Source organism: Salmo salar, chromosome 24 (assembly GCF_965601325.2).
Source record: "Salmo salar chromosome 24, fSalSal1, whole genome shotgun sequence".
Classification (NCBI taxonomy): domain Eukaryota; kingdom Metazoa; phylum Chordata; class Actinopteri; order Salmoniformes; family Salmonidae; genus Salmo; species Salmo salar.
Genome location: NC_138314.1, coordinates 17042737 through 17184299, shown reverse-complemented (window position 1 = coordinate 17184299; position 141563 = coordinate 17042737). Strand labels below are relative to the sequence as shown.

The 141563-nt window shown below is 45.0% G+C and overlaps 8 protein-coding genes, 1 long non-coding RNA gene and 1 pseudogene across 12 annotated transcripts; 6 read left to right on the top strand and 4 right to left on the bottom strand.

The window, feature by feature from the left end:
* Positions 1 to 7309: 7309 nt before the first annotated feature.
* LOC123730402 (uncharacterized) lies at positions 7310 to 11871 on the bottom strand. The gene is made up of 3 exons (XR_006761787.2): positions 10866 to 11871; positions 10415 to 10534; positions 7310 to 9051 (listed from the first exon to the last, which is right to left on the bottom strand). It is a non-coding gene; the product is annotated as an uncharacterized LOC123730402 (long non-coding RNA).
* Positions 11872 to 28359: 16488 nt separating this feature from the next.
* Positions 28360 to 44685, top strand: si:ch211-166a6.5 (clustered mitochondria protein homolog). The gene is made up of 28 exons (XM_014170738.3): positions 28360 to 28703; positions 31818 to 31927; positions 33842 to 34013; positions 34776 to 34913; positions 35105 to 35262; positions 35357 to 35511; positions 35897 to 36019; positions 36107 to 36239; positions 36412 to 36504; positions 36662 to 36828; positions 36978 to 37160; positions 37371 to 37769; positions 37939 to 38012; positions 38108 to 38212; positions 38349 to 38449; positions 38533 to 38685; positions 39478 to 39540; positions 39676 to 39908; positions 40069 to 40153; positions 40237 to 40390; positions 40504 to 40643; positions 40755 to 40835; positions 40990 to 41115; positions 41250 to 41359; positions 41458 to 41551; positions 42910 to 43026; positions 43122 to 43201; positions 43298 to 44685. The coding sequence occupies exons 1-28, from the start codon at positions 28655 to 28657 to the stop codon at positions 43992 to 43994; spliced, it is 4293 nt and encodes a 1430-aa protein (XP_014026213.1). The 5' UTR covers positions 28360 to 28654; the 3' UTR covers positions 43995 to 44685.
* Positions 44686 to 44694: 9 nt separating this feature from the next.
* Positions 44695 to 47400, bottom strand: srrd (SRR1 domain containing). 2 transcript variants are annotated; one of them, XM_014170739.3, is made up of 7 exons: positions 47112 to 47400; positions 46913 to 46953; positions 46547 to 46758; positions 46175 to 46273; positions 45934 to 46085; positions 45765 to 45810; positions 44695 to 45642 (listed from the first exon to the last, which is right to left on the bottom strand). In XM_014170739.3, exons 1-7 carry the CDS (start codon positions 47258 to 47260, stop codon positions 45448 to 45450), a joined length of 894 nt encoding a protein of 297 aa, XP_014026214.1. In that variant the 5' UTR covers positions 47261 to 47400; the 3' UTR covers positions 44695 to 45447. The 2 variants fall into 2 exon arrangements, with proteins under 2 accessions (XP_014026214.1, XP_014026215.1); XM_014170740.3 differs by having other exon boundaries at positions 46217 to 46273.
* A 140-nt stretch (positions 47401 to 47540) lies between these two features.
* tfip11 (tuftelin interacting protein 11) lies at positions 47541 to 56257 on the top strand. The gene is made up of 15 exons (NM_001173829.1): positions 47541 to 47596; positions 48011 to 48229; positions 48377 to 48548; positions 49638 to 49806; positions 49928 to 50055; positions 52893 to 53054; positions 53169 to 53360; positions 53493 to 53672; positions 53795 to 53929; positions 54058 to 54164; positions 54355 to 54523; positions 54747 to 54990; positions 55201 to 55343; positions 55502 to 55667; positions 55767 to 56257. The coding sequence occupies exons 2-15, from the start codon at positions 48021 to 48023 to the stop codon at positions 56114 to 56116; spliced, it is 2526 nt and encodes an 841-aa protein (NP_001167300.1). The 5' UTR covers positions 47541 to 47596; positions 48011 to 48020; the 3' UTR covers positions 56117 to 56257.
* Positions 56258 to 56924: 667 nt separating this feature from the next.
* On the top strand, positions 56925 to 78502 carry LOC106585010 (THO complex subunit 5 homolog). 2 transcript variants are annotated; one of them, XM_014170742.3, is made up of 21 exons: positions 56948 to 57046; positions 57724 to 57792; positions 62750 to 62864; positions 63071 to 63214; positions 63321 to 63434; positions 68267 to 68364; positions 68486 to 68632; positions 68719 to 68833; positions 69126 to 69258; positions 69566 to 69643; positions 72244 to 72290; positions 73205 to 73304; positions 76143 to 76251; positions 76327 to 76428; positions 76552 to 76648; positions 76802 to 76913; positions 77073 to 77176; positions 77410 to 77497; positions 77653 to 77768; positions 77947 to 78137; positions 78223 to 78502. In XM_014170742.3, the coding sequence occupies exons 3-21, from the start codon at positions 62772 to 62774 to the stop codon at positions 78284 to 78286; spliced, it is 2052 nt and encodes a 683-aa protein (XP_014026217.1). In that variant the 5' UTR covers positions 56948 to 57046; positions 57724 to 57792; positions 62750 to 62771; the 3' UTR covers positions 78287 to 78502. The 2 variants fall into 2 exon arrangements, with proteins under 2 accessions (XP_014026216.1, XP_014026217.1); XM_014170741.3 differs by lacking the exon at positions 57724 to 57792 and having other exon boundaries at positions 56925 to 57046.
* A 5331-nt stretch (positions 78503 to 83833) lies between these two features.
* On the bottom strand, positions 83834 to 88135 carry LOC106584919 (neurofilament heavy polypeptide). The gene is made up of 4 exons (XM_014170620.3): positions 87188 to 88135; positions 86034 to 86233; positions 85804 to 85928; positions 83834 to 85656 (listed from the first exon to the last, which is right to left on the bottom strand). Exons 1-4 carry the CDS (start codon positions 87972 to 87974, stop codon positions 84435 to 84437), a joined length of 2334 nt encoding a protein of 777 aa, XP_014026095.3. The 5' UTR covers positions 87975 to 88135; the 3' UTR covers positions 83834 to 84434.
* Positions 88136 to 96660: 8525 nt separating this feature from the next.
* Positions 96661 to 105480, top strand: fancg (FA complementation group G). The gene is made up of 13 exons (XM_014170746.3): positions 96661 to 96859; positions 101402 to 101501; positions 101666 to 101791; positions 101887 to 102062; positions 102246 to 102381; positions 102476 to 102606; positions 102705 to 102851; positions 102932 to 103089; positions 103217 to 103603; positions 104402 to 104442; positions 104552 to 104698; positions 104786 to 104900; positions 105072 to 105480. Exons 1-13 carry the CDS (start codon positions 96785 to 96787, stop codon positions 105172 to 105174), a joined length of 1842 nt encoding a protein of 613 aa, XP_014026221.3. The 5' UTR covers positions 96661 to 96784; the 3' UTR covers positions 105175 to 105480.
* Positions 105481 to 105901: 421 nt separating this feature from the next.
* On the top strand, positions 105902 to 116050 carry LOC106585012 (transitional endoplasmic reticulum ATPase). Its single transcript, XM_014170743.3, has 17 exons — positions 105902 to 106096; positions 107120 to 107231; positions 107403 to 107575; positions 110811 to 110953; positions 111052 to 111182; positions 111423 to 111554; positions 111946 to 112048; positions 112176 to 112309; positions 112546 to 112681; positions 112785 to 112897; positions 113712 to 113876; positions 114005 to 114127; positions 114217 to 114429; positions 114566 to 114874; positions 115079 to 115234; positions 115327 to 115481; positions 115557 to 116050. The coding sequence occupies exons 1-17, from the start codon at positions 106080 to 106082 to the stop codon at positions 115660 to 115662; spliced, it is 2421 nt and encodes an 806-aa protein (XP_014026218.1). The 5' UTR covers positions 105902 to 106079; the 3' UTR covers positions 115663 to 116050.
* A 1482-nt stretch (positions 116051 to 117532) lies between these two features.
* LOC106584920 (aldo-keto reductase family 1 member A1-A-like) lies at positions 117533 to 120835 on the top strand (annotated as a pseudogene).
* A 1586-nt stretch (positions 120836 to 122421) lies between these two features.
* On the bottom strand, positions 122422 to 134416 carry dnajb5 (DnaJ heat shock protein family (Hsp40) member B5). Of its 2 annotated transcripts, none has more exons than XM_014170748.3 (4): positions 134020 to 134416; positions 131845 to 132097; positions 130584 to 131239; positions 122422 to 125254 (listed from the first exon to the last, which is right to left on the bottom strand). In XM_014170748.3, the coding sequence occupies exons 2-4, from the start codon at positions 132053 to 132055 to the stop codon at positions 125021 to 125023; spliced, it is 1101 nt and encodes a 366-aa protein (XP_014026223.1). In that variant the 5' UTR covers positions 132056 to 132097; positions 134020 to 134416; the 3' UTR covers positions 122422 to 125020. The 2 variants fall into 2 exon arrangements, with proteins under 2 accessions (XP_014026223.1, XP_014026224.1); XM_014170749.3 differs by lacking the exon at positions 134020 to 134416 and adding an exon at positions 133555 to 133993.
* Positions 134417 to 141563: the final 7147 nt, after the last annotated feature.

Below are 141563 nucleotides of genomic sequence, written 5' to 3'. Positions count from 1 at the left end.
TATGTTCTAGTTTTGTATTTCTATGTTGGGTTGTTCTAGTTTTTGTATTTCTATGTTGGGCTTTGTTTGAGATTATCTCCAATTAGAGGCAGCTGGTCATCGTTGTCTCTAATTGGAGGTCATATTTAAGTTGGTGTTTGTCCCACTTGGGTTTGTGGGAGATTAATTTTGAGTAGTGTATGTTTCACCTCTGCGTCACAGTTTGTTGTTTTTTGTCTTTCAGTTTATTTATGTATTGCAGAGGTTTCACAGTATAAATAAAATGTGGAACGACACACACGCTGCGCTTTGGTCCGCTCCTCCATTCGACAGCCGTGACACATGCATCACAAATTACTACTATATTGTAGATCAGTCAGTCACAATTTACCCATGATGCATCACGGTTTTGATGCTCTCGAACACAGCTTGGGGCTCTGTGGTCGGCTGTCCTTCATCTTGTTGCTTTCATTACCATTGTTGCATTCATTACCAGTAACTTATTAATAACGTATGTATAATGTATGTATATGTATAAAGCCTTTAACTCTCTGTGTGGTTATAAATCCTGTATAACTCTGTGGTTATAAGTCTATGTGTGTTGCTATTGACTAACTGGATTCCTTTCAGCTCATAGTAGAGCTAAGGGCCTTAACGGTGCATCTCTATTGAACTCATGTGTTGTTATTTAGCTTTTGTTTCTGTGTTTATAAAGCCTTTAATACTGCTGCTGAAAGGCCACACCCATTTTGTCTGCAGCAGAGTGTCCTCAGACTCTCTACACACACAGGAGACATGAGCGGTATGAGCATTACACACACACGCCTCTTCACGTACACCTTCAGGGTCAGAGGTCAGAGATGGACCAATCACACTAAGGCAGACATGTTCATAGGCCCGGTCCAGAAACAACCCCTAACAATTACTTGCCATTTGCAGATCTGAAGGGACTGGAAAGGAAAACCCAAAAGGATGCTGGCTCCACCTAGCCTTCCAATAGGCTTAAGGAAGTTTCTGCCATTTTGCACACACCTAGATGGTTCTGTCAGATCTGCAGATGATGAAGCTAGCTAGAGAATAAGAAGTGTTTCTGGACCAAGTCGTAAGTTTAGTGACTGCTGTTTAAGGGAAGATTGGTAGAAATTGTGAATGAGTGGAGTTAGAGAGAGGAGTGGGAGAGTTTACTGGGCGAGGGGAGGGATCAAGTGAAGTTTGTGAGGGAAATGAACAAGTGGAGTTATAGAAAAAATGAAGTTGCGCTTCAGGAAGCAGCAGCCACTTGGAAAAGTCAGGCAGCCAATCAGGGCTCTGGGAGGGGGCAAGTGGCATGGGAGAGGGGAGAGGCCAGGTGTATGACGGGAAGGGGAGGAGGGGGGGTCGGAGCTAGCAGGGCAACAGGTGAGAGATGCTAAGAAAAGAGTGTTTAAAAGCCTAGATATGCTGAGAGGAAAGAGCTGAAAATAACACACTACTGAAGAGAGAGTGAGATATTGCATCAATATAACACATCCAAGGTAAGATGATACTTTTTGTTAATGCTATTGATTTAACCAAATTATTTCTACAGTTTTATTATCTACAGTTTTAAAATCAGTCCATGGATATCACTGAAATACTCTTGTAACTAGTCTGTCAGAAAATACTGTTTTAGCTAGTAGTAGCCTCAAACTAAGTGGTTTGAGAGGTCCAAATCAGCAGCCTTCAATTTCTAGGTAGAGGCTAGGGGAATCTATGGGTATGGGACTCTATAAACCCTAAATATGTATCATTATCAGCCATCTTATCCCACATATGTGGCTATTTTTCCCAAATATGTGGCTCCAAATTCAAGCCAAAATATTAAGGAAAATATAAAGCCGTGGCTATAACAAGGCCATTATATTATCATTTGTGTGAGTAATATGCCTAGCACACAGGCTACCATTGTCACACCCTGATCTATTTCACCTGTGTTTGTGTTTGTCTCCACCCCCCTTCAGGTGTCGCCAATCTTCCCCATTATCCCCAGGTTCTTTATACCTGTGTTCTCTGTTTGTCTGTTGCCAGTTCGTTTTGTTTCGTGAAACCTAACAGCGTTTTTCTCCTTGCTCCTGTCTGTTCTAATTCCTGGTTTCCCGGTTTTGACCATTCTGCCGACCCTGAGCCTGCCTGCCGTTCTGTACCTTGCCACACCACACTGGATTATTGACCCCTGCCTGCTCTGACCCTGAGACTGCCTGCCGTTCTGGACCTTTTGCACCGTCTCTGGATTACTGACCTCTGCCTGCCCTTGACCTGTAGTTTTGCCTGCCCCTGTACTAGTAATAAACTTTTGTTACTTCGACACTGTCTGCATCTGGGTCTTACCTGAAATGTGATAGTACGAACTAGCCATGACTGACCCAGCAGCATGACTGACTCCAGCTTCGGCAAGACTATGCAGTGGATTTCCGCATGTTCCTGCACGGAGTATCGGCGGAAGTAAAGGATGAGCTTGCAGCCCAGGAACTACCGATGGATCACCGCCTTGACCATTCGGATCGATGGGCGACTACGGGAACGAAGGAAGGAGAGGAGATTCGATTTCACTCACCCGTCCAAGGATTCCACCTCGCCTCCGAGGCATCCTGGAAGTCCCCGACATATCACGTTTCAGGTAAGACCCAAGTGCAGACTGTGTTGAAGTAACAATGTTTATTACAACAACAGGGGCAGGCAAACGACAGGTCAGGCAGGCAGGGGTCGATAACCCAGAGTAGGGGCAAAGGCACCAGATGGCAGGCAGGCTCAGGGTCAGGTGCAGGCAGAATGGTCAGGCAGGCAGGCTCAGAGTCAGGACAGGCAAAGTTCAAAACCAGGAGGGCAAGAAAAGAGAGACTGGGGAAAAGCAGGATCTGCGGAACAAAACGCTGGTTGACTTGACAAACAAGACGAACTGGCAACAAACAAAGAACACAGGTATAAGTACCCAGGGGATAATGGGCGACACCTGGAGGGGGTGGAGACAAGCACAAGGACAGGTGAAAGAGATCAGGGCATGACACAACGGCTCTATTGCCAAGAACCCGAGGATACCCGAGTTCCCCCGAGAGTCTCCGAAGACTGCCAATTCACCTCTTCCCGAGCCTATGCAACTAGGCTCCAGCTGATGGCTGTGCAGGCTTCACACTTAGAGTTGACTGTATTTTTGGACTACTGGTCATTTCGTCTCCACCTGTCCACTAAAAGATCAGGCTCACCAGTAGGAGTGAGTACTCTGGTGGGCCATACGGAGAACTTTTCTTCTCCCCTTATTCGCACCCCTTTTCATGCCATTTTGCTGTGTAGGAACCAGTCGAAATCTCGCCGGGCACTCATCGACTCTGGGGCCGATGAGAGCTTTATGGACACTACCCTGGCTTCCGATGTTATGCTCGTTGTTGGAAGGATCGGACCAAGGTGCAGCGTGGTAGGCGTACATTTTCAATTTATTAAATGCACACCGAAAACAAAACAAATACAAACGAAAACATAACGTTCAGTAGGGCATACAGCACAGTACCAAAAACAAGATCCCACAAACTAAGGTGGGAAAAAGGTTGCCAAAGTATGATCCCCAATCAGAGACAACGATAGACAGCTGCCTCTGATTGGGAACCATACCCGGCAAACAAAGAAATAGAAAAATTAGAATGCCCACCTAAATCACACCCTGACCTAACCAAATAGAGAAATAAAAAGGCCCTCTAAGGTCAGGGCGTGACATCCGAGCTGGACATCCCCACTCAGCCCCTCTCCATTCCCATAGACATTAGAGCACTGGACGGGCGCTCTATAGGCCGGGTCACCCACAATACCACCCCCATCAACCTACGTGTGTCAGGGAACCACAGCAAGATGATCCAATTCCTGCTCATTAAGTCTCCTCAGGATCCTGTGGTATTGGGATTATCCTGGCTCTAGCGACACAATCCCCTAACGGGGAAAGGGGGATGGAGCCGGTCGGGCGCAACCCAGGCGACATGGAGTTGTGGGGATCCGAGCTCAAGCAAGAGCCGAAGCCACCCTCCCGGCCCAGAACCCCACGCTAAGGGAAGGGAGAAGCGGAGGGCGTGGGCCCCCAACCCTACCCTGTCCTCAGAGAGTCATAGATACTCCCGCCGTTTACCCGTGCTTCATTGGTCTGTTTCGCTTGATGGCCCTCCGATCTGCACTTGTTAGATGGCCCTCCGACCTGCAACCGTTTTCTATGGTTATATATGTGTTCCCTTTCTTGTAGTGTATCTTATTGCCCATTTTACTATCATCCTGGGCTTATAGATCGAGTCAATCCTTCATGAGATGAACTGCAACATGTCGGCTATAGCGATTTAATTCATGAATGCGTTTTTTATATTGTGATAGTGAAGAGCAAAATTCCTCTCAAGAGAATTAGCATTACATTTACACCAACTGGTAGGCTAAATGGTAAAGAGAACTGGTGAAGAACGTTACCCCTCTACATACACATTTCTTTACTGGAATCTCTAAATGTAAATACTGGCAGATCCATAAAATGTCCTTGTACAGTCGTAGAGCTAATTACATTTAGAGGATTCTAAATTAATATCTAAGGGGCTTTTATACAATTATAAGGCAGAGTTAATAAAAAAACTGTTTTAAAATGTATATGTTCATTAAGTAGTCTTGCTTGTCTCAGAGCAGCGCGAAACATTGCTGAAATAGTTGACCACACGTGGGTAGGCTATTGCTTGTTGGGGGGGATTTTCACACAGTAGCCGGGCTATTAAACTAATCGTTAGAAAACAGATTGGCTCTCGGAACTCATTAACATTTTTTTTGTATTTTGTATTTTGTATTAATTACAGTCATTTACCATTCTCATTCTCGGACTGGAAACGTTGTTTGCAGAGTTCACAATCTCATTTTCAAGTTCATGTTTAAAAAATAATGATATTTTGGAGAGGATTTCATTTTCAAATAACCGAAAGTGAGCGGTTGTAATCTGAATAAAGGGGAAAAGGCCATTCTTGAACATAGGGTGAGACAATAGGCCCTTTTCATTTTGTCTGGCTTGCCATTCCAAATAAAATTGAATATTTTTTGCTCATATAATTTAAACAGGTCGCTCTCCGCCTGACTCTCCGCCAATGCCACCTGGCAATCAACCAAAAACACAACATCTACTGTGGTATTCCATTTCCAGCAAGACTATTCAAGCCATCGACTCACTGATGGTTGAAGATGATGAGCGAGTGCTGCAAAACCAGTTCAGATTTAAGTATAACTTTTGTATGACTGACGCCTTTAGTGAGAGGTCTAATGCTTTAATATTCAACCATTTCTACCCTCTGAATTCATATTCATTATATAAATACATCAGATGAACCGCAACATGTCAGTTAAAGCGGTTTGATTCATGAATGCATAAAATCAACTAATGTCAGCCTTTAAATGCTTTATTATCCAAATGTTTAAAGTGAGTGTGGACGACGGAGAAAATGCATTTGACTGTTAGTTAGCGCTTTCAAGAGGAACGGAAAATTGCATGTCAATAAACCATGTACCATCGAAAATCTCTTCCCAACTATTTTGCAATCTATATGGCTCTCTGCCAATAATTACATTTAGATGATTGGAGGATTCTAAATTAATATCTAAGGGCATTTTTCGTTAGGGAAAATCTGGAAAACGATATGCGCAAGAGACGGTGGTAATATTTTCTAATATTACGGTAATAATATTTTTCCTTTTAGAGAATATAATACATGGCATCCAGGTCAGGATAACCAAAGCATTTCTTTATTAAAGACTATCAGAAAGAATGTTGGTACTTATTTATTTTGATCCAAAGCCATGAATGAGTGATTCATTCATCTTTATGCAGGTGCCAGGCTATATGACCGCGCCATCAACTTGATTATTTAGCAGACATCACTTGCTTTTATTCCATGTGTAACTCTGTGTTGTTGTTTGTGTCGCACTGCTTTGCTTTATCTTGGCCAGGTCGCAGTTGTAAATGACAACTTGTTCTCAACTAGCTTAGCTGGTTAAATAAAGGTGAAATAAAACATTTAACATTTAAAACAATATTCAGTCAACACATATCTTAAGAATATCATGGAATATAATTGAACATTTTCGTTTCTAAATTCAATCACCTTCTTTGTCCTCATCATTCAGTTAATTGAAATTCAATTTTGAAGTTGCGCACAATTATCAGATTCTATTTGGTTTATATCACCCATTCATTGTCAGGTAGAGACACATTTAGCGCCTTCAGACCCAAAAGCATAATCAGTGCTCTAACTCCCCCTTGCATTGGTCTGGAGCAATGAAACAATGATGCAGGGTAACGTACTAAACCACAAATTACCTCTAAGTCTCACAGCATAATCTCAAAACTTTTAGTTGAGCAACCACTGAAAGCCCAATATAGGCTATATCTCAATCAATTAAAAAAATACTATATTCTGGTGCTCCTGAATGTTATGCTGTGCTCCTAACTTTTTTAAGTTGGGAGCAATAATTTTTTATTTAATTTAAAGCCCTGTGTGTAGGTGTTATATATTATACAATATCAGTCACGACTTCTGCCGAAGTCGATGCCTCTCCTTGTTCGGGCGGTGTTCGGCGGTCGACGTCACCGGTCTTCTAGCCATCGCCGATCCATTTTTCCTTTTCCATTTGTTTTGTCTTCTTTTCCCACACACCTAGTTTTCATTTCCCTCATTATGTGTTGTGTATTTAACCCTCTGTTCCCCCCATGTATTTGTGTGGTATTGTTTATTTGTAAGTGCTTGTGCACATTTGTTTGACTGGTGCACATTGGGTTATTTTGCCCATATTTTGTATTTCGTATGCCGTAGGTTTTACCTTTTAAACTGCTCTGGCTATTACCAAGTTCTGCTCTCCTGCATCTGACTTCCCTGCCACCAGGTAAGGGGTGCGTAAAATATCAGGCAGACGGGGATGGTGGGTGTGTGTGTTCACTTAGAGGGTAGTACATATTATGAAGGTTCTTGCAGGTGGAGAAAGTGTAGTTTGGGTCGATGCGTTTGAGTTCACGGACAGTCAGGAACATTCCAATGGGAGAACCAAGTGTAAAGAAGGTCTGAGGATGGACAGACAGCTGGGGGTAGTTAATGGACACCTGGAGAGAAAGAGAACGTGAGAGAGAGCGAGGTGGGGAGGAGGGGGGAGTGTATTTATTTATATTCAGCCCACAGAAGAGCAAGAAAATAAGCTTGAATAGCCCAGTAGAACTCGATCCCATACAAAATGTCAACATAATGTGATATTACATGGGTCAATACAATCCAGTGAAAATGAATGACCCTGTCGTGGAAATGACCACCAGGGATACCTGAAGTCAAACTTAAATGAATCATTCTTTATTGTCAGTTAACTGGAGAGGTTCCAACAAACGTATAATGCACCACAGTACACATTGGTGTAACGTCTGCATCCAACTCACACTCTCAAACACGTAGATCCTCTGAACACAACTCACTTTCCAGCTCTCACTCTCAAACACATAGATCCCCTGAACGCAGCTCACTGAATTCTGATCACCTGTTCACACACCTGTATGTCATTATGACACACTATATAGTTCAGTTCTTTGCACCACATCATTGTGAAGTATTGCTTGTTTTGTGACATGGTTCTATTTGGAGTGCTGGTGTCACTGTAATTTATGCCGCCTGTGTATGAAAGTTTTTGCCTGCCTCACTGATGATGCCTATTCCCTGCCTGTACTTTAGCCTATCTTCTTTCCTTTTATCAACCTATTGCCTGATCTCCCAGACGATGTTACTAGCCTTTTCCCTGCCTGTACTGTTGCCTTTTTGGACCCCCCTGTGTATACCTTCTGCCTGCCCCTGGACCCAGCTTGTGTTTTTTTTTAAGCTAACCTGGCCTTATGACTCCCATGTTTTATTCACGTGACCAAACTCGTCTTATCTTTGGTTTCTGTGAGGGGGGGGGGGGGGGGGGGGCATGGCAGCGCGCAGAAACTACCCTGTTACGTCAGTCTTTCCTCAGCGCTAGGACAATTGTAGCCTACATTTTTCCGGTTTCGATGATTGTGTTATACTGTAGATACTTCTGTGAATGTCTGAACATTGCATCCAACAATAAACTGCTCACATTCTGAACATAACTTTAAGGACTGTGTTTGTGCAAAATGTTTCTGAAAACTGTGGCCAGCTCAAATGCTGATTGTTGCGTCATTCAATACTGACCATTCTAAATAAGTGTTCTAATCACACCGGTTTGATCGTACACTACAGGGACCACTGTAGAATGATCACATACGTGTGAAAAGGTTCAATTGTATTCATTTGGTTATTGCTTAAACAATCAAAGGAGGTTCTATCATAAGTAAACAAAATCAATGCATGAAACCAGAGACTTTCAAACCCTTCATTCCAGGTTGTATAATCCAACGAGAAACTGATCCTCCTTCCATAGCCCTTACTTGTAAAACCATTGCAGTAGAATCTTTTAACTTAAGACCTTCCCTTCATACAGTTACACATATGCGTCATTACACAATTTCAGTAATGGATTCTGGCAATGACATTTCAGCTGGAGCTTTTGTTGCGAGTGGCATGTTAATGACAGATCAAACTGATACCCCAATCAATTACGGGCACGGCTGACCACCCCCCTCCTCCTTCCCGGCATTCATTCTTCTGGCATTTCTTCTTCAGATAGTGTTTCAGTTTGTCCAATGGCACATGTTCAAAGTGGATGGACCTTGATAATGTCCTGATTTCGCTCACCTGAGCCACCACTATCCTTTACGGTTCATTATGTCTTGTCCTTTTTCTGACCAGTACACCAGCAGCATGAGAAGTTTGGACGGGATCTCTCTCCATGCTCACTCTACGTGGACACATGCCGCACTCCTGAGATAAAAGGCAGTTGATAGCTTCGACTGGACGCTGTGCACAGGTTGCTGGCTCGGACTCAGGAAGGACAGGGCCATAGTGAACGCCATTGTAGTCATTACTTCAGCCGGTTAGAGGGGGTGAGGCTCACACTGTTCTCGGACGAATTATCCCTTCCGTGCATCAAGACACCATCTGTGGTCACCTTCGCCATAACCTCGAAAGAGGACAGACCAGAACAATCGTTTAGTTTAGGGCATTTCTGATTCAGGAAATCCAGGCAAATGATTCACTGTATGACAAATTATTACTTCTACCAATATTCTTAATACAAAGAGAATAACAAGACACATTTGAAACCATTTTTGCAAATTGGCTTACACTCACTCCCCTATCACATTGGCGACCTCACAGCAGAGTTACAGGTTCAGGGAGTTGATGGCTAATTCTTAGGGAGAAATCCCAACCATACAACAGACCCAATCTGGTGAGATTTGTATTGAAGCAAGACAAAAAAAAAACAGCAATACACTTCTTCATATAAAACACCTTATCCATCACCCAATCAAGCTCTCTGTCTGTAAGGTTACCTGCTTTGGTCCACATGGCATAGTCTCAGCACTTTCTAGTAACAATCCCCAAATCCAACAATCTGATACATTCTGTAGAACAGAGACATTACTAGCTATTTGTAAGGAAGTATTTGACCTGGGGAAAACTTCAATCCATTTGGAGTAACTGTCAACCCGTACCAACATACATTTTTCCCTTTTACAAGTAGAATAAAAAGTAAACGAATCAAAATAACAAATTCAATTAGAATTACAACCCTTGATAACTCCATAAGGAAATAATTGTATCCCATAAGGTAATTCAATGAATAGTAAAATAGACTAGAGACAGGTTTCCCTCATTCAGGGGCAGCGCTCCCTCTCTCTCCTTATTGTGGTCCAAATCACACATAGGACTATTGATAAATTATAAACTTCTACCAGTGTTTACATATTACATTTAAATATCTCACCCAATGTTGCTAGCCTTTCTAGTGAGGGTGATCAGGCCTTACCAGAAAGTCAGAACAGAGGTCAGAGGTCATTCAACCCAATTAAGTGAGTGTTCTTTCCCTTTTCTTTCCCTGTACCTCAGACTCATTATTTAAATACATTTTGTGTGCCAGATTTACATTGGGTTTTTCAGTACATTTCTTTATCAAGAGAATTTACATGTGTGTAACCAAAACTTGGACAATAGATACTTCAGAAAAATTGTGTCCCCTTGAAGTTGCAATCTTTCTAACCTGTGAAAAACCCATTAAAACCAAAATAAAAGACCCCACACAATGAATCAAACAGAGTATTAACACCACTAACAAATATTCATAACAGTTGGGTTTTGTGTGGGTGCTGGCATTTGTGTTAAAAACAAACAAAATGGCCAGGCCTCACTTAATTTGGGAGGTCCCTTAACAGCCGGAACCGGGGACAGTGGTCCCAGACCACATAGAAACTACTGTCAGGTCAGTCTCGTCACACAGAGCCTGAGGGAAGACAGAGAAGAGATGAAGACACACACAGTCTCACCAGTGAGTCAAGGTCTAGGTCCACGCTCTGTAGTGTAGCCAGATGCTCCTGGAGACCCATTCTGCACAGAGCCTGCTCCAATGCATCACAGATCAGAGGGAAGTGGTCACGGTTACACCCCTACAGGACAGACAAGGAAGGGGGGTTATCATATTATAGAACATGAATATAATGGGATAGTCACTACATAAATACACTGTGATGTCTATAGCATTAACAAAGTGGCATCTAGACATGAATTGTACTGTACCGCAGGATGTCTATCAATAGAGGCCTACAGTGCCCCCTCATATAGACAATAGAGGCTAGGATGAGTAACATTATCTATGTAAGTGTAGCACACTTAATGAATCCACTGTGAGATTATAGTATATGGAGTTTAGCTTGAGGTGTGTCAGTCAGGTATGTAATACTACAGACACAGAGTCTGTCACTGTAAAGACCTGGTTACCTCATCTCTGTCTGCCTCTCCTGATCTGGTCTTCTGATTGGTCAGCAGGTCAAACAGGATCAGCAAACCTGTAGGTGAATCTGAGGTTGTTCAGCGATAAAGATAAGCTAATCCTGTTTAAAGATGTAGGATTCCATCAGCTGCCATGTTTCCTAGACAGTTGCATTCTTTATTGAATTGTAATTAGAATGGTTGTCAAATAAGTCATATTTTGTGGAGTGTCTGTATCTGTGTATTATATGTGTCTCACCCATGAGGCGTCCAACCACAGACACTGCTCCAGTAAACTCTGGGCGTCTGTGTTTGAACAGTAAGTGGAGTCATTCACTACACAGACACAAACACACACACACACTCCTGAAGTAATTCACTAAAGACAGACAGTTAACTTCTATGTGCTACGTGGGATGCTAGCGTCCCACCTGCGGGACACAGCCAGTAAAATATTAGGGCGGCAAATTCAAAACAACAAAATGTCATAATTCAATTTTTTCAAACATACAACTATTTTACACCATTTTAAAGATACACTTCTCCTTGATGTAACCACATTGTCCGATATCAAAAAGGCTTTACAGCGAAAGCAAAACATTAGATTATGTTAGGAGAGTACATAGACAAAAATAATCACACAGCCATTTTCTAAGCAAGGACATGTGTCAATAAAACCCAAACCACAGCTAAATGAAGCACTAACCTTTGACAATCTTATCAGATGACACTCCTAGGACATTATGTTACACAATACATGTATGTTTTGTTCAATAAAGTTCATATTTATATCCAAAAACAGCATTTTACATTGGCGCGTGATGTTCAGAAAATGTATTCCCACCAAAACATCCAGTGAATGTGCACATCAATTTACAAAAATACTCATCATAAACGTTGACAAAATATATAACAATTATTTAAAGAATTATAGATAGACTACTCCTGGATGCAACCGCTGTGTCAGATTTTAAAATAGCTTTACGGAGAAAGCACATTTTTCAATATTCTGAGTACATAGCTTGCCATCACAGCAAGCTATACAGACTCCCGCCAAGTTCGAGATCACCTAAACTCAGAATTAGTATTATAAATATTCTCTTACCTTTGCTGATCTTCGTCAGAATGCACTCCCAGGACTGCTACTTCCACAAGAAATATTGTTTTTGTTCGAAATAATCCATATTTATGTCCACATACCTCCATTTTGTTTGTGCGTACAGATCACTTATCCAAAGGCATAACGCACGAGCGTGGTACCAGAGACGAAAAGTCAAAATGTTCCATTACCGTACTTAGAAGCATGTCAAACGCTGTTTGAAATCAATCTTTATGGTATTTTTTACGTAAAATTGCGATAATATTCCAACCGGACAATAGCATATTCATTCAAGAAGAAAAAGAAGGAACGGCGCGCTCGCAGGATCGCGCATATCCAATCCCTTTGTCCACAGGCAGTCCACTCATTGACTGAGCACCTATTATCTGCCCAGTGACAGGAGAATGCTGAAAGAACTTTCTGAAGGCTGTTGACAGCCAATGGAAGCCTTAGGAAGTGCAACGTGACCCCACAGAAACTGTAGTCTTGATAGAGAATCAAAAGAACTACAATTCTCAGACTTTCCACTTCCTGGTTGGATTTTTCTCAGATTTTTGCCTGCCATATGAGTTATGTTATACTCACAGACACCATTCAAACAGTTTTAGAAACGTCAGAGTGTTTTCTATCCAAATCTACTAATAATATGCATATTCTAGTTTCTGGGCAAGAGTAGTAATCAGTTTAATTTGGGTACGTTTTTTCATCCGGCTGTGAAAATACTGCCCCCTACACCCCAACAGGTTAACAAACACACACACACAGTTAACAGATACACCCACTCCTGAAGTCATTCACTACACAGACACTCACCACACTGTATGATAGATCTGAAGCGGATGTCACAGGCGAGGCTGATGCCATGATCCATGAATACCAGGTGATCTATCACCTGAAAAACACACACAGACAGGCCTTCAGTAGAGCAGGACGCATGTCTCTCACACACACAGACAGGCTTTCAGTAGAGCAGGACGCATGTCTCTCACATACACAGACAGGCTTTCAGTAGAGCAGGACGCATGTCTCTCACACACACAGACAGGCCTTCAGTAGAGCAGGACGCATGTCTCTCACACACACAGACAGTTAGAGGACTATAAACTAGCACACACACCTAAAAGGAGTTTAGTAGGGCAACTAGAGGTAATCCATTATACTAAATGGCTTGGAGATTGACCAGAGGGCAAACTGTAAATCTCTCTCTTTCACACACACACACACACACACACACACAGGTATCTCTGCTGTGATGTTGTTGACGCCACTCTTGACAGTGCGTGGGCGTGTCTGCTCCGAGGGGGATGAGACCCATTCCTCCTGCAATGCAATTGGCTGGTACTGCATGATCAGCTGACCATGGAAGGGAGGTTAGGGGTGAAGAGAGAAAAATAGAGAGTAAATACAGATGGAGGGAGAGGGTGCAGACATGACAATTAGGGAAGGGGAGGTCGCTACAGTTACATATTGCAATATCATTTTTGGCCAATATTATATAGATATTTGACTACAAGTATCGATTTGTAGCTTGTTCTCCATCTTCTTTTTAAATAGTGAGCCAACATATTATAACAAATGTTCTTATGTTCCCTATTGTCTCTGCAGCAGACGTATACTCAGTTTATTAGGTACATCACTCCGTTCACTAAAATGGTTCACTCCTATAGACAGTGAGTCACATGGCCGTGGCTTGCTATATAAAGCAGGCAGACAGGCACCAAGGCATTCAGTTACTGTTCAATTGAATGTTAGAATGGATGAATGACCTAAGCAAGTTTGAGCGTGGTATGATCTTCGGTGCCAAGGGCGCCGGTTCCAGTATCTCAGAAATGGCCGGCCTCCTGGGCTTTTCACACATGACAGTGTCTAGGGTTTACCGAGAATGGTGCGACAAACAAAAACCATTCAGTCAGCGGCAGTCCTGTGGGAGAAAATAGCTTGTTGATAAGAGGTCGAATGAGAATGGCAAGATTCATGCAAGCTAACAGGCAGGCCACAAACAGGCAAATAACAGCGCAGTATAACAGTGGTGTTCAGAACAGCATACTGGAACGCACAACTCGTCGGTCCTTGTCATGGATGGGCTATTGCAGCAGACGACATTACATTACATTTACATTACATTTAAGTCATTTAGCAGACGCTCTTATCCAGAGCGACTTACAAAATGGTGCATTCACCTTATGATATCCAGTGGAACAACCACTTTACAATAGTGCATCTAAATCTTTTAAGGGGGGGGGGGGTTAGAAGGATTACTTTATCCTATCCTAGGTATTCCTTAAAGAGGTGGGGTTTCAGGTGTCTCCGGAAGGTGGTGATTGACTCCGCTGTCCTGGCGTCGTGAGGGAGCTTGTTCCACCATTGGGGTGCCAGAGCAGCGAACAGTTTTGACTGGGCTGAGCGGGAACTGTGCTTCCTCAGAGGTAGGGGGGCCAGCAGGCCAGTGGTGGATGAACGCAGTGCCCTTGTTTGGGTGTAGGGCCTGATCAGAGCCTGAAGGTATGGAGGTGCCGTTCCCTTCACAGCTCCGTAGGCAATCACCATGGTCTTGTAGCGGATGCGAGCTTCAACTGGAAGCCAGTGGAGAGAGCGGAGGAGCGGGGTGACGTGAGAGAACTTGGGAAGGTTGAACACCAGACGGGCTGCGGCGTTCTGGATGAGTTGTAGGGGTTTAATGGCACAGGCAGGGAGCCCAGCCAACAGCGAGTTGCAGTAATCCAGACGGGAGATGACAAGTGCCTGGATTAGGACCTGCGCCGCTTCCTGTGTGAGGCAGGGTCGTACTCTGCGAATGTTGTAGAGCATGAACCTACAGGATCGGGTCACCGCCTTGATGTTAGTGGAGAACGACAGGGTGTTGTCCAGGATCACGCCAAGGTTCTTAGCACTCTGGGAGGAGGACACAAGGGAGTTGTCAACCATGATGGCGAGATCATGGAACGGGCAGTCCTTCCCCGGGAGGAAGAGCAGACGACCACACCGGGTTCCACTCCTATTAGCTGAAAATAAGAAGAAGCCGTTCCAGTGGGCACACGATCACCAACACTGGACAATTGAGGAGTGGAGAAACATCACTTGGTCCGTCGAATCCTGGTTCCTGTTACGTCATGCTAATAGCCGAATCCGAATTTGGCATAAGCAGCATGAGTCCATGTCTCCATCCTGCATGGTGTCAACTGTACAGGCTGGTGGCGGTGGTGTAATGGTGTGGGGAATGTTTTCCTGGCAAACATTAGGTCCCTTGATACCAATTGAGCAACGTTTCCAGGCCTCAAAGAATTCAAATCAACATGTGTAGACTTTACAGTGAAATGCTTACTTATGAGTCCATTTCCAACAATGCAGAGTTAAAAAGACAAATAGTACCGAGACAATGTGCCGGGGAACGAGGTAGTTGATGTAACTGAGGTAATACAGTATGTACATGTGGGTAGGAGTAAGTGACTAGGCAATCAGGATATATAATAAACAGTGTAGCATCAGCGTGTGTGTGTGTGTGTGTGTGTGTGTGTGTGTGTGTGTGTGTGTGTGTGTGTGTGTGTGTGTGTGTGTGTGTGTGTGTGTGTGTGTGTGTGTGTGTGTGTGTGTGTGTGTGTGTGTGTGTGTGTGTGTGTGTGTGTGTGTGGTAGAGTGTCAGCATAGTATGTGTGAGTATGTGTGAGTGTGTGCATATAGTCTAGTGCGTGAGCATAGAGCCAGTGCAAGGGAGTCCGTTTAAAAAAAATGAAGATAAAGAAAGGAATAATAAAAGGGGGTCAATGTAAATAGTCTGGGTAGCCATTTAACTGTTCAGCACTCATATGTAGAAGCTGTTCAGGTACCTTTGGTCCCAGATTTGAAACTCCGGTACCGCTTGCCATTCGGTAGCAGAGAGAACAGTCTGAGTTGTCGTTTGCAAACTTAATGATGGTGTTGGCAGTGGCGACCCGTCATTCAGGGCAGGTGGGACTCTTTGAGCCCCAAATGTATATATATATGTGTATGTGTATATATGTGTATATATGTGTGTGTATATATATATATATATATATATATATATATATATATTATATATATATATATATATATATATTTCTTTTTTATATATATTTCTTTTTATATATATTTCTTTTTTATATATATTTCTTTTTTTATATATTTCTTTTTTATATATATTTCTTTTTTATATATATTTCTTTTTATATATATATATTTCTTTTTATATATATATATTTCTTTTTTGGGGGGGCTTGCCTGTTTTGAATGTTATTTTGGCATTAATACGTGTTACATATCAGTTTGCAAACAAGTAAAAAAATATATACATATGATTGAGTTAATAAAGCCGCATACAAACAGGCAGCTCCAAAACGTAGGTGTTTCAGCCTAGCTCAGTGCTTTCTGTGGTGATGGGGCAGGCCTGCAGAAAATAGGAGCATTGCACCGTGATTGGCTCAACATTGCACCGTGATTGGCTCTGTCACTCATGGGGACATTGTCACCCGCCGTTAGTAACGGTAGACATCAAGAATGTGAGCCCTTTGGGTGCTGCCATAGAGTTATATTAGAAGTTCCCTTCCAAGAAGGCTCAAGGTCATTGGCCACAGATAAAATTACGTCAAATCACGTTATATCTACAGTAGCTTTGATTGGACTGATCATGTCAACGTCTTACTTTCAAAATCTTAGCGAGCAAGCTAGCAGTCATCGTCATAAATCAAGTAGACAATCTACTGGCAAATCCGTTTTAATCCTTGTCATAGCAGAAGATGAAGATTCATAGATAAAACGTATTGGTGCTCATCGACCATTGGACATAAACATTACACAACAAGTTGGAAATCGCAAATTCAACAATGAGTTGTTTGGAAGGAATCGGTGACATTGGCTAACCGCAAGCATTGCAGCTGGGAGGTCAGACTGGGAAAATACATTTTGAACGGTCATCCAACTCGGAATTGTAAATCTTTTTCTTTGATGACAAAATCCGCCAACGAAGGACCGCTGCGCGCAACAAGGTGAGTCCAAAAATGTCTTATATGCTGCTGGATAAATGATGTAATATGCCAGGGAGATATGGTCAGCCATATCAGCTATGTTTTATAAGAAGGCAGTAAACGATGCTCAATTAAGTGTCTCGCTGCCAGACAAGGCTCCGCTGATAGCCAGGTGTAGTGGTGGTAAGGATTCACTCCATGGTGCCGAAAAGAAAGCTCTGCTGTTGGGACAGCTTTATGTAGGCCCTAACAGTTTGTGGGCACCACTTGTCGCCGTTATAGTGCAATTAATGCATTGTTCAGTGTTGTGTAGTGTATTTGCTGGCATGCATCTAAAAAAATGTTGGGGAGTTTGCCCCACCAAGATTTACATGCTTTAAATCGCCACTGGGATTTGGAGTCGTGCCCACCCACGCAGTCATGGGTGAATAGGGAGTACAGGAAGGGACTGAGCCCACACCCCTGAGGGGCCCCAATGTTGAGGGTCAGCGTGACGGATGTGTTGTTGCCTACCTTCACCACCAGTTGCAGAGGGAGGTGTTCAAGGGTCCTTAGCTTAGTAATGAGCTATGGTGTTGAACGCTGAGGTGTTCCTTTTTTCCAGGTGGGAAAGGGCAGTGTGGAGTGTAATAGAGATTGCGTCATCTGCAGATTTGTTGGGGCGGTATGTGAACTGAAGTGAGTCCAGGGTTTCTGGGATGATGGTGTTAATGTGAGCCATGACCAGCCTTTCAAAGCCTTTCATGGCTACAGATGTGAGTGCTATGGGGCGGTAGTCATTTAGACAGATTATCTTGGCGTTCTTAGGCACAGGGAATATGGTGGTTTGCTTGAAACATGTAGGTATTTATCAGGCTGTTCTGGAGGCAAAGGGGGGTCCGACCCAATACTCTGACAGACCCTGCTCCCAGTACCCAGCATACCTCTCCCCATCTACTGCCACTACCTCCTCCTCCTCTCCTCCCACAACACACACACACACAGATTCTCAATTAACCCAGATCAAACAGATACGGAGACAGTGTGAGCATGTGACGCGCTCACACTGCCTATTCATCTAGCCTATTCATCTAATCTCTGGCAGCCGCAGTGACTGACCCAGTGGGCCGCAGACCAGAGAGGAATGTTATATCTCATCCATCAGCTGTTCCACACTCACTACCTATTCCTGTTACTTCCCCTCCAAGCCTGTTCCAGTCTCACCGAGTCCTCTCTGCAGATGGGGAGCCACAAGTCCTTGGAGTCTGCACAGAGACAGTAAAACCAATGGGGTTGTACAGGCTGGTAGAGAGGCGGGGTTGGCTCCATGTCAACGACCTCGAAGGAGGAAGTGAAAAAAGGAGATGTCTCACCCACCACACCAGACACCTGTAGTGGTAACATCATTATGACATTATACTGTTACTTACGGTGTAACTCACAAACTAGAAATCTGTGTTTCCACAATCACACATGAAGCAACACTGAAGAAACTAAAATGTCTAAATAACACTTAGCTTTGCCAAACCAAAACCAATCCTTTAGTCCTCATTTGTTTTCTGCATTCACTTAAACTGAGAAAACCTAGTTTAAAACTTCATAGAGATCCTTAGGTGCTATTCTAGTGAGGAAGTAGCGTCACAACCAAGACGTAGTTCGATCTACCTTCCCCTCCACAATTTTTATTTTTTATTTAACCTTTATTCCACTAGGCAAGTCAGTTAAGAACAAATTCTTATTTACAATGACGGCCTACAAAGAGCAGTCTCTGCACAATCACACAATTCTACAGTTACAGCCAGGAACTTCAATAATTAAGCATTAGCCAGGCAGTTGTCCCTTGTCCCTGTAGCTTCCACTGATCAGAGAGGAGACCAGGACAGGCGAGAATAGCCGAGTAAAAGACTTCTGCCGGGATAAACAAAGCCCTGCTTTATTCTCTCTATCACTGCAAGCATCTCCTCTCCTTTCCTCTACTTTGCTCTCTTTCACTTGCCTGCTGTCCTCCCCTTTGTTCCCTTCTTTTCCTCTACTTACAGCTGAATCGGTCCCTAGCTCAGCCCCAGTGTGTGTGTGGGGGGAGGTGAGTCACACTGAGTCACACACACACTCACCTGCTCCACAGGTGGGTTCCTGTCCAGAGGTGTGTGTGCAGGTGTATTCAAATCAAATCACATTTTATTGGTCATATGCAGATGTTATTGCAGGTGTAGCGAAATGCTTGTCCAGAGGTGTGTGTGTGCAGGTGTGTCAGACAGGTCCTGAACGATACGGGTGGGGCCAGGCTGAGACCCCCTCCCCCCACGCCCTCTGACATCACAGGCCTACAGAGAGAGAGAGAGAGAGAGAGAGGGAGAGAGAGAGAGAGAGTTGGGTACGGAGGCACTTGCCACAGGGGTGTTGTCTGTGTGATGCTCTGTGCCAGGCTAGGAGCCAGATCAGTGGGAACTAACAGAGGAACTGAAAGACAAATAACAAGACAACAACCATGTTAGCTAAACTCTGAGCACTAGCCAGAGATACACAAGACAGTACTGGTGTTACCCATGCATGGCATCTCTGTATAAGAGTGCTAGTTTTATGGCAGCACGTTAACTTAAAAGGTTTCTCTTGTAAGATGGAAAGAGAACAGCAGTCAGGAGCACAGGTCAAATTAGTGCCAGCTACCTGGCTTATACTAGAGGCTCATGACGGTGAAGCCAAGCTATTTAGCTAATTAATAGACCTCTGGCTTAGCTACGCTTGTCACGATCACTGTCTTCAAACTCCCTGTCATAAATGAGCCAATGCGCAGCATGCATGTAATTCCACATCTTTAATGGAAGTGAAACCTTTCACGTAAACCGAAATCAAACATGCCGCAACTGTGGCGCACTAAAAACACTCACAGAAAATAATAATACCCACAAACACAGGTGGGAAAACGGCTGCCTAAGTATGATCCCCAATCAGAGACAACGATAAACAGCTGCCTCTGATTGGGAACCATACTAGGCCAACAAAGAAATAGAAACATAGATATGCCCACCCAAGTCACACCCTGACCTAACCAAATAGAGAATAAAACAGACTCTCTAAGGTCAGGGCGTGACAACGCTAGTCAGCCAGCCATAAGGCAAAGCTTTCTTAGCCTGGCTGCAGGTTTAAATTGTATTTTTTTTATTGTCACATACCCTGGAAAGGCGCAGTGAAATGTGTTGTTTTACAGTGTCAGCCATAACTTATCAGTACAAATTAGGGTTAAGTGCCTTGCTCAAGGGCACATCGACAGATTTTTCACCTAACTTTAGCTGTTATTATTGCTAGTTATCCTTGGTTGCTGTATCTATCTAGCTAGTAGGTTTATATTTTTTATTTAACCTTTATTAACTAGGCAAGTCAGTATAAGAACCAATTTTTATTTACAATGACGGCCTACCCCAGCAAAACCCTCCCCTATCCCGGACGATGCTGGGTCAATTGTACACCGCCCTATGGGACTCCCCATCACGGCCAGTTGTGATACAGCCCGGGATCGAACCCGGATCTGTAGTGATGCTTCTAGCAGTGCGATGCAGTGCGATAGACCCCTGCGCTACTCAAGATCCCTGCCCTGGAGTAGCTACATGATTGAACACCACAGTCCAGTCCTTGCTAGTTAGCTATAACAGACTCACATCAGTCAGTGCAGTGCCCGTTGCTAGCTAGCTAGCTAATTGTAGCTGGTCAGGACAGAGAAGGCAATCCAAAAACAATATGAACTGACCTGCTGCTGATCTGGATAGTTTGGTAGGACAGTCGGTCAGGGCACTCACATTAAATTTTCTGACACTACAGACCAATGACTGTATACAGAAGTGCTACCCTGTCACTAAACTAACCCCGGGTTGCCTAATCAATAAAACCATGTAGGTAGCAACATTTGTTGAAAGCATTCACACCTAGCTGTCCGATTACCCAGAGTGTGTAATAATCACTTGGCTGTAGTGTTGGTGCTTTGATTTTTCAATTGGGAACTCAAAAAAAAACGATGTGAAATCATGACATCAGTGATTTTCAGGTCGGAAAGTCAGAGCTCTAGAAAGATGCCAAATTTGCGACTTGTAATTCTGAGTTGTATGACCTTTCAAAGCGATTTCTCCCAGTCTGAGCTTGTTTTTTTCCCAGAGTTCCCAGTTGTCTTGAACGTACTGAAGCCACCGGTCGGCCATATTGGCACTTTCCGGTAGGTGCAGTTCTCCATCGGAATGAATAGAATTCTACAGTATTTAAATTAAATGTTTCAAGGACATTATTTTCTTGTTGTGGGGACAGTAACATAAGTAATCTAAAAATATATATACTTTAAGGGAAAAAACGTGTTTATACTTCAAGGAAAATAAATATTTTAATGTTTATCTCACATAATATAATGTAAAAGTATGCATTAAGATGTCTGTAAAAGAATACATGTGTCAAAAACAAATGTTGACATTTATACATGCATTTCTATGGCTTCCAAAATATGTTTTACAACGGTGGGGGAGTGCCAAAAAATGCCAGCTGCCCCTTTAAGGCTATCTTGGTAAAGGGCCACTCGAGTCTTCACGTGTGCCTGTGAGTATCACTAGCAGTGGAAGCAAACTAAAACATTAAAAACAACCAAACTTGTAGTAGTTAGACCAACACACACATCTACCCCCCTTATAATACTTTTGTAGTGAGCATATTTCTCATGGCAATGACACAAGTAACTAAACATAATACAGGGGCGGTGTGTATAGAATGAGTGATATTGTGTGATATTGTGTATCTCCCCTGTGAGTAGGCATACCACCGGGGGAAACCAGATGATTGACAGATTATTATCTCGAAACTCAACTGTAAAGGTTACCCATAATGTTGGACGTTGTTGTACCTCTAATATATAGGTACAACCAGAGCTGTATAATTGTCAGACTTGGTTAGACACTAAAAGGTCAAAAATAATATATTCTAGTGAGATTTCAATCTGGAATGTGATGGGAGTGTAACCCTTCATCAAGTAAGAATGTTAGTGTGTGTGTGAGAGAGAGAGAGCAGATGTTATTGGTGCCAGGTATGGTGGCTCTTCGCCGGTGGAGTCGAGGGGACGCGTCATCATTCTTTATTCGGCTGGCAGCTAACCGAAGACGGCTATGCGAACCGAACGTGCGTGCTCGCGTACTCCCGTAAAATACCTTCCCTTGAAAAACGCAGGAATAGTATTTCGTCCATTTTGAGTCGCCGTAGCCAGTTTACTTCTTCAAAATAGTCACAATTAATGTAATATAACTCAAGAAATCTGTCATTACTTTGACACTTTTTGGCGAAGAGATCTTAGTCGCTTAATTTTATATCGAACTAAGATGTTTGGTACAGTATTTCTAAGTAAAGAAATGTGCATTTAAACGAGTCGTGTCTCGTTGAACGACAACAGACTTTCCTGAAGAATCCCTACTGTTGACCAATCACCGTCGAAGGGGCGTAGACTTCGGCTCCGAATTCCGGCTTGCCTCAAGAAAAAAATTCGATTGCCCGATAGGGCGAAAAAACCCTCACCTAAATTCAAAATCAACAAAAACGTCACAAAATGTCGTTATAATAAATGGACGAACAGTAGCTGAGCGAGGTGGGATAGCTATAACGTTATTATTCATATTTCTTTGTGCATCACTAGATATGAAACAAAGCGGCAGAAATACTTTGAAAACAGCTACTGCAGCATTTGTTTTGCTATGAATCACTACTCGCACATACTTCACTTTAGACTTTTTTTCTTTAGTTTAAAAAAAAAACCTTTGAATTATTTTTTATTAACAACAAATCAATACAGAAAGTACATGAGGGAACACAAGTATATATATATATATATATATATATATATATATATATATATATATATATATATATATATATATTATATACAATGGACAATTGAGCTAGGGGGAACAATATCACATTAAACAAGGACCTTAAGGGACATACATACACTTATAATTCTAACAGCTTTTTTGTTAGTAGAGTATTTAATTGTCTTAAAATACAGTTCAATTTATTTTTGTAGGGTAAGAAAATTGATTTTTTTGTTTTTAAATGTACATTTGTGAATATGAAATTTGGCCAAAAGAATAATGAAATTAATTACATAAAAATGTTTCAGCTTATTCCAATCGTAGGTAAAGAATCCAAGCAGTACATCTCTCCACAATAGTGTTAAACCTTCATAAAAGTGTTCAATTATAAATCTACTGATGTCTTGCCACAGTTTTCTTACATTAATACAATGCCAAAAACACTGTTTCTGGGTGGTCATTAAAAAAGGAGCAATTTGAGTTGATGTTTTCCTTAAACTTCTTCATATAGTTGTTGGCAGGATAATATTTATGAATAATTGTAAAGGAAACTTCCTTAATTTTGTTAACAAGTAGGTATGTGTGGCAACATCCAAACTTTTTTCCAACAGATATTATCAATAAATCCATTCCAATAAGGCATGACATAAGGTATAGATACAACATCCTGCTGAAACAAGGTTTGTTGTTGAATGGACCAAAAGAGAAACAAATCTTTCCTACTGATGAGTCAACAGGGTCAATAGAAGGTAGGCTCTGAGGGTCAGTTCTTGACACGTTCCTGAATAATCGAGCAACACCTGAGGAAATGGCATCTAAAACAATTGCAAAATCTTTTGGTGTGCTCGCACTGACCTACCGCCAACATGGCTGGTGAATTGACCATTTACTAAGCCCCGCCGCCCTTTGAGAGGAAGACTTTATGTCAGTATATTTTTTTATTTTACCTTTATTTAACTAGGCAAGTCAGTTAAGAACAAGTTCTTATTTACAATGATGGCCTACCCTGGCCAAACCCTAACCCGGACAACGCTGGGCCAATTGTGTGCGGCCCTATGGGACTCCCAATCCCGGCCGGTTGTGATACAGCCTGGAATCGAACCAGGGCTGTAGTGACACCTCTAACACTGAGATGCGGTGCTTTAGCTGCGTCACTTGGGAGCTTATATAGATCATCTTTGAATTTACTCAGTCAGCCCAAAAACATGAACCAAAATGTAACTTCTCCTACGATAATATATTTAAGTGGTACGTGGGAATATTATTTTTTGAAACTAGAACGATATTGTCAATTTATAAAAATAGAACAGAAATAGATAGACACAATGGTTCATGAATCCTTAGTTTGGGGGTTATAATAATAAGATAACACGATAATGCTCATTAAAGCAGCAGCAATAATTGTTAGAAAATTATAGGGTATATGATATGAATTGAAATATCCACCTATATTTGACTTCCATTTGGCCTAAACTAAAGTTAATTATCTCTGCAGAGGTTGGTGGCTGGCAAGAGGCTGAAAAATGATTAACTCATTATGGCGCTGTAGTGATGATTGAAGCAAAATGCCATAGCTGCGAAAGACATCAGTCCTGTATTTCCGGTCTTATCTCAGTCTAGTCAATCAGTCAATCAAGCATAGAGGAAAAACAACTACAGGAATAGGTCAAAACAGATACTGTTCACAGAGCCATGTTACAGTGTGTGTCATTACATGTTGGTTGAGCTGTAAGTTACATATGGTGTGTTATTACCTGTAGGTAAGCCATCGAACTGCCCCACTGGGTACACACTGGTTGAATCAACATTGTTTCAAATCAAATTTTATTTGTCACATGCGCCGAATACAACAGGTGTAGGTAGACCTTACCATGAAATGCTTACTTACGAGTCTTTAACCAACAATGCAGAGTTTTTAAAAAGTAAGTAAGAAAAATGTGCTAAATAAACTAAATGAAAAATAGTAACACAATAAAATAACAATAATGAGGTTATATACCGGTACTGAGACAATGTGCAGGGGTACGGGTTAGTTGAGGTAATTGAGATAATATGTACATGTAGGTAGGGGTAAAGTCACTATGCATAGATAATAAAAAGAGAGGGGCAGCAGCGTGAAGAGTGTGAAGGAATGTGTGTGTGTGGGGGGGGGGGGGGGCGTCAATATGGATGTATTGTGTGTGTGTGTGTGTGTGTGTGTGTGTGTGTGTGTGTGTGTGTGTGTGTGTGTGTGTGTGTGTGTGTGTGTGTGTGTGTGTGTGTGTGTGTGTGGTGTGTGTGTGTGTGTGTGTGTGTGTGTGTGTGTGTGTGTGTGTGTGTGTGTGTGTGTGTGTGTGTGTGTGTTGGAGTGTCAGTGTAGTATGTGTGTGGTTAGAGTCCAGTCAGTGTATTAGCATGTGAAAGAGAGTCAGAGCAAAATTTTATTATAAATAATTATAAAATAAGGGGGAACAATTTTGGTCCCAGACTTGGGGCTCTGGTACCACTTGCAGTGCGGTAGCAGAGAGAACAATCAGGCTATGACTTGGGTGGCTGGAGCCTTTGACCATTTTTAGGGCCTTCTTCTGACACCGCCTTCTGACACCGCCTGTCCTGTATGGCAGTAAGCTTGGCCCCAGTGATGTACTAGGCCGTACGCACTACTCTCTGTAGCGTCTTGCGGTCAGATTCCGAGCAGTTGCCATACCAAGCCGGAATGCAACCAGTCAGGATGCTCTCCATGGTGCAGCTGTATAACTTTTTGAGGATCTGAGGTCCCATGACAAATCTTTTCAGCCTCCTGAGGGGGAATAGGCATTGTCATACCCTCTTCACAGCTGTGTTGTTGTGTTTCGACCATGATAGGTCCTTAGTGATGCGGACACCAAGGAACTTGAAGCTCTTGATACATTTCAATGAAATTACGTTGAACCAACGTGGAATAGATGTTGAATTGACGTCTGTGCCGTGTAGTAGGTTATATACTGCTCCAAAAAATAAAGGGAACACTTAAACAACACATCTGAATGAAATAAATAATCTTATTAAATACTTTTTTCTTTACATAGTTGAATGTGCTGACAACAAAATCACACAAAAATAATCAATGGAAATCCAATTTATCAACCCATGGAGGTCTGGATTTGGAGTCACACTCAAAATTAAAGTGGAAAACCACACTACAGGCTGATCCAACTTTGATGTAATGTCCGTCAAACAAGTCAAAATGAGGCTCAGTAGTGTGTGTGGCCTCCACGTGCCTGTATGACCTCCCTACAACGCCTGGGCATGCGCCTGATGAGGTGGCGGATGGTCTCCTGAGGGATCTCCTCCCAGACCTGGACTAAAGCATCCGCCAACTCCTGGACAGTCTGTGGTGCAACGTGGCGTTGGTGGATGGAGCGAGACATGATGTCCCAGATGTGCTCAATTGGATTCAGGTCTGGGGAACGGGCAGGCCAGTCCATAGCATCAATGCCTTCCTCTTGCAGGAACTGCTGACACACTCCAGCCACATGAGGTCTAGCATTGTCTTGCATTAGGAGGAACCCAGGGCCAACCGCGCCAGCATATGGTCTCACAAGGGGTCTGAGGATCTCATCTCGGTACCTAATGGCAGTCAGGCTAGCTCTGGCGAGCACATGGAGGGCTGTGCGGCCCCCCAAAGAAATGCCACCCCACACCATGACTGACCCACCGCCAAACCGGTCATGCTGGAGGATGTTGCAGGCAGCAGAACGTTCTCCACGGCGTCTCCAGACTCTGTCACGTCTGTCATGTGCTCAGTGTGAACCTGCTTTCATCTGTGAAGAGCACAGGGCGCCAGTGGCGAATTTGCCAATCTTGGTGTTCTCTGGCAAATGCCAAACGTCCTGCACGGTGTTGGGCTGTAAGCACAACCCCCACCTGTGGACGTCGGGCCCTCATACCACCCTCATGGAGTCTGTTTCTGACCGTTTGAGCAGACACATGCACATTTGTGGCCTGCTGGAGGTCATTTTGCAGGGCTCTGGCAGTGCTTCTCCTGCTCCTCCTTGCACAAAGGCGGAGGTAGCGGTCCTGCTGGTGGGTTGTTGCCCTCCTACGGCCTCCTCCACGTCTCCTGATGTAATGGCCTGTCTCCTGGTAGCGCCTCCATGCTCTGGACACTACGCTGACAGACACAGCAAACCTTCTTGCCACAGCTCGCATTGACGTGCCATCCTGGATGAGCTGCACTACCTGAGCCACTTGTGTGGGTTGTAGACTCCGTCTCATGCTACCACTAGAGTGAAAGCACCGCCAGCATTCAAAAGTGACCAAAACATCAGCCAGGAAGCATAGGAACTGAGAAGTGGTCTGTGGTCCCCACCTGCAGAACCACTCCTTTATTGGGGGTGTCTTGCTAATTGCCTATAATTTCCACCTGTTGTCTATTCCATTTGCACAACAGCATGTGAAATTTATTGTCAATTAGTGTTGCTTCCTAAGTGGACAGTTTGATTTCACAGAAGTGTGATTGACTTGGAGTTACATTGTGTTGTTTAAGTGTTCCCTTTATTTTTTTGAGCAGTGTATATTATTACCTGTAGTTAGGCCTAGAACTGTAGGTTATAACTTTAAGCTTGATCATTAGGGTACAAAACTGACCTTAGATCAGGGGCTATAGGACACTTAATCCTACCTCTTTGGGTGCTCAGGTTTCATTCCTCAAACCCCATTCTATTTCTGACTGCTCTCCCTGCCATAGGCACTGTGATAAGGAGGTGAGGCTCTGTGTGTGATATAAAACTGTCACTAGGATGGAATTGGAAAGAAGCTGTACCAATACCAACCACTGTAGCCTGCAATCAAATAAACAAATCTCCCTCTAGTGGCCTCTAGGGTGGAATGTTATTCATATTTTTTATAATGTCATAATTAATAAACTTTTCATTTTTTAAAACTAGCTGAAAATCTGATGTTTCTATTTCGAACGAACGTTTTTTTTGTTTCAGTCTTCTTTGATGTATATAAAGTGCAATATTGGGATGCAAACTCAAAATGGAATACATTTCAACTCTATATCTGAAATGGTACAGGTGTCTTCTTTTTTTTAAGCTCATAACCATGTGTGTGAGGTGTCTACTTTTCTTTCAAAGTAGATTTGTTTAATACTACCAAGAAACACTCTGTTTGACCCTGATTTATCCCACTGCAGTAAAAGGATAAACTGGCATTCCTGCAAAGGGAAGCCCTGCACACGCACGCACACACACACACACACACACACCATTCCTCCATTCCTACACACATTACACACCGATCCATCCCCAAGCCGAACCAAGACATCTGTAACTTTACGTTCATGTTCTGTGAAAGGTGAGAGTTTCATAGCATGTGTTCCTTGTTCCTTATGTAAATGTGTGGGTCACCATAATGTATGTGTGATGACTCCCATTTCCCACATCCCTGGGTGTGTGTGTGGGATTAGTTTGATGGGTGTGTGTGGATAGCATGATCACACCTTTCCTCCAGGGCAGAGAGAAAAAGAGGGGGAGTGAGGGTAGAGGGGGAGGGGGAAGGATAATGAGAGAGAGTGAAAAGGGTGAAGAGAGCAAGATTGAGCAGACACACCCATTTTCAACACCTAGGCGAGGCACAGCAGCTTTGAGGGAGAAACAGAGAGAGTTATAGAAAGGGGGAAGGGGAGAGTTGAGTAATAGGAGGGTGTGGTTATCTTCCAGAGGGGAAACGATAAGCAGAGTTAGCTTGGTGGAACTCACTACACTCTTTCACTTGCTCCCACACACAGTCTGCATATACAAATACACACATACAAACTCCTAAACATACTCAATCTCACTCTGACCGGACAAGAGAAGCGAGTCGGAACAGCAAGTCTGAGAGAGCAACCGCGTGCCAGCACAGAAAAACAAGAGAGTGAGGGAACAGCAAAAAAGGAAATTGGACATGAAGGACAAAGTGAAGAGAGGAGGAGGAGGAGATCAGGGAACGTCAGGTGAGAAAGAACAACTGCTCAGTCCAGCTCTGGTGTCTGTTTCACAACACTCTTCTCTCTTTCACTTTCTCCCACTTCCTTGTTTTTCCATACTGTCTCTCTTTTTCTCTGCTGTTCCAGACTGCCCTACAGGGGGCTATTGTAGCACTGCTGGTCTGCTGTAGCCTGGTTCCAGTCTGGTTCTCATTCAGTCAAACTGTTGTTGTCTTGCCAAATGGTCTGGTCTGCCAATGCAACACTAACAGTGTGGCATTGTTAAAGGCAGGTAGAGTAGAGTCAGGAAGCCTGACTATGTCTGTAGGGAACACAAATCCTATGTAAAGAGAATAATGAACCGAATTCTGGTTGTATAGTTTTCAACACTGCCAATTACTAAGCCATGTTGTTGAAGGAAACAATTTTAAGTATTATGTACATTCCTGCATCTCCTAGGAATGTACATAATACATACTCTCTGCTCTGTGTCGTTCCTCTTCGCCACACCACTTCTCTCTGCATGCTACAGTTTATTGTGCCTTTATTCCAAGGGAGGCTTTTCTCCCTCTTCCTTGCTTACACACACACACACACACACACACACACACACACACACACACCACACACCCCTCCCATACTTGTGTAGTGAGCATATTTCTCATGGCAATGACCCAAGTAACTAAATACACACACATCTGCCTCTGTGTTACCATCACCCAATACAGGGGTGGTGTGTATAGAATGAGTGATAGTGTGTGTGCGTTTGTGTGTTTTCTCATGAATCTATACCTGTGTAGTGAGTTGTGTGTGTGTGTGTGTGGGGGGGGGGGGGGGGGGGTTGTTATCTCCCCTGTGAGTAGGCATATCACTGGGGGAAACCAGATGATTGACAGATTATTATCTCGAAACTCAACTGTAAAGGTTACCCATAATGTTGGACGTTGTTGTACCTCTAATATATAGGTACAACCAGAGCTGTATAATTGTCAGACTTGGTTAGACACTAAAAGGTCAAAAATAATATATTCTAGTGAGATTTCAATCTGGAATGTGATGGGAGTGTAACCCTTCATCAAGTAGGAATGTTAGTGTGTGTGTGTGTGAGACAGGAGGGCAGATGTTATTGGTGCCAGGTCTGGTGGCTCTTGGCCGCTGGAGTCGAGGGGAGTAAAGTGTCAGTTCTTCAGTTCGACTGGCGGCTTCCCTTGAAAAACGAGAAAAAAGCCGCAATAGTACTGTTGTCAATTTTGAGACGCCGTAGCCAAAATATACAGAATTGATCTAAGATAACCTAACTGGCGTCTGCATGCTTCCCAACCGAAACAGTTCGTAAGAGTTTTTGCATATTTATGACAACATTTTGTGACGTTTTCTGTTCGTTTCGTTTTTTTCGGACGTTCGGGCACCCAACATTTTTCTCGAGGCAAGCCGAAGTCGGTAGCTGAAGTCTACGCCCCTTTGTAGATGATTGGTCAACAGTAGGAATTCTTCAATAAAGTCTTTGTTGTAATTCAACGAGAGACGACTCGTTTTCATGCACATTTTGTAACTGAGAAATACTGCATCAAACATCTTAGTTAGATGTAAAATTGCGCGACTAATATCTCCTCAGCAAAAATGGCCAAATGAATGACAGATTTCTTGAGTTGTTTATTTATGTCTGAGAAAAAAACACTTTTCAACCTATGTCATCTAATACACAATAAATGTATAATAAAACATAAACAAATATGATGATATGACAACAAAAAAGAATGAATAACCCTTTTCATACTTTATAATATGTCCATATATAGTTATAATCTGTTTGAGGAACATCTACCCAAAATATTTCACCTTCTTTATTACTTTACCAAACATATCATGACATTGGTGATAGTCAAAATCTGTTCAATGTGTGTATGTCTAAATCAACATTTGGGCCACTAAACAACGTGCATCCCTCCTATAGACAAGGGGAGAAGGGCTTTGTAAAGGGCTCGATTTGTGACTTCCTCACAAAATTACTTCTTTACTTATTTTAAGTTTAAGGTCACATTCTTTATCGTAGAGGTATGAAAGTTATGTATTTAGATCCACCTGCTCGAGACAAATTCAGCCATTGCTTTGCCATGTCTGCGTCGTGAAGCAGTCGAGCAGGATAAATGTTTTTCTAAGGACCATCCCTTTGACCTGACTTCGCAGTGAAGTGATATAAATTGATGTAATGATGCAGCCGACCACCAAAGGGAGGCAAATACCATTTTTTTCAACAGAGGACCTTTACATGGGGAATGGAGGATACCTAGTCATCTGTATAACTGAATGCATTCAACTGAAATGTGTCATCCACATTTAACCCAACCCCTCTGAATCAGAGAGGTGCGGAGGGATTCCTTAATTGACATCCACGTCTTCGGCACCCGGGGAACTGCCTTGCTCAGAACGATAGATTTTTACCTTGTCAGCTTGGGGATTTGATCCAGCAACCTTTCGGTTACTGGCCCAATGCTTCTACCCACCAGGCTACAAGCTGCACCTAATGGTCCTAGGAAGGTCTGGATTTCTGTCATCTGACTTATAAAACGGTGGTTAACATATACATATCATTCTAGTACCCAATTTCGGGGACTGACAGCTTAAAAGCTTTTATGTAAGCGCACTGTGCATGCTGCAGTACTTGATCAGGTCTGTGTGTGCCATGGACTGTATTGTGTGTGAGTGTAAGTGTCGGTGTGTATGTGTGTGTGTGTCTCTGTGTGACTGTGTCGGTGAGTGTGTGTAGGCATTCACATGCCAGGGTTGGGTGTGGCAGTCCCTTACCTCTGAGGTGACATCACTGCTTGTAGGCAAATACTGCCAACGCAGACCCACCCCTCACACATGCTGGGTCCTGCTCTTGTCTGTGTGTCGAGGTAGGGAACCTCTTCTTTTCCTCCTCCTCTCTCTCTCTCTGGCACACTACACATTCACACACACTCTCTCTCAAAGCGGCACTATAGCTGGCTACTGTGTCATCTTGAAAAAAATAATAATCCCACTGCAACTCAACAGTCTGACATACAACGTTTCTGCGACCATAATTCACCTGAACATGTCCAGGGGTTAGGGTTTGTTCTTAATGATCCGATTGGCATGTTCATTCCCTCCCTTAATCAGATACACTCACACTGACCATTGGGAAAACAGCTGCTGGTATGAAGGAGGAAGAAAACCCATCATTCCTTGTGAAGATCCAGGGTGCGGGAGTAGAACCATTTGAGCTGCAGGTAAAACAAAGAGAGACACTAACACATAGTAACCAATGATTTATATAAACCCTGGATTGGTGATGATATGTATTGGCCATTGAGAGGCTTTGAAGCCACCGGTCAGCTGTATTAATGGAATTCTACAGTATTAAATGCATTTAAGTATTTTTGTTGTTGTAGTGGAGACAGTAACATTAGTAAACAAAAAAAATTGTACTTTTAAGGAAAAGGCTTTTATATATTCATTTATTTAAAAAAAAATGTTTTCGCTCATAATATAATTAAAAAGTATGGATTATTAAGGTGTCTGTAATAGAATACATGTGGCAAAACGAATGTAGACATTAATAAATGACATTTTATTGCTTCCAAAATAGCTTAAAATATATAGTGTATATATAAATTAATCATTGACAGTCACACACACTACACATGCTCACACATTGGGCCTGGACCAGAAACAACCCAGAGCCCCCTGTCCTCCAGGTTATGCACATCTGAAGGAACTGGATGCAGGAGTGTAGGGTGGGACATTCAATAGTACAACAACGGGTACAGACCTGCAGTGAGGGTGGAACAAGAGGTGAAAGGGACCAAAATTAGCACACCATTAATTCATATCACACTAGTGACTACATACCATTAGGCCACAGCCAATCTAAATGTGGAAGCATCAAATCAAATTTTATTGGTCACATATACATATTTAGCAGATGTTATTGCAGGTGTAGCGAAATGCAAACTTGTTAAGTATAATAATGCCAAGTTCACCCACTAACTATTCTAAAGGACCACTATATATTGTGTAATGACCAATCAAGTGCATTTATGTGCATGTATGGCCAAGCCTGGGAAAGTGTTTATTAATTTAAGTCTGTTATCTAAGTAGCATAATAAAATAATCCCCATCAAAATCCGTCAATTTAAACTGGAGATATATGGATAATCCATCAAATCCGCCAATGTCGGCCTTCCACATCTGCTGTGGAAGGTGGCCGAGCTACTAACCTGGTCTCAGAGCATTTCGTATTATTCTGTATGTAATCCGGGACACTTCATTTAGTGGGATATGTTGCATTTCGTATGGTATGTATTAATATGTGAATGTCCATCACCAATTTCCTATGATATATTTACGAATTAGAATTCATACTATATGTTAAGAATTTTCAAAATGCACAATATGTGTATGAATTTGCTAAATGTACAATATGTTACGAATTTGCAAAACGTATCATATGTTCCGAATTTAAAAAACGAATTCTAGCTAGGTGGCTAATGTTAGCTAGCTCGCTAATGTTAGCTAGGCTAGGGGTTGGGGTAAGGGGTTAGGCTTAAGTTTAGGAGTCAGATTAAAGGGGAAGGGGAAGGGTTAGCTAAAAGGGTTAAGGTTACCTAACATGCTAAGTAGTTGCAAAGTAGCTAAAAAGTAGTAAGTAGTTGAAAAGTAGCTAACGGGCTAAAATGCTAAAGTTGTCGTTGATGAGATTTGAACTCGCAACCTTTGGGACTTATGTAACCATACCAAATGTAACATATCAAACTAAATAGAGCGTCTCAGATTCACATACAGAATAATACAAAATGCACTGGAGCTACAGCGGTGTTTCTCTGATAATGCTTTTGAACCGTTGAGACTACAAACTAATATAACGCCACTATGGAAAGGGGAGACTCACGAACACGATGGTGTTCTCCGTTTTGCTTTAGGACCCATCCACAAGTGTCACAGGACCCGTCTGAATGTAACCCATGCAAATGAATGGAAGAATGGAGGCAGTTTTGTGTCAACAAAAATAAGAGGTTCAATATGTGTCCAAAAAACTAAAATATTTTCTGAGCTTTCTTATATCTCCTAGATATAGGACAGACACTTCAAAACCTTATTCTTTATGTTTAAAAAAAATACAATAATTGTGTGTATCTCCGTAGGTCCATGGTTTCTGGCTGGTTCAGGAGGCTGTGATGGCGGTGTTGGGGAGAGAGGAGGTGTTTCCTCGCTCCAGCCTCTCATTGGCCCTCTCTGGAATGACCCTTGACCCCCTGACAGAGCTGCAGAGCCTGAAGAACCTCAGACCAGGAGCCACGCTCCGCCTGGTGGAGGGTAGGAGAAGAACTACATACAATACCACTGTCTCAATGGCTACATCCCAAATGGCACCCTATTCCCTTAGTAGTGCACTACTTTTGACCAGGGCCTACTATATACTGTATATGAGTGCCAATTGAGACTTAGCCTCTCTGTCTTTCTTTCTTTCTTTCTCTTCCTCTGCCTTTTTGAATTTAAAGTTGAGTAATTTAGCAGACACTCTTATCTAGAGCAACTTACAGATAGCTAGGTCATAGTAAGTACATTTTCCTCAATAAAGTACTGTAGCTACCAGCAAAGTCAGAGCTAGTAAAGGGGGGAAAGGGTCAAGTGCGAGTGTTAGTTCACGAAAGGCATTATTTTATTTTTTTGTTCATTCTCTCTCTACCACTGCTGACTCAGTTAACATCAAAGTCTTGGATGGGTTGAGAACATCAAAGCAGCAGGCTTGACACAGGGATAACCTTTCTGCCAACCAGACTGCTTTTCTGTCAGAATACCAAACAGCCACGGGAAAACCCAGCAGCAGGGCAGGTCTATGCCTGTGTGTGTATGTGAGGTAGAGAGTCGAGAGAGAGAGAGAAAGAGAGAGAGAAGTGTGTGTGTGTGTGTGTAGGTACGTTTGTTCGTGTGTTCATGCGTTCGTGAGTTCTTGTTTTCGTGTGTGCGTGTGTGCGCGTGCATGTGTCAGCGGGACAGGTCAGTGCCTGTAGAACTATAACAATTAACCATCGTGCTCATTGGAATATGGCTTGTCTTTTGTCCTCTGTTCTCCAGAGCCATACTCTCCCAGGTCTGCAAGGGTTCATCTGGCTCGTGTGCTAGAGCTGCTGAGAGCTGTTGGACCAAACGATGCTCTGATGGAAGGACGATCACCTAGCCTACTGGACTCACTGACACACACACACTCTACAGGTACACACATGACAAACACGTTAACACACACAAACACACACACACTGTAAGGAATCACACACTCATCATATTTCCAGGGTAATTGTTCCTATCCAGCTTGAAGGACCATGAAAAAGAGCCCCTCTATTCGTACAGCTTAGAACACTAACAAATATATTGCCCATTCTCCTCTCTTTCTGCATGTTTTGTAGACTCTTCTGTCCAAGCCAATGGGAAAAGCCTGAAACGCTCGTCCAGCAACACAAAGACTGACCCGGCCAATCAGGATGGAGTTCCTCCTGAGTACCTCCTCCCTGGAGCCGCAGAGAGACCACTAATGGCCATGCTGCCTCACAACACTCAGCCAGAGGTACACGCACACACGCACACGCACACACACACACACACACACACATACATACACACACACTCTTCTCTCTCTGACTCTGTGCCTCTCTCCTAAGGTTCCCAGTTTTCTGCAAGACCTGTCACTCAGCTGTTGGAACCCGCCCCCTGGGCACAGAAAGCTGCAAGGGGACTTCCTGTACATCACTGTGGTGACCCTAGAGAGTCGCAAGTGTGACATCACATCCTGTCCACGAGGATTCTTCCTGAATAGGTGAGGTTCTCAGAAGTAACAGGCATATATGTTGGGGTCTGAAATGATTGACACCCTTGATAAAGATGAACTATAATGACTGTTTAAAATAAATGATTCAAATACTGCGCTATGTTTTATGCAAAAATATAGGGAAATTATATAATTTTATACTAGTACAGTTGCTCTTTCTCTGAGCATTTGTATGAGTATAAAATAATATAATTTCCCATTCAATATGTGAATTATTTATTTTATACTGTCATTACTGCTAATCTTTATCAAGGGTGTCAATCATTTCGAACCCCACTCTACATGTTATCCATACGAGATTACTTCAGTCAATATATCTCAGCTGCATATTGTTATTATCACAGCAATGACAACAGCAATGTGTGTGTTCTAGGTCTACAGTAGAGGTGTTTGATCCTCGGCCAACCTCGTCCTCTCCAGTCAGTCACTGCCTCATTGACCTGCTCTCTCACATCAGCCCTGCCTTCAAACAGGCACTCGCCACTCTCAGAGCCAGGTAACAGACAAGCAAACACACACACGCACGCACACAGTGACCGACCCTATGTTCCTTATGTGTAATGTAGTGTCTGTCTCCCTGTAGGCCCCAACTGCCCCCAGTAGAAATGATGCTGACTCCCTACCGCACACTGAGCTGGCTGGGTCCCCCATCAGCCTCCCACTCCCACAGAAATCCTCTCAGCAGGCTGGGACTGGATCAACACTCTGGAGCACAGGTCTGTCTCTCTCACACACACACACACACACACACACACACACACACACACAGTTTAACAGCTCTTCTCAGTGTTTTAGCCAAGCCAAAGGACGGACGGATGAATAACCAATCAACCAAGTGACTGACTGTCTGACCAATTGACTGATTGATTTGGTGTTTGTGATGTGAAGGCTCCAGACTGGAACGAGGAGCTGCAGGCAGCCAGAGATCTGCCTCAGGGCAGTCAGGAGGAGAGACTACAGAGAGACAGAGCTCTACTACAGGTACACACACGTCATACTCACTAGGAGTCCTCCAGGAAGTATTCACTGCTGACAAGCTGTTATTGTTGCTCTCAAAAAAGGATCTGTCATGCTGCTGTGCTTGAACTGTAAGGCTATTTAGACATTTCTAGAAAATACATTATTCTCTCTCATTCAGGTGAACAGCTCGTTTGTGTGGGCAGTGGCCCAGGGTGCGGAGACTGTTATTGATGGCTGTGTAGAGCCAATCAGTGGAGGTCCTGATGACCCCGCCTTCCTGTGGGGCGGGCTGTTCCTAAGCCAGGGAGGAGCAGGGATGGCGTTAGGGGGCGAGAGGGGACGCAGGTAAGATCTTGTTCAGCTTGTCTTCAGCGGATCTCATTGTATGTAGCTAGAGAATGACCAGTCTTTTTTATAGTGAATATCCTGCTGAACCCAAAAAATCCTGCTGAACCCATCATGCTGCTGTATAACAACACACCCCTCCCTCCCAGGGTGGCCCAGAGGCTGGAGCTGAGGGGTGTACAGTCCTACAGTGACCTGGAGGGGGCGCTCCAGGGCCTCCACACCCTGCCCACCGCCACCGTGGACTACAGGGGGATCCGTCTGTCTGCCCAAGGCCTGGCCCCTGGCCTGGAGGGCCCAGAGCAGGACCAGGGCCCCTCTGCTCCTACGAGGTACAACTCAATAAGAACATAAACATTAGCTTTTATATGCTCCCCAGTGATTTGTTTAATGAGGACAGTGTTTGCACCTGCAGTTAGTCTTTGTCGGTGGCATGCCACCCTCACCTTCTCCTACCTTCTCCCACCTTCTCTCACCCTCTCCCTATCTCTCTCTCCCCCTCTCACTCTCTTCCTCGCTCTCCCCCTCTCTCTCTCCCCCAGGGGTATTCTGTACGGGGTGGGCGCTGGGCCCCAGGAGTCCCCCCACCGACGCTGTCTCTTGGAGCTGCTGGCTCAGGCTGCTAAAGGCCTCAGCCTGCAGAGACACGCTGTAGTGGGGCCCAACGGCCACCAGGTGCCTCTGTTCACCGCACTTGACGCCCAGGGGCTGCTGGGGGCTGATGGGAGGTTCTACCTGCTAGACCTCTTCAGGAGCCTGCCGGCCGATGCCAACTACTGCCCTGAGGGAGGGAGGCAGAGGGAGGAAGTGGAGAAGAAGGAGGGGTCATGGGAGGAGGGCTGGCCAGAGCAGTACCAGAGCACTTCAGGTCTGCCCAGGAGGTTCCCTCATGGCCTCTGCAGGCTAAGACCAGAGCTGCTGCAGGCCTTCATCCAGGACAAGTCAGTACTGTACACCTCTAGTTAGCTATACTGTAGGAATACTTCTTATGTACTGTATGCATGTGAGACAGTCTGACGTTTACAGTAACTCTGCAGTATGATGTCACATTTCTAAATGTTTTGTTTTGTATTGTGTTGTTTCTAAGATTGTTCCCTCCCTCTGTTCCAGACAGTCCCAGTTCACTCGCCGCTGCAAAGAAAGGATGGAAGAGAATGGAGGCGTGGAGGAGTGTGTAAAAGCAGGTGAGAAAAGGCCGTTTTTATTTTTTGCTCTAGATTTCAAGACCACAGGTAATGTCAGAGCTGACACGTTATTTTGTGTGTGTATGTGTTCCCAGGTGACCATCGAGGTACAGATGCAGTGAGAGGTGCTTGTAAAGATGTGGGATCAGTCAGTGACATCATCTTTGAGATGCGCTTCAACCCCAGCGTGTTCTCCCCAGGTATCCCATCTGCTCCGCACGAACACACACAACACACACCCTCCCCTTCCCCATACAGCTGAGACAAAACCACTGCTGTGACATACCAGAGTGTAAAAGTTGACCCTGTCTCTGTCTCACCCCTCTGTGTGTTCAGACGTGACGTTCCCCAAGAGTGACCATGAGGCCGTGAGGCTGCAGGAGAGGCTACTTAGAGAGGCTGCAGCCTCCATCATCACACAACAGATACCTGCCATCGTGAGTGGAGCTCTCCATTCCTGGAGTTCAGTTTATCAACCTGTCGTGACCTGTCTCTTACTCTAGCTGTCTGTGTGTCTCAGGTGGAGGCATGCCTGCAGGGCAGTGAGATGCCTCTAGATGGCGCTACGCTGAAGCAGGCGCTACACCAGAAGGGCATCAATCTCCGCTACCTCGGCCAGCTGACCAAGACCATCAGCCAATCAGAACACAAGGAGCGGCTTAGACATATAATGGTCAGACTCGAAACTCACTCACACACAACTCAAAGGCACTCGAAGAACAGGATATATATACGCTGAGTGTACAAAACTTTGGGAACATGCTCTTTCCATGACATAGACTGGCCAGGTCAATCCAGGTGAAAGCTATGATCCCTTATTGATGTCACTTGTTAAATCCACTTCAATCAGTGTAGATGAAGGGGAGGAGACAGGTTAAAGAAGGATTTTAAGCCTTGAGATAATTGAGACATGGATTGTGTATGTGTGCCATTTAGAGGGTGAATGGCCAAGACAAAAGGTTTAAGTGTCTTTCAATGGGGGATGGTAGTAGGTGCCAGGTGCACCGGTTTGTGTCAAAAACGGCAACGCTGCTGGGTTTTTCACGCTCAACAGTTTCCTGTGTGTATCAAGAATGGACCACCACAAAAGGACATCCAGACAGTAATGATGCTTTTTATATATATATATATATATATGAGTGGCAGGTAGCCTAGCGGTGAGAGCGTTGGGACAGTAACCGAAAGGTTGCTAGTTCAAATCCCCGAATGGACAAGGTGAAAAATCTGTTGATGTACCCTTAGCCACTTAACCCTAATTGCTCAGGGTTGCTGTTGATAATGGCAGACCCTGGCTAACTATGACCCCAGTCTCAGGGGGAGTTTCTAACTCACGCATGTGTATAATACCCACTTATACATGTGGGAAACAGGACAAATATAAGCACCCACCTAACAAATGTTTTATACGCGCTGTGATGATAGGGATTTTCTAAACGTCACTCACCCTCACTTTTCTCTCTTACAGAGGCTGGCTGTTGGAGAGATTGTGGTTCGTTCTTCCAGAAGGATCTTCAACAACTTCCTGCAGGTACTGAAACAGTCTTCATTACAGTGTCATTATCACAGTCCTTATTAACTGGTCTGGGCTCAGTTCCTTGACTGGGTGTAGGGAAAGCATCATTACTGTCTGTAACCATAGCAACCTCCTCTCCTCTGTCCACAGGGTGTGGAGGTGTCAAGTCTCTCTGCAGCTGTCAGTCACTTCCTCTGCTGCCTATTGGTTGCCCATTACAGCACCGCCCCCACAGGGGAGGAGCCTAAGAAGAGGTCCAGGAGGCGGGGTCGTGGGGGAGGAGCTTCAGACAGCGCTGCCTGGAGTGCGCTCAGTGGAGCCGAGCTCTGGATCCTGATTGGCCAGGATGCAGCAGAGACCTATGACATCACTCACGGCCTAGGGTTGGCACATTTAATAAATTAGTCATCAATCGATTAATCAATCAATTAGTCCATCACTTGTTACTTGTACAGTTCCTTGCGTTGTCACCTAATGATTATGATAGTATAATAATACCAGTAGTTAGTGTGAGCTGATGTTTTATGTGTCTCTGTGTTGCAGTTCCACTGCTGACCACCTAGTAGAGACGTATGGGCTGCAGAAGGTCTCCCTGCTTAGAGAGTTCTGTTTGAAGACTGGATTACAGGTACACACACACACACACACACACACACACACACACACACACCTTCTCACACAGACCTCACAATCTTTATGTGTGTCCCTCAGCTGCGACTGAGAGAGTACGTCTTCGACAACCGAACTAAGGCTCCCATTGGTCCAGACGACGTGCTCAACATTTTTCCTGTTGTCAAGCATGTCACCATGACGACACATGATGCCTCGCGAGCGTTCCGAGCTGCTCAGAGTAGCGTTCAGAAAGGTGAGGTGGGCGGGTCACTGCTTGGTTCAACACACCGGGTTAGAGTTTGTTGGTGTGTGTATTTCTGTCGTTGACGCCAGCGGATGTGATATGTATGTTTTCCCGTCCCCCAGGCATGATGGAGCAGGCGTATGTGCGTCTGAAGGAGGCAGCGTATCTGTTTGGTCGCGTGTGTGACGACCTGAACGCGGAGGCCTGCTCCTGTCTAAGCCTGATGGCCAGAGTGGCTTACTTACAAGGCCAGCCCACAGAGGTATATACACACACACCTCAGATTATGGCCTCAAATGTAAAGCACAGGATTGTACGGCTGTGTAACTCACTATTACCCTGTGCCTCTCTACCCCCACCCACAACCCACCAGGCCCGCAGTGTTCAGCTCAAGGCTGTGGTCATCAGTGAGAGAGTCCTGGGCTTTGACCACCCCAACACTATCCAACAATATGTAAGTACCACATTGTCATCCGCTACTCATTCAAAGCACCACCGTCTACTGGGGATATCAAAACTCCCCAAGGATCAATAAACAACAAGTTGGCCTTTATTTATTTGTCATCCGAGTCATCTTTAGCTAAGTGAATGAGGTGTGTGTCCTGTAGGCTCTGTTGGCGGTGTATGTGTTTGCTGGAGGAGAGTCTGCTCTAGCTCAGAGGTGTCTGTTCAGAGCCCGTCTCCTGATGCTCACAGTCCATGGCGAGGACCACCCCTACACCGCTACACTGGACGTAAGTCTGCTACACTCCAAACCTTCAACGTTATATTAGAAGTGAGTCTGCCATACCCTAACCTACCCCTACACTGTTACACCCCCAAGACCTGTTAGAGGAGACTAAACTCTCTCTCTCTCCCTCTCTCTCAGAGCTGTCTAGGTTTGGTGTTGCCGAGCGAACAAGCAGGGCAGTTCCTACAGAGCGCACTCAAAATCAACACTTCCTTCTTTGGCCCCACCGACGTGCACACTGCTCTCAGGTATCAATCGCTTAAATCCCTCCCTCCCTCACTCTCCCAACCAATCAATCAATTAACCAAGTCACTACTCAATCACTCTATCTCCCCCATCTCTCCAGTCAGCATCTGTTGTCCCAGTGGATGTGTGGAATGGGAGACTATCGTTCTGCCATGAATCACGAGAAAGAAGCTCTGTCTGCCTTCACCAGCCTGGTCTGTACCTAGCATACTGTGTGTGTGTGTGTGTGTGTGTGTGTGTGTGTGTGTGTGTGTGTGTGATCAAATCAAACTTTGTCACATGCGCCGAATACAACAAGTGTAGACCTTACCGTGAAATGCTTAACCAACAGTGCAGTTCAAGAAGAGTTAAGAAAATATTTGCCAAATAAACTGAAGTAAAAAATTATAAGAAGTAACACAATAACATAACAATAACGGGGCTATATTCAGGGGGTACCAGTACCGAGTCAGTGTGCAGGGGTACAGGTTAGAGGTAATTTGTACATGTAGGAAGAAGTGAAGTGACTATGCATAGATAATAAACAGCGAGTGGCAGCAGTGTACAAAACAAATGGGGGGGGTCAATGTAATAGTCCGGTGGCCATTTGATTAGTTGTTCAGCAGTCTTATGGCTTGGAGGTAGAAGCTGTTAAGGAGCCTTTTGGTCCTAGACTTGGTGCCCCGGTACCGCTTGCCATGCGGTAGCAGAGAAAACAGTCTATGACTTGGGGGGCTGGAGTCTCTGACAATTTTATGGGCTTTCCTCTGACACCGCCTATTATATAGGTCTGGATTGCAGAAAGCTTGGCCCTAGTGATGTACTGGCTCGTACGCACTACCCGCTGTAGTGCCTTACGGTCAGATGCCGAGCAGTTGCCATACCAGGCCCTGATGCAACCAGTCAGGATGCAGCTGTATAACATTTTGAGGATCCGGGGACCCATGCCAAATCTTTTCATTCTCCTGAGGGGGAAAAGGTTTTGTCATGCCCTCTTCACGACTGTCTTGGTGTGTTTGGACCATGATAGTTCGTTGGTGATGTGGACACCAAGGAACTTAACTCTCGACCCGCTCCACTACAGCCACGTTGATGTTAATGGGGGCCTGTTCGGCCCGCCTTTTCCTGTAGTTCACGATCAGCTCCTTTGTCTTGCTCACATTGAGGGAGAGGTTGTTGTCCTGGCACCACACTGCCAGGTCTCTGACCTCCTCCCTATAGGCTGTCTCATCGTTGTCGGTGATCAGGCCTACCACTGTTGTGTTGTCAGCAAACTTAATGATGGTGTTGGAGTTGTGTTTGGCCACACAGTCGTGGGGGAACAGGGAGTACAGGAGGGGACTAAGTACACACCCCCAGTGTTGAGGATCACCGTGGCAGACATGTTGTTACCTACCCTTACCACCTGGGGGCGGCCTGTCAGGAAGTACAGGATCCAGTTGCAGAGGGAGGTGTTTAGTCCCAGGGTCCTTAGCTTAGTGATGAGCTTCGTGGGCACTATGGTGTTGAACGCTGAGCTGTAGTCAATGAACAGCATTCTCACATAGGTGTGTGTGTGTTTGTGTGTAACCAGTATGGTGAGGACCACCCCCAGAGACGTTGCAGCTATGAGTTCCTGCGTTCCATTACCCAGCAAGCAGTGCGTGTGGAACGCTCTCTGAGGCAAGGAGGGAACCCGCTCACAGCTGAGGTAATAAAACCATATTCTGTTCTCTTTGTGCACTAAATAAAGGTCCAGAGTAGGTGACCATTAAATTGCCTTCTGCCTGTCTCCTCTCTCCCCAGGGGCAGTCTCTGTCTCCCTCAGCTGAGACCACTCTGGAGCAGCTGGCCCTGGTCACAGGCATCAGGACACCAAGCCACAGGTAACACACAAGAGAAGGATTGTATTAATATATATGTATTCATATTACCAAAATGATATTAGCAGACATGAATCTAAGCGTGGTCTGGTCTCTTAGTGACAGGCTCCTGGAGTTCAAACAGAAGCTGATGGAACAGAGAGAGGCAGAGGAGGCCGCTAACGCCAAACCAGACAACACACACACAGAAACAGTGAATGGAAAGGAAGTGAAGACCCCTGAAAGAGAGGAAGAGGAGGATAGGGTAGTCCAGGAGACCACCAGTGAGGAGCTCCCAGAAGAAATAGATCCGGAGAAGAACACAGCCGACAAACAGACAGCGGACGGCCATCAAATGGAGGTCAATGAGTGGTCCGTAGATGTGGGCTCAGCAGTAAAGAGCTTAGTAGTGGAGGAGGGCTCAGCAGTAGAGGGGTCAGCAGCAGAGAATAAAGCAGTAGAGAGTGGAGCTGTAGTAGAATCCAGTGAGAGAGATGGAGATGAAGATAGAGCTGCCCCAGAGACTGAGCAGCACACAGGGACAGAGGATGGAGAGGCAAACCTGATGGCTACAGAGGAAATGCAAACTGAGCCAGTCAGAGACTGTATAGAGGAGAGTCAGAGTCTGACACAAAATGGAGGTTTAGAATCGGAGGGAAACCAATCAGACAACGATGTGGAGGTAGCCAATGAGAAGCCAGGGTCAGATAAGGTCAGCGGTGTGAACGGAACGCCAAGCACCAGCAATGACCAATCAGAGCCTCAGGAGGTCTTTGCGAACAGGGACGCCTCGACGACCATCAGCCAAACAAAATAAACACTTGTCACAGCAGAGGGCGAGATGCTAGCTAATGGAACAGTGGTGTCAGAGAGTGAAGACAAAGAGGGAGGGACCATCATAAGAGACCTACAGAATTTAGGGGCGGCAGGTATCCTAGTGGTTAGAGCGTTGGACTAGTAACCGGAAGGTTGCAAGATCGAATCCCCGAGCTGACAAGGTAAAACTCTGGCGTTCTGCCCCTGAACAAGGCAGTTAACCCACTGTTCCTAGGCCGTCATTGAAAATAAGAATTTGTTCTTAACTGACTTTCCTAGTTAAATAAAGGAAAAAATATATAAAAAATAACCATAGAGAGGAGTCATAGGACACAGGCAGCTGCCAACAAGGCGGTAGCTTATTAACGGTGCTGTTGATTCAGCTGGATCAGAATCTTTAGAGCAGAGAGCTGTGGAGGATGAGATGAAAAACAAAAACAGAAAGAGAATATAGAAGTGTACCATTGTCCTTGACCTGGTGGTTTCTTTACTGATATTGGGAGAGAGCTACACTTTGTGTTGCTTTTTTTCAATATTAAACATTTTACTCTTGACTGTAAAACAAACCAGTGTTTTTCTTACTGCTGTTGTCTAATTTAGTTACAGACAAATCAACTGTTATAACAGCATAAAACTGAATGTTTACACTTACACAACTGAACCAAAATAATAAAAACATTGGGAAAAAGAAAGTCTGATAATTGTTTGTTTTTTTCTTCAAATTTTATAACATACGTACATTCCACAGATCAACAAACACACACACGCAGGTTCCACAGCACTCACACACTTCTGCCAGATTTTCCGACTTGGCTTACGTCCAGTATCCACCATCCTATCCTGGGTTTTTCCTGGATCAAAAAGGGGCTTGGGGTGGGCGTGGTTTGCCGTAGTAATGATCACAGAACCGTCGGCGTGGCTACATTGTAGAGGACCCTATGTTGGTGTTGTATTGAAAAATACGCCAATTTTCCTGCAATTCTACAAATTTCTCCATGGAGCGGAGAATGTTTTTGGCAGTTTTGAAGCTAATTTCCTGCGATTCTATATATTCTGCCATGGAGCTGAGAGAAAATGTTGCCGTTTTAAAGCTAGTTTCCTGCATTTCACCATGGATAATGCTGTGTTCTTTGTTCAAACATAACAAAAGGAATACTGCTAAATTCATTGTTTTTGGAATTTTCAATTCTCCCTGTCTAGCTTTTATTTTGGTGATTGTTAGTTCTCAATGATTATATTATTAAAAAATATATGTTCATTGACTTTTCTACATACTTTATATCTAGTTTTAGTTTAAGTTTAAACTTAACGCATTTTTCCATCCTGAAAATAAATTTACCCCAAAAAGAAAATGTCCCACCAAAGGATTACAAGGGCAAAAAAAAATCCTTGTTATCCTCTCATTTCACTGGGAACCACAGAGACCACAATGATTCCTTCATCCTCCAACCCTCTCATCTCTGTAGGCCTCTCTGTATGATCTCCAGATCGGAGCAGTGTTGGTATTGGGGCTCTGGTGCTTCCCCCCAGGTGGATTGTGGGAGTTTGCAGAGGCCGCATGGCTTGAAGGTGATGAGGGCAGTGTCATTGAAGATGTCCAGGAGTCGGGACGGGCATCGGAGGGGCCACTCCTCACACACACACACAGCCTGACACACACAGGGGGGTTAAGGGTCAAAATCCTCCATAGACAGTGGATCATATGTAGCTATACTGCATTTCTATTGTATATCTATTTTCTAATGACACTGTACTTAGTTTCAAAGGATACGTGTGCTATGTAGCTGTAGTCTCTCTGGAGTTCTCTCTGAATCATCCTGAAGGAAAGACAATCGTTAGAGGATCACACACACACACACCACACACACACACACACACACACACACACACACACACACACACACACACACACACATACACATACACATACACATACACACCTGTCCTGTATGCCTGCAAAGCTGTTTCCTATGATAGTCAGTAGAGGCAGTGCATCTCTACTCCAGTTCTTCCACAGCAGGTTGTTGTACAGAGCCTTCCCACAATGCATCAGGTAGAAAAGAGTTGGCCTCGACACTGCTCGCTTCCCCTCCTGATGACATCACACACACGTATACAATAGTACTTCATTAGTCCATCTGCAGAGACAAAAATTGTGTTCTGTATTTCTTCTACACACACCTCGTTCTCAGTCAGCACGGTGAGGCCAAGCTGTCTCAGTACCTCCATCTCCCCTGAAGAAAACACAGGGTCGTACACACTGCACCGCTCCATAGGGATCTAGACAGGAATACAGTATACATTACATACATTATAGTATGGAATATAGGGTCGATTAAGGCAGCCCTCCGCACCTCTCTTATTCAGAGGTGTTGGGTAAAATGCGGACGACACATTTCAGTTGAATGCATTCAGTTGTACAATTGACTGGGTATCCCCCTTTCCCATTACACACTGCACATCTCCATGGGAATCTAGAGCGGGACAGGAGGAATACAGTGAAGCCATGTCTTTAGGCCAAGTCTTAGGTCTTGAGAGAGAGAGAGCATGTACCTGTAGTGACTCCAGAATCAATAGCAGCATGGCTAGTTGGTAACGAGCTGTCACACAGGAAGAGAAGGAGCCCAGACCATAACACACACACTCCTGTGTGCCGCTAGGGGCCTCCCGGGCCCGGTCCCCACCCTCAGGTCCTGGGTCAGCGCCTGCTGCTGGGTCCCCTCCAACCTCTGGGGAGTCTGCCTTAGCCACAGCCGTCAGTCGATCTGAGAAAGGAAGGAACTCTATTACCATAGTGTTTACACTTATCCAATTCTTTCAGGTTTAGTGTGTCGCTATTGGTAGATACTGGAAGTAATGGGACTGGCCAACTGGGACCGGATACGGAACTAGATCATTCATTAGAGTTCTGTTACGCACCTCTCCACTCCAACCAGAAGTCTGCACACCTCAGTTCAGCCCTACAGTGGGAGAAATAAAGCAACAGTTATCTTTTTGCGTCAACTGCTGTGATTAGATAGCCCTACTGTCCACCTTTGTACAATACAGTACACTACAGTGAATGACATATGGGAACAGTCAGGATAATCCTTGATTTTAATAGCTTTGTTCTTCTTACATGGTTTCTGTGATCCTTTGTTTGGTCCTGTCTGTGTCCACAGCGTCGGCATGTCCAGGTTCATGACGGGCGGTGTGAGGAATCTTCCCTTTGCGGCCTGCTCCCTTCCGTCGCCGGGCCACCTGCCACTCCTCACCGCTGTTCGGCATCTGGAATAGTTCGCTTATCTACATCTACACAACAGCTCACCTAACCAACACAGCTATTAGACTCATGCATTTATGATAATGATACTGTCACTAATTGTGTTATCGAAGGAAAAATTTATAAAACTAAAAGTTAGTAGCTACCGTAGCTAGTATTTCTGGCAACACATGGGGGACTGTTTTTAAAGTGGCGCACGCAAACCCCTTTGCTTCCGGTTTAATATTTGTCAAGGGGAAGTACTTGGGGTTTCGTCTTCGTTACAATGCTAGCTAGTTAGCGGTACACATTGTCCATATATATTTGCGTTCATCGATAGTTGCAACAACTGAGCAGTTCAGGTAAGTAATTAAGTTAAATTTACTTTCCTAGCCATGTAAATCGAGCTGGTCCCTCCAACGACGCATAGCCAGAGCAGGAAATCAGCTGTCCCATAACGACGTTAGACTAGCTAGTTTGGTAGATATAATTAATATATAACTAGTTAACACTATATAGATCTAAATCAGCTTTATCAATGTCAACTTGTATATTCTGCATGCTAACAGGGTCATATCACTTCAGTTGTTTCACCATAAAGAAAGCAAGTCCAGACAATACATATCTAACGTTAACGTTACTACTTTCTAGAAAGTGTAGTCCATAGACTATAGTGTATGCACTACCTACGTTTAAATCATCCATAAGAGGAAGTGACTGGGTCATTTCTGGTAACTATTCCTTAATGATGAAGGCTTGATTAACTGTCTCCTCAGAGACCCAGCCATGTCTATGTCCCACCTGTACGGACGGCAGGGAGAGGAGGAGGATGAGGGGGTGGAGGTGGAGAAGTTTGAGGTGACAGAATGGGACCTGGCCAATGAGTTTAACCCGGAGCGCCGCAGACACAGACAGACCAAAGAGGAGGCCGTCTATGGCATCTGGGCAGAGAGGGGAGACTCCGACGATGAGAGACCCAGCTTCGGAGGGAAGAGGTAGGAGGCTGGTTCCTGTACACTCTCCATCTGATAACATGCTGATGACTAAACTACAGACACACATTCGGAAAGAGGAGACGGTGGCAGAGATGGATGTCACAATCTCATGGTCTTAACTGGGTCTGTGTCTACTCTTAATCCCAGGTCTAAGGACTACTCTGCCCCTGTGAGTTTTGTGAGTGCTGGGCTGCGCAAGTCTGCAGCAGAGGAGAAGCAACAGCAGCAGATAGGTGGAGGGTCAGATGACTCTGACAATGACAACACTCCCCCTGCCCAACCCCCACCCCGCGACACTGCACCTAAGAAATTACAGACGGTAGGTGTGTGTGGTAGAGGTCGACCGATTATGATTTTTCAACGCTAATACCGATTATTGGAGATTCAAAAAAAGCCAATAGCGATTCATCGGATGATTTTTATATATATATTTGTAATAATGACAATTACAACAATACTGAATGAACAATGAACACTTATTTTAACTTAATACATCAAAATCAATTTAGGCTCAAATAAATAATGAAACATGTTCATTTTGGTTTAAATAATGCAAAAACAAAGTGTTGGAGAAGAACGTAAAAGTGCAATATTTGCCATGTAAAAAAGCTAACGTTTAAGTTCCTTGCTCAGAACATGAGAACATATGAAAGCTGGTGGTTCCTTTTAACATGAGTCTTCAATATTCCCAGTTAAGAAGTTTGAGGTTGTAGTTATTATAGGAATTATTTCTCTCTATACCATTTGTATTTCATATACCTTTGACTATTGGATGTTCTTATAGGCACTATAGTATTGCCAGCCTAATCTCGGGAGTCGATAGGCTTGAACTCATAAACAGCGCAATGCTTGAAGAACAGCGAAGAGCTGCTGGCAAATGCAGGAAAGTGCTGTTTGAATGAATGCTTATGAGCCTGCTGCTGCCTACCACCGCTCAGACTGCTCTATCAAATCATAGACTTAATTATAATATAATAACACACAGAAATACGAGCCTTACATCATTAATATGGTCAAATCTGGAAACTATCATTTCGAAAACAAAACGTTTATTCTTTCAGTGAAATACGGAACTGTTCCATATTTTATCTAATAACAGGTAGTCAGCCTGTCACGCAGTCTCCTCGTGGAGTGCAATGTAATCAGCCATAATCGGTGTCCAAAAATGCCGATTACCGATTGTTATGAAAACTTGAAATCGGCCCTAATTAATCGGCCATTCCGATTAATCGGTCGACCTCTAGTGTGTGGTGTGTGTTTTATGGGACATTGAAGGAGCATTAGGTTCTGTGACTCAAAGGTTCAACACAGAATCACATTAATGACCAATAGACATAATTAGGAGGACTGATTTTGTCTTACTTGCATGGTTAACTCGGTCTTTCTCTCTTCTGTCTGATTTCTCCAGGGGGGTCATTTCCGTGGCAACAGCCAGTCCCAGAGGACTGGGTTTGCGGCTGGTATCCGAGCTGGAGGAGACTTGGGCACTTGGGAGAAACACACCAAGGGGATTGGCCAGAAACTCCTCCAGAAGATGGGCTATGTACCAGGGAAAGGACTGGGGAAGAATGCCCAGGGTGGGTATGAGAGAGAACGAGAAAACAGAAGAATTAGCAGAATTCGCCTCTAAGGTTCAATTGTCCTCTGTCGAATGCTGCCTCTCTCCTCAGGTCTGACCTCTGAACCCTCTTTCCTAAGGTATTTTGAACCCCATCGAGGCGAAGCTTCGGAAGGGAAAGGGGGCGGTGGGTGCCTACGGCAACGAGAGAACCAAACAGTCACTACAGGACTTCCCTGTGGTTGACTCTGAGGAGGAGGAGGAGAAGGTAGCTCTCTCTTTCTGTCTCTCCCCATCCTCAACCACTTCAGTAGTCTGCGCACAGATCTGAAAGGGACTGGTTAGGTATAAACAATGCAGTGATGTCTTTTCCACTATATTCCCCTCTCCTATCCAGTCCTTTAGATTTGTGAGCACAACATCTGTACCTGGGTTAATGATGTATGCCTTTGCTCGCCTGAGGTAGAGTATCTCATGATAAGCTGTAGACCGCACTATCTACCTAGAGTTTTCATCTGTATTTTTTGTAGATGTCTACATACCACCACAGACTGAGGCTGGCACTAAGACCGCACTCAATGAGCTGTATTCTGACATAAGCAAACAGGAAAACGCTCACCCAGAGGCGGCGCTCCTAGGGGCCGGGGACTTTAATGCACGGAAACTTAAATCGGTCTTACCAAATTTCTATCAGCATGTTAAATGTGCAACCAGAGGGAAAAAAACTCTGGACCACCTTTACTCCACACACAGAGACACATACAAAGCTCTCCCTCGTCCTCCATTTGGCAAATCTGACCATAATTCTATCCTCCTGATTCCTGCTTGCAAGCAAAAATTAAAGCCGGAAGCACCAGTGACTTGGTCAATAAAAGAAGTGGTCAGATGAAGCAGATGTTAAACTACAGGACTGTTTTGCTAGCACAGACAGGAATATGTTCCGCGATTCTTCCGATGGCATTGAGGAGTACACCACATCAGTCATTGGCTTCATCAATAAGTGCATCGATGACGTCGTCCCCACAGTGACCGTACATGCATATCCCAACCAGAAGCCATGGATTATAGGCAACATCCGCACTGAGCTAAAGGCTAGAGCTGCCGCTTTCAAGGAGCGGGACTCTAAACCGGAAGCTTATAAGAAATCCTGCTATGCCCTCCGATGAACCATCAAACAGGCAAAGCATCAATACAGGACTAAGATCGAATCGTACTACACCGGCTCTGACGCTCATCGGATGTTGCAGGGCTTGCAAACCATTACAGACTAGAAAAGGGAAGCACACCCGAGAGCTGCCAAGTGACACGAGCATACCAGACGAGCTTAACTACTTCTATGCTCGCTTCGAGGCAAATAACACTGAAACATGCATGAGAGCACCAGCTGTTCCGGGAAGACTGTGTGATCACGCTCTCCACACCCGATCTGAGTAAGACCTTTAAACGGGTCAACATTCACAAGGCCGCAGGGCCAGACGGATTACCAGGACGTGTACTGCAAGCATGCGCTGACCAACTGGCAAGTGTCTACACTGACATTTTCAACCTCTCCCTGTCTGACTCTGTAATACCAACATGTTTTAAGCAGACCACCATAGTCCCTGTGCCCAAGAACACTAAGGTAACCTGCCTAAATGACTACCGGCCCGTAGCACTCATGTCTGTAGCCATGAAGTGCTTTGAAAGGTTGGTAATGGCTCACATCAACACCATTATTTTAGAAACCCTTGACCCATTCCAATTTGAATACCGCCCTAACAGATCCACAGATGATGCAATCTCTTGCACTCCACACTGCCCTTTCCCACCTGGACAAAAGGAGCACCATGTGAGAATGCTATTCATTGACTACAGCTCAGCATTCAACACCATAGTGCCCTCAAAGCTCATCACTAAGCAAAGGACCCTGAGACTAAACACCTCCCTCAACAACTGGATCCTGGACTTCCTGACGGGCTGCCCCCAGGTGGTAAGGGTAAGTAACAACACATCCGCCACGCTGATCCTCAACTCAGGGGTGCGTGCTCAGTCCCCTCCTGTACTCCCTGTTCACTCATGACTGCACGGCCAGGCACGACTCCAACACCGTCATTAAGATTTCTGATGACACAACAGTGGTAGGCCTGATCACTGACAACGATGAAACAGCCTATAGGGAGGAGGTCAGAGACCTGTCCGTGTGGTGCAAGGACAACAACCTCTCCCTCAACGTGATCAAGACAAAGGAGATGATTGTGAAGTAAATGAAAAAGAGGACCGAGCACGCCCCCATTCTCATCGATGGAGCTGTAATGGAGCAGGTTGAGAGCTTCAAGTTCCTTGGTGTCCATATCACCAACAAACTAACATGGTCCAAGCACACAGACAGTTGTGAAGAGGCCACGACAAAACCTATTCCCCCTCAGGAGACTGAAAAGATTTGGCATGGGTCCTCAGATCCTCAAAAGGTTCTACAGCTGCACCATCGAGAGCATCCTAACTGGTTGCATCACTGCCTGGTATGGCAACTGCTCGGCCTCCGACGGTAAGGCACAAAGGGTAGTGCGTACGGCCCAGTACATCACTGGGGCCAAGCTTCCTGCCATCCAGGACCTCTATACTAGGCGGTGTCCGAGGAAGGCTCTAAAAATTGTCAAAGACTCCAGCCACCCTAGTCATAGACTGTTCTCTCTGCTACCGCATGGCAAGCGGTACTGGAGCGCGAAGTCTAGGTCCAAGAGGCATCTAAACAGCTTCTACCCCCAAGCCATAAGACTCCTGAACATCTAATCAAATGGCTACCCAGACTATTTGCATTGCCCCCCCACCCCACCCCTTTTTACACTGCTGCTACTCTGTATAGTCACTTCAATAACTCTACCTACATGTACATATTACCTCGACTAACCGGTGCCCCCACACATTAACTCTGTATCGGTACCCCCCTGTATATAGTCTCGCTATTGTTATTTTACTGCTGCTCTTTAAATACTTTTATTTCTTATTTCGTACTGCATTGTTGGTTAGGGCTCGTAAGTAAGCATTTCACTGTAAGGGATACACCTGTTGTATTCGGCGCATGTGACTAATAAAATTTGATTTGATTTAACATCCCCCTTTTTGTAGGAGTTCCAGAGGGAGCTAGGTCAGTGGCGTAGGGACCCTGCAGGTGGTGGAGGGAAGAAGAAACCAAAGTATTCCTACAGGACTGTAGAGGAGCTGAAGGCTAAAGGCAAGCTGGCTGGACGGACCACACAGACACCCGCTGGAGAATTGGCTCAGGTCAAGGTGGGGGACACTTGCGCACGCACACACAGTTACACATTTAAGTATCCTGAAACTGATTTAAACACTTGAATTTTATAATTTAAGAAGAAAAAAATGCTCCCCTTCTCTCTCTAGGTGATAGATATGACAGGCAGGGAACAGAAGGTGTATTACAGCTACAGTCAGATGACTAACAAACTCAGTGTACCAGAGGAGGCTCCACTGAGCGTGGCCACACGTGAGCAGAAGACGTCTGGCTTTGCCCTGCCAGAGCTGGAGCACAACCTGCAACTACTGATCGACCTGACGGAACAAGACATACTACAGGTAACCCCTAACCCCTAGGATCCACAACTTTCTGCTTCTGAGACCACACATCTCACCGATTACTATAACACTATTTCCAGAGAGTTCAGAAACTCATATAAACTCACAATATATTCCCCTGTCTGTCTGTAGTCCTCGCGGCGTCTGCAGCATGAGCGTGATGTGGTGGTGACTCTGAGCCACGAGAGCTCCGGTCTGCAGACGAGGCTCGAGACGGAACGGGATGCCATCCAGAGGCTAGAGGCAGTACTGCAGCTGGTGGATCGCTTTCAGAGCGGGGAGACTGCACCTGGGGTAGGACCCAGCCTGCAGGTACACACGTTTGTGCTCTCTCAGAACAGGTTATTGTTGAAGATGGAGAATAACAGTGGTCCCAGTATTGAACCTTGTGGTACAAACTTTTATTGTATTTTACTCCCTCTTTCTCTCTCTAGGAGTGTGCTGGTGTTTTTGAGACTCTACAGAGTGAGTTCTATGAGGAGTACAAGACTCTAGGTTTGGGAGATCTGGCTGCAGCTGTAGTACATCCACTACTCAGAGAGAAACTACGTACATGGGATCCTCTCAAGGTACACACACACACTCCCTTGCATGCTCCACCTTTTAGTTGTAGAAGCACCACCAAGTGCATGAAAACACTTGCATGTAGTCCTAGTTCCCTCCACTGACTCCTGCTGTTTGTGCTGTTTGTCTGTAGGACAGTTCATATGGTCTGGAGGAGGTGGGTCAGTGGCGAGCCATCCTGGAGTCTGATCAGCTTCACCACGCCAACGCCCCTGAAGCACACATGGACCCCTACCACAGGTAAATCAATACCACTTCACACCTCAGAGGTGTGTGTCTGTGTGTGCACAGTGGGAAAAATACCAGAATGTCAAGCCTTATGCGAGTGAATATAACGTGTGTGTGTGTGTGTGTGTGTGTGTGTGTGTGTGTGTGTGTGTGTGTGTGTGTGTGTGTGTGTGTGTGTGTGTGTGTGTGTGTGTGTGGACAGGCTGCTGTGGGAGGTGTGGATCCCCGTGCTGCGAGTGTGTGTGTCGGGGTGGCAGCCTCGTATGGTAGGACCCATGGTGGACTGTGTGGAGGTCTGGACCCCTCTGCTGCCCCTCTGGATACTAAACCACCTCCTGGAACAACTCCTCTTCCCCAGGCTGCAGAGAGAGGTAGAATCACACACGCATCAGCGCTATACCAGTGATACAAATAGGAAGTCTCGTGATGTGGTGCCAAGCTTTCTGTTAAGAAAGGGAGAAACGTTTCACAACCGTAAAGTAGTAGTTTGGTCTTGGTGGGGTAGCTCAAAGCGTGGCTTTTTTCTACCCAGAACCATAAACATCATGAACGCACTCTTCTACCCCCACTAACCCCACACCTTCTCTTTCATAGGTGGACAGCTGGAACCCCCTGACCGACACAGTGCCCATCCACTCCTGGCTCCACCCCTGGCTGCCTCTGCTCCAATCACGGCTGGAGCCTCTCTACCCGCCCATCCGCAGTAAACTGGCCAATGCGCTGCAGCGCTGGCACCCGAGTGACGGCTCCGCCCGCCTCATCCTCCAACCATGGAGAGACGTGTTCACGCCCGGTGCCTGGGAGGCCTTCATGGTCAAAAACATAATCCCTAAACTAGGTAAATACACACTTACCTTCAGTGGCCCCTGAAGCCAGCTGAATGACACTACGCTGGGTGCGTCCCAAATGTCACCCTCTTCCCAAGATAGTGCACTACTTTTGACAAACTCTGGTCACAAGTAGTGCACTATAAAGGACATGGGACGCAGACAAATATTACTGGATAGTAGAACAGTAGTTTCTTACTTCCTACTCTCCTTCCTTATAGCTCTGTGTCTGGGGGAGCTGGTAATAAATCCTCACCAGCAGCAGATGGAGCCGTTCAACTGGGTGTTGGACTGGGAGGGCATGCTGTCTCCCTCCAGCCTCGTATCACTGCTGGACAAACACTTCTTCTCCAAGTGGCTACAGGTATGTGTGTGTGAGAGGGAACAGAGGTTGTGCTTAATGATAATTGACTTACTCCTGATGTGTTTACCTGTGCTGTTTTTTTTTTTTTACCTAAATGGTCTGTAAATGTCCTTAACTATGCAGAGATAATTGATTTGTGTGTTTGTCTGTTTGTGTAGGTGCTGTGTTCGTGGCTTAGTAACAGTCCTAACTATGAGGAGATTACAAAGTGGTACCTGGGCTGGAAGTCCATATTCAGTGATGCTGTTCTGGCTCAGCCACTCGTTAAGGACAAGTTCAACGAAGCTCTGGACATCATGAACCGCGCTGTCTCCTCTGGCCTTGGTTCGTATTACACACACACACAGTTCCAAACAACATTAATTGATCACTGACCTTTGGCATAGGTTAATATGATACACACGCACCCTTCTCTTTCTGCAGGTGGAGGGTACATGCAGCCTGGTGCCCGTGAGAACATAGCATACCTCACACACACAGAGCGTCGTAAAGACTTCCAGTACGAGGCTCTGCAGGAGCGCCGGGACGCTGAGAGCGTGGCGCAGCGAGGCATCGGTGCCAGCCTGCCCACCAACTTTAAAGACCTGATCCAGACCAAGGCTGAGGAGAACAACATTGTCTTCATGCCGCTGGTTGCCAAACGCCACGAGGGCAAACAGCTGTACACCTTTGGACGTATCGTCATCTACATAGACAGAGGAGTGGTCTTCGTACAGGGAGAGAAGACCTGGGTCCCCACGTCCCTACAGAGTCTCATAGATATGGCCAAGTGATAGAGGGAGTACATAGAGATGGAGATAAGGTGAATGCTGTGTAGAGGCAGCACGCTTGTCATTTGTTTGTAATAAGTTTGATATTCAGCTGGTGAACACTGAAATATGTAATTGGAACCATGAATAAATGATTTGACTTTCTACATAAGTTATTTTTTGTTGTAGACTCACCGCTGCAAGCCAAGAGTATTGCTCGTAGGACTTTAAATTACTTGGCTGTAAATTCACGATAACCGGCTGACTGAAACCCATTTTTTTAACCTTTATTTAACTAGGCAAGTCCATTTAAGAACAAATTATTTACAATGACGGCCTGCCCCAGCCGACACCGTGCCAGTTGTGCGCCGCCCTATGTGACTCTCAATTATGGCCCGTTGTGACACAGCGTGGAATTGAACCAGGGTCTGTAGGGACACCTCTAGCACTGAGATGCAGTGTCTTAGACCGCTGTGCCACTCAGGATTTCCCTTCTCACTAGAAGTTGTGCAACAGTGGTTGGCAAACATACATAAGGGCTCCGAGTTGCACAGCGATCTAAGGCACTGCATCTCAGTGCTAGAGTTGTCACTACAGACACCCTGGTTCGAATCCAGGCTGTATCACAACCGGCTGTGATTGGGAGTCCCATAGGGCGGCGCTCAATTGGCACAGTGTCATCCGGGTTAGGGTTTGGCCGGGGTAGGCCGTCATTGTAAATAAGAATTCGATCTGAACTGACTTACCTAGTTAAATAAAGGTTAATTAAAGACAATGAACTAGCTGAGGCGCGGGACTCCAGTACCCTAGATGGCGGTATGCCTCACTAATGTACCTGCTGCCGTGACCAACGAAGAAGACTGTTACCCATCGTGCTTTTCGTTGGACCTGGAAACTATGAGCTGTGGATAAATGAACGTTCTGATATAGTTTTCCGTATTTTATATCGTTTTGGTGAGTATATCGTGTGTGGTGCCTGCAATATTTGTTATTGCTACTTTGATAGCTAGCTTGTGCATTTACTAACTTTAGCTGGCTAGCAACATCATTGTTATAAAAATATTGCCATTTTGGCCAGATCATCGATATAGAGGACTCGTCGTGGATAACTCATGTTGGCATGGACATAGTCACATATTGCCTGGAAACCCGACGTTGAACTGCAGTGAATTCTACGTCGGCAGCATTGAGCGTTTGAATCAGGAAAGCCTTAACTTTACCGGTTGTCCGACCATGCGGTTGGCCCTTTTGGCGGTAGCAATGTAAAACTATATCCACAGAAGTGTAATTACATCAACTTTCCAAAGCGCTGGTAGTGCAAGTGCGTTCATTGTTATCATCTGAAGCATGCGCAGAAGCATGTAAACACGTGCACGGAGCATGCTTCAGGTGTTATACATTTTAATGCATCAGAATCACAACATGAATCATGTTACAACGCACCAATAGGATCTCGCTAGCTCCTGTGTGGCTTTGCTCACCTCATTGCTGGTTCTACCCACTGCTTCATTTGCTCCCACTGTAAACTACATTATTTTGGGTTAGTTATAAATATCTTTGATATGCACAACTGAAATGTCTCCCGCATTTAACCCAACCCCTCTGATAACATTCCATTGACTCCATTCCAGCCCATTATTATGAGCTGTCCTCCCCTCAGCAGCCTCCACTGGACTTAACCTGAATCCAGAAAATGAATGGTGAACGCAAACATTGTTTTAAGCATTGTTTTACTATTGATAGTTACAGCTAATTTCAGGGTTTGTATATTGATTCGCTCTCAAATGTCATCTGATGCATTTGTTCCAGGCTCTGAATTGTTTAATCAAACTTTTTGCCGCCAGCTCCTGATATCAGGGCATAAAAACTCTTTAATTAGCCAAGTGTGCATGTGTGCCCAGTTTATATACTGTCCCGAGTTTGTTTTACACGGTTTCCATGGTTAAACTAGCTGGCTAGTTTAACTATGCTGGTTTTAGTCCTCATGGCCAAACTTCTTAAATACTGCAGTAATTTAACGAGTTACACAATCATGCAACTAAGAAATTCGCTGGAAAGAAACTTATATGAATTGTTTAGCTCGAACCAGTCATGACTATTCAACTATCTCTTGTCGTAAGACAACGGTGGCGAAGGATATCGTTGCTACTTAAAGTAAAATATTAAACTTTTTGGGTGACCAACCAAATTCACAGAAATGTTAGTTATAGATCTGTCACAAATTGAAAGTCTAAGTGTTGGATCTGTTCTATTTGCACTATTTCTATGCTTCCCAGTCTGAAGCTTTGTTTTTGCGTCTTCCGGTTCTGTACACAAACTTCAAACAGCTGAAAATACAATGTGGTTATTTAAAATATATTTCAGCAGTTTAGGTGGTACAATGATTCTGTATACTTTGTTTTGTTTTACTGAAATTAGGCAAACTATTCCATTTTTCTACTACCAAATGGCGGTGCGATTTCTGCATAATGAACCTTTATTGCAGATCCAAGTTCTGTTTTGAGCTCCATTGGCGTAGGGTGAGCTGGAAGTTTCTGACTGGTCTTGGAACTGTGACAACGACAGCCTCTACCCGCATGGCTCGATGGGATATCTAGTGATTTTGCCATCACAGCCTTATATGTCCAGTCTTGTACCATTAACCTTTTCTAAACTGCTATCATATTTATTGATTTACAGTGCATACTGAAAGTATTCAGACCCCTTCACTTTTCCACATTTTGTTTACGTTAACCTTCTTATAAAATGGTTGAAATATTTTTCCCCCTCAATCTGCACACAAATCCCCATAATGACAAAGCAAAAACAGGTTTAGAATTTTTTTGCACATTTATAAAACAGAAATCACATTTACATAAAGTTGAAGTCAGAGGTTTACATACTTATGTTGGCGTCATTAACTTGATTTTCAACCACTCCACAAATGTCTTGTTAACAAGCTATAGTTGCAAGTCGGTTAGGACATCTACTAATTTTTCCAACAATTGTTTACAGACAGATTATTTCACTTATAATTCACTGTATCACAATTCCAGTGGGTCAGAAGTTTACATACACTAAGTTGACTGTGCCTTTAAACAGCTTGGAAAATTCCAGAAAATGATGTCATGGCTTTAGAAGCTTCTGATAGGCTAATTGACATTATTTGAGTCAATTGGAGGTGTACCTGTGGATGTATTTCAAGGCCTACCTTCAAACTCAGTGCCTCTTTGCTTGACATCATGGGAAAATCAAAAGAAATCAGTCAAGACCTCAAGAAACAAAATTGTAGACCTCCACAAGTCTGGTTCATCCTTGGGAGCAATTTCCAAACGCCTGAAGGTAGCACGTTTATCTTTACAAACAATAGTACGCAAGTATAAACACCATGGGACCGCGCAGCCCTCATACCGCTCAGGAAGGAGACTGATTCTGTCTCCTAGAGATGAACGTACTTTGGTGCGAAAAGTGCAAATCAATCCCAGAACAGCGAAGGACCTTGAGTAGATGCTGGAGGAAACGGGTACAAAAGTATCTATATCCACAGTAAAACAAGTCCTATATTGACATACCTGAAAGGCCGCTCAGCAAGGAAGAACCCACTGCTCCAAACCCGCCATAAAAAAAGACAGACTACGGTTTGCAACTGCACATGGGGACAAAGATTATACTTTTGGAGAAATGTCCTCTGGTCTGATGAAACAAAAATAGAACTGTTTGGCCATAATGACCATCGTTATGTTTGGAGGAAAAAGGGGGACACTTGCAAGCTGAAGAACACCATCCCAACTGTGAAGCACGGGGGTGGCAGCATCATGTTGTGGGGGTGCTTTGCTGCAGGAGGGACTGGTGTACTTCACAAAATAGATGGCATCATGAGGGAGGACAATTATGTGGATATATTGAAGCAACATCTCAAGACATCAGTCAGGAAGTTAAAGCTTGGTTGCAAATGGGTCTTCAAAATGAACAATGACCACAAGCATACTTCCAAAGTTGTGGCAAAATGGCTTAAGGACAACAGTCAAGGTATTGGAGTGGCCATCACAAAGCCCTGACCTCAATCCCATAGAAAATTTGTGGGCAGAACTGAAAAAGTGTGTGCGAGCAAGGAGGCCTCCAAACCTGACTCAGTTACACCAGCTCTGTCAGGAGGAATGGGCCAAAATTCACCCAACTTAGCTTGTGGAAGGCTACCCAAAATGTTTGACCCAGGTTAAACAATTTAAAGGCAATGCTACCATATACTGACCCACTGGGAATGTGACCCACTGGGAATGTGATGAAAGAAATAAAAGCTGAAATAAATCATTCCCTCTCTTATTCTGACATATCACATTCTTAAAATAAAGTGGTGATCGTAACTGACCTAAGACAGGGAATTTTTACTAGGATTAAATGTCAGGAATTGTGAAACTGAGTTCAAATGTATTTGGCTAAGGTGTATGTTGACTTCCTACTTCAACTGTACAAGTATTCAGACCCTTTACTCAGTACTTTGTTGAAGCACCTTTGGCAGCGATTACAGCCTCGAGTCTTCCTGGGTATGACGCGACCCTAAGCACACAGCTTGGCACGCCTGTATTTCGGGAGTTTCTCCCATTTTTCTCTGCAGATCCTCTCAAGTTCTGACAGGTTGGATGGTGGTGCGTCGCTGCACAACTATTTCTAAGGTCTCTCCAGAGATGTTTAATTGAGTTCAAGTCCGGGCTCTGGCTGGGTCACTCAAGGACATTCAGAGACTTGTTCCGAAGTCACTCCTGTGTGGTCTTGGCTGTGTGCTTAGGGTCGTTGTCCTGTTGGAAGGTGAACCTTCGCCCCCGGTCTGAGGTCCTGAGCACTCTGGAGCAGGTTTTCATCAAGGATCTCTGTACTTTGCACCATTCATCCTTCCCTCGATCCTGACTAGTCTCCCAGTGCCTGAAGCTGAAAAATATCCCCACAGCATGATGCTGCCACCACGCTTCACTGTAGGAATGGTGCCAGGTTTCCTCCAGAAGTGATGCTTGACATTCAGTCCAAAGAGTTCAGTATTTGTATTTTATTTACTTTAACTAGGCAAGTCAGTTAAGAGCAAATTCTTATTTTCAATGACAGCCTAGGAACAGTGGGTTAACTGCCTTGTTCAGGGGCAGAATGACAGATTTGTTCCTTGTCAGCTCGGGGATTCAAACTTGCAACCTTCGGTTACTAGTCCAACGCTCTAACCACTAGGCTACGCTGCCGCCACAGTATTGGTTTCATCAGACCAGAGAATCTTGTTTCTCATTGTCTTGAGAGTCCTTTAAGTGCTTTTGGCAAATTCCAAGCGGGCTGTCATGTGCCTTTTACTGAAGAGTGCTTCCGCCTGGCCAACCTACCATATATGCCTGATTGGTGGAGTGCTGCAGAGATGGTTGTCCTTCTGGAAGGTTCTCCCATCTCCACAGAGGAACTCTGGAGCTCTCTGAGTGACCATCGGGTTCTTGGTCACCTCCCTGACCAAGACTCTTCTCCCCTGATTGCTCAGTTTGGCCGGGCGGCCAGCTCTAGGAAGAGTCTTGGTGGTTCCAAACTTCTTTAATTTAAGAATGATGGAGGCCATTGTGTTCTTGGGGACCTTCAGTGCTGTAGAAATGTTTTTGTACCCTTTCCCAGATCTGTGCCTTGACACAATCTTGTCTCGGAGCTCTACTGACAATTCATTCAACCTCCATAGCTTGGTTTTTGCACTGACATGCACTGTCAACTGTGGGACCTTTATTTGGACAGGTGTGTGCCTTTCCAAATCATGTCCAATCGACTGAATTTAACAAAGGTGGACTCCAATAAACTTGTAGAAACATCTCAAGGATGATCAATGGAAACAGGATGCACCAGAGCTCAATTTTGAGTCTCATAGCAAAGGCTCTGAATGCTTATGTAAATAAGATATTAGAGTAATTTTATGTTGACATTTGCAGAAATTTCTAAAAACCTGTTTTCGCTTTGACATTATGGGGTATTGTGTGTAGATTGATGAAAAACATGAATCATTTTTAGAAAAGGGCTGTAACATAACAATGTGTAAAAAGGGAAGGGGTCTGAATACTTTCCGAATGCACTGTAAATCTAACTTTATTCATGTGAGTGATCCAGGAATGTTACGTGTTAATTGACACGAGAACGCCAATGGCTAAATTACTCCCCATCTCCTCCTCACCACTCTATTGCCATTGATGGTTTCCACCATGCTTCCGTTGTCAACTGGGTGGGGATTTATATAGGTTGTACAGACACTATAATGACACAGAAATAAAGGCAAGTCCTCTATCTCTATGGGCCAGAGATACAGTACTTTTGAGGAGATAGGAATCTCCATTGGATTTGTATTAATCCCCATAATGTACGTTGCCCGTACATTGCCAATGGGCTGTGCGGTGCATTCTGGGCACAGTCCTGCAAAGAAAGCACTCCTTCAAGGAGTGAATTGGAGTCAATTGGGTGCAAGCACAAAAACCCAACATGAGCATGAATTACGTGAACTAGAAGCTCAACATTACAAATATTTTCTGCGATTTGAGAATTCATTCTCTAATTTCGTATAGCTTTGAAATCGTGACATACTTTCGAGGAAAATATACATTCTCCAATATCTCTGTCGTGCCTAGCGTATCTAGCTAGCTTTCTATATAAATACGTTATTTTTTTTGTATTTAGTGTCCTCTGACGTTGACAAGCCATGTCTGACGCCCTGAAGAAGCGCAAGTCGAAAGTGCTCCGCAGCGAGACGGGCACACCGGAGGGGAAATGCGGCCGCGAAGAGGGAGACCAGGTGAGCACTAGTCTAGACAGACGGGTTACCTTCCACAATATACCAATGGTGCTGTTGTCTGTGTTTTTCAAATCTAGGTGAGCAAAGGGGTGGACAGCAGATACACGTGGGCGGGTGCAAGTTGAGAACGGTAGAGTGAGGGGAGGCAGACAAGTATAGAGAGAGAAGGGGGGGCGTTATTGAAATTGACTGTGTGTGTGTTTCAGGACATACGTGTGTACAGTGAGGAGGTGGAGCTGGATGGCAGGGACCCTGAAGAGGACTACCAGCAGTATAAACTGACCTGTGAAGCTCTGGCCAAACTGATGAACGACATACAGGAGCTGAAAGCCAACGGAGCCAAGGATGGGGTGAGAGACACACTCAGTCAGAAAATGAGTGTCCTATACAATCAGACGCTACTCCGTCTTATAAGAGAATTGCTCTAACCCCCATGATGTCTGCCCTTCCCTCCAGTGTGCTGAGGTAGAGGAGAAGAGGATGCAGAGCTGTGTCCACTTTATGAGCCTGAAGAAACTCAACCGCCTGGCTCACATGAGACTGAAGAGGGGGAGAGACCAGACACACGAGGTACATATACAGTGAGGTCCAAAAGTATTTGGACAGTAGCAAGGGTTCCATCCAGTTGGCGACACATTTTCATGCGAATATTATAAAATCGGCATAAAGAAAATACGCTTATTTTCCCACCAGTAGTGGGTTGACACCAAATGGACTTGTTGCAGGTAAAAATCAGTGCATGATGACTTATTGAACACAATGTACTTTTTCACTTAAGTTTTCATGTACCAAATAAAAATCTAAAGTTCAATGTGTTTCCATCACATTTTCAACTCTACAGATACACGACATGGACATTAATATAGAGTTGAGACCCCCGTTTGCTGTTATAACAGCCTCCACTCTTCTGGAAAGGCTTTCCACTAGATGTTGGAACATTGCTGCTGGGACTTACTTCCATTCAGCCACGAGCATTAGTGAGGTCGGGCACTGGTGTTTGGTAATTAGGCCTGGTTCGCAGTCGGCGTTCAAATTCATCCCAAAGGTGTTCGATGAGGTAGAGGTCAGGGCTCTGTGCAGGCCATTCAAGTTCTTCCACACTGATCTCGACAAACCATTTCTGTATGGACCTTGCTTGGTGCACAGGGGCATTGTCATGCTGGAACAGGAAAGGGCCTTCCCCAAACTGTTGCCACAAATTTGGAAACACAGAATCGTATAGAATATCCAGAATCATCTATGCTGTAGCATAAAGATTTCCCTTCACTGGAACTAAGAGGCCTAGCCCAAACCATGAAAAACAGCCCCTGACCATTATTCCTCCTCGACCAAACTTTACAGTTGTCACTATGCATTCGGGCAGGTAGCGTTCTCCTGGCATCCGCCAAACCCAGATTCGTCTGTCCGACTGCCAGAGGACGCATTTCCACTGCTCCAGAGTCCAATTGCGGCGAGCTTTACACCATTCCAGCTGACGCTTGGCATTGCACATGGTGATCTTAGACTTGTGTGTGGCTGCTCGGCCATGGAAACCCTTTTCATGAAGCGCCTGACGAACAGTTCTTGTGCTGATGTTGCTTCCAGAGGCAGTTTGGAACTCGATAGTGAGTGTTGTAACAGAGGACAGACCATTTTTTAAGTGCTACGCACTTCAGCATTTTGGTACCCTTCCTCAGATCTGTGCCTCGACACAATCCTGTCTCGGAGCTCTACAGACAATTCCTTTGACCTCATGCCTTGGTTTTAGCTCTGACATGCACTGTCAACTGTGGGACCTGTTTTCGCTTTGTCATTATGGGGCTGTAACGTAACAATGTGGAAAAGGGAAGAAATCCCGCAATGCCCTCCGACGAACCATCAAATCAGAGAGTAGCAGCAATGTAGCAGGGGGGCAATGCAAATAGTCTGGGTAGCCATTTGATTAGATGTTCAGGAGTCTTATGGCTATGGGGTAGAAGCTGTTTAGCTTGGACCTAAACTTGGCGCTCAGGTACCGCTTGCTGTGCGGTAGCAGAGAGAGCAGTCTATGACTAGGGTGGCTGGAGTCGTTGACAATTTTCAGGGCCTTCCTCTGACACCGCCTGGTATAGAGGTCCTGGATGGCAGGAAGCTTGGCCCCAGTGACGTACTGGGCTGTACGCACTACCCTCTGTAGTGCCTTGCAGTTGGAGGCCGAGCAGTTGCCATACCAGGCAGTGATGCAACCCGTCAGGATGCTCTCGATGGTGCAGCTGTAAAACCTTTTGAGTGTCTGAGAACCCATGCCAAATCTTTTCATTCTCCTGAGGGGGAATGGGTTTTTGTTGTGCCGTCTTCACGACTGTCTTTGTGTGCTTTGACCATGTTAGTTTGTTGGTGATGTGGACACCCAAGTAATTTGAAACTCTCAACCTGCTCCACTACAGCCCCGTCGATGAGAATGGGGGTGTGCTCGGTCGTCCTTTTCCTGTAGTGCACAATCATCTCCGTTGTCTTGATCACGTTGAGGGAAAGATTGTTGTCCTTCCACCACACGGTCATGTCTCTGACCACCTCCCTATAGTTTGCCTCATTGTTGTCGGTGATCACTCTTACCACTGTTGTCAGTGGCAAACTTAATGATGGTGTTGGAGTCGTGCCTGGCCGTGCAGTCATGAGTGAACAGGGAGTACAGGAGGGGACTGAGTACACGCACCCCTGAGGCGCCCCTGTGTTGAGGATCAGTGTGGCAGATGTGTTGTTACCTACCCTTACCACCTGGGGGCGGCCCGTCAGGAAGTCCAGGATCCAGTTGTTGAGGGAGGTGTTTAGTCCCAGGGTCCTTAGCTTAGTGATGAGCTTTGAGGGCCCCATGGTGTTTAACGCTGAGTTGTTGTCAATGAATAGCATTCTCACATGGTGTTCCTTTTGTCCAGGTGGGAAAGGGCAGTGTGGAGTGCAATAGAGATTGCATCATCTGTGGATCTGTTAGGGCGGTATGCAAATTGGTGTGGGTCTAGGGTTTCTGGGATAATGGTGTTGATTTGAGCCGTGACCAGCCTTTCAAAGCACTTCATGAGTGGTACGGGTCAGTAGTCATTTAGGAGGTTACCTTAGTGTTCTTGGGCCCAGGCGCTATGGTGGTCTGCATAAAACATGATGGTATTACAGACTCGGACAGGGAGAGGTTGAAAATGTCAGTGATACACTTGCCAGTTGGTCAGGGCATGCTCGGAGTACATGTCCTGGTAATCCGTCTGGCCCTGCGGCCTTGTGAATGTTGACCCGTTTAAAGGTCTTACTCACATCGGGTGTGGAGAGCGTGATCACACAGTCTTCCCGGAACAGCTGGTGCTCTCATGCATGTTTCAGTGTTATTTGCCTCGAAGCGAGCATAGAAGTAGTTTAGCTTGTCTGGTAGGCTTGTGTCACTGGGAAGCTCTCGGCTGTGCTTCCCTTTTGTAGTCTGTAATAGTTTGCAAGCCCTGCCACATCCGACGAGCTTCGGAGCCTGTGTTGTACGATTGTAGGCATCAGGATCTTGTCACATTATCACTGCATTCAAATTGCCATTGATAAAATGAAATTGTGTGTGTTGTCCGTAGCTTGTGCCTGCCCATACCATAACCCCACTGCCACCATGGGGCACTCTGTTCACAATGTTGACATCAGCAAACTGCTCGCCCACACAACGCCATACACATGGTCTGCACTTGTGAGGCTGGTTGTACGTACTGTCAAATTCTCTAAAATTATGTTGGAGGCAGCTTATGGTAGAGAAACTGACGATAAATTCTCTGGCAACAGCTCTGGTGGACATTCTTGCAGTCAGCATGCCAATCGCGTGCTCCCTCGACTTGAGACATCTGTGGCATTGTGTTGTGTGACACAACTGCACATTTTAGAGGGGCCATTTATTGTCCCCAGCGCAAGGTGCACCTGTCTAATGATCATGCTGTTTAATCCGTTTCTTGATATGCCACATCTGTCAGGTGGATGGATTATCTTGGCAAAGGAGAAATGTTCACTAACATGGATGTAAATAAATCTGTGCTCAACATTTTTGAGAAATACCTTTTGTGCGTATGGAACATTTCTGGGATCTTTTATTTCAGCTCATGAAACATGGGACCAACACTTTACATGTTGCGTTTTATTTTTTTCTCAGTGTAGTAACACGAGATATAAAATACACAAGAATGGAGCTGTATAGAGGGAGTACCAGTGCCAGATCAATGTGCAGGGGTATGAGGTATCTGATGTAGTTATGTACATGAAGGCAGGGTAAAGAGACTAGGCATCAGGAAAGATAATAAGAGTAAGAACAGAGTAGCAGCAGCAAATGATGAGTTTGAAAGTGTGTGTTGTGTGGGTTTTGTAAGTTAGTGTAGTAGTGGGAGTGTTTTTACAGTGCTATCAGGAGGTATTTACACCTCTTTACTTTTTCCACATTTTGTTGTGTTACAGCCTGAATTTAAAATGTATTAAATTGAGGTTTTTTTTTTGTCACTGGCAATAAAATAAAATAAAACACAATACCCCATAATGTGAAAGTGGAATAATGTTAATTTACAAATGAATTGTGATACATCCAACAAGCTTGACTCTGCAAACGTGTTGGATGTATTTTCAGTTTGTTTTTGTTTCAGATTATTTTGTGCCCAATAGAACATTTATGGGAAATAATGTATTGTCATTTTTGGAGTCACATATTGTAAAATAGAATATGTTTCTGATAATCGTGAATAATAAGTGATGAAGTTGGAGGCATAACACCCCCCACCCTCCCCAACACACAAATAAAGAATGCTAACCTCCCTTGTTATTGGTAATGGTGAGAGGTTAGACTGTCTTGGGGTAAGATCTTTGTGCCTCTAACTTTATCATTCATCGTTCTTCACAATTCATTCAACATTATCCATGGTCTTGAATGTAGAAGTGTTCAGAAACATTATATTCTTATTTACAAAAAAAGTGACTTCCGAATGACACAGTGCATTATTTACCATTCATTCCTATTAGGCACAAAATAATATGAAACACAACCAAAACAAATGGCAAATGCATCCATCAAGCTTGATGTAGTCATTGCGTGCTAGGAATATGGGACCAAATACTGAACTTTTGACTACTTTAATGCACAAGTGAATTTGTCCAAGTACTTCTGGTGCCTTAAAGGGGGGGAGAGAAACTATGTACAAAAAGTGCTGTGACTTCTAAACGTTCACCTGATATGGATGAAAATACCCTCAAATTAAAGCTGACAGTCTGCACTTTAACCTCATAGTCATGTGCTGGAGTAAAGAGCCAAAACAACAACATTTGTCACTGTCCAAATACTTTTAGACCTCACTGTATATACACTTTCACACGCAACGTTTTAGAAAACCCTCTACACACCCACAGAAAAGCATCTAACACCCCTTCCTCCCCTCTCCCTTCAGGGCAAGCAGAGAGTGGATGTGTTGCACCTGCAGCTCCAGAACCTGCTCTATGAGGTCATGCACCTGCAGAAGGAGATCAGCAAGTGTCTGGAGTTCAAGTCAGTACCACTGGGGGGATCTCACATTTGCTCCAAGTCTGCTCCAAGTCCAGGAATGAGAAGCTTCGAGAGTATTGCTCTTTTCTAAATTGTTGATTTTTTTTTTTTGGTTTGTGTCCAGGTCTAAACATGAGGAGATAGATCTGGTGAGTGTAGATGAGTTCTACAAGGAGGCCCCCCCTGAGATCTCCCGCACCCCACTCACCAAGGACGACCCCCACCAACTCACACTGGCCAGGTTGGACTGGGAACTGGAGCAGAGGAAGAGGTACCACATACACTGTTGTTCCTCTGTAGGTTGGCTAAGCAGTACATGAACGCCCACTTTTCTCTGGGCACTTTGTGTATGTGTAGGCTGGCTGAGCAGTACAAGGAGTCTCTGTCCAGTAAGGAGAAGATCCAGAAAGGCATTGAGGTGAAGAAGGAACACCTGAGTTCTCTACAGCCTGGACTCAACGCTATCATGCAGGTAACATACACACACTCTCTATAACTCTCTCACACCCCCTAGAACCTGGACACAATGCGATTACACAGGTACAATGAAGCAAAGTGAACTTAAATATCCCTGGAAGCCATAGCAGCATTCAATTGACAGAACAACACCAGTCCCACAGAGCTTTCACAAGTCCAGGTTTCTGTCTGGTATGGATGGCTGGACTTGTGCATGAAAAAACATTGCAGGCAGGGCCTTCTGAAATGGCCTTGTACCCAGAATGTGACCTACCAGGCCTGAAACCTAAACATGTCTCACTCCCCAGGCATCCCTCCCGGTCCAGGAGTACCTCTCAATGCCGTTTGAACAGACCCAGAGACAGACAGAGATCGCCCGCCACCTTCCCCCCTCTCTCTACGTCCTCCTGGTACAGGCCAGTGCTTACGGACAGGCCTGCGGTGAGTGTTTTTGTATGTTTACTTACATTTTGTGAAAAGTTTGATCATACGCACATCCTTAAACTTTAGGCACTGGGCTAGTTAAGGATGCTTGTAAAGAACAGGAAGGCCCGCACACTGTTTATGCTCCCAGTTCACTGCTTTATTGACAACGTATCATTCCAAAACGGATCTTCGTCAGCTTCTTTACTTCTTTACTTACTTGTGAACACGATTTTTGTCACTTTTTACTTTGTCAAATGATCCATTTTGTGGAGGGACACGTCCGAGGATGTGGTTTTCATGTTTGTATTTGTGTGTGTTTCAGATAAGAGCCTGAGTGTGTCCATCAGTGGAGACGTGGACGAGGCCAAAGCTCTGTCTAAACCTCCAGAGGACTCCCAGGGTAAGACTGCAACATGCCTGGCTGCCTGTTAACTTCTTACGGATATGTGGGACGGTAGCGTCCCACCTGGCCAACATCCGGTGAAATTGCAGAGCACGAAATTCAAAAATACTAAATTCAAATATTTAACATTCTTGAAAATATATATGTTATACATAAAAATAAAGCTTAACTTGTTGTTAAACCAGCCGCCGTGTCAGATTTCAAAAAAGCTTTACGGCGAAAGCAAACCATGCGATTATCTGAGGACAGCGCCCAGCACACAAACGCATAACAAATCATTTTCAACCAGGGAGTTGCGACACGAAAGTCAGAAATGGCGATATAATACAGTGGGGGGAAAAAGTATTTGATCCCCTGCTGATTTTGTACGTTTTCCCACTGACAAAGAAATGATCAGTCTATAATTTTAATGGTAGGTTTATTTGAACAGTGAGAGACACCTGTCCACAGAAGCAATCAATCAATCAGATTCCAAACTCTCCACCATGGCCAAGACCAAAGAGCTCTCCAAGGATGTCAGGGACAAGATTGTAGACCTACACAAGGCTGGAATGGGCTACAAGACCATCGCCAAGCAGCTTGGTGAGAAGGTGACAACAGTTGGTGCGATTATTCGCAAATGGAAGAAACACAAAAGAACTGTCAATATCCCTCGGCCTGGGGCTCCATGCAAGATCTCACCTCGTGGAGTTGCAATGATCATGAGAACGGTGAGGAAGCAGCCCAGAACTACACGGGAGGATCTTGTCAATGATCTCAAGGCAGCTGGGACCATAGTCACCAAGAAAACAATTGGTAACACACTACGCCGTGAAGGACTGAAATCCTGCAGCGCCCACAAGGTCCCCCTGCTCAAGAAAGCACATATACATGCCCGTCTGAAGTTTGCCAATGAACATCTGAACGATTCAGAGGACAACTGGGTGAAAGTGTTGTGGTCAGATGAGACCAAAATGGAGCTCTTTGGCATCAACTCAACTCGCCGTGTTTGGAGGAGGAGGAATGCTGCCTATGACCTCAAGAACACCATCCCCACCGTCAAACATGGAGGTGGAAACATTATGCTTTGGGGGTGTTTTTCTGCTAAGGGGACAGGACAACTTCACCGCATTAAAGGGACGATGGACAGGGCCATGTACCATCAAATCCTGGGTGAGAACCTCCTTCCCTCAGCCAGGGCATTGAAAATGGGTCGTGGATGGGTATTCCAGCATGACAATGATCCAAAACACACGGCCAAGGCAACAAAGGAGTGGCTCAAGAAGAAGCACATTTAGGTCCTGGAGTGGCCTAGCCAGTCTCCAGACCTTAATCCCATAGAAAATCTGTGGAGGGAGCTGAAGGTTCGAGTTGCCAAACGTCAGCCTCGAAACCTTAATGACTTGGAGAAGATCTGGAAAGAGGAGTGGGACAAAATCCCTCCTGAGATGTGTGCAAACCTGGTGGCCAACTACAAGAAACGTCTGACCTCTGATTGCCAACAAGGGTTTTGCCACCAAGTACTAAGTCATGTTTTGCAGAGGGGTCAAATACTTATTTCCCTCATTAAAATGCCAATCATTTTAAAACATTTTTGACATGTGTTTTTCTGGATTTATTTATTGTTATTCTGTCTCTCACTGTTCAAATAAACCTACCATTTAAAATTATAGACTGAATATTTCTTTGTCAGTGGGCATATGTACAAAATCAGCATGGGATCAAATACTTTTTTCCCACACTGTATATGCCTTACCTTTTGAAGATCTTCTGTTGGCACTCCAAAAGGTCCCAGTTACATTACAAATTGACCTTTTGTTCGATAAAGTCGAACAAATATCCATAAACTCAGTTTAGCTGGCGCTCTTCAGTCAATAATCCGCTCGGCTTCCCTCCTTCAAAATGCGTACAAAATGAATCCCAAATGTTACCAATAAACTTATCCAAACAAGTCAATCAACTTTTATAATCAAACCTTAGGTACCCTAATACGCAAATAAATGATCAAATTTAAGACGGAGAATCGTTATTGTCTTTACGGGAGAACGCGTTATTTTTGTTTCTCGGCCATGCGCTTGGAAACACTACAGCCAAAATGGGAGTCACATAGAAAAACTACAACTTCTCCCTCATTTTTCCAAAAACCAGCCTGAAACTCTTTCTGAAGACTGTTGACATCTAGTGGAAGCCCTAGGAACTATTATATAAGTGCCTGCCATTGAAATCAGTGATATTCAGAATTTCTTTTTGGGGGGGGGGGGGGGGGGCTGGTTTGTCCTCGGGGTTTTGCCTGCCATTTCAGTTCTGTTATACTCACAGACATTATTTTAACAGTTTTAGAGACTCTAGCGTTTTCTATCCAAATCTACCAATTATATGCATATCCTAGCTTCTGGGCCTGAGTAGCAGGCAGTTTACTTTGGGCACGCTTTCCATCCGGATGTCAAAATACTGCCCCCTATCCCAAAGAAGTTAATGACTACTGTGTGTGTGTGTGTGTGTATGTGTGTGTGTGTGTGTTCGACAGGGCAGTGATTCTTTTTTTTGACGGGGCAGTGGTGAATTAGAGAATTGTGTGGGCATTGAAGTGTGTGTTCTGATTTATCTCTCCTCTCTAGATGATGATTCTGGTGATTCTGATGCAGAGGAGGAGCAGGAGAAGACGGTCTGTCCCACACCATACTGCCACTAGAGGCCCTTCTAATACCATTCTGTACACACACACACACACACACACAAGTCCGTGTCAACGAGTTCACCTCTCCTCTACACACATTGTCCCAACAACCTCTGCTGACACACAATGTTATAGCAGACAGGGAAAGGATCGCTTCCTGACAGGTGCCATGTGGTGGGTTCTGGGAAGCATGGATAAGATGGGTCACTGTAACCCAAGCCCACCCACAGTTGGCAGTCATACTCCTCACACACACACACACACACACACACACTCCCTTACACACTCCAACACATACAGCCAAGCCTTTTTTTGTATTATTTATTTATTCGTCTTTTTGCTGAAGACAACTGTCCGTCTGTGATTTGCCTGGTCACATTACTGCTGCTCTGTCACTACACCTCAGCTGACCCTCCCTTCATCTAGTCTTTCTCTGTGAAATAATTCTGAGGTGAAGGGCAAGCCAAGGTTAACTCTGTCCTCCTATAGCCGGCTGCAATGATAGAACACCTAAGATTATAGAATGTGTCCCAAAGAGCACCCTATTCCCTATATAGTGCACTACTTTAGACCAGGGCCAGATATCTGATTAATTAAGCAATAAGGCACGAGGGGATGTGGTATATGGCCAATATACCACGGCTAAGGGCAGTTCTTATATTGGCCATATACCACAAACCTCCGAGGTGCCTTATTGCTATTATAAACTGGTTACCAACGTAATTAGAGCAGTAAAAATATTTTCTGGGGTCATACCTGTGATGTACGGTCTGATATACCACAGCTGTCAACCAATCAGCATTCAGGGCTCGAACCACCCAGTTTATAATGAGCAGTAGAAAATGGTGGCATGATAAAATACTAATGGTAATACTCCCCCCTTTGTCTGTCTGTGTGTGTAGAAGAGGAGGCGACCTACTACAGGTGGTCAGCTGGATGATAAGAGACGTGAGATGCTGAAGAGACACCCTCTCTCCCTTTGCCTGGACCTCAAATGCAAAGGTACCCACATACTGTTCCTGTGTGACAGGCAGCAGGACCCTGTCGCTGCTTCTCCCTGGGACAGTAGAGAGGCTCATTCAGTGCTATATGATAGGACTGTTAGGAACTTATATTAATCGTGCTGATGAGGATTCTGTGGACAGTGATTATGATGATAAATAGGTGGGTTCTTGTATTTGTCCTATTTCGATGATGGTTCGGTGCATAGATGACAGTGAATAAACTGTTCTTGTCCAATGGGCAATGACATCACTACAGAGGTTACACAAGGTCACCACTCCTGCCTCTGCAGTCAGACAGAACCCAATGACACCCTGAGAGACTGACACACACACGCGCACACACACTGCTTTTAATGCAGCGAATAGCCAAAAACTGCCCGTGATTTAGAGGACAACAGAGAGAGCAAGAGGAGGCTGATGAAAATATGTCGAGAATAAGGTGTGACTGCTGCAGCCTTACACTGCTGCCAGCTCCATCTACACACACAGGCAGGCGGGCGCGGACAATCAGTGGATGGATGAAGTTACGCCTGTAATGCTGAACATCCTCTTCTCCATCTCTCCCTCTTCTTCTCATCCCCATTTCCTCTCTTCCGCCCCTCGTCATCTCCCCCTGTCAGCAGGGTATAAACAGTCCCTCTCTTCTCCTTGGCTCAACCCGTCCTATACACCTACCTACACAGTAGCACTACGTGGCAGACTGGGGAAGTGACGCCATGACATCATACTGTTGGATTTGACATTTTGAACATTGAGATATTAAAGACATGATAGATCAGACGGATAGCTGTGGAATGTGTTGGGTGAGAGGAGAGCAACGTGTTGATACAGGGGAGACAGACGGACCTCTGTGGATTAGATGAAGGAGGAGGGGTTGAGGTTGGGAGGTGAGGACAGATTCTCTTAAGAGAGTAATAAATGTTTGGTGTCCTGTTACCCTCTTTATTATCTTCCTGTAGAGCCATAAAATGTAAGGATTGGAGAGAAGGAGTGTCTTAAGTGGGATATAAATATCTGGATGGGACAAATGTTGGGTGGTTCTGATTACAGCTGTACAGAACCTTTTGGGAATAATTAAACTTGGTTAACTTCTCTAGGGTAGGGGGCAGCATTCGGAATTTTGGATGAAAGGCGTGCCCTAATTAAACTGCCTGCTACTCGGGCCCAGAAGGTAGGATATGCATATTATTAGTAGATTTGGATAGAAAACACTCTGAAGTTTCTAAAACTGTTTGAATGATGTCTGAGTATAACAGAACTCATATGGCAGGCAAAAACCTGAGAAAAATTCAACCAGGAAGTGTGGAAATCTGAGGTTTGTAGTTTTTCAAGTCCTGGCATATCCAGTATAGAGTGACTTAGGGTTCATTTTGCACTTCCTACGGCTTCCACTAGATGTCAACAGTCTTTAGAACGTTGTTTGAGTCTTCTACAGTGAATCTTGAGCGAACAAGAGCTCCTGGAAGTTGATGACTCAGAAAATGACATGAGTTCAGTGGCGCGCATTCACGTGAGCGTTAGCTGTGTTCCAGTTCATTTTTGAAGACATTGGAATCGTCCGGTTGGAATATTACTGAAGATTTATGTTAAAAACACCCTAAAGATTGATGCTATACATCGTTTGACATGTTTCTACGAACGTAAATATAACTTTTTTTTTACTTTTTGTCGTGACATTTCGGCGCGCTTCCTGGATTTGGAGTAGTGGACTGAACGCCCGAACAAAAAGGAGGTATTTGGACATAAATTATGGACTTTATCGAACAAAACAAACATTTATTGTGGACCTGGGATTCCTGGGAATGCATTCTGATGAAGATCATCAAAGGTAAGTGAATATTTGTAATGCTATTTATGATTTTATTTTACTCCAAAATGGCGGGTATCTGTATTGCTTGATGTTGTCTGAGCGCAGTACTCAGATTATTGCAAAGTGTGCTTTTGCCGTAAAGCTTTTTTGAAATCTACACAGCGGTTGCATTAAGGAGAAGTTCATCTATAATTCTTTGAATAACAGTTTAATATTTTATCAACGTTTATGATGAGTATTACTGTAAGTTGATGTGCTCATTCACCGGAAGTTTTTGGAGGCAAAATATTTGTGAACATTACGGGCCAATGTAAAATGGGGTTTTTGGATATAAATATGAACTTTATCGAGCAAAACATACATGTATTGTGTAACATGAAGTCCTATGAGTGCCATCTGATGAAGATCATTAAAGGTTGGTGCTTAATTCTAGCTGTATTTCTGGTTTTTGTGACGCCTCCTTGCTTGGAAAATGGCTGTGTGGTTTTTCTTGTTTCTGCGCTGTCCTAACATAATCTAACTTTATGCTTTCGCCGTAATGCCTTTTTGAAATCGGACAATGTGGTTAGATTAACGAGAAGAGTATCTTTAAAATGGGATATAATAGTTGTATGTTTGAGAAATTTGAATTATGAGATTTATGTTGTTTTGAATTTGGCGCCCTGCTATTTCACTGGCTGTTGAATAGTGTGTCCCGCAGGTGGGATGGTTGCGTCCCACATACCCCAGAGAGGTTAAAGCTTCTCTAGTGTCCGTGGGTTATTTACTCTGGAAAATAAGAACCTAACAATACTATACATTGTACTATATAATTAAGTGTTAATTCACACTGAGATGACTGTTGCAGGTGGAACCTTTTGGCAGAGAGGCAATTTACCGTCCACAGTACATAGATGGCATCACGCTCACAGACACGCCTCCCATCTCCCTGTTTGCCGAGTAGAAAATATATGTATTAGTAGATGGCATCATGCTCACAGACACACCCAGTGAACCTCCTCTCTCTGTCTCTGTCTCTCTGTCTAGACGGCAGTGTGCTGCATCTGTTCAACTACTACCTGATGAACCTGAACATCATGACTGTCAAGGCCAAAGTCTCCACCGCCACAGACCTCACTGGAGCCATCAGCGCAGGGTACGTGTCAGCGACCGTGTTTGTGGAGTTTGGAGTGTGCGACCTGTGCTGTAACAATTGTGTTCTCTCTCTCAGGGAGCTGTTAAATTCTGACACGCTGCTCAACTGCCTGTATGCCAATGACCAGGGCCGCGAGACCCCCAACCCTGCTAACCGCTACCAGTTTGATAAAGTGGGGTATGGATGCTTCCCTAACACCGGACACCCATATACACACCTTGTACAGTTGCTTCAGTATCAATACAGATATTGTTTGATGATTGTAGGATCAGTATGGATGATTATGTTGTTTTCTTGCAGGATTAGTTCGTTTGGAGACTACGTGGCAGAGTTGGGTCATCCCTACCTGTGGGTGCAGAGTCTAGGAGGACTGCAGTTCCCCAGTGAAGCCCCAGAGGTGTGTGTGGGGGTGGCCCTGCCATTGTGTATAGTAAAATGTCTCCTGCTATGGGGGGGGGGGGGGGGGGGGGGGTGTGTGTGTGTGTGTGTGTGTGTGTGTGTGTGTGTGTGTGTGTTAACCCTGCTATGTATGTGTGTGTGTGTTTTTCAGGGTTTGCGTGCAGGCAGTTCTCTTAGTGCCAGTCACATGGAGAGCACCATGAAGCTGCTGAGAGGACGAGTCCAGTCACGTCTGGCCCTGCACAAACAGTTCTCCTCACTAGGTACACACACATCTGGCCCTGCACAAACGGTTCTCCTCACTAGGGACACACTCGTCTGGCCCGGCATAAACAGTTCTACTCACATTTCTCATCTCTGGCTACACACAGACTAAATAACCTGTCTCCTGCATGCTGTTGGTATTGTTTGTCTGGTTTCAGAACACAGTATCGTTCCAGTGTCCACGGAGTGCCAGCACCTGTTCCCTGCTAAGGTTCTCTCCCGCCTGGCTCGCTGGACAACCATGTCACATCAGGAGTACACAGTAAGACACGCACAAATCTCCCGTTGTGTTTCATCTCGCTACGCAATCGAGGAGTACACAGGAAGCGCACAATCTTGACTACAACTCAACCTCGCACTCACTAACTTCTGGCTCTCATTGGAGCTGCGGTGTAGATGGTGTTGCTATAAAAAGCATTGTGTAAAACAAGGCGGTTTAATTAAGTAAAACATATACTGGTAGCTTACTTTTCTTTGTGTGTTCGATCTCTCTAGAATCTGTCGTTCACGCAGCATGTGTCAGACGCAGGTCTGGCTCGGGAAACTGACCTGTTCTTCATGGCTGTGGTGGAGAGAGGAACAGGTAAAAATCAGGGCCCAAAGTGATGATTCACTACTTAATATATGAAGACATTCCTGAAGAAATGGAGGCCTCTCTCTTTGCTTTGTTTGGACCATAAGGTCCCTTAGAAAAGTCTGGAACATAAGCTATTTCTCTCCCCCCCCCCCCCCCCCCAGCTCGTCTTCAGGCTGCAGTGGTGTTGAACCCCCGTTATCCAGAAATCTCTCCTCTGTTTGCTCTTTCACTCAGCTGGAAGGGCGAGTGCAGCGGACGTACCGATGACAACCTTAGAGTGAGTGTATACACACACACACACACACACACACACACACACACACACACACACACACACACACACTGAATATGAGACCCTAATCCAGGGGAGGATCTCTATGTTCTGTTATGTCCTTTGATGTCACTGGTTAGTCATGCACACCGGCTGTGACTGACATGTGTAACCCCTCCCCCAGGCCATGGAGAGTGAGGTGAATGTGTTTAAGTCGGAGCTCCAGGGGCCCCGCCCAGGGCACCAGCTGCTAACCAATCAGGTGGCTCGTCTGTGTGTCTGTCTGGACGTATACCTGGAGACCGACGGACAGGATGACAGCGTGGAGGGACCACGGGAGTTTCTCCGAGAGAAGATGTGTCTACGCACCGTAAGGTAGGCACGCACGCGCGTACACACTTACTCACACACTCCTTTCTCAGTATTTCTGACAGCGTGTTTCTCTCTGGTTGTGTTTCAGGGGTCCGAACCGTCTGAAGCCGTTCAAGTACAACCACCCCCAGGGCTTCTTCAGTCACCGCTGACCTCCCCCTTAACCCCTATCCCTTCACCTCTTATATCTTACACCTGATTTCATAGTCCACCTCAAGGCTTCTTCAGTCACCCCTAAACGTTACCTTCTGCCACGTCCCTGCCCTCATATCCCCCTCTCTTTTTTAATACACTGTAGTTTTGTCTGTTTTAGTTTCACACATTCTGTGTGTTGGTTGGACAATAAAAAGATAGTGATTTTGTTTGAATCAGCAAGTTCTTGGTATTTTTTTGTTCGCTGCTATGATTTATGTTCAGCTGTATTCTATCATGAATTACCTCTCCTATCTTCCGCCTCTCTTAGCTATTGCATATTTCATCATCTCTCCCTGCCTTCCCTCTCCATTATTTATTTTTTTCTTCTCTGCATCGGATCACATTATTTTATGGCTTTTATTATCTTGGCTCAGCACTTCTCTAAGCTGACTCATACCCACTGGTTCTGGAAATACAGAGAATACATTATCTCACACACACACACACACACACACACACACACACACACACACACACACACCTAAAAATGCATTCCCTATCCTGTAGTAAGAGCTGATAACAGGACTACTGGTGGACTGGATCACTGCTCTGGATTTAAACGGACATTGGTGCTGCATCACAGAATCCCAGTAGCCCTCTCCCCTGCAGGACACATTCCACTGTTAGGATGTAGCCACGGTGTTTTTTGGGGCTCCTTATGCCATGGGGATCATTCTGAGGACGTTTTTTGCTGCAGGTTGTCTCCTGTTAATACACAGTCATCCATCAGACATAAAGAGATTTACATTTTGCCATTACAACCCCAAGGAGAAACTAATGATCATGAGGAAAGAATTCAAGGAGAAACTTAATGTTTATGGTGATATACAGTCAGAATTCAGGGAGATACAGCATCTCGATGTCAACAGAACAACTTCCTTCAGAAAGTATTCATACCCCTTGAAATATTCCACATTTTGTTGTGTTTTAGCCTTAATTCGAGATGGATTAAATATACAGTACTAGTCAAATGTTTGGACACCTACTCATTCCAGGGTTTTTCTTTATTTTTACTATTTTCTACATTGTATAATAACAGTGAAGATATCAAAACTATGAAATAACACATGGAATAATGTAGTAACCAAAAAGATTATAAAAACAGAAGAATATAAAATCAATAATATATTTTTATTTGTGTAACATTTTGGTTACTAAATTATTCCATGTGTTATTTCATAGTTTTGATGTCTTCACTATTCTACAATGTAGAAAATAGTAATAATAAAAAAAAAAAAATTGAATGAGTAGGTGTGTCCAAACTTGACTGGTGTGTACTGTACAGTATATATTTTTCTCAACCGTCTATGCACAACACCCCATAATGACACAGTGAAAACATGTTTTTAGAAATGTTTGCAGATGTATTGAAAATGAAATCCAGAAATGCCAAGTTTACATAAGTATTCACACCCCTGAGTCAATACTTGATTGAAGTATCTTTGGCAGCAATTACAGCTGTGAGTCTTTCTGGATAAGTCTCGAAGTGCTTTCCACACCTGGAATGTGCATCATTTGCCCATTTTATTATTTTCAAAATTCTTCAAGCTCTGTCAAATTGGTTGTTGAACATTGCTCGACAACCATTTTCAGCTCTTGCTATAGATTTTCAAGTAGAATTAAGTCAAAACTGTAACTCGGACACTCAGGGAATACTCCTTTCTTCTTGGTAAGAAACTCCTTGTGTTTAGGTTGTCCTACTGAAAGGTGAATTCATCTCCCAGTGTCTGGTGGAAAGCAGACAACCAAGTTTTCCACTAGGGTTTTGCCTGTGCTTAGCTCCATTCCGTAAATATTTTATCCTGAAACTCCCTAGTCCTTAACAATTACAAGCATACCCATAGCATGATGCAGCCACCACTATGTTTGAAAATTGGTAGAGTGGTACTCAGTAATGTATTTGCCACAAACATAACACTTTATTCAGGACAAAAAGTTAATTGCTTTGCCACATTTTTTGCAGTAGTTCTTTAGTGCTTAATTGCAAACAGGGTGCATGTTTTGGAATATTTTTATTCTCTACAGGCTTTTTTTTCATTCTGTCAATTCGGTTAGTATTGTGGAGTAACTACAATATTGTTGATCCATCCTAAGTTTTCTATCACAACTATTTAAACTCTGAAACTGTTTTAAAGTCACTATTGGCCTCATGGTGAAATCCCTGGCTGGTTTCCTTCCTCTCTGGCAACTGAGTTAAGAAGGACACTTGTATCTTTGTTGTGACTGGGTGTATTGATACACCATCCAAAGTCTAATTAATAACATCACCATGCTCAAAGGTATATTCAATGTTTGCTTTTTTATTTTTACCCATCTACCAATAGGTGCCCTTCTTTGTGAGGCATTGGAAAACCTCCCTGGTCTTTGTGGTTGAATCTGTTTTAAATTCACTGCTCGACTGAGGGACCTTTTTATAGATAATTTATATGTGTGGGGTATAGAGATTAAGTAGTCATTCCAAAATAATATTAAACACTATTATGCACCCATGCAATTTAATGTTACTTGTTAAGCACATTTTTACTCCTGAACTTATTTAGGCTTGCCATAACAAGGTCCTTGAATGCTCACACGTCAGCTTTTCATTTATGAAATTTGTAAAAAAAAAAAAATATATTAAAACATAATTAATTATGGGGTATTGTGTATAGGCCAGTGATGACAAATCATAATGGATTACCATTTTAAATTAAGGCCGTAACACAACATGTGGAAAGAGTCAAGAGGTGTGAATACTTTCTGAAGGCACTGTACATGCGCTCCAGTCCCTATGGAAAACATTGTTTCCATTGTAACTCCACAGCATATCACAACTACCAACTCCACTGTAGTTTCCACAATGATTGTGGACAACTGTAACCTCAAGGACATCATAGACAGGACTCTAAAACTGACATCAAAGTCTAATGGAAGCCTTTGTTGTGAAATAAAGGTTGTGATGTCTGTTTATAGTACTTCTCATAATGTGGTCTCACTGCTCCGTCTTTAGCAGCACATGCATGGAGCCTCAGATTAACTGGTGTAGATCATCTCTGGCTTGGCAGGTTACTCCAGAATCGATCTACTAGATGGTGTACGTTATCATACTTTTTATGATGATAATTATGCTTTTGGACTGTTTTGATCCATGCTTACTGTTTCAGCAGGCTAGCTTTGTGGAGCAGGTATAGAAGAGTTAAAATGAGGGTGCGATGAGGATGAGGGACTAAGGATAATCGCGAGAGGTGCATGGGGCAGCTGTATTCTCTAACTCTAACTAGGATGTTGTGGAGTAGAAAGAAGAGGGGGAACTGCTCTGTTCAGGTAGCGCTGTTCTCCACCACACCTGATTTTTGTATGAGCCCAGGCTATGTGACGTCAGAGCAGGGAGGGGAGGTGCACTCCTCAGCCGCAATGCAGTACAGCACACACTCACACACCCGCATAGTGAGATCCTCACACCTCTCATCTTCCTCACCTCCGCTGTGCTTCTTTTCATACTACCTCAGTTGGTGTTCCGTTCAGAACTGTTCCTCTCTTCATAGTGTGTATACTGACGTACAGTTGAAGTAGGAAGTCTACATACACCTTAGCCAAATACATTTAAACTCAGTTTTTCACAATTCCTGACATTTAATCCAAGTAAAAATTCCCTGTTTTAGGTCAGTTAGGATCACCACTTTATTTTAAGAATGTGAAATGTCAGAATAATAGTAGAGAGATTTATTTCAGCTTTTATTTCTTTCATCACATTCCCAGTGGGTCAGAAGTTTACATACACTCAATTCGTATTTGGTAACATTGCCTTTAAATTCTTTGACTTTGGTCAAACGTTTCGGGTAGCCTTCCACAAGCTTCCCACAATAAATTGGGTGAATTTTGGCCCATTCCTCCTGACAGAGCTGGTGTAACTGAGTCAGGTTTGTAGGCCTCCTTGCTCGCACACTTTCAGTTCTGCCCACAAATTTTCTATAGGGTTGAGGACAGGACGTTGTGATGGCCACTCCAATACCATGACTTTGTTGTCCTTAAGCCATTTTGCCACAACTTTGGAAGTATGCTTTGGGTCATTGTCAATTTGGAAGACCCATTTGCGACCAAGCTTTAACTTCCTGACTGATGTCTTGAGATGTTGCTTCAATATATCCACATAATTTTCCTGCCTCATGATGCTATCTATTTTGTGAAGTGCACCAGTCCTTCCTGCAGCAAAGCACCCCCACAACATGATGCTGCCACCCCCGTGCTTCACGGTTGGGATGGTGTTCTTCGGCTTGCAAGCCTCCCCCTTTTTCCTCCAAACATAACGATGGTCATTATGACCAAACAGTTCTCTTTTTGTTCTCATCAGACCAGAGGACATTTCTCCAAAAAGTACGATCTTTGTCTCCATGTGCAGTTGCAAAACCGGCCTTTCAAGTTACGTCGATATAGGACTTGTTTTACTGTGGATATAGATACTTTTATACCTGTTTCCTCCAGCATCTTCACAAGGTCCTTTGCTGTTGTTCTGGGATTGATTTGCACTTTTCGCACCAAAGTACGTTCATCTCTAGGATACAGAACACGTCTCCTTCCTGAGCAGTATGATGGCTGCGTGGTCCCATGGTGTTTATACTTGCGTACTATTGTTTGTACAGATGAACGTGCTACCTTCAGGCGTTTGGAAATTGCTCCCAAGGATGAACCAGACTTGTGGAGGTCTACAATTTATTTTTCTGAGGTCTTGGTTGATTTCTTTTTATTTTCCCATGATGTCAAGCAGAGGCACTGAGTTTGAAGGTAGGCCTTGAAATACATCCACAGGTACACCTCCAATTGACTCAAATTATGTCAATTAGCCTATCAGAAGCTTCTAAAGCCATGACATAATTTTCTGGAATTTTCCAAGCTGTTTAAAGGCACAGTCAACTTAGTGTATGTAAACTTCTGACCCACTGGAATTGTGATAAGTGAAATAATCTGTTAACAATTGTTGGAAAAATTACTTGTGTCATGCATAAAGTAGATGTCCTAACCAACTTGCCAAAACTAGAGTTTGTTAAAAACGTGGTTGAGAAACGAGTTTTAATGACTCCAACCTAAGTTCCGACTTCAACTGTACATGAGAGGAACTAGACGGGAGCAATACAGTTTCTGTAGTCTAGTACCTCAGTACTGTACCAGTAAACCAGTCTAGTACCTCAGTACTGTACCAGTAAACCAGTCTAGTACCTCAGTACTGTACCAGTAAACCACCAGTCTAGTACCTCAGTACTGTACCAGTAAACCACCAGTCTAGTACCTCAGTACTGTACCAGTAAATGATCCATTTTAGCAAGCAATTTTTTTCTCACTGGACACGCACTGGTTTAATCAATGTTTCCACGCCATTTCAATTTAATTACATTGAACCAATGTGGAATAGACGTTGAATTGACGTCTTTGCCCAGGTCAGGTCGAGACCATCACTGCGGCAATCAGTATAATTCACACCAGAGTATATCTTAGTATTAGAATGATATAATAATGAGAACACACAGAAATTGTTCAGTTTGAACCTTTTTTATTAGTTTCATCAGTTTGTATTGCATATTCTCAGCAGTTTATACATGGCACAGTCATCCCTGACTTCAGAGTTCTCCTCCCTGACCTAGCATACTAACCACAGCACAGTGACTCAGCACAACCAGACAGGGAGCTGTTTAAGGTGCACAATGAGCGGGTTCATAGTCTCTCTGCTTTTTATAGTTGTCAATATAATATAGTCATTTATATCGTCATAAATATACACATACAGTACAATATATTCATCTGACACAATCTTTTATAGACATTTGTTGACATCTCTGCCCTTGAAGGCTTCAGAAGGTACATGGCCCTGTGCTGTGCTCCCAGCCAGAGCGATGTTGCTGTTTTAATGCACTTGTTATTATTGACGGGAAGTCACATTCAGATAGAGTTTAGAGCATTCTGCATTCTTTACAGTCATACATTAGAAGAAGCATCATATCAGGGTTGAGTACCCAGGGATTAGTAACTAGAGAAACACTATTTCTTTGCTTGTTTACTGTTTGTCTCTTACTCTGCTCTGGCCTCCCTTTACAAAGGTTTGTCAGATCTTCTCATACACAACAGGTTAGTGATTCACTTCATGGCTTTCTCTTTGACCTCAGTGCTGGAGGACTTTTCGTCCTTCTCTGCCTTCCCTTCCACCTTCGTATCCTTCGCCTCTTTACTGTCAGACCCTTTAGAGGCCTCCTGCTTGTCCTCCTGCACCTCCTCTTTGGGCTCTGGTTTCTTCTCTTTCTTGCTCTCTGTTTTCTCTGGGGATTCTTTGGGGGCAGGCTTCAACTCTGCCTGAAGTTTGTCGTCTGTTTTGGACGGGGCCTGTTTCTCATCTTCCTTCTTAGCAGGGGTGGGGCTCTCCTTGGCGGGGGCGGGCTTCTCCTCTGCAGGCTTGGCCAAGGTGACGGCAGGAGGGGCAGGTGTTGGGGTCTCCTCTGGCTTGCTCTCCTTCTTGGGATCTGGTTTGTCTGTCTTCTCCTCAGCCTTCTCTTTAGGCTGGCTCTCACTCTTCTCTTTCTCCTTGGGTTCTGGCTCCTGTTTCTTCTCTTTTACAGGCTGGGGTTGTTCCTTCTCTTTCTTCTCCTCCTTGGCTGGTTTGTCTTCTGCAGGGGGCTTGGCCTTCTCCTGGATGGGAGACTTGGGGAGAGGGGACTTGGGAGGAGGGGACTTGGGAGGAGGGGACTTGGGTTCAGGAGACTTGGGGAGAGGGGACTTGGGAGGAGGGGACTTGGGAGGAGGGGACTTGGGAGGAGGGGACTTAGACTCTGGGGATTTGCTAGGGGGAGATTTAGATGGTGATTTCACATCCAGGGATTTGGGCTGGGGAGATTTCTCTGTGGGAGATTTGGGGGCAGGAGACTTGGCGGGTGATTTGGGGAGGGGAGATTTGGGCTGTGGGGTTTTGGTGGGAGACTTAGATGGAGAAGCGGCCTCAGGTGACTTAGACTTCTCTTCCGCTTTCTCCTCACCTGCCTCCTCTTCCTCCTTATCCTCAGATCCTTCCTCTTCCTCCTTATCACCCTCTTCCTCCTCTCCTCCCTTATCCTCAGCTCCTTCTCCCTCTTCTACCTCAGCTTTGGTCTCATCATCTTCCTCATCCTTTACTTCCTCTTCCTTCTCTTCGCCCTTCTCCTCGTCCTCTCCTTCCTCTGTCACCTCAGTGACCTGTGTCTCATCCGTCTGTTCCTCCAGTATGACTGTGTCTGAGAGCTCCTCGCCCTTCAGCTTAAGGTGAACGGAGGAGTAGGAGAACAGGCTTGGCCCAGATAGGAACCGAGTCTCCTCCCCTTCCAGCAGCTTCCTGTTTAGGGGAAGAACATGGGAAGTACAGTCTGAGTTGGGTGTGTCAATACAGTCTCCTGTTTAAAAAAATTAAATATTCCAAGCGCAAGGTTGTTCAGAGCCAGTCTGAACACCCTTAACCTCTTCCCCTTAACCCCTGACCCACCTGTAGGCAGCTATCTCAATGTCCAGAGCCATCTTGACGTTCAGCAGCTCCTGGTATTCTCTCAGCTGACTTGCCATCTCCCACTTAGTACTCTTCAGCTCACCGTCCAGCTGGTGGATGGTCTCCTACACACACACACACACAGACACACACACGTTGGTGAGCAATGTGTCAGAATGAAGGAGAAAGAGAAAAGCCAGACAGATGGTCAGTCAGGCAGAGGAGTGTACCTGTAGGGAGTGGATATCTCCATGATGTCTGTCCTCACTATCCATGCATTGTCTCTCCAAAGAGTCCTTGGTTCCTTTGAGGGTCTCCAGTTCGATGGTGCGACTCTGCAGCTGCCGTCTATACTCGGCTATCTCCTCTTGGGCACCGCGGATTGCATCCGTGTTAGAGTGAGCTGCATCCGCCAACCGTTCCATACGCACTTCAGAAGGTGGGGGGACAGGGTCAGAGACAGGGTGTTAGAGGTCATGGGAACAGGGGCTATAACACAAAATTATAAAATAGTCTCCTGTCTTAGGACTGGCCAGGTGCCTGAATGCTTTTCTGTATTGAGCTTTAGTAAAGGTCTGTCACTGAGAACACACATCCTCTCCTCCAGGAAGGAGTGACCTTGACAGTGCCTGTCTGTCTGTCTGTCTGTCAGAGGTCTGACTCAGATATATGACACTGAACAACATATTGATGAAAATCTTATCAAAAGAAACTTCCAAGGAGTCTTGAATGCGCCATCTTAGGGACCTAATACTGCTGACTCATAGTTGCCTACGGCAGGAATGCATGATGAACAGTAATAAGATTTTCCAAACAGGACTGTAGGTGACAAGTGGCAGGTGGACAGATGGTAAAAGACACGAGTTTACACCAGACAGAACACGTAGTCCTCTCCATAAAATAAACCAGTGGGCTATTTCACCACATTATTCACATCCAATACTTTTTCCAAATGCAATCATAGCCTATCATTTCATAACTATGGCGTTTGATTCGAAAGTACCCTTGTCACTCAAGGTGTCATTTTAGTAATTGGTATGCACTCATGGGATGATGTTTACGCAGGTTTAGCTGAATATATAGCCTAGAGAGTTTTAATGCAGTTTGCTTCCAATGGTGATCTTACGAGGCATCAATGTCCCAAATGGGATTGATAATAGCCTATATGCACCACTATGTACCACTAGCCTATTTGATTGTAAAACCAAAGCGCTCCCAAGTTCAGCACCATGGACAGCGAACAAGGATGCGTCACCGCACGGCCACACATTATAGTCCTATAAGACTATAAAATTGGCTTTCTCACGACCACTCTTGGTAAAACCAGATGGGTATTAAAGATATTAAGGTGATATAAAGTTTGATATAAAGTTGCACCTCTCACCTTTGAACCATCCCTCTGCCTGCATTGCGCTCTTGGTCGCGTGGCCATCCAGCTGAGCGCGGATCTCCCGCAGTGCGCTCGTGACGTCCGCCTTGATCGTGTCTCGAGCCTCGAACCTCACCTGTGCACCCTGGATCTGTGCGAGCATCTCGGCCACCTCATCCTCGTGGTTCTTCTTTAGGAACGCGGCTTCTTCCTGCAGTGCGAACAGCTTCTTGTCCAGCTCCAGCCGCGCGAGCCCAGACTCATCCACATACTTGTTCATGACGCGTGCTGCGGCCTCCAGCTCCTCCCGGCTGCGTGCCTCGTCCTCGAGCCTGGTCCGCACATGCTGGATGTCCTCTTCAAGGTGGTCATGCTCCAAGAGTGTGCGTGCCTTCTCTCCGGTCAACTGCTGGACCATAACCCTCAGGTCCTCCAGCTCACGCTGATAGTGCTCTCCCACGGTAGCGCGCCCCGTCTGGCTCTGTCGCAGCGCAGCCGCTTCCTGCTCCAGATTCGAGTTAATCATCTCGAGGTTCCGCACCTTGTCGATGTACCCGGCGAACCGGTCGTTGAGTGTCTGCAGAATCTCCTTCTCGTTCCTCCGAGTCATGTCGCCGTTAAAGATTTCCAAGCTGTCGGCAGAGGCTGCCTGGCTGTAGGCCGGGCGGCGGCGCTGGGAGGTCGTCCATGGCTGGGAGTGGTAGCCGGAGGAGGAGAGGGAAGCCGCGGGCCGGGCAGAGTGTCCCTGTGGTGTCCTGCGATAGGAGCCGTGGCCGTAGAGGTAGTCCAGTGGGTAGCTCATCTCTAAGCCGGATGCAGACTGCGGCAGGGTGACGAGAGATGAGCTTTTATACCGCGCGAGGAGAAACTCACAACAGCACGAACAATCTCTCTCTTTAAAGAGACATCATCTTCGCTATCGTCATCACCACCCTTTCCTTGTCACACAGACTAACTACAGAAACACCATGATACAGCGCATGATAGGCTTCTTGAATTTTCACCCAAATGTCCAGTTGTATAATATGATTTACTCTTCATTTCTGAGTGCCCACAATGTGATTATGTGCCATATTCGTTACAGTAGACCGAGGCCAATCGGCTTCAACTTTTTGAAACAAATTATGTCCACAATACCATGTTCACCAGAAGAAAAGTATATGATTGTGTTTGGACTAGTTGAACGTTTTATGTGCAGCTTTTTATTCTATTTGTCAGTGCTGTGAATACATGACAGTGTGTGTGGTTCTGTCAGTGCGCCAGGTGTGTCCCCCAGGTGGGTTGGAGTGGATCTGCAGACTCACACTGCAGAGGTAATCAGACTGCACATCAGCAGAAAGCAGCTCCTTCTCTTTGTCTCTCCCCGCTCTCGCTTTCCCTCTCTCTCACACACACACCTGGCCCACTGACAACTTTACACCTCATAACAGTGTGTGAGGTTTGACGTCTTCATCATGATCCCTAGAAATGTATATAAGTGGATGGATAAGAATTACCTCTGTCAATAACCCAGGTTCTTTGAAAAATCAGACAGCGGAGAATTAAGAATGCACACAACTTGCTATTTTAGTGCGGTCCTTGTAGGTGTGTCAGCTGATTTGGAAGAATGTGTCTGAGGAGAATAATTCTGTCCCTACTACAGCACCTATTGATCAGACACACACACACACACACACACACACACACACACACACACACACACACACACACACACACACACACACACACACACACACACACACACACACACACACCATGGCTGTAAATCTTAAAGGAACATCTTAAATATCTCTCGGTCACTGTAAAGTTCTGCAGCCCCATTTTCCACAACGTTATACCATCACGATCTTGGATACAAAGACCGAAATGTTTCTGCACGTGTCAACATTGCACAAACCCTTGTATTTTCTCTGTTTTTATATGGCAGGTGATCACCCTCAGACGTTGTCATGGCCTTCTCCTCAGTGACATAAACTCTCACATCACATTGACATTTTTGTCATTTAGCAGATGCTCTTATCCAGAGCGACTCACAGAAGCCTGGTCGGCATGGTGATTCGAATCAGCAACTCTTTGGCCCAACGCTCTTAACCGCTAGGCTACCTGCCACATATTTCTCATCACATTTATAATCACATATTCATAATCACATATTTATCAGACAGAGTATCACATTTAGACCAGAAATGAACACTTCACATGCTTTTAGTCCCAGTTACTCACTACATCCACTATATACAGTGCCTTCGGAAAGTATTCAGACGCCTTGACGTTTTCCTCATTTTGTTACGTTACAGCCTTGTTCTAAAATGGATTTAAAAAAAAAAAAATCCTCGGCAATCTACACACAACACCCCATAATGACAAAATGAAAGCAGGTTTTTAGAAATGTTTGCAAATGTATTAAAAACAGAAATACCTTATTTACGTAAGTATTCATATCCTTCGCTATGAGACTTGAAATTGAGCTCAAGTGCATCCTGTTTCCATTGATCAACCTTGAGATGTTTCTACAACTTGATTGGTGTCCACCTGTGGTAAATTCAATTGATTGGACATGATTTGGAAAGGCACACACCTGAAAATTGTCCGTAGAGCTCCGAGACAGGATTGTGTCGAGGCAAAGATCTGGGGAAGGGTACCAAAACATGTCTGTAGCATTGAATGTCCCCAAGAACACAATGGCCTCCATCATTATTAATTTGGAACCACCAAGACTCTTTCCAGAGCTGGGCGCCCGGCCAAACTGAGGAGTCAGGGCAGAAGGGCCTTGGTCGGGGAGGTGACCAAGAATCCGATGGTCCCTCTGACAGAGTGCCAGAGTTCCTCTGTGGAAATGGGAGAGCCTTCCAGAAGGACAACCATCTCTGCAGCACTCCACCAATCAGGCCTTTATGGTAGAGTGGCCAGACAGAAGCCACTCCTCAGGTACAGCCTGCTTGTAATTTGCCAAAAGGCACCTAAAGACTCTCAGACCATGAGAAACAAGATTCTCTGGTCTGATGAAACCAAGATTGAACTCTTTGGCCTGCATGCCAAGCGCCACCTCTGGAAGAAACCTGGCACCATCCCTACGGTGAAGCATGGTGGTGGCAGCATCATGCTGTGGGGATATTTTTCACTGGCAGGGACTGGGAGACTAGTCAGGATCGAGGCAAAGATGAATGGAGCAAAGTACAGAGAGATCCTTGATGAAAAACTGCTCCTGAGTGCTCAGGACCTCAGACCGAGGCGAAGGTTCACCTTCCAACAGGAGAATGACCCTAAGCACACAGCCAAGACAATGCAGGAGTGGCTTTGGGACAAATCTCTGAATATCCTTGAGTGGCCCAGCCAGAGCCCGGACTTGAACCCAATCGAACATCTCCTGAGAGCCCTGAAAATAGTTGCGCAGCAATGCTCCCCATCCAACCTGACAGAGCTAGAGAGGATCTGCAAAAAAGAATGGGAGAAACTCCCGAAATACCTGTGTGCCAAATATATATTTTTAACTAGGCAAGTCTGTAAATAAGAATGTGTTCTTAACTATGACAGCTTACTGGGGAGCAGTGGGTTAACTGCCTTGTTCAGGCGCAGAATGACTGATTTTTACCTTGTCAGCTCAGGGATGCGAACCAGCAACCTTTCGGTTACTGGCCCAATGCTCTAACCACTAAGACTCGAGGCTGTAATCGCTGGCAAAGATGCTTCAACAAAGTACTGAGTAAAGGGTCTGTATATTTATGTAAATTAGCAAAAATTCTAAACCAGTTTTTTTTCCCCTTGTCATTATAGGGTATTGTGTGTAGATTGATGGGGAAAAACAATTTAATACATTTTACAATAAGGCTGTAACCTAACAAAATGTGGAAAAAGTCAAGGGGTCTGAATACTTTCTAAAAGCACTGTATGAGTTCACTGCGAGTGGAGCAGAGATCACTGAGCCAGAATGGAGGGGTGGCCTGCATTCTCAGTCCTTGGAATGTCAATCAGTTTGAAGTTTGAGGAAGGCAAGTGAAGTGGAAAAGGATGAAGGAAGAGAAAGAGAATAGGGGAGGAGGAGGGAGATGGGGAGATAGACTTGATGGACATGGAGGGAGGAGAGAGATGATGGAGGGAGGGTGAAGAGAGTGACCTTGGGAAGACAGAACTCTACTGGCAGGCCTCATATAGATGAGTCAGTGTTGGACGTTTTGGATGATATTACATAGAGAGAGAGAGAGAGAGAGAGCTCAACCATTTCCAGGTCCATTGACATGTACTTGTCTTTGGTGACCTAAACACCAGAACTCGACAAGAACCTGACACCTTCAGCACACAGAGGGACAAGCACTTACCTGGAGGGGACAGCATTCCCTCCTAAATATGCCCCCCTAGACACAGCTACAACAAAACAACCAAGAAAAATGGGTCACAACTTTTGCAGCTCTGTCACACACTGGGTCTGTACAGAGTCAATGGTAGGCTTCGAGGGGATTCCTACAGTAGGTTAACCTACAACTCATCTCTTGTGGCTGAAGTACTATGGACAACTTTATCACTGACCTCATCCTAGAGTCTCTCAGCACGTTCAGTCAGCCAACTAACACCCTTATCAGACCACAACAAAATCCCAATCTACTTGAACAGAGCAATATTCAGCCATGAGGTGGCGAAGCCGAACAAACTGCATGCTATTAAGAAATGCTATAGATGGAAAGAGGGTAGTGTAGAAACGTACCAAAAAACAATTGACCAACAACAAATCCAATCCCTCCTAGACAAAATGTTTCTCTTCAATAGTGAAGGTGTGAACTTTGCAGTAGGAAGCCTGAACAGTAAATGTAACCTATCACCTAGCATATCAAATAAAAACATTCTAGAAGAAAACCGAAGAAAACTAACAAAAATGAGAAATAGTTTGATGAACAATATAAAAACCTAAGAAAGAAATTGAGAAACCTATCCAACCAGAAACACAGATAACCAGAACCTACGCATTCACTATGGGGAAACACTAAAACAGTAAAGAAATACAAAAAGAAAAAATAAAGAACAGCATGTCATAAAACAGCTCTCTTGTGATTGAAGAATACATAGAATAAAATCCCTGTTGTGGAAATTTTAACACATTAAACAAACAACACAATTAGCCATCTATCCAAAATGGAGATGTATGGATAAACCACTTCAACATTTTAGGCCATATAACAAAGAACCAAGAGCAAACATATGCATGATCATTTGCAAAACTCAGAATCAGCTATTAAAGTCTAACAGAATCCGCCGGATTCTCCAATTACATTGAATGAGCTACAGGACAAAATACAAACTCTCCAACCCAAAAAGGCCTGTGATGTTGATGGTATACTAAACAAAATGATAAAATACACAGACCACAAATTAAAATGGCCTATACTTAAACTCGTCAATATTATCCTCAGCTCCGGCATCTTCCCCAATATTTGGAACCAAGGTCTGATCACCCCAATCCATAAAAATGGAGACGAATTTGACCTCTACAGTTGCACTGGAATCTGCGTCAACAGTAACCTCAGGAAAATCCTCTGCAGTATCATCAAAAGCAGACTAACATTTCCTCAGCGAAAACAATGTCCTGAGCAAATGTCAAATGGCTTCTTACCAAAATATCACACGGCAGACCACGTGTACACCCTGCAAACCCTAATTTACAAAACAAAAAAGCTATTCTGAAAATCAATGTACACAAACAAGTGTGCAGTTAAAATTGGCAATAAAGAGCCGTGGGGCGAGACAGGGATGCAGCTTGAGTCCAACGCTTTCAACATATATATCAATTAATTGGCGAGGGAATTAGAACAGTCTGCATCACCGTGCCTCACCATACTAGACTCTGAAGGAAAATGTTTGCTGTTTGCAAATGATATGGTGCTTCTGTCCCCAACCAAGGAGGGCCTACAGCACCACCTATATCTTCTGCACAGATTCTGTCAGACTTGGGCCCGGACAGTAAATCGCAGTAAGACGGTGGTGTTCCAAAAAAGTTACACTTGCCAGGACAATAAATGCAAATTCTTTCTATATACTGTTGCCATAGATTACACAAAGATTTACACCTACAGTTGAAATCGGAAGTTTACATACACCTTAGCCAAATACATTTAAACTCAGTTTTTCACAATTCCTGACATTTAATCCTAGTAAAAATTCCCTGTCTTAGGTCAGTTAGGATCACCACTTTATTTTAAGAATGTGAAATGTCAGAATAATAGTAGAGAGAGATTTTTTTCAGCTTTTATTTCTTTCATCACATTCCCAGTGGGTCAGAAGTTTACATACACTCAATTAGTATTTGGTAGCATTGCCTTTAAATTGTTTAACTTGGGTCAAACGTTTTGAGTAGCCTTCCACAAGCTTCCCGCAATAAGTTGGGTGAATTTTGGCCTATTCCTCCTGACAGAGCTGGTGTAACTGAGTCAGGTTTGTAGGCCTCCTTGCTCGCACACACTTTTTCAGTTCTGCCCACAAATATTCTTATAGGATTGAGGACAGGGCTTTGTGATGGCCACTCCAATACCATGACTTTGTTGTCCTTAAGCCATTTTGCCACAACTTTGGAAGTATGCTTGGGGTCATTGTCAATTTGGAAGACCCATTTGCGACCAAGCTTTAACTTCCTGACTGATGTCTTGAGATGTTGCTTCAATATATCCACATAATTGTCCTCCCTCATGATGCCATCTATTTTGTGAAGTGCACCAGTCCCTCCTGCAGCAAAGCATCCCCACAACATGATGCTGCCACCAACATGATGCTGCTTCATGGTTGGGATGGTGTTCTTCAGCTTGCAAGCATCTCCCTTTTTCCTCCAAACATAATGATGGTCATTATGGCCAAACAGTTCTATTTTTGTTTCATCAGACCAGAGGACATTTCTCCAAAAAGTATGATCTTTGTCCCCATGTGCAGTTACAAACAGTTGTCTGGCTTTTTTATGGCGGTTTTGGAGCAGTGGCTTCTTCCTTGCTGAGCGGCCTTTCAGGTTATGTTGATGTAGGACTCGTTTCATTGTGGATATAGATACTTTGTACCTGTTTCCTCCAGCATCTTCACAAGGTCCCTTACTGTTGTTCTGGGATTGATTTTCACTTTTCGCACCAAAGTACGTTCATCTCTAGTGCCTCTTTGCTTGACATCATGGGAAAATCAAAAGAAATCAGCCAAGACCTCAGAAATAAAATTGTAGACCTCCACAAGTCTGATTCATCCTTGGGAGCAATTTACAAACGCCTGAAAGTAGCACGTTCATCTGTACAAACAATTGTACGCAAGTATAAACACCATGGGACCACGCAGCCTTTGCGGTATGACGGCTGTGTGGTCCCATGGTGTTTATACTTGCGTACTATTGTTTGTACAGATGAATGTGCTACCTTCAGGAGTTTGTAAATTGCTCCCAAGGATGAATCAGACTTGTGGAGGTCTACAATTTATTTTTGTGAGGTCTTGGCTGATTTATTTTGATTTTCCCATGATGTCAAGCAAAGAGGCACTGAGTTTGAAGGTAGGCCTACATCCACGGGTACACCTCCAATTGGATCAAATGATGTCAATTAGCCTATCAGAAGCTTCTAAAGCCATTACATACCTTTCTGGAATTTTCCAAGCTGTTTAAAGGCACAGCCAACTTAGTTTATGTAAACTTCTGACCCACTGGAATTGTGATACAGAGAAATAATCTGTCTGCAAACAATTGTTGGAAAAATTACTTGTGTCATGCAGAAAGTAGATGTCCTAACCGACTTGCCAAAACTATATTTGTCACATGCGCCGAATACAACAGGTAGACCTTACAGTGAAATGCTTACTTATAAGCCGTTAACCAACAATGCAGTTCTAAGAAAAATACAACCCCAAAAAATTATAGAGCAGCAGTAAACTAACAATAGTGAGGCTTTATACAGGGGGTGCCGGTACAGAGTTAATGTGCAGGGGCACATTAAGAGGTAGTATGTACATGTATGTAGAGTTATTAAAGTGACTATGCATAGATAATAGACAGAGAATAGCAGGGGGGGGGGGGCATTTGATTAGATGTTCAGGAGTCTTATGGCTTGGGGGTAGAAGCTGTTTAGAAGCCTCTTGGACATAGACTTGGCGCTCCGGTACCGCTTGCCGTGGGGTAGCTGAGAGAACTGTCTATGACTAGGGTGGCTGGAGTCTTTGACAATTTTCAGGGCCTTCCTCTGACACCGCCTGGTATAGAGGTCCTGGATGGCAGGAAGCTTGGCCCCAGTGATGTACTGGGCCGTACCCTTTGTGCCTTACCGTCGGAGGCCGAGCAGTTGCCATACCAGGCAGTGATGCAACCAGTCAGGATGCTCTCGATGGTGCAGCTGTAGAACATTTTGAGGATCTGAGAACCCATGCCAAATCTTTTCAGTCTCCTGAGGGGGAATAGGTTTTGTCGTGCCCTCTTCACGACTGTCTTGATGTGCTTGGACCAAGTTAGTTTGTTGGTGATGTGGACACCAAGGAACTTGAAACTCTCAAGAGGCAACATTAAAACAGCCCAGGTTATAGCAACCTCGTAATGGGTATAGGGAAAATTTGAGTATCATTTAGTAGCCTAAACCTATTGATGTTACATTGAACTGGGTGAATGTAATAAAGCACCCGATGTCCCAGGAACGCCAAGAATATCATCAAGGACCTCAGCCACCCTACCCACGCCTGTTCCCCAGGTGCAGGTGTGTCAAAACTGCGGCCGAGAGACTGAAAAACAGCTTCTATTTCGAGGCAATCAGACTGTAAATAGTCACCATTAACTGGTCTCCGCCCAGTATCCTACCCTGAACCTTAGTCACTGTTCTAGCCGGCTACCAAACGGTACTCTACCCTGCACCTTAGAGACTGCTGCCCTATGTACATAGTCATTGAACACTGGTCACTTTAATAATGTTTATATACTATTTTTTTATACTTCATATGTATATACTGTATTCTAGTCAAGGCTGATCCTATATACCATCACAGTGCTAGAGGTGTCACTACAGACCCTGGTTCGATTCCAGGCTGTATCACAACCGGCCGTGATTGGGAGTCTTATAGGGCGGCGCACAATTGGCTCAGCGTTGTCCGGGTTAGGCCGGGGTAGGCCGTCATTCTAAATAAGAATTTGTTCTTAACTGACTTGCCCAGTTAAATAAAAATCGGGAAACCAGTGGAGTACATATATCATTGTAAATACAACCGATATTATCTGTTTACTTATCGTTCCCTACTGTTCACACTACAACTATTTTCACATTGTTTTCACATTGTTAAAGTCACTGTACATAGCTGATAACATTTGAGTGCAATGTTTACTGTTCACTTGTATTTTTTTGTTGACGTTGTTTTAGTTTATTCTCACTTTAGTTTTTTCCCACTTGCTTTGGTAATGTAACATGTTTCACATGTCATTAAAGCCCATTTGAATGGAATCGAGAGAGTGTTGCCTGCTTTATCCAGTAGGCGGCGGTAGAGCAACATGGACGTACGCCGGACAGAACATTCTTCGCTGGCAAATAGCTTCCTGTCTTTGACTCCAGAAAGGGAAAGTTCGAAACAACAACAAAGAGACATGAGCGGTTGTATTTTTAATGATTTGTAAAGGATTGTGTGACAAAGATGTCTCATGTATCTGCTCCATGTTTGCTTGACAGATGGACTGAAGAAAATAACGTTATCGTAGACAAGTGGAAGGTGAGCTACTATATCTAGCTAGCTAGCTACCTAGCTAGCCAGCCAACAAAAGAAGGGTTATGTCTAGATGGATCCAACATTTGTCAGATTTATGTCAAAAGTATACGCTATATATACGCTATATTTACATTTTAGCTAACCCTAATCCTTTTTCTAATCTTAACCTATTTCTCAACCTGTCACGTAAATTCTCCTAAACTTGCTACAAATGATGGATCCCTTCTTGACCACAGTGTTGCCCTCTATCAATTGAATTTCGGCAGTTAACGTTATACTGAACAAAAATATGAACGCATCATGTAAAGTGTTGTTTTCATGAGCTGAAACAAAAAGCAGGTGCACCTTGTGTTTGGGGCAATAAAAGGCCACTCTAAAATGTGCAGTTTTGTCACAACACAATGCCATAGATGTTTTAATGGAGTGTGCAATTGGCATGCTGATTGCAGGAAGGTCCACCAGCGCTGTTGCCAGATAATTTCTCTACCATAAGCTGCCTCCAACGTAATTTTAGAGAATTTGGCAGTATGTCCAACTGGCCTCACAACCGCAGACCATGTGTAACCATGCCAGCCCAGGACTTCCACATCCGACTTCTTCACCAGCAGGATTGTCTGAGACCAGCCACCTGGACAGCTGATGACACTGGGTTTGCACAACCAATGAATTTCTTCACCAACTGTCAGAAACCGTCTCAGGGAAGCTCATCTGCATGCTTGTCGTCCTCACCAGGGTCTTTGCTGATGTCAAAGTTGTGAACAGATTGCCCCATGGTGGCGGTGAGGACTGAGTTATGATATGGGCAGGCAGGCATAAGCTATGGACAACAAACCCAATTAGATTTTATCGATTGCCATTTGGGTGCACAGAGATATCCTGAGGCCCATTTTCATGCCATTCATCCGCTGCCTTCACCTCATGTTTTAGCATGATAATGTACGGCTCCATGTCACAAGGATCTGTACACAATTCCTGGAAGCTGAAAATGTCCCAGTTCTTCCATGGCCTGCATACTCACCAGATGTCATCCATTGAGCATGTTTGGGATGCTCTGGATCAACGTTTACGACAGCGTGTTCCAGTTCCCGCCAATATCCAGCAATTTCGCACAGCCATTAAAGAGGTGTGGGACAACATTCCACAGGCCACAATCAACAGCCTCATCAACTCTATGCGAAGGAGATGTTGCGCCAGATACTGACTGGTTTTCAGATCCACGCCACAGTCTTTTTTTAAAGGTATCTGTGACCAACAGATGCATATCTGTATTCCCAGTCATGTGAAATTCATAGATTAGGGCCTAATTAATTTATTTCAATTGACTGATTTCCTTATGTTGCATGTCACGTCTTATATTTTTGTTCAGTGTAAATGCTTCCATAGCCTTCATGTCTAAAGGTGTTTTCTCATATAGTCCTCTTTAAAGTGAACTCTGGGGTAAAAAAAGAACAATAACTGTTCTCTTTGTATTCACATTGTCCTTGCCTCTGAATGGAGACTCAACTCTTTTGCCAGTTTACTTCACCAATTTTGTGGTCTGAGTCTTTGCTTTCACATTCATTGCTATATTTAGAAAGGAACCAATATCTTTTTCCAACATTAGCGCAATGCACTCTGGGTTTTTACAAAGTGCAGGACAAGCCATGCCATTAGCATGTGTTATCGGACAGCTAGCTCAATAATGGACTAAAGGAGCCTAATGTTACTCCTTAGTCCAGGGACCTTACATGTTCTGTTTAAAGGGAGAATTTGCTCTGGAAGCCAAAACAGCCAAATACTCCATTTTTAAATGTGAATCAATTCTCAATTGCAATACAGTTCTAGAAACATAAATCCCTCTACTTTAATATCACATCAAAACAATTTCACATGCAAAATATACACTTACTGTACACTGCTTTAACACAATTGTAACCCACAGTATTTTTCAGTGACAACACGTTTATGATGTCGGTCTTCCTTTTACACGCAAGTTCGGAGATGCAGATAGCTAGTTAGCACAGGTAGTCCACTCTCTCATCAGTCTGTTTTCCGTAAACAAGTGACCATAACATGGAAATCTGGCTGTGTGGGAACCCTAACACTTACCCTATAAAAGTGTGTATCAATATAAAAAAAAAATTCTCAATGACATGAGAGATAAGGGCCTTTTGCTTCCAAAACCGTACAGCAAGCGATACGTGCTAATGTTCAGACCAAGCATCACGGCTCTAAAACTCCCAACTACAATGACTCGTGTAATGTAATAGATCTGAGAGTCATCGTAACCCTTTTTCAGACAGCTAGATATTTTTCTCATCAATGTACACAAAATACCCCAAAATGACAGTGAAAACAGGTTTTTAGAAAATGTATTTTAAAAGTACTAGGGTCTGAATACTTATGTAAATGTGATATTTCAGTTTTTATTTTCAATAAATGTGCAACATTTCTAAACCTGTTTAATCAATTTTAGAATAAGGCCTGTAACGTAACAAAATGTGGAAAAAGTAAAGGGGTCTGAATACTTTCTGAATGCACTGTGCCTGCTTACATTTTGGAAGCTAATAGATTGCATTTAGTTGAGACAATTATAATCAGAAGATAATATTAACATGTAAATAGTATTGGTAACACAATATCTGCAGATTAAATCATTCTGTAATTAAATTGTACACCCAATGTAGGCTACTGTCCCTTTAAGAGCTAGCATTGATTTTGTACTCTATGTTGCGATTCTCACCAAATATTGTTGTCTTCTCACACTATTCAAGACCCATCATCAAATAAACAGCTTATGGAGCTCTCTCAGCCTGTAGGTCACATAATGCTAACAAATAGTTTGAACATCGTGTCGGTACAAAACTCCACACATTTCTGCATTTCTGTTCACGCTAGACAATAGAGATTTAATATACAAAAACAGCACATGTTTTTCATCATCAACCAGGTTTCATCCAACCTTTTTATGCAAGTAAAGTACATGTCGTATAAAAAATGTCATGACAGGCCTGATGGAAACAGAACATTTGTCGGTAAACTTTTCAAATGTCGACAAAACCAAATACGCCAGACAAGGTGGGATACTGGTGTGCCATCCCGCAGGCTCCACAATGGATTAGTCCACTCCGAGAAGTGTGAATCAGACAGTTTTCTCTTTTTTTGTCTATCTACCAAACAATCGACTAAATGGGGTCAGCCCTAGTGTGGTCCTCCCACGAAAACGCGTTGGGAATGCATGTGTTGGGAGCACAACATCATGCTTGTGTGACAGTTTTGAATGTGCGTCCAAAGGGAAATAAAAGTATTATTCGTTTTTCTTGCCCCCGAAGGACACTGTCTACCAGTCGTCCCCGCCTCCCACTGACACAGCAGATAGGATGCAAGGGCGATACCGTGTACTAGCTAGCTTGCTAGTTAGCTAACACACGGTGTCGCTCCCGCCTGCTGTGTACCGGAGTTCTCCTTAGGACTAGCTGGCTAAGCTAGCACACAGTATCCCTGCTCCCGCCTGCCGAACACCTGCCCTCGCCGTCGTTAACAGAACTGCGGGGAAACAGTGCCCGTTAGGTGGGGGCGAAGGACACTGTCTACCGGTGTTCGGCTAGCTAGCTACCGCTGTACCCCTTCTTCTGTGGGGTTTATCGGCTGCTGACATCCAACTTTATTGTTCATTAACAGCACCTACTGTACTAGAGTTCCCCGCCTCCCGACTATCCTAATTTAAAAAATGACCAATAGAAGTATAAAGATGTAGGAGCGCCCCAAATTGCGGGCAGCAATTACACCCTTCTCATTTATTAGGCTACGGATGAAATAAGTTATGATGAATTTCACAGGGTGGTGAAAGTGCACAGTGATGAGCTTGGTGCTCCTTTCCAATAAATATTGAGTGTCTTATTCTGGTGACATGATCGTTATTTTGTCCAAAATAATCTCATGTAGTGGGCTATACCAGCTTTGTGTCTGCAAGCTGTTGGCTAGATCGCATTTGCCAGTACCAGAGGGGGCACACGTTATATAACGCAAACAGTAGAGTTGAACATTTGTGGAAAATCATTTAGCTTGTATTTTTTTATTCGATACATTGGAAATGAACCGTAAATGTCGTTTTATGTGCACTACGGCATCACGCACAGCCTTTTCTCCGCAACAAGTCAATTTGACGGAAACCCATCTCAGGTAGGAAAATGCGCATATTGTTTTTATGCAATTTTTTTATGTTCGCATGAAAATCTGTCGCCAAATGGATGGTGGCACCAATGTGTAGGGATTTGGCAGGGGAAACAGTGTTGCAGTAGCCTGTGGTGTGGGAATAATAACATGCGAATAACATGTTCACAATGCCTTGAAAAAGGAAACCGGACCGTGGAATTCAAGTGTACCAAACTCAGACCACTTCTCGAGATGGTCTCAGTTCGGTTCGCAACAGGGCTCTTTTCTAAGGGTCTGAGTTCCTTTGGAGCATTAACACTGCACAGAAAATTAAGCGAACAGCACTGAGTTCACAGAAATTGGCTGAAAGGGACCAAGTGTGAAAACACCCTAACAAACATGTCTTTTCAGCAACATCGTGACAGAGGAGATGCAGTGACTCGGGAACAGGGTCTGACACTACTGAAATGGTGCTACGTGGAGAGTCACAAACTATTACAGAAAATACAAGGTGCAAAATCTAAGATGGCATTTAATTTAAGCTAGCACCCCCAAAAAAGTCATACAGATAAGTCTCCCTTCCTCATCCCCCCCTCCTCTCTCCATCCACCACACCTTCCCTCCCCTCACCTCCTCTCCATCCCTTTCCGCCCCCTCACCTCCCTTCCCCTCCAGGTGTACTTGCGGTGCCGGCCCATGTCCAGTTGGAGTTGACAGTGGTGTATAACTGCTCTCTGTTCTCCATCAGTCAGACACAACTCACTGAGGCAGAGCATCTCCTCACACACAGCCTGGAGAGAGGTACGAAACGCACACTCACACAGGTAGGAAACACACACATCTATCTTTTCCCTCTTCCCCCATCTCTCTCACCTCACCCCCTATACTTTGTGCAGCTCTAGGTGCTGTAGGTTGTGATCGTCCACCTCCCAACCCCCCAGTGTTCTGGTGTATGGTTCTAAAGTCCCTGGGTTCCACACCTTCCCTGCGCTCCTGTACTCTGCAGCTGCTCTGTCTGCACTGGGCTCTCTGGCTGTCTACCTGCAGACTGGGGCACATACAGGAGCTGCAGGTAGTGTGTGTGTGTGTGTGACCAACCTGTTATTGGATTTCTCTGTGTGTAAAACACTAGGATTGCCGTATTAGGTCATGATGAAGTAACCAGAAATGAGGTCTTGAAACAATAGTTCTTTACCGTTACACACTGACATCACGTCACAAATATTCATGTTTTTCTGGTTCCCTCTGTCTGCAGGAAGAGCTGCGATCTCTCTCTGAGGGACTGGGGGCAGGAGAGGTGGCTGTGGAGAAGAGTGCAGTCCGTCCAGCGGTGCTAGTGCACCCCAGCGATCTAAAAGACCTCCTGCTCATCTGCACTGTCATCGCTCAAGGTCTGAACCATTCCGAGCTCCCCATGCTGGTTAGTTTAACCCTTACCTATCCAAGGTCAGAGAGGTTAACCCTTACCTGTCCTTACCTTTGCAGGTGCTGAGCTGCTGTGTAAGGGCCGGTGTTCAGAGGCCCTGACTGTTCTTCAGAGAGAACCCTCCCCATTGGCCCCCAGAGAACTGCTGGCCCAGATACACACTCTCACAGGCCTCTGCCTCAGCCGCATGGTAAACACACACACACACACACACACACACACACACACACACACACACACACACCTACCTCACAAGAGTGATGACCACTGAGATGTGTTTATGTGCAGGGTCGTCCACACAGTGCTATGCAGTGTTATAGGAAGGCGTTGGAGACGGACGTGAGGTGTGTGTGTGCGCTGCACCAGAGCATCCTGGTCTACAGGCAGCTGGGAAACACACAAGCAGAGATCCAGGCTCTACATCTGCTACACTCAGTGAGTGACACACACAGATTAAAGGCATCTGTCTGAGGCAGTAGTTGACTGAAATCTGATGGGTCTTGTGTCTGTGCCAGGTTCTGATGATGCCACCTGCCACCCAGCCTGCTGTGGCCCCACCTATCATCTGTCCCGCCTCTCTGCTCCCTGGCCAATCCCTATCCAGCCTGCTTTCTGTCCCCTCCCCCCTCAGCGTACTACACAGTCTGGCTCAGAAGTGTGTGCTCCACGGAAGGCAAGTTCCCAGATAGCCAACATTGTTGACATACCTCCTAGGAACTTCAGATCTGAGAGGGTTGAATTTGTACCACTGTTGTTTATCTTGTAGTGTGCTATCCTATGGTTGTGTGTTTGTGTTGTAGTGTGTCAGAGGGTGTAGAGCACTACCTGGACCTCCTAGCTGCTCTTCAGTCAGACCACCAGCTGTCTCAGGGGTTCTCTGAGGCCCCTTCCCTCCCCAGGTTACCTGAGCTCTACCTGGAGGCTGGCTCCTCCCTGCTGACGGCCCAGCGGCCTACAGACTGCTTGGCACTTTGTGATGAAGTCATCAGTACGACTCTAGAGCTGCTCCCAGAGAGGCTGTTGCTGGAGGAGCCCATGGAGGCGTCTGTGCCTGGGTCTCCAGACAAGCTGGGGTTAGGCCAGGACCGGCTGGGTGTGGTGCTGTGGTCTGGGGCTGCCTACCTTCTCCAGGCCCACTGCTATTCCCACCTCAAGGACTGGAAGCAGGCTGTCACCCACTACACCAGGTGAGCCTCATATCGCATCACACTTCACCCACTGCACCAGGTGAGTCTCGTATCACATCACACTTCACCCACTGCGCCAGGTGAGTCTCGTATCACATCACACTTCACCCACTGCACCAGGTGAGTCTCGTATCACATCACACTTCACCCACTGCGCCAGGTGAGTCTCATATCGCATCACACTTCACCCACTGCACCAGGTGAGTCTCATATCGCATCACACTTCATCCACTGCGCCAGGTGAGTCTCATATCGCATCACACTTCATCCACTGCGCCAGGTGAGTCTCGTATCGCATCACACTTCATCCACTGCGCCAGGTGAGTCTCATATCGCATCACACTTCACCCACTGCGCCAGGTGAGTCTCATATCGCATCACACTTCATCCACTGCGCCAGGTGAGTCTCATATCGCATTACACTTCATCCACTGCGCCAGGTGAGTCTCGTATCGCATCACACTTCATCCACTGCGCCAGGTGAGTCTCGTATCGCATCACACTTCACCCACTGCACCAGGTGAGTCTCGTATCGCATCACACTTCACCCACTGCACCAGGTGAGTCTCATATCGCATCACACTTCACCCACTGCACCAGGTGAGCCTCGTATTGCATTACACTGCACCAGGTGAAGCTCACTTCGCATCACATCAAAACATAGAAGTTCCCATTAGACCGGTCGGGTTACCGACTCCACCAGATGAGCATCATGCCTTACACCTGAGTGCTGAAACTGTGTCTTCTAGTTCTGAGGGAGTGTGTTCCAGTTCTGAAGGAGTGTGTGTTGTGTTTCAGGTGCATCAACCTGCTGATGAAGGTGTGTGTTAAACAGAAAGGTGAGGATTCAGACTGGCCACTTGGACATGAAACAATGGATGTTGTATGTATGTTTGTTGATTTGTGTATGTGGAGGTTGTCTTGACGTGTGTTGGGGTTTGGTTGCAGGCTGTGTGAAGCTGGAGCTAGGTGTTAGTAGGACCCTGCAGAGGCTGAAAGGGCTGGCTCTGGCAGGGAGAGGAATCAGCTTCACACACAGAGACCAGAAGAGGGAATCCCTGAGAGACCTACAGCTCAGCCTGCAGGCTGCACCAGGCAACTACAGGGTTAAATTGTCTTTATGTAGACTACTATCTAGTAAGTAATACATGATTGTAATCCAGCCCCTGGGTGTGCATACAGGGTGTGCGAGCGCTGGGCTGTGGCTAACTGAGGTGCTGTGGAGGCTGGGGAGGAGACAGGAGGCTGCAGCCTTTTGGGAGAAGACCCAGAGCTCCAGTACAGCTCCATCATTAGAGTAAGATGACATCAGTGGTCAATGGTTCACTACAAATGATCACCTGGATTTACTCGCAATACAAATGGAAAAACATGTAGAAAAACATTGTTTTGAGTATAAAATTGAGAGTTATAGGTGTCATTTGAGACACATCCTAACCCTCTGTTTTTCTGCGTTCTCTCCTTCCAGAGGTGTTCCCCTGTACCTGCTGGACCCCCAGACTGGCCCCTCCCTGGACCTCACTGACCTCCGACGCAGAGTGGAGGAGTTCATCAACACTCGGCACAGCTAGGGGGTGTCTCCAGAAACACTTGCGTGTCCACATAAACTCTGGGATGTCCTCATAAGGCTTAGTAAGCCCTGTACGTGGGACAAGCTGGTTTTACCCACCCAACATAGTGTGAGGTTCATATCCTGGCTGAAATGCAGTTCCAATTAAGTGGAGTTTGAACTCTGTTAACCTCTGAAGCCCAGCCAAGATTTTGGATGGCCACTCAAGACTAGAACTCTGTGGCCCTATTTCTGTAAATATGTAATATTTTTGTTTGAAATTATTTTGTATTTACTCAGCACCATAAAGAGTGTGGTTGTTCTCTTCTGTGTTGGTTATTGTTTTAATGAATGCTCAGTATGGGAGATTTGGAGCTAACAAGCTCCTGTTACTGGTAAAAACAACTGTCTCTGTTTTGCTATTAGAATGAACTTGTGCTATAAGGTTAGATCTAGAGTGATAATGTTATAAAGCAACACAGTGATGATATAAAGTCAGCGTGATATGGAGGATTGCACTTAATTTACGCCCCAGCAAACCGAGGAAGAGTCGAGATATGGACCAATAAATGCCACTCTAAACCGGTTTCAATAAATCTAGTGCCTCTGCCGTATTGCTATAACCTCAACGCGGTGCACTCTGATTGGAACATAGCAGTTTAATGACAGGCGCCTTAGCCAATGGGTCTAGGCACATGGACGTCGCCCACTAACTGTCTGTGAATCCAATTGGTCAAAAATGTCACAAAGTTCTCGAAAACGTTAAAACGGCGGATGTGATCGGGTTCTCGAATGTAGTAGGTTTGAGAGCTCTAGTCCATAACAGTAGCAATTGGAACTGAAGATAACGGTGTGAAGTTACCTTGCCAGTGACGCTCCACAAATAGCGAGCTACTTTTTATTTATACATACTATTTCACTAGTACCATGGCCTCGGGGGGAGAGTAAGTAGAAATGTGTTACCAGTTGGCTAACTGTCGTTAGCTAAACAGCCAACACATCTAGAAAAGTGTATTTTCACAAGCGTGTTACTAAAGTCGAATATTATACCTCAGCTAAGGTTAGCTAGCTAGTTAACGTTAGCGTATATGTCATGCCCTACTAACGTTACGAATTAACTTGACTAGCTAACTAACGTATGAGCTAATGTAAAGTGTAATTGGGACCAGTTATTGGAATGACCCAAACTACTGTTGGTGATTGACAAACGTTTGTAGGTAGGCAGCTAACGTTAGCTAGCTACGCTTTGTCAAGCTAAGTTGGCTGGGCCTACCGGCACATTTGACTAACTATGTAAGCTAACCAGCCCGTGAAACGCTGGCCTGCAGGCTTGACAAGCTCATCCAACGACCATGATGATAAATTAGAGGCAGGAAATGTCTAAGTTACTGCAAACTCAATTCGTCAAACGTTACTAGTTAGCCAACTCGCTAGCTACCTAACGTTAGGCTAGCTAACTCAACGCTGGGTGAAAATGTCGGCCTTGTCACTGGCTTAGCTAACATATTAGCCTAACGATACCAGACTAGCTAACTAATAAACGGTTAGTGTTATGATGGTTTAGGTGTATAGCATGTTGCGAAAATGTAAACTAGATATCTAGCTAATTTAATAAGGTTTATATACCGAACTAGTTAACGTTAGCTACATCAATGTTTTAGCTGGTTTAAATAGCCGTAGCTTGCCAGCTCAGGATCCCAAAAGTTGTCCTTTTGCTGTGTCATCTGCTCACTGCTGCTGAGCTAACGGTAACTAGTTAGCCAACATTAGCTAGCTGGCAATGAATTAACAGTATTTATGCCGAGCTATCCAACATTAGCATAGTTGACTGCTGACTATGAAAATGACGTTTCTAAATCAATATTCTGAATAAGACAAGGACTGAACGTGTATGGAGTAACAACTGATAATTATCCGACGGTCAGCTTTGAGTTTTAATTTGTCGCTTTTGTTTCTGTTTGAACTAGATCCAAAAATGATGACCTTTCCACTGCGATTCTGAAGCAGAAGACCAGACCAAACAGATTGATTGTCGATGAATCCATCAACGAGGACAACAGTGTGGTCTCTCTCTCTCAGGTAGGCCTAAATTACAGGTCATTGGGTGGATTTGTGTTAACGTTTAGAATCCCAGATTGTGATAATTTTGTTATTTTGATACACTGCTGCTGGTGTGGAAAAGATCTGGTCCTGCTGTCTACGTATTTAGTACACTTAGTGAAATTCATGTCATTCATGCTCTGTTTTTAGGCAAAGATGGATGAGCTGCAGCTGTTCCGTGGCGACACAGTGCTGATGAAGGGGAAGAAGCGCAGGGAGTCTGTGTGTATTGTCCTGTCTGACGACACCTGCTCTGATGAGAAGGTCCGCATGAACCGTGTGGTCCGCAACAATCTCCGTGTCCGTCTGGGGGATGTCATCAGGTACACACACACACACCTGTATATTAACTGGATGGCGCCGATTGAGATGGCAGCATCGCTTCAAGTCCTTAGGAAACTGCAGTATTTTTAATGTATTTAAATTGTTAGCCCAGAAAACAACCTTAAATATTATTACATAGACGGGAATAACTACTGGATGTCAAAGAGATGTCAACTTACCAGCACTACGACCAGGAATATGACTTTCCCAAAGCGGATCCTTTGTCTGCACCTCCCAGGGCATTTGAACTGATTCGAGGCATACCAAAACAACGCCGTCGGAGGAGATGGTGCCGGAGCGGTCTTCTAGTGAGTCTTCGGATGCGCGCACACCACCCATCGCTTCCGAGTATATTACTCGCTAATGTCGAGTCCCTAGTTTAAAAAGTCGATGAAATTAGGTCAAGAGTTGCTTTCCAAAGAGGGATCCGGGATGGTAACATACTGTTTCATGGAGACATGGCTAGCTGGGGACATTCTGTCGGAGTCCGTACAGCCAACGGGATTTTCAGTGCATCGAACAAACATCTCTGGTAGGAAGGGTGGGGGTGTATGTTTCATGATTAATGACTCATGGTGTAATTGTAACAACATAGAAGAGCTCAAGTCCTTTTGTTGACCTGACCTAGAATTCCTCACAATCAAATGCCGACCGTATTATCTCCCAAGAGAACTCTCCTCGGTTATCGTCACAGCCGTGTATATCCCCCCACGAGCGGATACCAAGACGGCCATCAAGGAACTTCACTGGACTTTATGCAAACTGGACTCCTTATATCCTGAGGCTACATTTATTGTAGCTGGGGATTAGAACAAAGCTAATCTAGGAACAAGGCTACCTAAATTCTATCAGCACATCGATTGCAGTACACGAGCAACACACTCAACCGCTGCTACTCTAACTTCCGCGATGCATACAAGGCCCTCCCCCCGCTCTCCTTTTGGCAAATCTGACCATGACTCAATCTTGTTACTCTCCTCCTATAGGCAGAAACTAAAACAGGAAGCGCCCGTGCTTATTTCTATCAAATGCTGGTCTGACCAATTGGATTCCATGCTCCAAGATTGCTTTGATCACGTGGACTGGGTTATGTTCCTGGTAGCTTCAGACAATAACATTACCGTATACGCTGACTCGGTGAGCGAGTTTATAAGGAAGTGTATAGAAGATGTTGTACCCACTGTGACTATTAAAATCTTCCCTAACCAGAAACTTTTGCAGCATTTGCGCAAAACAAAGCATGTACGACTGCATTTAATCATGGCAAGGCGACTGGAAACATGACCAAATGCAGTGTAATTATTCCCTCCGTAAGGCAATCAAACAAGCAATTCAACTGCTCAAACAAGACGTATGTGGCAGGGTCTACAGACAATCAAGGATTACAAAAAGAAAACCAGCCCCGTCACGGCCATCTACGTCTCGCTCCCAGACAAATTAAACTACTTTGAGGACAATACAGTGCCACGGACACAGCCCGCTACCACAGACTGTGGGCTCTCCTCTGTGGCCGACGTGAGTAAAACATTTAAGCGTGTTAACCCTCGCAAGGCTGCCGGCCCAGACGGCATCCCTAGCCGCGTCCTCAGAGCATGCGCAGACCAACTGGCTGGTGTGTTTACGGACATATTCAATCAATCCCTATCCCAGTCTGCTGTCCCCACATGCTTCAAGATGGCCACCATTGTTCCTGTTCCCGAGAAAGCTAAGGTAACTGAACTAAATGACTATGGCCCGTAACACTCACTTCCGTCATCATGAAGTGCTTTGAGAGACTAGTCAAGGATCATGTCACCGCCACCCTACCTGTTAACCTAGACCCACTCCAGTTTGCTTAGCGCCCCAATAGGTCCACGGACGACACAATCGCCATCACACTGCCCTATCCCATCTGGACAAGAGGAACACCTATGTAAGAATGCTGTTCATTGACTACAGCTCATCATTCAACGCCATAGTACCCTCAACTCATCATTAAGCTTTAGTCCCAGGGTCTTGACCCTGCCCTGTGCATCTGGGTCTTGGACTTCATGATGGGCCGCCCCCAGGTGGTCAAGGTAGGAAACGACGTCTCCTCTCCTCTGGTTCTCAACACTGAGGCTCCACAAGGGTTTGTTCTCAGCTCTCTCCTGTACTCCCTGTTCACCCATGACTGCGTGGCCATGCACGCCTCCAACTCAATCAAGTTTACAGATGACACTACGGTGTTAGGCTTGATTACCAACAACGACGAGACGGCCTACAGGGAGGAGGTGAGGGCCCTCGGTGTGGTGTCAGGAAAATAACCCCTCAATCATTGTCAGCAAAACAAAAGAGATTGTGGATTTTAGGAAACAGCGGAGGGATGGGACAGCATTGAAGGTGGACAGTCTTAAGTTCCTCGGTGTACGCCGACAAACTGAAACGGTCCACACACATACCGACAGTGTGGTGAAGGCGGCGCAACGCCTCTTCAACCTCAGGAGGGTGAAAAAAAAAATATGGGTTGTCACCGAAAACCCTCAACTTTTACAGGTACACAATTGAGAGCATCCTGTCGGGCTGTATCACCGCCTGGTATGGCAACTGCACCGCCCTCAACCGCAGGGCTTTCCAGAGGGTGGTGCAGTCTGCACAACACATCACCGGGGGCAAACTACCTGCCCTCCAGGACACCTACACCACCTGATGTCACAGGAAGGCAAAAAGATCATCAAGGACAATAATCACCCGTGCCACTACCTGTTTACCCCGCTTCCATCCAGAAGGCGAGGTCAGTACAGGTGCATCAGAGCTGGGACGGGGAGAGAAGCTGTTTTTCAATCTCAAGGCCATAAGACTGAAACGGTCACCGCTAGCACAGAGGGGGCTGCCTCCCTACAGACTTGATATCATTGGCCACTTTTTAATAAATGGAACACTAGTCACTTTAATAATGCCACTTAAGAATGTTTACATATCTCGCATTACTCCTCTCGTATGTATATACTGTATCCTTCACGATCTATTGGGTCTTAGCTGCTCTGTCACTGCTCATCCATATGTTATACTTATCTATTGTCATTCCTTTACTAGATTGTATTAGGTTTAGTTGTGGAATTGTTTAGATACTGCTGCACTGTCGGATCTAGAAGCATAAGCATTTCGCTACTCGCAATATCATCTGCTAATCATATGTATGTGACCTATACCATTTGATATATAAATAATATTCCCAATGCAAATTGAGATGAGTTTCTCTTTCTCCTGCTACAGTATCCAGCCGTGTCCTGATGTAAAGTATGGGAAGAGGATTCATGTTCTGCCTATTGATGACACAGTCGAGGGGATCACTGGCAACCTGTTTGAGGTCTACCTCAAACCCTACTTCCTGGAGGCCTACAGGCCCATCCGCAAGGGTCAGTACACACACCTGTTAACAATCATTTTGTTTCCAAAGTGAGACTGAACAATAGAATTTGTTCCATATTTAATTCTTTAATGTCATTATGTGTAGGTGATATATTCCTGGTTCGGGGGGGTATGCGTGCAGTGGAGTTCAAGGTGGTAGAGACCGACCCCAACCCCTACTGCATCGTCGCCCCGGATACAGTCATCCACTGCGAGGGAGAGCCTATCAGGAGAGAGGTGGGTCACAACCTACACCATCGCTTGTGGGCAGAGCACTCTTCATTTAGCCTATGGAAATGTAGGAGTTGTGCTTTTATCCAATTGGCATTGCTTTCCCCAAGTCCACAGCAACGGGGGGGGGGGGGGGGTGTCAATCTATATTGAATCGGGACCTATGTATCCTGAAGTTCCTGCCAATACCCGGAAAACGGTAAGCAAACCTACCCTCGGACTTCTGTGTGTTTCCTGTGTGTTTAGGATGAGGAGGAGTCCCTGAATGAGGTGGGCTATGATGATATCGGAGGAGTGAGGAAGCAGCTGGCTCAGATCAAGGAGATGGTTGAGCTGCCTCTCAGACACCCTGCACTGTTCAAGGCTATAGGAGTCAAGGTAAAACACACAGAGCTCCTATCTTCTAGGCCAGGTGTATTCAACTCTCACCCTATGAGGTCTGGAGCCTGCTGGTTTTTGGTTCTACCCGATAATTAATTCCACTCACCTGGTGTCCTAAGTCTAAATCAGTCTCTGATTAGAGGTGAACAATGAATTAAATCAGTGGATCTGGCTTTGAGGTCCATAATTTAGTTTGAAGGTTCTAGTCCTTCTGTCAACCTCTACACACTTTCTTGAATAGTAGCATTTAAACACATGCTTTCTTGACTTTTAAAGTCAATGATTTCAGTTGACTTAAGCATAGGAAACATTTTGTTGTATTGGAAACGTGTTCTAATGTCCCCTGTCAACAACACTAAGGAGATTGACATGTACCTCACTCCTCCAGCCCCCCCGTGGTATCCTGCTGTACGGACCTCCCGGTACAGGAAAGACCCTGATTGCCAGAGCTGTCGCTAACGAGACCGGAGCCTTCTTCTTCCTCATCAACGGTGAGATGCTAAACCTTACCCTGTCCCTGGTAGAGGATCACTGTCCACGATATCACTATTCTTTTGTCTTTTTGTGGAAGCTGTTTTGAGTTTGCTTTGTATGACCTCTCTCTGTCCGTGTGTGTAGGCCCTGAGATTATGAGTAAGCTGGCTGGAGAGAGTGAGAGCAACCTGAGGAAGGCCTTTGAGGAGGCTGAGAAGAACTCTCCTGCTATCATCTTCATTGATGAACTGGACGCTATTGCTCCCAAGAGAGAGAAGGTGAGGCGAGGGGGAATGGGTATTTACGGTGTATATCGGTTGATGTGCAGAAGAGAATCAAAATGGAATACCAAGGAACCTGAAATCCCCTTTAAAGGACAATAATAGGTCACCCAACAATGACATTTGTATCACTTTAATAAAGACCAAGTGTAGCAGCTATAAACGGTGATCTGAAACTTTCTGTAGACCAACTGTTAGATGGAGAGACATATCATGCTGTTAACTGTTTGTAGACTCATGGAGAAGTGGAGAGGCGTATCGTGTCTCAGCTGCTGACCCTGATGGACGGGCTGAAGCAGAGAGCTCATGTCATCGTCATGGCAGCCACCAACAGACCAAACAGCATAGATGCTGCACTTAGAAGATTTGGTACGTATACACACCATCTGTTGGATACCGGATGTTTTTGTTTTATTGTGCAGGCGTTGTGTATTGGTTTCCCCAATGCTATAACGTGTGTGTGTGTGTCCAGGGCGTTTTGACAAGGAGGTGGACATTGGTATCCCCGATGCTACAGGCAGACTGGAGATCCTGCAGATCCACACCAAGAACATGAAACTGAATGATGATGTTGACCTTGAGCAGGTGTGTACTCACTCTTTGGGTGTGTCTCAAAAGGCACCCTATTCCCTACAGCCATGGTCAAAAGTAGAGCACTATTTGGGGATAGGGTCCCATTTGGGACGTATCCTTGGTGTGTCTGTCTTAAGTGGCTGACACATTTGTCTAGGGCTGGGTGATATGAACCAAATATATCACTGTATTTCTCTCATTTCTGACAGTATTTGATGTTTCCCGAATAATCGTTATAAAATGTATGCTTTGTGTAGTTCATGGCAACAAATTCATTCTAAGTAGTTTTAATGGGTTTTCTCCTTTTCTGATTGCTTTATACCGTTCAACCAAATATAGAGGCCAAACTGACAGTATTCCGGTTTGTACCACTTTGCATATGATACTCCACCAATGGGTGTCCATTTGCATTATCGCTCAATTCCAGCATTTTCATAATTTATTTAATGCACTAATTTATCATTGTGTAATTTCTTTTGTCTTAGAAATGCTCTTATTTTCGCCACTAGGGGTAGTCGGACGATTTCTGGGGAACTGTTTGGCAAGCTAGAAAGTTGGCTAGCAGTTCTCAGCATTTAGCAGTTTCTTACTGGCGATTTAAAAACGTATGACCATAATCTTCTAAACATTACTGAACAACTTTAATGTAACAACTATAACGGTATTTTTGTGTTAGATAAAGTAAAAATCCAAACCGGTCCGTGAATGAATACCAGTATCATTTTTACTGTTTACTGCCCTGCATTTGCCAAACCCATTTAACTGTCAGCATTGTGTTCTGAGGGGCTCCTGCATGTGTTAAATCCCTCTGTCTTCCTTTGTGTAGGTGGCTAATGAGACCCACGGCCACGTGGGCGCTGATCTGGCTGCCCTGTGCTCAGAGGCTGCTCTCCAGGCCATCAGGAAGAAGATGGACCTCATCGACCTGGAGGACGAGACCATCGATGCAGAGGTCATGAACTCCCTTGCAGTTACCATGGATGACTTTAGGGTAAGAAACACACTACCAAGTGTGAACTATGTAGGGTAGACTACACACTATCACAATCCTGCATATAATAACTATACATCTACCTGTTATGCGTTTTTCTATATATTAAACGTGGGTATTTCTTTCAGTGGGCTCTGAGCCAGAGTAACCCATCAGCTCTGAGGGAGACAGTGGTGGAGGTTCCTAACATCACCTGGGGGGACATCGGAGGACTGGAAGACGTCAAGCGGGAGCTGCAGGAGCTGGTGCAGGTAAGGCGTGCGCACACAGTTTAACATTACACATTGTCATACCTAATTACACATTGTCATACCTAATTACCTCTTTCTTTTCCCTGTAGTACCCAGTGGAGCACCCAGATAAGTTCCTGAAGTTCGGTATGACCCCTTCAAAGGGAGTGTTGTTCTACGGGCCTCCGGGTTGCGGTAAGACCCTGCTGGCCAAGGCCATTGCCAATGAGTGCCAGGCCAACTTCATCTCCATTAAAGGACCTGAGCTTCTCACCATGTGGTTTGGAGAGTCCGAGGCTAACGTCAGGGAGATCTTTGACAAGGTATGCCATAGTGACTCACCAAAATAAATAAACACTTTGTATTAGTGCACTATAGTAGATTCTAAATCAACATGGAGAAAAACTGGGGTCTTAGCATTGAACCGCAGGTTTCAATCTCCTGTGTTTCTCTGTGCAGGCTCGCCAGGCAGCCCCATGTGTGTTGTTCTTTGACGAGCTGGATTCCATAGCGAAGGCCCGTGGCGGTAATGTGGGAGACGGTGGCGGAGCGGCCGACCGTGTCATCAACCAGATCCTGACTGAGATGGACGGCATGTCCAGCAAGAAGAACGTCTTCATCATTGGAGCCACCAATCGCCCTGACATCATCGACCCTGCCATCCTCCGACCCGGCCGTCTGGACCAGCTCATATACATCCCTTTGCCTGACGAGAAGAGCAGGATCAATATTCTCAAGGCTAACCTCCGGAAGAGCCCCATTAGCAAGGTAAAACGCACAGTTCCCCAACAGTCCACCCTCCTACGCCTGTCATCATGCCAATGTAACAAGGGCTGATGATGCCGTTTATAATATAAATGTAACAAGATTTAGTGGCTCACAACAATCTAAGATGTTTCAGGTGCTATAGATCTGTCATGTATAACCTTTAAGATGATTGGTTAAACCCGGTCTCTTCCGTCTGTCCTGTAGGATGTTGATCTGGACTTCCTGGCTAAGATGACCAATGGGTTCTCGGGTGCTGACCTTACAGAGATCTGCCAGCGGGCCTGTAAGCTGGCTATCAGAGAGTGCATCGAGAATGAGATTCGCCGAGAGAGGGAGAGGCAGACCAACCCCTCTGCTATGGTCAGCTCACACACCCCACTCGCTCACTTAATGTTTCTCTCTCCCCATGTCTACTTTTCTCTTTTTCAATTCACCTTTCTCCTCATCTCCAGGAGGTGGAGGAAGACGACCCTGTGCCTGAGATCAGGAAGGACCACTTTGAGGAGGCCATGCGATTTGCCCGCCGCTCCGTCAGCGACAATGACATCCGCAAATACGAGATGTTTGCCCAGACGCTGCAGCAGAGCCGAGGATTTGGCAGCTTCAGGTACGGGTGTGACTGTGTGTGAGGGGGGTGGGTTGTGTTTAATTTTTTTTATGGTAAATATTGTCTCTCTCCCAGGTTCCCCTCCAATGCTGCAGGGGGCAGCGGTCCCAGCCAGGGTACTGGGGGCACTGGTGGGGGGCCCGTGTTTAACGAGGATAACGATGATGACCTGTACGGATAGATGGATGGATGGTGCCACATGGTGGCCAGCTCTGTTATCATACCTGTACAAACACTCAAACCCAATTGACCATTTTTAGGACTCTGTGCTTCTTTCATGTGTTTCTTTTTGTATGATTCCTCTCTGGTGGAGAACAACATGTAGCTGCCTGGTTTGATCTGGAAGTGGGGCAGTGGATCTAGGTGATTGCTTGATGGGGTGGGGGGGCTTGAGTGGCCTCATTCTGAGTTTATTACAATCCCATGTGACTGGTTTTAGTTGTGGGATTCTATGTGAGACTATAAAAGGGGATTAAAGAATAGTTAATGACTTAATTTTTTTATGAGTAGTAGCATATAATGTATGACAAGTTTGAAAATGTTGAAAATAAAATCTCACGAAATGACAATGTTTGACGTTGATGTCTGTCTCTGTTGTAATTCCTTGTTTGACACCAGGTTCACCATAACAAACTTGTCTAACCAGTTTCTCATTCCTTTTGATGGGAAGTCAGAGGTCTGACCTATTGTGGGACCGGGTATTGAACCCAGGACATCTGCATGCTTTAGGACCGTGTTAGCCCACTGAGCTAAAAAGCCTCAATTTGCTCTGGTCGCTAACCTGAGCCCTTAGGTCTTCAGGGTTAGTTAAAACACAAGCTTGTTGAGTAGGAGTGTTAACTCTAGTGTCCTTCCAAACCTGGTCACTTACCACCATGGCAACCTTGTATTAAATTCCTGTAAATTACAATGGATAGGAGTTGAATGCATGAGCTGTCATTAACGTTTATATCCAAAATGGTGGCCATTGTTTCAATGTCTGCAATCCCTTCAATACCATATCTGACCACACTGTGTCCCACTTACCTGACCAGATCATCCCAGGGTGCATATAAAAACTGCCATTTAAACTTTGACGCACATGATATTGATGACTGTTTATATTCAGATGTATTTAATGAGCCTGGGTGTTGTCTGAGTATAAATGGGTTATTTGCAGGTGGGCTGTTTCGGGGCCTGTTCCTCTACATGCGTAAAGTTTGTTTTCCAACAATTTGGGTTACAGATCCAGACTTTGAACTTTGCCTAAAACCAGCGTGACTCCTGAGCATTACACACTGGCTGACAGACAAGAACTAGCACTCCTTACGGTTTCTTACTCTAGCATGTTATTTATACACGGATGTAACTCTCACATTACAGGTAACCTTTACTCTATCCACAGGTGGAAAGGCGCCAGGATGTTTGACTAAACTGCACTATTGTCTTCTTACATCACTATTTGCGCCAATGTGGTTCAGAGCAGCGTTGAAAGGGTTATGGACCGTAGCAAACGCAATTTTTAAACTGAAACAAGTAGCGAGGGGGGGGGGTGTAATTCTAATTATAGCAGCATGACCTCAGAACGCTCAACCTGCTTTGGGTATTGTACTATGCTTTAATACAATATAGGATGATACTATTATTTAGAAATGTACTAAAGCCAGCCTGTGACTTTCATATAGTTGGATCAGCTATAGAAGCTAAGTTAATACAATTCTATTATGATGGGTTAAGAGATATTTGAAAGCTGAGAATAGGGAGGATTTGTCTGTTTTAACTGTATGTATATGGGGTATCATATCCCTGACTCAGATGATGTATGCACTTGTCACACGTGAGACCCCTGTGCTGAGTTAATGAATTCCAACGAGTGATAATCAGTAACACCGCATTCAGACTTGTCAACTTGCAACTCACTCCCGGTCATCTGGGTCATTCTCTGAGTCCTATAGAGATGGTTTGACCTCCTCTAGAGCTGGATACCATGTTGCTACCTCACAATTCCATTCATAAAGTGTTTGTCTGCCTGCCAGAACCTCTGGTCTGAACCATGAGTTTCTACGTGACCCTGTCGTCTGGGCACCTGGAAGAGTGCTCCCGGACAGGTCAGAATGCAATTAAAAGTTAACTTTTTAAACCAACATCTCAAGCTAGCTGTGGAATGAGTTAATGGTACGTTAACTCCGTGACATGCGCAAGCTTTCTTGTTCCTATTGTGGTAATAGGAGAAATGAGAATGCATGTGCATGCACGCAACTGAGGGGGGAAAAAATCTAGTTTAATTGCAAAAAAAAAGTGTCTGGACACCTATAATTTGCATAAGAAATAGAGCTTGTCCTTTAATTCTTATTCAAAAACAACGTAACCTGTGTGTATGGTTTGACTATCTGCGTCTCCAGGTGAAGCAGGAGGTGCTGGCTGCTCTGATCTGTGGCTACAAACACAATGATTGTGCTGCAGCTTACGGTAATGAGCAGGAGGTGGGGGAGGCTCTGAGGCTGGGACCAGGAAAAGTGAACCACACACACACACTGTCTTTCCAAGGCCATTCTACACTTCCAGGACCATTCTGACACACACAAACACACAGGAAGAATAATCATGTCGAGGAAAAGTAGAAGTTTGATCGAAGAGCATTACGAAAAGTCTTTAAAGGCTACACATGATCACAAGTATGAGACACTCCTTGAACATCTCATTCCAAAATCATGGGAATTAATATGGAGTTGGTCCAGCCCTTTGCTGCTATAACAGCATCCACTCTTCTGGGAAGGCTTTCCACTAGATGTTGGAACATTGCTGCCGTGACTTGCTTCCATTCCAGAGCATGAGTGAGGTCGGGCACTGATGCTGGGTGATTAGGCCTGGCTCACAGTCGGCGTTCCAATTCATCCCAAAGGTGTTAGATGGAATTGAGGTCGGGGCTCTGCAGGCCAGTCAAGTTCTTCCACACTGATCTCGACAAACCTTTTCTGTATGGACCTCGCTTTGTGCACAGGGGCATTGTCATGTTGAAGCAGGAAATAGCCTTCCCCAAACTGTTGCCACTAATTTGGAAGCACAGAATCGTCTAGAATGTCATTGTATGCTGTAGCGTTAAGATTTCCCTTCAGTGGAACTAAGGGGCCTAGCCCAAACTATGAAAACACAGCCCCAGACCATTATTCCTTCTCCACCAAACTTTACAGTTGGCACTATGCATTGGGGCAGGTAGCTTTCTCCTGACACCCGCCAAACCCAGATTTGTCCGTCGGACTGCCAGAGGAGGAAGCTGATTGTTGGAAAGGTGTCATCCTATGACGGTGTCACGTTGAAAGTCACTGAGCTCTTCAGTAAGGCCATTCTACTGCCAATGTTTGTCTATGGAGATTGCATGGTTATGTGCTCGATTTTATACACCTGTCAGCAACGGGTGTGGCTGAAATAGCCGAATCCACTCATTTGAATGGGTGTCCACATATATTTGTACATATAGTGTATGTGTGTTACGTGTGTTGATCCCCTGTGCAGTCCCTCAGGCCCTGCGTCATGAAGATGTGTTTCTGACCTCTAAGCTGTGTAACACCCAGCATCACCCTGACTACGTAGAGACAGACTGTAGTAAGAGTCTAATACACCTGGGACTGGAATACCTGATACTCTACCTCATGTACTGGCCCACTGCCTTCCAGTAAGCAACACAAACATACACCTAATCACACCTCGAATTTGTCCCACACATGTTGGTCCTCTGAGCTGCCTGCGTGTTCTCCAGGCGTGGGACAGAGCTGATGCCCAGGTGGGCCGTTGGCAGTGTGTGTTACGATGACATACGCTACTGGGAAACCTGGGTTGCCATGGAGAACCTGGTTGATAAGGGGCTGGTCTGAGGCATTGGTCTGTCCATCTTCAACCAGGTATGGGAGTGTGTGTGTGTGTGTGTGTGTGTGTGTGTGTGCAGTATGTTTTTGTAATGGTGTCTGTGTTGTTAGTAGGTGGAGTGTCACCCATGCCTGTCCAAGGCTGAGCTGCTGAATCACTGCAGGTAGGTGTGTGTGTGTATTCTAGGACGGTAGGTGTGTGTGTGACGGCCTACTGTCCCCTGGGCAGTGCTGAGCAGTCCAGGGCTTCGCCTGACAAACCCTGCCTGCTGCAGGACCCTGGACTGTGGGGCTTTCACCCTCCACCACAGAAAGAGCCCTGCTCAGGATATACTCACGTAAAACACAAACACCTCCGTGTAACTAGCCGTAGTGTAATTAACGATGCTCAAGTGTGTGTGTGTCTCTCTGTCTCCAGGTGGCAGGTACAGAGAGGGGTGGTCTGCATCCCCAAGAGCGTCACTCCTTCCAGGATCCTGAAGAACCTGCAGGTCAGGAGGACACCGCCATCTAGTGGAAGGAATACCAATTGAACTGCATGATGCTTTACCAGTTTGGAAACTACTCACCTCTTCCCCAAAATGTGACTTTTCGCTGGCTGAGTCTAGGAAACTACAGGCTATAATTCTGTGTAGCTGCTAGGATTGTTTTCTTGAGTGGGAATTTCTTTGTCTGATTGACAGGTGTTTGACTTCTCCTGTCGGATGAAGACCTGAAGCAGATCGAGTCGTTCAACAGAAACAAGAGGTACATCATCCCGGCTGTGGAGGTGAGTTCTGATTGTCTCAGATGAGACCTCAGGGTGCAGGTCAATAGTCTTATATACAGTATCATTCCCTAGTCACAACTAGATAGGTGAAGAAGAGCAGATGAAGATGCCATATGAGACTACTGAGATGCAGCCAAATTCAGCTGAGTGTCAGTTGAGCCATGGGGTTTTGTGGTGGAACTGTGTGTGTTCTCTTCACAGAGGGACAGAGAGTGGACGCAGACCACCCTCATTTCCCGACCTAATCTAGAGACAGATCCACAGGCCCACATCTAGAGACAGATCCACAGGCCCACATCTTGAGACAGATCTACAGACCCCACATCTAGAGTCAGATCTGCATACCCCACATCTAGAGACAGATCCACAGGCCCACATCTAGAGACAGATCTCCTGACCCCACATCTAGAGACAGATCCACAGGCCCACATCTAGAGACAGATCCACTGGATCTAGAGACAGATCCACAGGCCCACATCTAGAGTCAGATCTACTGACCCCACATCTAGAGTCAGATCTACTGACCCCACATCTAGAGACAGATCTACTGACCCCACATCTAGAGACAGATCCACAGACCCCACATCTAGAGACAGATCCACAAACCCACATCTAGAGACAGATCCACAGACCCCACATCTAGAGACAGATCTACTGACCCCACATCTAGAGTCAGATCTACTGACCCCACATCTAGAGTCAGATCCACTGACCCCACATCTAGAGTCAGATCCACAGACCCCACATCTAGAGACAGATCCACAGACCCCACATCTAGAGACAGATCCACAGACCCCACATCTAGAGACAGATCCACAGACCCCACATCTAGAGACAGATCCACAGACCCCACATCTAGAGACAGATCCACAGACCCCACATCTAGAGACAGATCCACTGACCCCACATCTAGAGACAGATCTACTGACCCCACATCTAGAGACAGATCCACTGACCCACATCTAGAGTCAGATCCACTGACCCCACATCTAGAGTCAGATCCACTGACCCCACATCTAGAGACAGATCCACAGACCCCACATCTAGAGTCAGATCTACTGACCCCACATCTAGAGTCAGATCTACTGACCCCACATCTAGAGACAGATCCACAGGCCCACATCTAGAGACAGATCTACTGACCCCACATCTAGAGACAGATCCACAGGCCCACATCTAGAGACAGATCTACTGACCCCACATCTAGAGACAGATCTACTGACCCCACATCTAGAGACAGATCCACAGACCCCACATCTAGAGACAGATCCACAGACCTCACATCTAGAGACAGATCTACAGACCCCACATCTAGAGTGAGATCTACTGACCCCACATCTAGAGTGAGATCTACTGACCCCACATCTAGAGACAGATCCACAGACCCCACATCTAGAGACAGATCCACAGACCCCACATCTAGAGACAGATCTACAGACCCCACATCTAGAGACAGATCCACAGACCCCACATCTAGAGACAGATCCACTGACCCCACATCTAGAGACAGATCTACTGACCCCACATCTAGAGACAGATCCACAGACCCCACATCTAGAGACAGATCCACAGACCCCACATCTAGAGACAGATCTACAGACCCCACATCTAGAGACAGATCTACTGACCCCACATCTAGAGACAGATCCACAGACCCCACATCTAGAGACAGATCTACAGACCCCACATCTAGAGACAGATCCACAGACCCCACATCTAGAGACAGATCTACTGACCCCACATCTAGAGTGAGATCTACTGACCCCACATCTAGAGACAGATCCACAGACCCCACATCTAGAGACAGATCCACAGACCCCACATCTAGAGACAGATCCACAGACCCCACATCTAGAGACAGATCTACAGACCCTACATCTAGAGACAGATCCACAGACCCCACATCTAGAGACAGATCTACAGACCCCACACATATCTACTTTTATTTATACAGAATACTTGGACTGGAGTTACTATGCCTAGTCACTAGAGTTTTGAATATTTGATCAGACAAGAACCATCTGTTATGCAGCTTATGTTCCCTTAGTAAGAATCCACGTACATACATCTTACTCAATTATTAAGAATTCATTATTAGTGGGAAAATATATTTGTTTCTAATCCTTGATTTTGTTATACTCCAACTGATCCAGTGTTCCAATGTGTGGATATCTAATCTGTGAGATCGTTGGACAATAAATGAGATAAATCATCCTTCCCTTCCCTCCTTGAAGTAACAGAGCTGAGTGTGATGGATAGGTGAAAGCAGTCGAATGGGGGTCGGCTACAAATAACTCCTCCACTCCTCACATAAACACACAAGACCATACATAGCGCAATACTTGGTTTATTGGTTGTCATTGTAAAATTCAACTCACATGAGAAACTTTGTCAAAAGTACAGAAGCTGTGAAACAGTGAGAATCACTCAGTCGCAGGAAAACACATTCTCACACAGCACCAGGCCAAGGCTCACTTCCTGCTTTAGCCCCACCGCATCCACATATCCCAGAGACCCTGTGGCTGCTCTGCTTGACAGGCATCATTAGATTCAGATTGAGTCCCTCTGATTTCTGTCAATCTCTCTCTGTGTCTGTGTGTGAACATGAAAATACATTTGGCACAACCTAGAGGCAGGGAGCAACAACAGTATGATTCTGTTTCCTTACATATTCCTTCAATTTCCTCTATACTGTAGACCAGGGCTCTCCAACCCTGTTCCTGGAGAGCTACCCTCCTGTAGGTGTCCACTCCAACCCCAGTTGTAACTAACCTGATTCAGCTTATTATTAGAATCCGGTGAGCTAAATTATGGTTGGAGTGGAAACCTACAGGACTGTAGTTCTTCAAGAACAGGGTTGGTGAGCTCTGCAGTAGACATTTCTTCAATAGAAAACATATTACAAGTGTCAAAAAGACCAAGAAAAAGACCAGGGTCTCCATTTAATATTGATAGTCCTGAAGTGATGTTTGATAGTACCAGACTGATAGGTCCCTCAGCGCAGTACAGATCACTGCAGCCCCCATACAGTCAGTGCCGGTATACACTGGTACTGAGTACCAACAACTAAAATGTTCTACTGGTTGAGTAGCAGCACTCATTTATATACATATATAATCATTTTAAAGAATTGCGGCGTTCCAGCTCCTAAATAGAAACAGTACCGGGAACCAAAAATAAAGTACCAGCATATATTTCATTCCTTCACTTCAAGCACCGCATACAGTATCACTCCCACTAAACTCCCCACAGCCAAAAGACTGCATCCACAGTAGATCAGTCCTGGCTATCTGGGCAGGTTTATATTGAATGTGTTTCACAAAACCTATTATAAAGTTTCATAGAAATGTGTCTTCATATTCTCTGCGTTTTAACCTGTGGACACTGAGTGTGTGTGTATGTCTCCACGTTAAGGCACTTACCAGTCTCTCATTGAGGCAGGGAGAGTTATTAAAGACTTAGTCATTCCCTTTGAGAGAGACGCACCACAGGGATCAAAGCACCTATGGATGACAGACTTAGATGAAACGGTTCAATTCTGGTTCTGGAGGGCCAAAACCCTTCTGTCTTTTGTTTCTACCTGGTAGTTAATTGCACTCACCAGGTGTCCCAGGTCTGAATCAGTCCCTGATTAGGAGAGGATGAAAACCAGAAGTTTAAGCCCTGACCTAGATGATGACCCATAGTGCAGGGGTATTCAACTCTTACCCTACGAGGTCCGGAGCCTGCTTTTCTGTTGTACCTTTTAATTAATTGCACACACCTGATGTCCCAGGTCTAAATCAGTTCCTGATTAGAGGGATAAGAATTGGGGGGGGGGGGGGGAGCAGTGGAACTGGCTTCGAGGTCCATAGTTGAATTTGAGGGCCATAGTTGAATTTGAGGGCCATAGTTGAATTTGAGGGCCATAGTTGAATTTGAGGGCCATAGTGAATCACACGCTGTCGGGGTTCTCAGCCAGTCAGGGGGTCTGGACCAGAGACATAGATACACAGAGTTCAGCAAACTGTCCACCATGTTACAACCAAACCTTTCACAACAACTGCATGCTCATTTGCACTTTGAGTGCTGATTATGGTGAGCAAATCTCAAGATATGTTTGCCAAACTATACATCTATGTCAGTGGTTGTGCACTGGGAGGATCTGGTAGTAGTGGCTGTTGTAGTAGCAGTGGCCTTGTCCAGCAGATAACACAGAGTTCACACATTATGCTTTATTAAACATTAGAAACAGATGATTATGTTAAAATGGGGAGCAAAGACTGAAGCTGCTGGTAGATAAACAATAAAATAATCCACTTTTAACTTTCCTCTGGAAAATCCTGGACAATCTTCTCTTTTTCAAATAAAGTGTTCCTCTCAACTCATCCATAAGAAGAGGAGGGTCAGGGGGATGTATAAAACCCTTGATAAATCTGTAGAAAAAAAGAGCTTTAAGAAAAGTAGTTCCGGTAAAAGCCAAAGCCACGCTGAGCCGTTCCTCCGTATCACTTCGCCGTGTCCGTGTGTGTGTCCGTGTTCGTGTCTGTGTGTGTGCGCTTGGGCGAAAAGAAACAAAAACATCCTAAAACTGGAGGTCCTCTTGTCATTCCCAGAAAAAAAACCTTTGCCTTAAAAATACGAGTGTCCATGTAATGTTGTGTGGTAGAAACAGTGAGTTCTTGAAATGGGGGAAGAGGGGTTGGGTCCAACTGGTAAAAACGGTTTGTGTGTGTGTGGGGAGGGATGGAGAGGGGGTTAATGAGTCTGGGGGGGTGGGGAAGGGAGGAGTGTGGGGGGGATAATGAGTCTGGGGGGTTGGGGAAGGGAGGAGTGTGGGGGGGTGATGAGTCTGGGGGGTGGTGGAGTGGAGGGGGGTAATGAGTCTGGGGGGTTGGGGAAGGGAGGATTGTGGGGGGGTAATGAGTCTGGGGGGGTGGGGTGTTGTCCTAAGACTGGGGTAGGTGTTGTCTGATGATCTCTCTGGACTGGGGAGGGATCCTGTCTGGGAAGCGAACCGTGAACTCTACGATGAGGTCACCGCGCTGAGTGGGGCTCTTAGGGAGGGGCAGGCCCTCCCCCCTCAGCCGCTTTACCGTACCCGGCTTGATGACCTCATGACAGGATAGCGGGATGACGCGGTTATCCAGGGTGGGAATGTTCACCGTACAGCCACACAGCGCCTGGTGGAGGGGAATATGAGAGGGTTTACTACTGTATCATATGACACAAGCATGTTTACTATATGACTGCTTCATTACAACAGTGATTCTCAATCTGTTCCTCTTGGCGTTGCACATAGTTGTTCTACTCACACCCAATGATGACAAAATCATATGTTGTTAGTAATTAATTAGTTCAGCGATTAAAGATAGGTGATAACGTGTGTTTCAGTAGCTATGGATGTAGAAAACTTGTATCTGTTCCAGTTTAGCAGTCTAGAACACAGGTTCAGCTGGAGAACATGACTTGGCACTCAGAGTGGAACAGAATGACATCATCAGCTACAATGGATCACTCCCTCTCTGACACTAAAACAAGTTTCCTGAACCTGGAAAACCCCGGTTTGTGTGTGTGTGTGTGTGTGTGTGTGTGTTGTGTTGATAGTTGCGGGGTTGTAGAGTGCACAGGAGGCTAATTTTAGAGTGTGGTCTCATTTCTACACCTAATGAAGTAAGACCGAATAAGCTGAGGTCGTGGTCACAGAGACAGAGACAGAGAGAGAGAGAGAGAGAGAGAGAGAGAAAAAAAAAAAAACCTGGGTGTCCACTGATTTTAGGTCAGGTTTGCGCCCTACAATTAAGTAAAAGTAAACTGATCTGCAACTCCTACCCAGAGCAGGCAGCATACTAAACTCCAACCCTAACCTAGGGCCAGGGCTGGGTAGTAACTGAGTAATCAGAATACAAAAACAAAGTAACTAACCAACTTGGATTAATTACAAAAATGAATAATCTGATTATACTTGCATTCTTAAAAACAACTGATTACGTTTGGGATTACTTCATCTAATCTCAAGAGGCAACATTTGTAAAACTTTGCCAGCATTTGCCCACTTTCATTTAGCGCACCCTCGAGACTTCTCACACGCTCTTAAAGGTTCTATCGTTCTGCTGATCTCTCATCAAGGATGGATGGCTTCTTTAGTATTAAACTGCTTGAATGAATAGGTAAGGCTTCCAAAACATTTACGCCTAGCCTTCTGGTCAGAGAGTCGTCATAGAGTTCCTGCTTGCTGCTTTGCACTTTCACTCTTTCTCCGTTGTGAGCTCTGTCTGTAGCAGTAGAGAAATGCTTTCTGATTGCACAATATTTCAAGACGCAATCCCTGAAAAACACTGAAGAGAAGAGGGTCCTAGCGTTCTTTAGGTCTGAATTCTATTCATCAACTCTTACTATTGAACATAGGGCACTCACGTCGGCCATTCAAGGTGACCACATATATTACATTTACTGGTGTAAATAATACGGCTGACTATCAGTAGTCTAATTATCAGTAGTGTAATATTAGGCTAGATTTATTGTTTGCAATCTAGCTAACTACTTCCTCATTTGGTGAATTAGCCCCAAATGAATTTGTTTGTGATATTTGTGCCCCAAAATAGTTACTTAATCTCTTTTGAATCAAATTTTTTTTTTTTTTTTTTTTAAATGCTGCCACTGTATTTTGACAGTAATATACTAGCAACAATTGCCAAATTATCAAACTCGAAATTCGTGACAATTTAGGGTGTGCATCATAAAAATATCTGGAATTGTGCATTCCAATTTATTGGATCATACCATTTTATTCTAGTACTTAATGAAGCACGTTGAATTAATTAATAAAATGATTAGGCAACCCGTATTTTCTACTGCGTGACCCCGCAACAAAATGTTGGTATGGAGCCCTGTGACTATGCTCTCACATATCAAACATATGAGTTGTAGGATCTTTATGCTCTCACATATCAAACATATGAGTTGTAGGATCTTTATGCTCTCACATATCAAACATATGAGTTGTAGGATCTTTATGCTCTCACATATCAAACATATGAGTTGTAGGATCTTTATGCTCTCACATATCAAACATATGAGTTGTAGGATCTTTATGCTCTCACATATCAAACATATGACTTGTAGGATCTTTATGCTCTCACATATCAAACATATGACTTGTAGGATCTTTATGCTCTCACATATCAAACATATGAGTTGTAGGATCTTTATGCTCTCACATATCAAACATATGACTTGTAGGATCTTTATGCTCTCACATATCAAACATATGAGTTGTAGGATCTTTATGCTCTCACATATCAAACATATGAGTTGTAGGATCTTTATGCTCTCACATATCAAACATATGACTTGTAGGATCTTTATGCTCTCACATATCAAACATATGAGTTGTAGGATCTTTATGCTCTCACATATCAAACATATGAGTTGTAGGATCTTTATGCTCTCACATATCAAACATATGAGTTGTAGGATCTTTATGCTCTCACATATCAAACATATGAGTTGTAGGATCTTTATGCTCTCACATATCAAACATATGAGTTGTAGGATCTTTATGCTCTCATAATAGTCCCCGATTTAGAAATCCTAATGTTACTCAGTTAAATAATACTGTATTAAGTGAACGTTTTTTAACGTTTTAAAATATCTGGTAATCCAAAAGATTGCGTTACTCATTTTGAGTAATCCTAAGGATTACGTTACTGATTACTTTATTTTTCATGTAACTGTAATCAGTAACAGATTACATTTTTAAAGTACTCCGCCCAACACTATCTAGGGCTGGATTGAATCAGTAGCGCCGGAGATAAGCATGATTGAAATTTGAAGACAATGTTTCCGCGTTCACGGTGACTGCATTCTCGGTAAACGCTGCATATTTCGCCTCAATCAAAAATGACCTTTACATTTCAACCGCACTACAAAAATGATATTCTGCGCTATGGATTGAATCCAGCCCCTAGACAGGTTGCCATGACACTGGAGGCACACAGACAGCTGACATAAGGCCAGTCTAATGATGTAAGCCTCAGCTCAGACAAGGCAGCACCAGAACAATATATTCCACTCCTGATAAGTTCAAACTCTGATTAAGTGCAGTAGGCTTACGGTTTTCCAGTCCCAATTCAATAACATGAAACTATTTTGAATTGCATGTTCCAGTTTAGTGCTTACAAGTTGCCCAATCAGGTGTCAACAGTCCCAGTTAGCAGTTGCCTAATCCAGTGTTTACTAACCCCCGCGCCTCAACCCCCCCCCCCACCCTCCAAAATATAAGGCATCCAGAAACTATTGCCTAAGCGTTATCACATGTTATGTTGTCTTTGCCAATGCATACAGCATATTTCTCTGTAATATCAGAAGTCAAGTTCCTCTTAGAGTTAGCGATAGCCTTCTAAGTATGATTGTGTGTGTGTTCTTCCTTCCTGTTTTTCACACTGACCGAATGGCAAACTGTCCTGATTTAGAGAGAACAGCTGGAGAGACAGCAGGGCTTGAAGCCTGTAGTTACAGGTTAAGGCCACCGGCTCCAGTGATGACATAAAGGTCCAGACTCCAGACATTCTTGGTAGAGGTCATAGAATGGTCATAATGCAGAGGTAACAATTGTCTTTAGCAGACTAAAGAGCCTTCAGCTCTGCAACGTAGCTCTCATTGGGCTTGTTATTGTTAGACCTAAAGCCTGTGTAAAACAGAGGGCCTAAAACCAGCCGGTGTAGCTAGCATAGGGTCTGACCCAGCTATTTTAGGGCCAAAACCCAGCCAGCATAGCTAACGGAGTGTATAATAGCAGCCAGCCCGTCAACAGCGCCTAGTGCCAGAACTCTGTGATCATACCTTCCTGTTGGATGGAAGCAGAGCTCCCTGGCAGCTCCAGTTAAACTATGTTTTTCAGATAATGGTTCAGATTACCCAAATCCCCAATACTCTCTCTCCCTTCAACATCTCCCCTTCCTCTCTCCTTCACTGGATGTAAGTTAACATTTATTGTCTTTACTGGATACATTAGGGGCTGGATTCAATCTGTATCGCGGAAGTTCAGCGCTATAGCACGTTTGAAATGTAAATCAACTAAAATGTTATTGGTTTAACACATATTTAGTAGATGTTATTGCGCGTGTAGAGAAATGCTTGTGTTCCTAGCTCCACCAGTGCTAGGCAATGTTCCCGCATGCGCAGACTGCACTCACAGTAAACGATGCATATGTGGGTTCAATCGGAAATGACCTTTAAGTTTCAATCACGCGATAGCGCTGAACTTCCGCAATACGGATTGAATCAAGCCCTAGGTCTGTGTCCCTGATGGTACCCTATTCCCTACATAGTGCACTACTCTTGATGCATTAACTATCTCATAACTAAAAGATATTTCTTTGGCAGTATATGAAATTAAGATAAACGGTTCTATGACAGCAGTAAAACAGGCCTACTGGTTAATGAGCTTATCTGAGCACTGCGGTACTTGTATAATTAATACAGTATGTACTTAACAAGTGCCTGTTTGGGTTCTGCCATTAGCCAGTCCATTAATATAGGCAGTAGATACATGGCAGCTATATTGGAACTATAAAAGAGTGTTTCATTTCACAGGCTGGTCACAGCTGAGCTTGTGACCACACAGGAATAGAGGTTTAATTAAATGAACTGTCTGTCAGAGTTCCACCCTCACCACAATATCTCTCTCTCTCTCTCTCTCTCTCTCTCTCTCTCTCTCTCTATAAAAGAGAGCTGTGTAAGTGTATAAATCCTTTGTGTGTTTTTGCACTACACGGTGAGTACCATAACGATTGTTGTGCTCATTGAAAGAGCGATCATAAAGGAAGACATATGAGGCAGAGTGTGAGTGGGCCTGTCACACAGGGACAACACATTCCCCCATGCTCACTCACACTGCAGCGGCAGAGAGACATTCTGCAAAGCACTCAGTCTGCCCACCCAGGGCTCAGCTCACTTCACAGATAGACTGGAGGGATGTGTTGAACAAGGTCATGTACTCGGAGGAACAGCCTCTTTTAGGTGGAGTACCAATGTTTAACTGCACACACACACATCTTCCACCACTGCCCACAGCTTAGTACTAGAAACATGATCACCAGTGTACTGCTGTTAAAGGTGCCTGGGGCTCTGAGTCAGAGAGAGTAGGAAAGAGAGAGAGAGAGAGAGAGTAAGAGAGAGAGAGTAGGAGAGAGAGAGAGATGTGACTTTTGATGCTCTTCATTAGAACATCTCCACTTACTAAAATAATATAACACACACCCTTGTGAAAACCTAGAGGCAGATAGGGTTTGAGTCTCCTGTAGAGTAAAACATTTCAAATCTTGTCCGAACAGGTTAATACCACAGGCCTCCAGTTCTATGTGAGTGTTCTGTAGGGTATTTGTGGATAGAAAGAGAGAGAAAGTAAAAGAGCACTTTGTCACGGGCTGCTAGTTTTGTAATAAGGTATTTGTGGAGACAAAGGCTGTGTGAGAAAGACCGGGCGACAGACAGACAGACAGATCCTACCTCCTTCAGACTGATATTGCCTGTGTAGATGATATTGGAGCCATCCCTCCTAAAGTGGGCGTGTCCTTTGTCTCTGAGCACAAAGGCGATGTCTGCAGGAATGTTCTCTGGGGTCTCGTCCCCCTCCTTAGGGAAGGTGATCTTGGTGCCCTCCTTCCATCCCCTCTTTATCACGATGTTCAGGATCTTGTCCTCCGTACAGCTGCTCCTGCCATCAGGGTTCAGCCTCCTCCTGGTGATCTTCATCCGCTTGGTACAACCATGGAAGATCTCCTCCAGAGACACCTTCAGCTCGTGGACCACCGGGGGGTCCTGCTGCCTCCTGGACCCCCCCAAACGCTCCGACTGCACCCCCCTCCTCCTGCCCCCGCCATGGCCAGGGAAGCCGTTGACCCCCCCAGGGAAGCCGAAGTGTGTGAAAGAGGTGAAGGGGTCTTCCTCATCAAAGTCTGTTTCCATGTCATGGTCGTTGGGGACCTTGGAGTGGACGCCGTTGGAGCGGTTGTGGTGGTTGCGGTGCGGTCCGAAGAACATATCGAAGGGGTTGGAACCGCCGAAAAAGGAGGCGAAGGTGGCATGGGGGTCCCCATGGAAGGTGTAGTGGTACGACCCACCAGGAACCCCAGACTGACCACTACTGCCCCCTGCCTTCAGACCTGACCGAGAGAGAGAGAGAGAGGGCTGTGAGTACACAAACACACACACTCACACACACACACATCCTACCTGTAGCCTAATTCCCCTTCCGTAGAGAAAGGAGAGAGTTAAATAGTTTTAGAGATTTGTTTACAGCAGGTAGGAGGGAGTTTGAGGAGCGGAGGCCCTGGAGGCATGAGTAGCAGTCAGAGCGAACCCACGTGGGTGAGAGAGTTCCCACGGGATCCGGTGGGGGGGGGGGCAGTGGTCTAGCAAGAGCCTTGCTGCTACAGAAACAGATAAGACTACCCACAGCTAAACACACACACACACACACCACCTCACTGCTATTCTTATCTCTGCCTCCGCATGGATTCAGGCCTATCTGAGAGACGCAAACACACTGTGGAAAGACTTGATCAGACTGGAGAGAACACACAGTCAGACTGTCAGAGGGTAGAGGTGGAAGGGTGAGGTAAGGGGGATAGCTAAATAAAGAAAGGAGTCTGCTCAGTGTTCTCTCACACACACACACACACACACACAACGATAAATGACTTCATGACAGTTATATAATCACACCGACAGCACTCTCAGAATACTGAGCACCCTCTCTTTCTCTTACCCTCCTCTCCTAGCTGGTCATAGATGACCCTCTTCTTGGGGTCACTCAGAACTTCGTAGGCCTCAGCGATCTCTTTGAACTTGTCCTCTGCGTTGGCGTCTGTGTTCTTGTCTGGGTGGAACCTCAGTGCCATGCGGCGATATGCCTTCTTGATCTCCTCCTCGTTAGAACCCTTAGGGATACCCAGCGTCTTATAGTAGTCCTTCCCCATGGCAACGACCTTTCTGTGACCCCCAACACACACCCTGGCACTCTGGTGGTAGAGGGAGAGAAAGGTTACTGGGTTAGGCATACACCTGGGCCTGATGAAAACTGATCCACACAGCCTGGCTCTCTGGTGAGACACACACACACACACACACACACACACACACACACACGTGAGTATTCTAATGAATCTTGAAGTCTTTACTCCATCCCAGATGATTTGTGGAACTTGCCATGTTGCTATGCTATGATAATGTAGTAAGGTGTTGCCATGTTGCTATGCTATGGTAATGTAGTAAGGTGTTGCTATGCTATGGTAATGTGGTAAGGTGTTGCCATGGCAATGTAGTAAAAGCTCAAAGTTAGTGAATGTGAGGAACTCCCTACCATCTGGCACCTCTCAATCTGCTACACACACACACACACACACACACACACACACACATAAGTATTCTAAACACACATGTGAGTATTGTAATGAATCTTGAAGTCTTTACTCCATCCCAGATGATTTGTGGAACTTGCCATGTTGCTATGCTATGATAATGTAGTAAGGTGTTGCCATGTTGCAATGCTATGGTAATGTAGTAAGGTACTAAAACACACCGGATACGGACTAACTTACTAGACTAACTCGACGTAGATATGGACTAGTTCTGACCAGGAGCCAGTATGCTAGTGACTGTCTCTGGACATAGCAACCCATTGCCATGTTGCTATGCTATGATAATGTAGTAAGGTGTTGCTATGCTATGGTAATGTAGTAAGGTGTTGCCATGTTGCTATGCTATGGTCATGTAGTAAGGTGTTGCTATGCTATGGTAATGTAGTAAGGTGTTGCTATGCTATGATAATGTAGTAAGGTGTTGCCATGTTGCTATGCTATGGTAATGTAGTAAGGTGTTGCCATGGCAGTGTAGTAAAAGCTCAAAGTTAGTGAATGTGAGGAACTCCCTACCATCTGGCACCTCTCAATCTGCTACACACACACACACACACACACACATGCTATCAGTAGTCTCATGAAACCGCAGTCCTGTTAGCCTAAATATGACACTATGCGTCTGTCATTGTAGGCTACAGTCTGCCCTGCGAGCTATTTTATAGCTGGATAAAGTACAACAGATGGTAGGCTATTTGTATGGCCTATGTATGGTTGTTATTTAGGTTTTCCTGTAAATATCTTCATCACTGTGAATCTCTACCGTAGAAAATGAGACAAAGAAACAGCACCTGTCACCCATTATAGAGCCGATTTGCGCCGCACCGAATTTTGCTGTGGTTGTTCCGCCAGGTAGAGTAATTATAGACTATTACCGGCAAATATGTCAAGAGACAACAACGCCTCTCTGTGTGAGAATCGAACCTATCGATTGACCAATGCAGAAACCGGAGTGGTGCAACACCAGCTATTCCACAGGCTTCAATGACAGCCGTGGAAACGGCCAGTGAGCGGTGCGGAGAACACATAAGAATAGAAGGATGAAATTAAACGTTTCCTACCCGTTATAATTTTCAGCAGAAAAAAATCGGCAGAACAGATGAACATATCCCAGTCTCTCTCTTCTCTCCCGCCCTGGTATCCCTCTCGGGTCTTTATTGTGTGACGTCAGAGTTCAACCGCTCACCGGTTCCGAAATAGTTGGTGACAGAACAACGCTCTGACGTCAATTAGGCTAATAAAACCAAAACCCATTCCATTCAATCAGTGACTGAAAAATCACATAGTTATGCGGTGTGGTTCTGGTTCAATTAAATAGACCTTCAACACTTATTTCCACTTCCAATGTTAAACTTCAGAGGAGAAATACAGCGTAGGCCGACAGCAACAACCCAATTCCTGTCCTGGCCATAAGCTGAAATTGCCTAATACATAGGCTACTGGCTCCTGGTCAGAACTAGTCCATATCTACTTCGAGTTAGTCTAGTAAGTTAGTCCGTAGCCGGTGTGTTTTAGTAGCGTCTTACCGTATGCTAGTGACTGTCTCTGGACTTCACCAACTGTCCCTCGCCGCTTCTCCGCACGACAGCTGATTTGCGGGTCGAACTCTGCCAGTTAAAAGCGCAGCGCGCTTTGTTCCAATCCACTCCGAGCCGATGGGAAAAGACAGCCTGACTGTCTAGATAATTTGTTGCGCTGATTGAAACGTTTATCAAATTAACATCACCCGAGTCAATTTATCCAATCCATCCAATCATTGATCCACTCAGTGAGGTGTTGGTTTACTTGACTTCCATTCCTGGGAGGAGATAAACAGTCTGGAGTTTAGGATTAGTCTACATCATGGCTCTGCTTCACTCTGAGAGAGCTGGGATTCTACTCTAAAAGAAAACAGAGACATATTAGGAGTCTCTCCCTCTGTCTGTCTCTCCCTCTGTCTGTCTCTCCCTCTGTCTGTCTGTCTGTCTGTGAGAGAGAGAGTGTGATAGCAGAGCCCAAGGCAGATTTATCCAATGCCCGTGGATGGTACTCCAGGCTGAGGCAGTGTGTGTTTGTGTGTATGCCCGTGGATGGTACTCCAGGCTGAGCTGTGATATAAACAGAGTTGGTACATGTGATCACTGGCAGTCAGGGACTAGAACCTTCCCGCACACGCAGACAGACAGAGAAGCCTGAGGAGTGAGTCAGTCTATCTCACTCAGCACAGAGGCTACATTTCAATAGTCTTAAGTGGCTTCCTCTTCTTGTGTCCTTTCCTTAATTGACAAATCTTACATAAATCTTACATCACTTCCATTCATCCAATGTTGTCAGTTCAGTACAAATAAAGAGGAGAGGCCATTTTAGACTACTGAGATGCAGCCTGTGTCTATATGTACTGTATTTATATCTGTCCACATGTCTACATCTTCTCCCCTTCCTTTCTCCTCTTTCAAGAGGATGTGTTATGTCATCAGTAGAGAGTTCTGCTGTAAGAATGTTTTCTGTGACATTTTTACTGTTAAGGACATTAACTGCCTGCTCAGTACTTACAGCACAATTAAAAGAGGAGCTGATTATAGTTTTCATTCCTACATTATGCAATTTCCAAGAAAAGGCACTCTGTTCAGAAGCCTGTAAGCAGTAAATGTACCTCCAAGAGCGATAAGAGAGAGCAGAACCATTAGGAGGTGGGGGAGGATGGAAGAGGTGGAGATAGGTGGGATGGGTGGAGAGGTAGAGAGGCGGGCATGTCACTCAAGGTCCACTCAAGGTAGACAGAGAGGGAAGGGGGAGAGGCAGAGGCTAAGGGAGAATTGTAGAGAGAGAGAGAGAGACAAAGAGAAAGTAGAGGAAGAGAGCGAGAAAGTTGGCCCAGTATTAGTCTGGCTATAGCTTGACTCATCCCTTTCTCTTCAGTAGTGAGGAGGTGTGAAAGAAACGAGTGACTTAGTAGAGAAGAGCAGCTCTCGTGGGAGGAGTCTGTCTGATAAACCGTGCACATGCACGCAGCATGTACAGTGCCTTCGGAAAGTATTCAGACCCCTTGACGTTTTCCACATTTTGTTACGTTACAGCCTTATTCTAAAATGGATTGAATTGTTGTTTTTTCTCTCGTCAATCTACACACAATACCCCATAATGACAAAGCAAAAACAGGTTTTTAGAAATGTTTTGCTAATATAAAAAAAAAAAAAGATACATAAGTATACAAACCCTTTACTCAGTACTTTGTTGAAGCACCTTTGGCAGCGATTACAACCTCGAGTCTTCTTGGGTATGACGCTACAAGCTTGGCACACCTGTATTTAGGGAGTTTCTCCCATTTTTCTCTGCAGATCCTCTCAAGCTCTGTCAGGTTGGATGGGGAGCGTTGCTGCATAGCTTTTTTCAGGTCTCTCCAGAGATGTTCGATCGGGTTTAAGTCCGGCCTCTGGCTGGGCCACTCAAGGACATTCAGAGACTTGTCCCGAAGCCACTCCTGCATTGTCTTGGCTTTGTGCTTAAGGTCGTTGTCCTGATGGAAGGTGAACCTTCACCCCCAGTCTGAGGTCCTGTCATAAGCGTCGTATGTGACAGAACCACCCACTGAAAGAAGACCAAGCAGCGGGGTAAGGAGCAGGAGAAGTATTTGGAGTCGTGGACGTGGGAGAAGATCTTAGACGGGAAAGGACCCTGGAGGCAGGCTGGGGAGTATCGTCGACCGAAGGAGGAACTGGAGGCAGCGAAGGCAGAGCGGCGCTACTATGAGGCGCTGTATAAGCCAAGAGGCAAGTGCGGGAGGCAGCCCCAAATATTTTTTTGGGGGGGGCACACGGGGAGTTGGGCAGAGTCAGGGTGGAGTCCTGAGCCAACCGTGGGGAGCGGGTGACGAGGAGAGCACCGAGCTATGCGGAAATGCGCACGGTATCGCCCATACGCACGCACAGTCCGGTGCGGTCAGTACGGGCTCCGCAGCGTTGCCGTGCGAGAGTTGGCCGGCAGCCAGGGAGAAGTGCGCCGGTGCAGCGCATCTGGCCGCCAGTGCGTCTCCTCGGTCCAGCTTACCCTGCGCCTGCTCTACGCATGGCAGCCCTCACTCTCCAGCACAGCCAAGTTCGCCCTGTGCCAGCGCTGTGCCCGTGCCGGGCTACAGTGACCATTCAGCTAGGACGGGGTGTGCCAGCCCTGAGCTCCAGACCGCCGGTGCGCCTCCACGGCCCAGTGTGCCCCGTGCCTGCTCTGCGCACCCAGTCTCCTGTAAGTCTCCCCAGTCCTCCAGCAACGCTTCTCAGCCCGGGGCCTCCGGCGACGCCTCTCAGCCCGGGGCCTCCGGCGACGCCTCTCAGCCCGGGGCCTCCGGCGACGCCTCTAAGCCCGGAGCCTCCGGCGACGCCTCTCAGCCCGGAGCCTCCGGCGACGCCTCTCAGCCCGGGGCCTCCGGCGACGCCTCTCAGCCCGGGGCCTCCGGCGACGCCTCTCAGCCCGGGGCCTCCGGCGACGCCTCTCAGCCCGGGGCCTCCGGCGACGCCTCTCAGCCCGGGGCCTCCGGCGACGCCTCTCAGCCCGGGGCCTCCGGCGACGCCTCTCAGCCCGGGGCCTCCGGCGACGCCTCTCAGCCCGGGGCCTCTCAGCCCGGAGCCTCCGGCCACGCCTCTCAGCCCGGGGCCTCCGGCCACGCCTCTCAGCCCGGGGCCTCCGGCCACGGCTCTCAGCCCGGAGCCTCCGGCCACGCCTCTCAGCCCGGAGCCTCCGGCGACGCCTCTCAGCCCGGAGCCTTCGGCGGTGGTCTGCAACCCAGAGCCTTGAGTGGTGGTCTGCAGCCAGGAGCCTTGAGTGGTGGTCTGCAGCCAGGAGCCTTCAGCGGTGGTCTGCAGCCCAGAGTCTTCAGAATGGGAGCTACGCCCAGAGCCAGAGCCACCTCCGTAGTGGGAGGATTGGCGAAGGGGGGGTGTAGCACAGGAACCGTCGTTGACGGTGGCCACCCTCCCTTCCCTCCCTTTAGGTTTGGGGTTGTTTTTGTAGGGTTTTTTGTTTTGAGGTGCAGTCGGGGTCTGCACCTTCGGGGGGGGGGGGGGGGGTACTGTCACGTCCTGACCAGTAGAAGGGGTCATTTGTCATTGTAGTATGGTCAGGGCGTGGCAGGGGGTGTTGTTTTTGTGTGTTTTGGGGTAGGTTTGTTTAGAGGGGATTTGTTCTAGTTTTCATTTTCTATGTTCATTTTCTATGCGTGGCCGAGTATGGTTTCCAATCAGAGGCAGGTGTCTTTCGTTGTCTCTGATTGGAAGCCATACTTAGGCAGCTCTTTTTTCCTTTGGGTTTGTGGGTGGTTGTTTTCCGTATAGTCCGTGTACCTTACGGAACTGTCATTTGGTTATTTTGTTTGTGTTCTCTCAAAATAAATGAAGATGAGCACTATACACGCTGCGCCTTGGTCTGTTCAAAACGACGCCTGTGACAGGTCCTGACCACTCTGAGGTCCTGAGCGCTCTGGAGCAGGTTTTCATCAAGGATCTCTCTGTACTTTGCTCTGTTCATTTTCCCTCGATCTTCACTAGTCTCCCAGTCCCTGCCGCTGAAAAACATCCCCACAACAAGATGCTGCTACCATCAAGAGATGGTGCCAGATTTCCTCCAGATGTGACGCTTGGCATTCAGGCCAAAGAGAATCTTGTTTCTCATGGTCTGAGTGTCTTTAGGTGCCTTTTAGCAAACTCCAAGTAGACTGTCATGTGCCTTTTACTGAGGAATGGCTTCGTCTGGGCACTATACCATAAAGGACTGATTGGTGGAGTGTTGCAGCGATGGTTGTCCTTCTGGAAGGTTCTCCCATCTCCACAGACAAATTCTGGAGCTCTGTCAGAGTGACCATCGGGTTCTTGGTCATCTCCCTGACCAAGGCCCTTCTCCCCCGATTGCTCAGTTTGGCCGGGTGGCCAGCTCTAGAAAGAGTCTTGGTGGTTCCAAACTTCTTTCATTTAAGAATGATGGAGGCCACTGTGTTCTTGGGGACCTTCAATGCTGCAGAAATGTTTTAGTACCCTTCCCCAAATCTATGCCTCGACACAAACCTGTCTTGGAGCTCTACAGGCAATTCCTTTGACCTTATGGCTTGGTTTTTGCACTGACATGCACTGTCAACGGTGGGACCTTATATAAATAGGTGTTTATTTCCAAATCATGTCCAATCAATTGAATTTACCACATGTGGACTCCAATCAAGTTGTAGCAACATCTCAACGATGATCAATGGAAACAGGAGGAACCTGAGCTCAATTTTGAGTCTCATAGCAAAGGGTCAGGATATTGATGTAAATAAGGTATTTCTGTTTTACAATTTGTAAGAAATGTGTAAACATTTCTAAAAACCTGTTTTCACTTTGTCATTATGGGGTATTGTGTGTAAAAAAAGATGTAATACATTTTAGAATAAGGCTGTAACGTAACAAAATATGGAAAAAGTCAAAGGGTCTGAATACTTTCTGAAGGCACTGGTGTCAGGTGTAAGGGCACATACCCTACAGTACAGGTTTGTTTCTGTTGACATTTCCTGAGACATTTCCCTGTGGCAGCAGAGATACCCTGTACAGCTGTCAATTGTGTGTGTAGGTGTGTTTTACTATAGACATTAAAAGTGAGTGTGGGTGCAATAGGGTAATTTGCATTGATTTAATTGAACAAACGTTATTAATCCTATAAAGGGATTAACACATTGGGTAATATTTCTGTGAGTGTAATATTTCTGTGAGTGTAATATTTCTGTGAGTGTAATATTTCTGTGATTGTACACAGGAAGGCTCTAGACACTACATGTACTGACTGCTGACCCAATGTTTGTTTCCATGACAACAGAAGGAGCTGCCAACAGTGGAGCCCTCTGAGTGCTCTGTCTGTCTCAGCCTGGTCCTCTCTCAGCCTGGTCCTTTGTCTGTCTCATTCTGGTCCGCTGTCTGTCTCAGCCTGGTCTGTCTCAGCCTGGTCCTGTGTGTATGAGGGTGGTGAGCGTGTGTCCCAGCAGAAGGGGTAACAACCTGCCACAAAGTCTCACATGTAGATCTACTAGCAACCAATTCCATGAGCAGCAGCACTTAAGAAGAGCTCCTCCTTAAATTGCACATTTTTGTAAAAAATGTGTATTATATGTTAACAGTTGAGTTATTTTAGTGCATTGCTGTGTTCTGGCCATTTAGAGGACTTGGAAGATACTTTTCTTTTGTGGAAATAGCTTGGAGATTTTGAGAGATTGATTGACTTGGTCTTGCAAGACTCATCTGCAGTGCTGAATCATCAGACAACACAGGCTAGGGGGACTATAAACCCAACATGGACAACAACAAGAATTAGGACATAGATAAACAAACACAAAACCAACATAGGGAGAAAGAGGAAGGATTTCTGAGGAATTTCTGGAAGGTAGTTCAGGCCTTGATAGCGAAACAAGCATTCAAACGAACAAACAAACAAGCAAAATAGCACTTGGAAAGGAGGTGGGGACATTCTGAAAGTATCTTAATTTATGTGTAATGTGTTGTTTCATTGAAAAACACATTTCATATTTTTATTTGTATTCCTCATAAAAGTGCATTGTTTAAAAAGTGAATTTATCTATAGGTGCATTATTGAAATAAGTGCTTTCATCAAGAAGCACAAGCACATCATTCTAGAGTAGAGTGCATTGTTTAACGAGGTCACAATGGAGATGGAAATGAATGCATTCTCTAAGCATTGTTTCAGAGACCTTGCCATCACATATCTTGAAAATGTTACAAGTGAGTCAGGAAAAAATAAATTGCTAAGAGAATCCCCAGAGACTCTGAGGGCAGACTTAATTCTAAAAGCAGATGATCGTAATGCTTGGCACACAGCTCTCCATAAGAACAATAATGAACTTAAAATGTCAGGAAACAGAACAATGAGGCAACTGTACATTGATTCCACCCCCAAATTTAACATGCATATTTATAATAACGGCACTGTGATGGTTCAAGGTTCGGAGGCCAGTCTGGATCAATTTGTCTACTACTTCGACCAAATAAAACCTCTTGTTGCTAAACTTAAAACATCTCCATTGTCACTACCTACAACAGCCTCCACTCCCTCTGTGCCCCAATATGTAGTCCCCAGTGTCCCTCTCTCGCCTGCAGCAGACACAGCCCTGAGCAAGCCTCTCTCACACAGGACACCTGCAGTACCACAGAATATTATAGAGGAGGAGATCAGCCTTGTGTGTCAGCATAGGGATGAGATCAGCCTGGTGCGTCAGCATAGAGACGAGATCAGCCTGGTGCGTCAGCATAGGGATGAGATCAGCCTGGTGCGTCAGCATAGGGATGAGATCAGCCTGGTGCGTCAGCATAGGGACGAGATCAGCCTGGTGCTTCAGCATAGGGACGAGATCAGCCTGGTGCTTCAGCATAGGGATGAGATCAGCCTGGTGCATCAGCATAGGGATGAGATCAGCCTGGTGCGTCAGCATAGGGACGAGATCAGCCTGGTGCTTCAGCATAGGGATGAGATCAGTCTGGTGCGTCAGCATAGGGACGAGATCAGTCTGGTGCGTCAGCATAGGGATGAGATCAGCCTGGTGTATCAGCATAGGGATGAGATCAGCCTGGTGCGTCAGCATAGGGACGAGATCCGGGAACTGCAATGAAAAATGTTGAGGAGGACAGCCAGGCTCTCAGGATGGAAGTGTGCAGACTTAGAGAGGACCTGTCCAGCACAGTCAACACCAGCCACATGCACAACCTGCAGAAGGAGCTACATGAGCTAAGGCAGGCCACCACCAGCCACCACCATCCACTCTACAAAGAGTCCCACAAAAACCCAGGACCAAGCCAACAGCTGAATCAGAACCAACCAACCCAGATAACCAATGCACCAACCCAGCTGACACCCTCCATCCCCATCTCACGGCCTGTAATTACTCCCATCACTCCTGACATACTCCACAGACCTGATGAGAATCCAGACATTATATTAACAATGGACTCCAATGGAAAGTTTATATTAAACTTTTCCCAAATAAAAAGGTGGCAAAATGATGGTGCCCCACAACAGAGAGAGGTATGGAGCTCTTGACTGCGGCCCAGCTTGTCTCCCCATCATTCAC

Bases quoted from the DNA above. Each gene is read 5' to 3' on its own strand.
- si:ch211-166a6.5 (XM_014170738.3), top strand. From the start codon at position 28,655: ATGAAGGACAAAGTGAAGAGAGGAGGAGGAGGAGATCAGGGAACGTCA. The intron at 37,161-37,370 runs GTACAACTCAAT...TCTCTCCCCCAG, and splicing joins GGCCCCTCTGCTCCTACGAG to GGGTATTCTGTACGGGGTGG. The intron at 38,013-38,107 runs GTGAGAAAAGGC...ATGTGTTCCCAG, and splicing joins GGAGGAGTGTGTAAAAGCAG to GTGACCATCGAGGTACAGAT.
- srrd (XM_014170739.3), bottom strand. From the start codon at position 47,260: ATGCCGAACAGCGGTGAGGAGTGGCAGGTGGCCCGGCGACGGAAGGGA. The intron at 46,759-46,912 runs GTGCGTAACAGA...TTCCTTTCTCAG, and splicing joins CTTCTGGTTGGAGTGGAGAG to ATCGACTGACGGCTGTGGCT. The intron at 45,811-45,933 runs GTGTGTATGTGT...TCTTTCCTTCAG, and splicing joins TTTGCAGGCATACAGGACAG to GATGATTCAGAGAGAACTCC.
- tfip11 (NM_001173829.1), top strand. From the start codon at position 48,021: ATGTCTATGTCCCACCTGTACGGACGGCAGGGAGAGGAGGAGGATGAG. The intron at 48,230-48,376 runs GTAGGAGGCTGG...TCTTAATCCCAG, and splicing joins CCCAGCTTCGGAGGGAAGAG to GTCTAAGGACTACTCTGCCC. The intron at 55,344-55,501 runs GTATGTGTGTGT...CTGTTTGTGTAG, and splicing joins TCTTCTCCAAGTGGCTACAG to GTGCTGTGTTCGTGGCTTAG.
- LOC106585010 (XM_014170741.3), top strand. From the start codon at position 62,772: ATGTCTGACGCCCTGAAGAAGCGCAAGTCGAAAGTGCTCCGCAGCGAG. The intron at 63,215-63,320 runs GTGAGAGACACA...CCTTCCCTCCAG, and splicing joins CCAACGGAGCCAAGGATGGG to TGTGCTGAGGTAGAGGAGAA. The intron at 76,252-76,326 runs GTACGTGTCAGC...TCTCTCTCTCAG, and splicing joins ACTGGAGCCATCAGCGCAGG to GGAGCTGTTAAATTCTGACA.
- LOC106584919 (XM_014170620.3), bottom strand. From the start codon at position 87,974: ATGAGCTACCCACTGGACTACCTCTACGGCCACGGCTCCTATCGCAGG. The intron at 85,929-86,033 runs GTACACTCCTCT...GTGTGTGTGTAG, and splicing joins GAGATATCCACTCCCTACAG to GAGACCATCCACCAGCTGGA. The intron at 85,657-85,803 runs GTGGGTCAGGGG...TCCCCTAAACAG, and splicing joins ATTGAGATAGCTGCCTACAG to GAAGCTGCTGGAAGGGGAGG.
- fancg (XM_014170746.3), top strand. From the start codon at position 96,785: ATGTCTCATGTATCTGCTCCATGTTTGCTTGACAGATGGACTGAAGAA. The intron at 103,604-104,401 runs GTGAGCCTCATA...GTTGTGTTTCAG, and splicing joins GCTGTCACCCACTACACCAG to GTGCATCAACCTGCTGATGA. The intron at 104,699-104,785 runs GCAACTACAGGG...GTGTGCATACAG, and splicing joins CAGCCTGCAGGCTGCACCAG to GGTGTGCGAGCGCTGGGCTG.
- LOC106585012 (XM_014170743.3), top strand. The intron at 112,310-112,545 runs GTGAGGCGAGGG...AACTGTTTGTAG, and splicing joins TTGCTCCCAAGAGAGAGAAG to ACTCATGGAGAAGTGGAGAG. The intron at 115,482-115,556 runs GTACGGGTGTGA...TCTCTCTCCCAG, and splicing joins CGAGGATTTGGCAGCTTCAG to GTTCCCCTCCAATGCTGCAG.
- dnajb5 (XM_014170748.3), bottom strand. From the start codon at position 132,055: ATGGGGAAGGACTACTATAAGACGCTGGGTATCCCTAAGGGTTCTAAC. The intron at 131,240-131,844 runs GTAAGAGAAAGA...TCTCTCGGTCAG, and splicing joins TGACCAGCTAGGAGAGGAGG to GTCTGAAGGCAGGGGGCAGT. The intron at 125,255-130,583 runs GTAGGATCTGTC...CCCCTCCACCAG, and splicing joins GCAATATCAGTCTGAAGGAG to GCGCTGTGTGGCTGTACGGT.